Source organism: Notolabrus celidotus, chromosome 2 (assembly GCF_009762535.1).
Source record: "Notolabrus celidotus isolate fNotCel1 chromosome 2, fNotCel1.pri, whole genome shotgun sequence".
Lineage (NCBI taxonomy): Eukaryota > Metazoa > Chordata > Actinopteri > Labriformes > Labridae > Notolabrus > Notolabrus celidotus.
In genome coordinates, this window is record NC_048273.1 from 25,646,500 (window position 1) to 25,771,442 (window position 124,943).

Here is a 124,943-nt window from a genome sequence, read left to right on the forward strand (position 1 = left end):
TCACAGCTTCTTCTCAGAAACACAGATTGCAATGAAAGTGCTGCCACCTGCTGTTCAGATTTACAAAAAGCAGAATCATAAGTGGCATTTTTGTTCTGAGTAGCATCAAAACAAAGTCTAACTGTACTGGAGTTGTGTAGTTTTTTTCCTCTATCCATGAGATAAAGTGAATGATTAAAAGAAGAGAAGAACGTGTTTAAAGGCTGTAGAAAATCATGCAAAACGAGCCGCTCATTGCTCGTCCAGAGTTACAAAAGAGTATAAAACACATTTAAAAGAGAGAATTACTTGAGCTGTTTTTTTTTCCTGCCACAGTGGTCATTCATTAAGTCCACACCTCTCTCAGCAGACAACACAGCCCCTCAAACATTCATTTGTTCGCTCACTCTGTCCTTCAATCAGATTCAAATGCTGTAGTACTTCAGGGCAAAGTGCATCAGTTCAATTCAAACCTTGTTGTCTCTCGAAGTGTCAAACAAACCTAAAAACAATCACTATGGAAACACATTCAGCATGACATCACGATGTTAATATGTACAAATCATTCAATGGTAAGAACTAACATCATACATGTAACAGACACATGCACACATTCATCTATACAGAAAGCCAAACATGGGAATAACATGTTTTTTGGCTTCCATACGAGTGTGTGCACGTCAGTGATACATGTGTGTGTGTATGTGTGTGTGTTTGTCGTCACATTCACAATTACAGCTGATTGAACAGGGAAATAAAAGTTTCATGTTAGATGTAGTTGAGAGTCCTGACGAAGGCGGATGAGGCTGAGCCCAGGTGGCTGATGGGAGATGTAGTCACGCAGGAGACATGTTTGAATCCCTCCACATTAAATTAACATGACTTTTAAGGCAGAGTCTGAAGTTCCTTTTCATGTTTGGTGATGTTGTTTAAAGCAGTGTAGTCCTGCTGATGGACTGGTGTTAGCTGAGGGAGCGACTCCCCCTGCTGGGTGACTGGTGGAATTACAATCCAGGAAGAAGAGGAGAGGAAGGTAGGAAAAGAAAGAGTGGTAGAGAGATTGTGTTCACCTGATAGTCCTGCTTTCTGCTCTGATTCTACCCACAGGCTGTTTGGGAGACATTCAACGCACACAATAAAATCAGACTCATGCTGGACTTTCATTTAACACATTCATTTAACACATTCAACATAAAATCAGCCACACGCTTCAGTACAAATGCAGTTAAAGTCACAGACACCTGATCATGGTTGGGACTCGTTAAAAGACATGCGACTGTATGACGGTGAGGGCAGGCATGAGGAGCAGAGTGGCTCAGGCAGGCAGGCAGGCAGGCAGACATCACCAACAGAGCACAGATGATGACGACAGGATGATTAGGAGCAGAACAACACTGATTTTGTTAGTCACAGATACTGCAACTGATCCTAAAAACTGTGATCAATATGAACATCCTGAGTTATGTCTAAAATGTTTCATCTTGTGAGGAGCTGAACAAAAGTTTGGAGGAAAAATTCAAATATTCCAGTAATCTTGTTGCCTTTGAATTTGACTCAATGATCCTAGGTGATGACAGAAGTCAGGTATAGGGTATGTTTCACATTGAAGTGGTTAAGTTGTGTTAACATTTGCTTTGAGCTTGCAACAACATCATGCAGGTTTTACAAGCATATGAAAACAAGATGCCCCGCTGAAACAATTTTCTATTTTTATAATCGCAATTTGATCTTTTTATTCTGTTGCAGACTCATGATGAAATTTTGTTTAATTAACAACAATTTTCTGGTCTGTGGAGCCCAAATATTTGCATAACACATGCTGACATCAAAGGCTTTAATGATGGCAAAAACAAGAGGCTTTAGTTGATCATTTTCCTCCAACACTTTTAGTAGCACCTACAGGGGTGAGGAGACTAACTTCATAGAATAAAAAGTAATCTGGAATAGAAACCTAATCTGGGAGTAAAACTTAATGTTGCACTGCTTTCTATGAGATGAAACGTTCAAGTATCACCTGTGGGCACCACCTCTAAAAGAGTCACTGTATACTTGAGTTTTTCCACTCATAGAGAGCAGCCCATCAGCCGATATTCTCCTCTGATATGAAGCCCCTACAAGAGTGGAGGCTATCTGGGTTTACATCTTTTTGAGACCTTTACAGACCAGAAAAGCAGCCAGTTGAAACCAGGCAGCAGAGCAGAGGGATTGTAGTAACTCTCGCCAAGGGAACTTGCAAACAAGTTTTAAAATGTCAAACTTTTGCAACTGAATGCAGACTGTCTGAAAGGTCTTAAAAGGATGCTTTATCACTAAGAAAACTCCCTCAGATCAGGTAGAAACATATGGATAATCTGATGTTATTGCCTGTCTGTCATAATTTAATCTTCTGCTAGACCCCCCACCTTGAATCTCAGAAATCTTTGCTGATGACGGATGAGTGAGCATGCAGACATGCAAACCTACCTCCCACCCCACTTCATCTACCTCCTTCCCTCTTAATTCCCCTCTTTACTCTCTCTCTCTCTCTCTCTCTTTCATTGTCACCACCCCCACCACCAATAATCAGCCATCAGCGTGAGCCCTCCACCAGCCAATCAAATCGCCCGGCCACCCTGCAGCCCTCAGGAACCTGCGGTCACATAGAAGAGAGAGCCAGTTACCAAAAGACACCAAAAAAATGCACACGGTTTAGGGTGAGGAAAGGTTTTGCGAATTATGAGAATTAAAGTGTTGATGAGAAGAAAGGTGTTGTGCTGATCTTGTCTGTTTGTTTTAAGCCATTAGATTCTTCTTTTTTTATTTTGTAAGACAAAGACAGTACACCAGAGATGTGCGCAACTGAGAAAACACATCCATAGATCTTTGGAAGTGGCTGCAAGCTTGTAAAGGTGAAGCAAAAACAGAAGTGCCTAAAACCTGCAGCGTTTCTAATGACCAGCAGGGAGTTAGTCCAACTGTACAGAAGTCTCGGCGTAAATCAGCTTCCCTTTTCTTTTGATTTATTAACTCAGTGAACATATGACTGATCAGTTTGTGGACTCAAGCTGTTTTCAAGACAGTGTAGAGTTAATTTTCTATTTTACAGTCCAACTTTGTAGACCTGAAACCTGAGGAATCTGAAGGCTAGCATTTAATTTGCACTGTCAGAAATCTTGACACCTCTCGATCTGAGATGAGTCATCAAACCACATGAGGTACTGCCAGGGACTTTAGGCCTCTTAAAAAAAATGATATTGCCCCCAACTCTTCATTCGTATAAATGCTCTGATTCTTTTCAGGCCCCTGTTAGTCATGGACTCTTAGAATCGTCCTAACGTTTCATGCCCCTGCTGCAAATTAAAGGTGTTATGTTGTAAATTGAGTCTCAATAGATTCTAAACCTTGAGTGAACTTTTGACTCTACAGTGACGTGGACACAATGCAGCAGCAGCTCCAGGAGCTTTTGTTGCAGTTATCTTCTTTCAACACATTTTACTGGTAACTGTTTAAGAGCTGATAATGTGATAACGCTGAGTTATAAATAGAAACAAACAGAAGCAACTTTTTCCGGTCACAGACATGTTGCTGCACCCTTATTTTTTACTACTAGGTGTACACTGCAATAAGAATCCATGAAACGTAACTCTATTTAAACATCTACTTAAAGTAAAAGTTCAACTGTGACTGATGGAGTGAAACTCTGATGGTCAGAGATGATTTTAATCAGTGACTCAAAAAAAGACCAATAACAGTCAGATTATGATTAAAAGTTAAAGAACATACATGAAAGGCGGAGAATCCTTTAACAGCCTTATTTCAATGAAAGGAACCTTTTTCAAACTTTAACTCCCGGCTTATTTGTGATTTAAAATTCAGACACATCTCTGACATTCGTCTGAAAGCAGACAAATCTGTAACTGTGATTCCAGCTGTACTGTGATGGCACAGGTAACACAGAAAACATAAAACCACAAACTGAAATAAAAACAGAGGAAATCAAGAAAGCTTTAAATTATGTTAACACAAAGTCAAAAGAAAGGAGTTTAAAATATCTCTGATTTAAAAAAACATCAAAATAATTGAAAGAATGGATGAAATAAAAATTAATTTCTTCTACAAAAACGTTCTCAAACACTTTGATCGATGACGAAGTGGTGTGGCCTTTACACAGGGCTCAAAACAGCAGTGGAGACATCCGTTCAAACACACTCACACACACAGAAATGCCTTATATACAATAAACACATCATCCAAACACAAACAAATACACATGTCCTGTTTTTCTTAATGCTCAGACACTCACCTCAGAGACATCAGTCCCACAGATATAAGACGAGGATGAGGAAGGGTGAGTTAGAGGAAGAAACATGAGGACAGAAAGATGGAAATGAGAAAACAGATGAGTGTCCATGCAGGTGTTCAGATGCAGTCTCTTTTTGTTGTTGTTGTTGTAGTGTTATAATGACGGGACAGAAGACAGGAGGAGAGAGGACGACAGACGGATGAGAGGACAGAGAACAGTGAAGCTTCAGATGTAGGTGACAGCACCTTTGCTGTTTTTCTCCAGAGTGATATCTACGTAGGAGCTGGGGACGTAGCCTTCCTCGCCGCTCTGCTTCCTCGCCCTCGTCCAGCCGTCTCCTTTGTCCTCCTCGATGATGTACAACACCTGCAGGGGAAAAAGATTTGTCAGATAACTCTACAAGTGTGAGGAAAATCAGGCGTTAAAGTTTTACAGCCAAGAAAACTGCCTGACACACTTGTTCTCCAACCAAAATTATCAGTCAACATCCTTTCCAATAATCATTTTGTGTTTTGGTGCAAAATCTGTTTGTTTCCTTACACCAGTGCAATCATTTGATGTAGTTGTAAGCCTTGAAACCTTGTTCACATCTATCATCAGTATGTGGATGTTGTGATCGGATTACCAATCATATAACGCAGGTTTTGTTTGCACCCGCAGCATCCACAACCTTGATTTATGAGCTCTTCCAACCAGCGTTTACTGATGCCAGGTTATGAAAATTGTCCTGGGGCACTTCCACCTCCCTCCCCCATTTTAAAATGCTCTGTTTGCTTCAGATTTGCTTTCATTCAAGACAATCTGACATATAAAAAGTAAAACTAATCAAAACTTGTGTTGTAGCATAAGCAGCAGCTCTAGAACTAGACATTGTATCTATAAAATGAACGTGTGGATATTTTCTTCTCTGTATATCCGCCATTGTTGTCAACAAAGTTGATATCAGAAGTCCCGCCCTAGTGTTCCAAAAGTTGAACTAACTTCAACTGAGAGCACAAAAAAACAACACAATGCTAAGATTTTATTTTTTTTTGCACTTTGCACTGAAATGAACGACGTTTTGACAAATTAACAGATTAACAAATAATCCAGGCTCTTTTGAGTATTGATATCACAACACTGTATGTGTGGTTACATCAGAATAAACTGCATAGTGTGTTCATCATGATGGAGAAACATCTCACTCTCTGTTACACTGTGTCCTGTTTTTTGTTGCAGCTGTTGGAAAAAATGAGTGTTTAACGACAGACCAACAGGCTGAAAACGGCTTTGGATAAAGAGATTTGGTAGCTGAACCCAATCGTTGTTGTTCTGCACTGACATGGATAACATCAAAACATTCACTGAATCAAGTTACGAACAAGAAAAGAGCATTACCTCGTCTTCTGCCATCACCAGCGTCCCCTCATTCTGACCTGAGAGTCAAAATTTAAAAACAGCAGTGACCTTAAAGAAACTCTTACAATACTTCTGGTATTTAACTGCTTCATAAGAATCTATTGTCTTTGCGAATTCTGTCGAAATATACAAGCATTTAATCTAGTTTATTATGAATAAAGGTAAAGGTTTATAAGAATAGTCTATTGCATACTTGCAGGATAATCCAAAATGACGTTCAGGCCAAAGAGACAGCTCTTGCATAAATCAGACTTTAAAAAGTTCACTGATCACTCACAACAGCTAGAATAGCTGACTCTGTTTCTATCATGTTTAGTTTTAAGTAAGGTTGCCAAATTAAGTAGCAACATTCTAGCATTCACATTGGTTGTACCCCCAAGTTAGCTCTGGGCTAGTTGGCTTTAAAAGTTGGTTTCATGCTCTTATTCCTTCCAGAAGATTACGATCACACCCTGGTAGCACAACTTTGCAGCTCTGGGTGTGATTTGTGTTGCTGCTGTCTTACTTATCACAGATCAAGCACTTTTGTTTGTCTCACCGTCAAATGAGTAGAGAGCTTTGCAGTGTCCGATGACGGGCAGCGGGTCGTCATCATCAAACTCATCATCAAACTCGTGTGGGTCAGGGGCTGGGTTAACAGACGGTGGAGATTTGGGGCGGTGGTGAGGCGTGTGATGCTCTTGACTGGTGTCATCTGTATAACTGCCCTCAGGACTGAAAGGAAACAAGCAGCAGGACTGAGCTTAAACACAGTTTATTGCCAACATACAAGCCCTTGCTGATCACCATGTAAATCACTCTTTAACTCTTTCATCATTCAGCATTTTCTCTCTCATGTCTGTTCTGAACGTCCTTCTCTCTCTCTCTGATATATTTTGAGTTTCTGTTCACCTCTCTCTGCCTTGAGGAGCGTGATGGTGGTTGTCCGCGCTGTGTCTTCTGTCTCCTCTCGAGCTCTGCTTTCCCTCCACCTCAGATAACCAAGTCTGTCAAAAAAGAAAGAGAGAGAGAGAGAACTTCCTGATTATTTTAGGAGTAGTATATTTTGAAGCTGACCAGAAGAAGGAACTTGCATCGTCATTACTGGCTCAGCTTGAATCTAAACTATCTCCCTTCTGTACCTCGTTTTTGTGGATTTCTGAGCGCAGCTTCTCCATGTTGCATATGGTCTCTGATATTTTGGGCTGTAGGCTGCTGGGGTCTCCCATCTGTGGATTCTTCTCATACACATCCTTCATTTTGTTCAGGGCGTCTCTGAAAGACACATATGAATGTGAGTTGATGGGAAGGACTCAAGGCCACAAAGTTCAGAACGAAAACAAGCACAGCCATATCTTCTATTCTCCATATATTTTCTTTTTTCACAACTTGGAAATAAATCATGTGTCAGGCTCCTACCTCTGATCCATCTCTTTCTGGAGCTCTTTGTTCAGTTCATCAATCCTCTGCTGCAGCCTCTTCCTCCTCTGCTCGGGGGGTAAGTGACTGAAATCCTCCAGAGATGGGGCCTGGTGGGGAAAAAAAATAGAGAAGGCATATTTTAAACTACATATCAAGTCAGGATCAAGTGTCAGTGGTGTGAAGGAGTGAGTCCGGGAGAATAACTGAAAAGGGATCAATCTACGTTACTTTAAAGGGTCAACTCAAACAATAGTTATACCACTGCCTCCGATTCTTAACAGACTTACCATGAAAGAAACTTTTTAGCATTGAGATCCTTAAATGAAGGTATAGTTATAAGAAAACATAATCCCTTTGTTAACAAGGTTAACCCCTAAACGCTAATCTGAAACTGTGACAGTAACGGCTTGAAATTTCAGAAACATTTGGAGGTTTAAAGTTGACTTCTTAATTGGAACAAGCAACTTTTGCGGGATTATCATCAACTCCAAGACAAAAATCAAGTTAACAATCAATAATTGTTCCTAAATAATAATAAATATTCTAATATCTGGATTCTGTTTGCCGGGCTAGTATTCAAACAATTAAAAAAAGTTGTTTTCTTTGCTTCTAAAGTGCTCCAACAGGAGCTGGCATTACAATGGACGAATACTTAGAAGCTCTTTGTGTTTTTGAGAGCTTAAGCAGCCAGTAGGAGTAAAAATATAGACTCTGCAGGGTAGAAATGTCTATAAGCTATGAGAGGAGGGAACACTAACTTTGCAGTGACTACTGGGTTTGTTTTGGACACTATGGGGAGTCCTATATGGTGAGGATACACTACTGCTACACTGCAGGGTCTCTTCAGAACTACTTTACACACTTACTCACACACTTACCATCTTCATCGACCACTGATGCATTACCATTACAGTAAAAAAACAAACAAAAACAAACAGGGGATGCTGGTTAGTTATCAGTAAGCAAAACAACCACCAAGGAGCCAGTTGCTCAGCATTAAAACCAGTCAGAGCAATTTCACACCAGCATGTAAGTGTGCACTAGTTCACCTCTGATTCTGACTTTTATCTTTACCGTTCAGACAGACGCATCATTCATTCACTTATTAAGCTCTTTTCAGGGGACTAGACTTTGAGTTACAATGGGGCTGTTTATCATATAATAATAATAATAAAAAAAATCTTGCTCCCTAAAACACAGTTGAGTGGAAACTAAATTTGAGGTGACAAATTTGCAGCAGAATTGAACATTGTAATTTGTTTTAGTTAAAAAAAACACTTTTTTTTGTAGGTACCTCTGGAGATTTTCTACAGTAGAGTCACTTAAAAAATATTTTTATGATAGGGGTCCCATTTTTTGCAACATGAAGGACCTCTTGAAGGAGCGGAATTAGTTTCCTTATATATGCTATTCCACTTACTGACAGAGGGTGGCAGCCACAAACATGCAAAGTACCGATGCACCTCTAAAGCAGCCAGAGACAGACTGTAACTACTCAGGATTTCAATGTAGGGATCTTGAAGCTCACCAAGATGTAATAAAACTGCTTATTGTTCTTGACAATGTAAAAGCAAAGTGTATTTAGTTCACTGTCATGAAAAAGAAGTAGTACAAATCTGCAAACAAATCAATACAAGAGATGCCAAAAATGTGTTATTTTTCAACAGCTGGAGAAGCTCTAGATCTCAACATATCTTATAATCCATGCATCTAAATTTAGAATATGCATTTTTATCCAGGGCTTCAAGGAGTTTTAATGAAATTAATTGAAATTAATGCAAAATTAACATCCCTTTATGGACAAGAAAAATCCACATTTTTGACACTTTCTTAACAAGTTATCAAACTTTCAGCCTTTTCTAGTCAGAATATCTCTAAACTATAAAGCGTTCCATAAGTAGAGGATATCACATCATTAGTCAAACTAAATGGAGACGTTCAGATGCTCCTTATAGCAATCTGTCAGAGGAAACCAGACAGAAAAAGCTCCCATTAACAGATGGACCTAACAAAACTGAGAGGAGTTAGTATCAAGCCTGTGTTGAGTAAAACTAGAACCTCTGCTTCAGAGCATACCTGTACTGTTAGCAGAGTCACTCCATCACACACACACACACACACACACACACACACACACACACACACACACACACACACACACACACACACACACACACACACACACACACACACACACACACACACACACACACACACACACACACACACACACACACACACACACACACACACACACACACACACACCAGAGCAACATCAGAACACCCCACCTGACATCAGTGACAAATTACCCCCATACAACACTGCAACCAGAGAAAACACACTCTAAACCCCCTCCCACACACACAAACACACAGACCATCAACCACTGATGATCCCCAATCTCAGAATTGAAGCAGAAATCTATCTCATAAATGATAGGAGGGAAGAAAACACACACATAAATAAATAAATAAATAAAGTGAATAAGAGAAGAAAGAAGAGAAACAGACACAAAGCAAGAAAACAAACACAGACAAAAATGGTTAAATAAGAGACGAACAGTAACACAGAGTGTCTGCAGGTTTTATTACAGTCAAAGTTGATTTCACTGATAATCAAATCAGACTAACTTAAAGCATTTGAAAGATTAGAAATGATATCAATGTCCACTACTTTTTAGAATGAGAAAAAAAAGTTTATTTGAAGCTGGATTTGAGTTTAATTTGACCCGATAAGTATAAAACTGCAGACACTCTGTAGAAGAACATACAAAACCAAAACCACAAAAACCTCTCCTAATCAAACACACCACAACACTACTTCCTGTCTCACCCCTCTCCTCAGGCCCCTCAAATTCTGGGGGATTCTGGGTACTGTGGTCTTTATCTCAGACAGATAGTGGCTCACTAGGTCAGAGCTGAACCGGGGTGGAGGGAAAATGTTGGATGAGGACCGGGGACGGGAGGCAGAGGAGGAAGGTGGTGGAGGAGGAGAGGACTGATGGGGAGCAGGAAGAGATGACAAAACATAACAGAAGTCAGGACGACAGAATCTTTGGATCTGAGTTGTTTTGTTATAAATGTTTATCTGGTGATGGTTTCTGGCTCTGGAACAGGAAGTCTGTGTGAAAGTTGGCTTTCCTTTTTTTTTCTATTTCTTTGGGGATGTAAGAGAAGTTTATAGTCAATGCATTCAAGTTTACAAGGATATGATTTATAAGGATATGACTGACATTATTCCACTGAGTCATGACAGTCAGGTATGACTCATGTATGACTTTCCTCATAAAGTCAGGGAGCAGGAATGACTTCAGAACTGACTCATTCATGCTTTTATTTTGTGCTCAAAGCCCCAAAAACCACAATGGGCTGTGAGGTAATGTTTGTTGTGGTGGACACTGTTGGTAATGCAAGATCATGTGACACTTACCCATTCACAATTACAGGACTCTTTTTGTCAACTGTTTCATTGCATCTAAAAGCCTGAACATTAATCTGTTTCTGTTTTCACAATCTGATCAATTCACTGCATTTAGTAACTGTCGTATTTACCGTAATATCTGGAGTATAGGTTGCGCCAGTATAGCAGATGTAGCCGATTTTTTTGGGGGGGTTCAGGATAGCTAGAAAAGGTTTAAACTGGCTCCCCCATGTGACAAATTTAATTTGGTTCAGCAAAGTGCACGACATGAATTAGATTTTGCAACAGTATCCCATCTGTTTTTGCCAAGTATATAAACTTGCTTGCGCTCAGTATGGTAGGTGAGCTCAGCAAGAGGTTACTTTGACAGTTGTGAGGTCCAGACCCTCGGTCAAATCATCAAGACTCATGCTTCTCACCTCCACTTGTTACTTTTTTTAATTTAAGGAGTCCTCTATGAGTATACAACCATTTTCTATAGATGCACAATTATGACCTAATGGGGAGAAAATATCTTAGAAGGTGGCGCAGATACTATCCGCCTCGCTTTGAGTGACTTTATTCTCTGAGCACTGACTTCTGGGTGAAATACTGTAACAAAATACAATTCCTCTCTCTGTATTTGATACCTGTATCCTGGTCATACCAGTGTACAGGATGCAGCTTATTTTTTAGATGGCACAAAAGGTATCAAAAGGGGCATCTTATTGGATTTTACAGTACACGTTTTCAATTTAATTCCAAAAGATGAATAGATTCAAACTGATGACAGATTTACAATATATTTATGCAGTAAATGAAAGATTATATCTATAATACATAGAGTATGTCGTGTAAAATCTATGAAATATACTGGATCTAATGATTATTGTAAGATTGAAAATAATAAGTTGACTAATGCACACTGAAATTACTGTGAGGGAATAAATCAAAGTCATTTCACTGACCAGCACCAAAGTTGTTGATTTTGGTGCCCTCTGTGGACAAAGCGTTATTTCTTATGTCTCTTGGATTTCTTCCTGTAAATGAGTGAGTGGTGGTGTCATGAAAGAGAGATCTCTTTTGCTTGACTTTTATGGTCAAAACAATCAGTCATCCAGTTACTTCAGACATTCAAAATAACTGAAGGGACAATCTGTGAGTTGATGGTCTTGTTTTCTTTAGTGGATCATAAAGATGAATCGATATGAATTTCGATCTGTTTTGTAACTCATCAAAAACTCCTCACAGGAGCTTTAAACTGAAAAGAGCATACTTTTTAAAGGCTTTTTTGGCATGTGATGTGTACAGTCATATAACAGGAGAGAGCGACAGAAGCTTTGCAAACATATTTATGTCCGTCTGAGGTTTATAATGTTGGTTTAAGATATAATTTTCCAAACTTCTCAGTGAAATATTGAAGTATAAATATTTGATGTAAAGAAACACACTTTGGATTGAAGCCATGTACCCAGCTTTCGGACGACATGCCTGTGAAAATGTAGGACACCACATGTTTAACTATTTATCAGATCCATATGCAAGCACACACCCGATGCATCACACAGGTTCCTGATACTGCGAGGCAGCCGATGACTCTCAACATAAACCAACAGCTGAGTTAATGATTAAATAACACAGTATTTATGGAGAAGGACAAGGTCCAAAGGAGTGTATGGGAGAAAGATTGGAGTGTGTTGTTTCAATTAAAAGGTGACAAATCAAGACAAGCTGAGAACACAAACAGGGAGCAGAGGAAGTCATAAAACATGAGGGGAAAACATGAGTAGTTTGTTTCTCTCTGACAGAAGATCTGTAAAAGAAGGGGTGGAGAAATTATAAAAAAGAGTCTTGAGGAGTCAGGATGTGACTAATGACGCTGAGATTTAGCTGCATGTTTTCTGCAGCACTGAAGATAATAAGTGTTAGAAAGTTAACTCTCGTGAATTATAATAAACTCAGCTAAGTTATTTCAATAATGGTGCCACAAAATAAGCTGAGCCACTGATTCAAAACTGACTCATCTGGTACCTTTGGTTTCTTCCCAAACAGCCAGAGCTTGTTCTTGGTTCTGCTCATGGGGTGTTGTTTAGGGTCGGGTCGTGGCCCTGGGGCCCCGTCTTTCTCTCTGTCTCCTTTGGGTGTGTTGCTGATGGTCCCATCTGAACCGGTCCTGCTCAGATTCTGGCTGTAGTCCTCGAAGGGGAAGTCGCCTGGAGGGTCAAAGCCTGACTTGAACGATTCTACGACAATGCCTGAATCCTGGAAAGAAAAGAAGGAGAAGATAACAAATAAGCAACATTTAGTTCCCTTAATCAACACCCAGCCGTCCTCTCTTCTCCCTTTCATCTAACTGTACTTAAAGTACTAATTCTGGAGCCATGTCTTATTTTCACTCTCCTTTTTTATGTTTGTCATCTTCTGTTCTCTACATACCCTTCGCTCATCGACAGCTTTAGCAGCAGAAACCATTCCTTCTAGACATTTGGAGACGATAGGAATGACTCTCCGCTCTGCCTCAGCAAAGCTCCGGTACGTTTCCCCGAGCTTTACCGTCCGACGTTCGTCCATAGCCTGCAGATTCTGTAACACAGAGCAAGAAATTGACTAAGCATACACTGACACTTCAACAGGCAAAGTTACAATTAAAAGTTGCACTAGTCGCTTCTCGCTATGTTAAAGCCACAGTTAAACACGTCTGCTGTACCTTGAAGATGTGTGGTATGGAGTTGTTGAAATGTTTCCACTGCTCTGCATTGAAGTTCTGTAGCTGAGCGGCGTACTCATTCTTGCTCTCATCAGCCATGTGGGTCCGCAGGTAGAACTGGGCTTTGGCCTGAGCAACAAATAACAACAGCACAACATTAGAGCCACAGCAGCTGGAGACACAGCAATACTGTGTTTATACACGGAAGATAAACTCCACGATAATGGTACTTATAATTATTCTGGCGCCTAAATAAACCAAACAAAACCAAGAAGAAATGAGAACATTTTGCAATCTCCTTTACAAGGACAGAGTTTTCTCTAACTGTGGCTGCCCCTCTGACAGAGCAACGTGAATCATCAATCAGGATTTAGTCAGTCCCGCACTGCCCTAAACTTCACAAAACAAGTCTATAAAGAGCCTTCAGAGTGTATTGTTCAGAATTTAACCAGAAAAACGAACACAGTAGTTCATAACAATGAAAGACATAAATAAATGTCCCTCTTTATTACTCACAAATTTGTGGATTCAGGGAAAAATCTGCAGCTAAATCTCTTATGTGCTTTAATAACATAGTTAAAAACCATGGTGACAGGGTGCAGTTTATTTGGCGTAGTAGTTGAACAACGTGCCCTGTATACAGCGGTCATTGTCCTCAAGGTGGGCGGCCCGGGTTTGATGTAAACCTGTGGCCTTTTTCAGTCTATCCATTGTGCTAACCTCTAAATAAAGACATGACAGCCCAAAAACAAACAAAGAAAAGAAAGGAAAAGGGAAAACAATGGTGACTTGACCTGAAATGGGAGGGAAGGAGCTGTTGCTTTCTGGCAACACTATAACCCTGTATTGGGCTATGGCTATGTAGACTGTATGAGACTCTTGTGGGCTGTTATAGGAGCTTACTTTGGTACTATAATGAAAAAAAAAGCGAGATGCAGAATCTTTTTTTTCCCATCTCCTCTTGATCAATCAAAAAAATAGAGTAAAGACGGAACGTCATCCAAAATAACATCACCAAGCTGTCTTTGACCTCTATAAGAACAAGCTTTATTTTCCTATAAGCTTGAACTAAAATACCAAGTCAAATTATACAGTATGCGTGTGGGAAAAAAGGGATCTGCAGTATAATATCATAGGTATCAATTAGACACAGCTAACCTACAGCTAGGGATACTTATGAGTCATTCTGTTTTTGAACTGTGGAACTTTAAGTATTGATTTTAAAGTGATAAAATCAAAGATGTGATATTTAAAGCACCTGGGAAGATATTTAAATGGTGATGAAACAGATCAAAATTAATACTGATTCATTTTTTTGACCTACATAAGCAAACAAGACCATTAGCAACTGGACTTGAGATTTATATATTCTTATTCTAATGCCTAAAACTGCTGCAAGGGGGAAGGTGTCAGACATGGGTATCAAAATAATGCTGAAGAAATAGTGTTGTGACATGTGGCAGTGAAAAGAAAGCAGGAGGAGATTTTTGGTCAGGATGCACCTCTTTGTCCACAGGGGTGCGCCAAAATCAACACAAACCCATAGTTCCTCACAGGAGCTTTAAAGATACACTTCATCCAATGAGAAACTGTCATTAGTTATCTATCAACGGAATGTTAACAGGATTATATTTCCCTTGATAATAAAGAGGAAGCTGAAGAGTTTTTATTACGATGGCTAACAGGTGAACAAATTACTTCCTTCTTACCTTCTCCACCTCTGACTTGGTAGCGTTGATGTCGTTATCTAACCGATCAAAGGTGATCTGGGATTTCTCTGCTTCTTTGCACTCTCTCTCAAACTTCTTCTTACTCTAAAAGTAGAAACAAATAAGGAAGAAGAAGGACGTAAATGTTAAAGAGGTCGCAAAGACAAGGAAGAGATTGTAACCTTTACTTGGCACCTTCTCTATTTCCTGTTTTTTTTTTTTACAAGTTCCCAGATAATCAAACAAAAAAATATGAATGAACAAAAAAGAAAAAAAAAAAAAGAAAGCCAAATATGGAGATGAATCACTCAGGGAGAGATAGTTCACTTCCTGCCAACCCATCTGGATTACATTAGAGATGAAGGAAACTCAGTGAATAGCTGAGACATTACAGTCCAGTCACCGAGTAGTCACTTTAAAGTCATGCAGACCACACATTGAAACACTCTGTACCATATATGGCTCAAACAAGGAGCTGCAAGCAAAAATTTTGAGCTGACATATATCATTTCTACATCTAACAAGCAGTGATAAGCATGTTTTGCCTCCATGGAGTAGTGGTTGTTCATTATAAGTGCTGTGATGGGAAGATTGCTTTAAAGTAATAGCTAATTCAACCAAAATAACTTCGAGCCTGAACAAACAAAATCTCTCTCAGGAGCAAAAGGAGGTTGTTGCAGATCAAATGTGGCACATGGGCCTCTGCTTTGGGTGGATTTGGGTCTACACCAAGGCCTGTGATTGTGTGTTTGTTTCTTGGTCCTGGCCCCGGTCCGTTGTCCCCACAGGCCGGGCAGTTTGCCCGAAAGAAGAGAAGGACATTGCTCTCCTTTCAAAGACAATAATAACCTTTCTGCTGTAACCGTTGGCCAGGAAAGATAAACTAATAACACTAATAACTTGATAACAGGCACCAGAAATACCACTTGTGCCCCTTCACTACATTATGTGAAGTGAAATGAAAGGGTTAAAAGTGTGTCTCCATTTGTCCCGCAGTCACCTTTGTTTGCATTTCTTGCATTACTCGTAAAAACAAGCAGAAGACGAGTACAGCTGGCGCTCCCTAACTGAGGACACTTACACTAAACACTCATTTTTCTCTCTCTCCACCCCCCCTCCTCATCCCTTCCTCCCCCCACACTTACGTTGTCCATCTGTTTCCAGCAATGATCCAAATACTGCTGGGCCTTCCTGCCCTCCTGTAGATGCTGCTCATATACACACAAACATACAGATACAAACAAAGAGACGTTTACACAGACGGGTAAATACACATAAATAGAGTATACAGGAACACATTCATATGCACGTAAACAAAATGACTCTGTGTTACAGGGACATACAGAATGGCAACCCACTGGAAGGAAAAGTGCTGAGGTAACAGTCACAGGTTTACAAGAGTCCTGTGACTTCTGCAGTAAAGTTACTTATTACAGAAGCCAGTTGTTCATGTTTCATAAATCTGTTCAGAGAACATACAGGTAAGACCAGGAATCATCAAACCTGACTTGCTATGTCAGATTTTTAACACCTTATACAACACTGTACACCTGCACACTGACTTCAGATTCTTGTTCAAGGGTAATTTGAGTTTAGCGGGTATGATACCCTGCAAGAAGTATTCTTGATTATGTTGCTTTAAGCCAACACCATGAAGAGGTGCTACGATTGATTTGGAGGAAATCACTGCAGCCACTGAGCATGAAAGTCAACAGATATACCTTTACAACAAGTCCATGAAGACTAGTCATTTACATTAAAATCTCCAGGATGATATAGAAAACAGTACAAGCTTATTTTTTTTAAACTAACACCTAAATATAAGTTTATGCTTCAATTGGGGGTTAAAAGAGAACTTCCCTTGTGTGAGCTAATATCTGTAACATGCAGGGTTTAGCATGCTTTCAATCCATTTATGTAAAATATTTGTAAATGTCAACTATTAAACCTTGTGATTTAGAATTATCTTAATTACTACAGAAAAGAAGATAAGATATATGTTTTTAATTGGTCACAAAATGATAATTAATTAGACATGGATATATTCACACACATAAGACATTTAAATGAAACTCAAATGTTGTTTTTAGGAACAAAGATTATAAACAAAAACTTGCAGAGGATTATTATAACCCTGATATAACAAGACATGATACACAAAATACATCACTGTATGGATGATGGAGCATACGTTTTAAAAACAAAGATGTTAAACTTCATAAAAAACTCTGAACATTTATTGCACATTTAATAAAATAAACTCTTCTTTGGCTCGATGTTGGCCTAGCTGTTTAAACATGCAACCTATATATAGAGGCTATAGCGCTCATCACAGCACAGGTTAGACTCCCGGCCTTGACCATTTGCTGCATGATTCCCCCCGCTCTATACCAACATTTCTTGTTTTTCTTCAGCTGTCCTATACATTAAAATTAAAAATGCCCAAAAATATAACTTAGTTCAGGTCACCCTGCCAATCCAACAAAATGTGAGAGCTGTAGTCTTCCATTCTAATATTAAAAACAAAAATCCAGATGACATATGTCTGAAAGTTTTTACATCAATATGAAAACGTAAACAGGCAGACAACCAGGAACAAGCATGTGTGAATGTCTGATGTGTGCCTGAGAGATATTTGATGGGCTCTTGATGCTTTACAGCATAAACCAGGTAGAGGGCGCTGTTCTTCCATATCACATAGATATACATTTTCACATTTATTAGATCAGCAGATGGAGGCAGAAGTAAAAGACAGATGGTCAGCTTCATATCCAACATATTTATCCTCTTGAGAGAAGTCAACAGGAAAGAAAAGCACAAGATTACAGAGGATACCCCGGCCAAACAGCAACATGCGTTATCTAACAGGAAGCAACAAGTTTTCGAAGAAATGTGCTCTTCATCATGAATACATGCACTGAAACCACTTCAATTAAACCCTCTGCATCACTTCTATTCAATCAAACCTGCAGGGAGCAGAGGTGTGTGAACTTGTGAGTGTACTCACGTGCTTCCTCTCAGCTTTGAGGTCTTGGCTGTACCTCATCAGCTCTCCATACACCCTTTGAGCCATCTCCTCCGCCACCACCTCCCTCTGACCCGCATAGTCGTTCAGTTCGTTCAGTACGGAGTAGAAGGACAGACACGACGTGAACCTGCACAACACATGCACATGAAACATGGATCATGACTGCACGCAGCACGTTTCCTTTATGATTGGTTCACAGATGTTGTTGTTTAAAAATTAATTGGAAACAGATTATGTATTTGAAGTTTATTATTTAGTGTGACACTCAATCCATGCATGATTTTAGCTTTGATGTTACTGCTTTGAGTCTAATTTAATATGTTGAATAAAAAGTACTTATAGGTAGGCTTTACTGACATGTAGAGTGCACAGTTGTCCAAAAATACACAAAAAATAACACAAGAACTCACCTGGGCTCCTCATCTTTAGAGCGTTTTGGACAGTATTTCTTCACCAAGCTCCTGGTGGAAGAGAGAGAGAGAAAAGGAGACAGTAGTTAAAATACCATCTGATATTTTGAGCCTAGCAGCACAAAAGGTAAACAGACAAGGGGTGCGCACACACGCACACACACAAACAAAGAAAGAAGAGTGAGAGAAAAAGAGAGGGGGGTGTTCCTTGTTTTATGGAAGATGAAAAAAAAAACATCAAAGTCTGCTGAAGTCGGTGTTGTCAGAGCCTGAGGGAGTGGACGAGAAAACTAGCGAGTTAATGATTTAACTAGAGAGCAGAGACACATGTGTATGTGTGTATCATGTGTGTGTGTCGTGTGCATGTGTCTCCTTGAATTATTGTCTGGATTTCATGTAGATATGTTCAAACGTCAAAACACATACACAGAGGGCTCTATCTTTGATCACTTGCAATGAAGGCTTTTCCCCTCTCTGAGATCACACAGACGTCACACCCCTGGGACGCCACTGGTTTTTAATGATTACTCAATTTAGCTTGTTGAGCTGTTGAATTTTCAACAAGTGTCACACCACTGGATTAATAGCCAATAGAAAAACATAAAGCCAGTTGCTTTGCTTTTGTTTTTAACATTTATCTTATTTATTTGTGTATTTAAAAGAGATTGTAATCTGAACCAAAATTGGCTGGGAGCTCATTTAAACCTGCGGCAGATTAAGAGAGGAGAATAAAAGTTAGTGACAGTTAGTGCTACATTGTACCACTACATACTGAACATCTTGGACTTAAATACAGATCATGCCCCAAATTCTCATGTCATTTGTGGGTAAGATCAGACTTCAGGGTATGAGCCCAGCCTGGCAGGTTTAGCATGTGGAGTCAGGATGAAAAAAATAAAGACCCCCGTATCGTGTCTCTGGAAGCAACCAGAGCAGCATTTGAGATTCTTCAGATCCCCCCCTCAAAGATCTACCATGTCTGAATCTTTTTCTTCTCATGTGACATCCTCTATGATGTGTTTTTGATTCTGGCCCACAGTCTGTCAAGTCTCTCTGCAAAAATGAAAAGAAATTTTAATCCTGAAGACGATCTGTTGGATAAAAAATATGTAGTCTGATTCAGGCATAAGCTCTTCTTTTCTAGGTCACAATGCACAATTTCAAAGGAATTAAACATGATGCAGAAAGCTATTTTCATGCCGACCTAACTTGTGGTAGGTTTAGTTTTAAGGGGTGAATAGTGCGGAGTGCATATGTGCTATGCTGGAAAATATTTTGGAGGAGTAAGAGTTGTGGCAGAAAAACTTAATGGCAACTTTTTGAGATCCTCCTGATTTTGCAGAAGTAAGTCAAAGACTCAAAGCTTTTACAGTTTGCATGAACATATGTGTGAGTGTGTGTGTGTATGAGAACGTACCGTAGCTGCTTGGCGTAGTTCTGCTCTATGTCCAGCCTCTCCTTGACGAACTTTGCATAGCGTTCAAGAAAGTCGATGCCCCACTGGGTGTGTTTGTCCAGATTATCAAACTGGTCCTGGAAAGACAAGAGGGGAAAAAAGGGAACCATTACATGAATCATGTCGGAAAACACAAAATAAATACAGATTTAGCACATTCAAACTCAATTTGAAAGAATGTAGAGACGCACCAACAGCTAAACGGAAAACTGTCTGTCTTTTTGATGTGTTTGGGGAAAATGCAAGGTTGCACGACTCAGCAGTCTGTCAGCCTGAATGCAAGTCTGTTTTTATTTACACAAATAAAATACACGTCCTCCTGAGAGGCTAAGGGGTGAGAGTGCCCCTCGCTTGTCATGTCAAAGTCTTATATATCACACAAGATTTAAACCTACATGTGAAAAATACTGCAATACATCAAAAGCACGCCCAAGAGTCAAAATAGTGATTCATAGGAGGATTGTCACGATGAAAATTCTACATGACAGAGCTTCATTATTCCTTCTTTACCAAGTCTTCTTTATCATGTAAATCTGTTCATAACATCATGATATTCATAATATATAATCTCATCATGAAACAGTGGCTCAGTCATGTATTTGTGACATCTCCTCTCTGTTTGTGCCAACATGTGTGAGTGTGCATATCTGTGACTTCAGGATGGATGGACTGAACACAATGGATTTGTGCATCTGGAAAAACACAATAATTTCCCCCTCCTGCACTCACTCACTCACTCACTCACTCACAGAAACACACACACACACACACACACACACACACACACACACACACACACACACACACACACACACACACACACACACACACACACACACACACACACACACACACACACACACACACACACACACACACACACACACACAATCAGCTGGTTTGTTGTCAGACGTTTATTTGTACTGACAATAAACAGCCACCACCCGCATCCCACCATGCTCTGTGTGTGTGTTTATGTGTTGTGGACAGATCAGATTTACAGTCACATGTAGGTAGAGTTCAGGGTAAGGGGTCAGTTTGACATTTTTCATCTCTTTATATGAATCATTCAAAGCTTCTCTTTGTTATGCACAGAGAGAGGAATGAACACCTCCAACAATCAAGCCAATAGCATGACTTCCTGTGGGCTGTGTAGCTGCTTGGAATCACATTTCATCAACATGCTGAAGTTGTGTTCTCTTGAGCATCACCATGGTGCCAATACACGATGCCTCTGTGCCTTTATCAATGTAACTAACAAACTAACAAAGCTTATTATGACGCAAATTATAAGGTTTAATCTTTTGCTTATTTCTCATGCTTTTGCAACCTTGATTTTTAAATGAAAACATTTAATTTTTTCTTAATTTTGTAGATCTACCAGTTCAACTTTCCCACAGCAGGCATTCTCCGTCTCATCCATAGACTATAAATAATGGACGTAGTATCCGTGACGTCCCCCATCTATTTCTGAAGTGCTATTTTGAAGCTGATCGTTGGCTGGAGCCATATTGGAAATGTTGAATGCAACCAAAGTTCTGTCAAGCTAAGTGTGAGGCAAAGAGGCGGGGTTTGAGCCTCCTAGTCAACAGCTAGTGTTCCCTCACGTTAGTCAAGTCAGTCATGTCCTGAAATGGGCAAAACACCTAATCTTAACATCTTCTGGACTGTCGCATTAGAAAAAAATTCACCCCCGTACAGTGTGTGTGGGTAGAGAAATTAGCTCTTCAGACCCAAGTCGTTTTTTAACCAGGCTGTAAACATATTTATTAATGCTGCAAATATCGTCTTTTTAAATGGGTTTGTATGTGGTTTCCGGTGTTTCTGAAGCCAGCCTCAAGCGGACGCTCCATGAACTGCAGTTTATAACACTTCCACATGGGCTTCATATTTTGAGACCAGAGGTTGCTGCTTGGTCTCATCAGATGGTCACAGAATACCATTGGTGAAGTTTGCACCAAAACTCTGCAGCAGGTGTAAAGTTTTGGAATGTTATTAAGAGGAAATGAGATGTCTAATGAAGGCCTAGGAATCAAACACTACATATAATGATGCAAGTATGGCAGCATGCAGGAGATTCACAGTAGTCTGACATGAACTCCTTCCAGCTTCCTCTGTAGATACGATGGCAGAGAAACAAAAGGTAAACAAAGAATTGTATTACTCCTTACACAACAGCAATATTTAGATGCACAAATGCAGCACTCTCTTCTACACTTAGCCACATTCATCCCTGGTGACTGCCCCACACAATCCCTCTCTAAACTGTTGTCCTCTGTGGTGGTTTCTGGTTATTGAAGTGCTTCTTTTAAAAGCATCACATCGGTGGGGAACAGGTAAAAGCAGCTGCTGCTCCTATGCTTCTTAAACCTCAACTCTCCCACCAGAGCGAGGATTACATCTGCCGTTACCTTAAGTGCACTGAGTAACTCCTGCTCACTAAGAGACAACAAATCTTCAAAAAATGATAAAGGAGATCCGATGAGTTATGACCTAGTCCAGGAAATTCATGAGGATTCTCAATTTATAAGAACTACAAATGAGTCCCAGTTTGAATCCACACAGTGAAACATATTGGACTGTGTCAGTATGGCAGTTTACATCAACACATGGCCTGTCCTGTGCCGACTTCTCAGCTAACATCTTGTTTTTAACATGGCCGCTGAAATCATAATGTCCATGGAGTTTGCTGCCCTGGCTACCACTGTGTATTCTCCGTCTTTGTGTGTTTGTGTATCTGTGTCAACACAAACCACAGCCTGGAACGGAGCAAACTACTGTTGCTAAGGGAAATAGGAGACAGCTGACCTCCTTGTTAGTTCAGTTATCATTTTATTGAAACAAAGAGAGCAGCGAGGCTGGAAGTGCACAGCCAAGTAGCATCGTGTCTGTAGTCACAGTCATTGTGTTGAGACAGAGCGCTTAAAGAGGGAAACAATCTGTGTGCAGGGGTGAGGGGACAACCACTGTTCTGTGTTTTAGACAAACCCTTTAACACAAGGGCAAGGACCTGACTGCTCTGATCAAGAGTCCTTCACATCACACCTAGAGCTGGGCGATATTGTAAAAGAAGTTATCACGATAACATTTTTCATGAGGCGATAGATATCGATAATTATCATGATAAAAACATAAACAAACGTGTTCGAAATGCACAGCAGAAGTTGTCTCTGTGCTCTTTCTTTACCCACATCCTGAAAGTATGTTAAGTGTATTAAGTTAATAGTTAACGTTGAGTCAGCACAGTGTCAGACTAACGACTCTGCTTTGAGCTGCTAAGTTTTGAGTTTTCTTCAGTGTCACTGTCGATAGTTTCAGCTGTGTTTACATTCGGCTCTAAACATCTTTAAGCCCACCTTCCTCTCAACCTGCGAAATTATTGGCTGTTAAATGCTGTCTTCTTCTTCTGTTAATGTTGAGTGGCAACTAGTCTCGTGCACATTTGTTGTATTCATATTGAGAAAAATTATATCACAGTAAACATCGTTATTGAATTATCACCCAGCCCTAATCACACTCCATGGTTTGGGGACATTTGGGTCAAGTTGAAGTTGTTTTTTTAAAACAATTACCATTGGATTACTGAAGAGTTAAAAAGTGTACACAGCAGTGGAAATTGCTGAAAAATGATGCTTTCTGTGGTTTGACTAAATATGTTTGTATTGAATACAAATCAACATTTTTATTTGACTTCATGCTGCACAACTTTTCTCCCAACTTTCTACCTTTAAATTAAAATGTTCCCATTTAGATATTTCATTTGCAGAAAATGATAACTGTTTAGGATGACAAAAAGGTGCAATATGTTCAGGCTAATGAGAAATGTAAAGAAAAAACAAGTTAATATTCATGATAAGCAACAGAATACAAAAATGTTGAACTTCTGAAGAGTGCAGACATGAATATTTTGCAGAATAACCCTGATTTTTAATTAGGGCATGCTTTCCATCAGTCTGTCACATGGAATAGAAATGGAACTGCTTCTTTGCTTGCAGAGATGCTAATCTAAGGAAAAACTTTGGGTGGTACCTGGCAGATTTATCCTTCTAGTCTTGGTACAAAGCTGCCCTCAGCTCAATGTTGAAAATAGTCCTGTTTGTTTTCTCTCTGCAGCTCAGAGTTAAGTGGATGTGATCAATCACCATACATGGTGAGACTGATATATTTGTTAAAATAGAGATTAAGTACGCTAAGGTGGAAGCAGCCGTAAAGATATTTTGGCAGGACTTAAACACGACTGATTAGTCAATGAGAAGCTAAATTATTGCCCCCCGTCTGACAGTCCAGTACATTACAGTACAATACCAGCCTGCATGAAGTGAAACAAAGCTGCAGTTCTGTTTGATTATCAGACTGATATTCAAGCTGTTTGTGCAACCATTGCTCACTGATGTCCAACATTAGTGATTAATTAAAGTCTGTATCATTGACTGACTCACAACCAGAAATAAGAGAACGCCTGCAGTCAAAAAACCCACCATCAGTCAAAATAACAGCCCGACTACTGGGACACACAAAGAACCCCGCCATGTTAAAACAAAACATTGGCAGGGTGAAAGATAGACTGCCAGAGAAGACAGCATCCATTGGCCCGTTTTCAGCAGAGAGGAAAAAAAGGCTGACAAAGACCTCAGCAGAGCAAGCGAGTGCTGCCGATTCAAAGATATAATGTGGAACAAACAGAAAGATTGTTAAAAACAGCTGTTTAGCAGGATGCTGCAAATAAACACGAAAGCAGCATGCCTGTTTTCTGTTCTGTTGCTGTCATCCTGCAGCTCTGGTTGCCTCGTGTCAATGCCTACCAGCCCGTCTGCTAGCTTCCTGGCCTCTGCTAACAGGCCTGTTCGCCTTCTTTTAGCCAGCGTGTCTGCCTGTGGTTGCGTCAGCCTTTGTGACAGTGTCTATGAATAAGTAATAGAGTATGAGCTCATGCTGTAGTTTGTGGCAAGCTGAGCCCAGACTGACTCACAGGGGAAATGACAACATCTTTGGGCTGTGTGTCTCTCAGCTCACACAGGGGAAAAAAAGTGGGAGGATGAAGATGATGAGGATGATTTGAGCAGAGCTGAGAGTCTGGTAGCCCACGCTGCAGCAGCACCTGCACTGTAACTGATCTTATTTAGAGAGTCCAGGATCTGATTTTCTGGCATGCAGGCTTCCAACTGCTAGAGTGAGTGTACATAACGAAGCCTGCAGATGCTGAGCTGCAAATACTGAGAGAGCCTGTGATTATTACTCCTATTAAATTGTTAGGTTAGTGCAGTGTTCATTACCGAGGTCTAGATATCATTAAAATGTTCCTACTCAATGATCCATGTAAAAACATTACTTTTAATACAAATAGCCTTGTGCCAATCTTTATGCAGCTCTTACATACTGTGCAAGCAGTTAAAGATATCTTAAAATTACTTGTATCTTTTTCCATTGCAGCATCAAGAAAGTTAAACAATGAAAGTCTACACAGTGAATCCCTTCAGATAGTTATTCATTGACTGGAGTTCAAGGGCAAAAAGCTCAACAAAGCTCACCTTTTCTCTAATTATTACAGCGCAATATTGTTTTCACATCAGCTAACCTCTGATAGAAAGGTGTACCGGTGGCCGTGTTATCAGCAGCAGAAACACAACATCCCGTCACATAATCATCACATAATCACAGGAAAGGATGCTGCCACGAGACAACAATAACACCAGACTTGCATTACAGTTACTTAGGGTTGCTGTACAATGTGAACTGAACACACAAATGATTATTGTTCAGTGGCTTCATACTTTAAAGCGCCTGAGAAGAACTTCAAATGTGTTGATGTTGGCGCCCTCAATGGACAAAGCAGTACTTGTATAAGTCATTTTACCCCCAAATATTGTACCAAAACAAAAAATTTTAGTATTACAATCAAGCGGCAACCTCCGGTCTCAAAATATGAAGCCCATGCAGAAGTATTATAAACTGCAATTCATCGAGAATGCGCTTAAAGCTAGCTGCAGAAACACCGGAAACCACATACACACATATTTTACACGATCTTTGCAGTAGAAATAAACATGTTTACAGCCTGGTTCAAAACACAGCTTGGCTGTATGTAGCTAATCTCTCTATTGGCTTACACTGTATGTGGGGTGAATTTTTTTCTAACGCGACAGTTCAGAAGATATTAAGATTACGAGTTTTTGCCCAACTAAGGACATGACTGACTTGACCCCTGACGGGTCCTAGCTGTGGCTAGGAGCTTCAAACACCGCCTCTTTACGTCACACTCTGCCTGGTTGAGTTTCGCATTTCCAATCTGGCTGCCGCTGCCGATCGACTTCAAAACAGCGCTCAGGAACAGATGGGTGACGTCAGGGATACTATGTCCATCATTTATACAGTCAATGATTAAAATGCATCACTCACAGTGCAGATTTAGCCTAATGGTTAAATCACGCACCCGTATATCAGACAGTCTGGTTCAATTCCAGCCCTCACTCTCTCCTGGTTTCCAGCTCTATCCACTATCCTCTCCAGGAAGAGGGATCGCATCAGCCCTTTCTTGGCTTCCCTCCACTGGCTTCCAATGCACTTCAGAATTGACTTTAAGGTTTTGCTATTCGTTTTTTAAAGCTCTGAATGGTCTGGCCCCTCCCTATATAACTGACCTCCTGAGCCCTTACAAAACCTCTGGCCTCTGAGGTCTTCTAACATGGGTCTCCTGGCAGTCCCCCAGTCAAAATATATACTGAAGGGCGACTGCGATGTGGAGCAGCCTCCCCTCTTCAAACAGGGCTGCCCCCTCTGTTGACTCTTTTAAGACTCGCCTCAAAACTCACTTTTATTTTTCAGCATTTGAGTCCTCTAGTCCTGACTAGGTTTCAATTCCCAGTACTGTATTCCTTGTTGTTTGTGTTGTCTCTTTTTTCTTAATGATTGATTGGTTTGGTCTCACATTGGGTTTTCCATGCATTGTGCAGCACTTTGGTCAGCTTCTGTTGTGTTTTTAAATGTGCTTTTTAAATTTGACTCTAAAAAAATGTGTAAAAGCCCCTGAAAAAATCTATTAAAAATAATAAATGTGTCACTCATGAAAGGTGGAATTTCTTTGTCCAAAAGGCTGTTTTGTATTTTTGTATTACGGAAGTATGAAGCAAATCAACTCGAATAGCATTGATTACAGCAACATGATGTATTGGAGGGTATTTTGTAGCTCTGTTATCTTTTTGTTAGACCATTTTTTAATGGATTAAATGTTAAATTCCAAAAATAAGTTTTGAGTTGTTGAATGATGGTTTCTTTTGGGCACATATCTAAATGAATACATGCCACTGTGGCTCGTGACTCCTGAGTGATCATATTTGTCTCCTTCCCAAGGAGGAATTCAAGCTCTATGTGGGTCACAGCGGATCTACTTCTGAGTTTCTCACTCACAAAGCCACCGCCGTGCCGTAATGAGCTTCAATCTCAGGGTGAGAGAATAAATTAGTTATTTAGCCCCAAGACGATGAGAGTTGAAATTGACGATCTGTAACCAACCAGACAGCCTCTCCTCAGCCAATCAGAGGGCTGGACGGCATGAATGCATTCCAAGAGAGAGCAGGTAATTAGCATAGAAAATGCTGCTAGGACAAAGGATTAATTACTGAGGCATTCCAGAGCACAGAGCGCACACACACATACACACACACACACACACACTCAGAGACTTGCCTACACATGGCAGGGACTGGGTGGGAAATGTCAACTTGTCTGAAACACTGGCATCACTCTAAAGCCCCTCCAACCCTCCGGCTCTGTCTGCACTGTGTGAGAGAGAGAGTGTGTGTGTGTGTGTGTGTGTGTGTGTGTGTGTGTGTGTGTGTGTGTGTGTGTGTGTGTGTGTGTGTGTGTGTGTGTGTGTGTGTGTGTGTGTGTGTGTGTTCATCTTCCTTGAAAACAACCTAAAAACATAGTAGGCCTTCCAAGAAATTGATGTGGGGAGTACACAGGACTCCAGCGTATGTGTTGGAGGATGAAGAGGGAGTGTGGGGGAGGCAGAGGAGGAGGAGAAGGAGGAGGCTGGCATTAAGAGAGGGAGGTAAGAAAAACAAGAGGAGAGGAGGAGGAATATTGGACAGGAGTACAGGTCTGAATCAGGGTTTGATAAACAATGTTTTGGTCAGAGATTGCACAACAACATTGAAAACATTCGACTATTTTACACTGAAATAATTATAATGTGCAAGTTATATTTAATAACAAATACTACCTGAGCTGCTAATGATTTGATATTGTTTTTAGATCACGTTTATTGATTAATCTGCAGTTTGGAGTTGTGAAGTGAGTGATATCAAGCTCCAGGGAAGTGCTCTGTACTTAACTGCTTTTTTCCCCCGACTATGATGAGTGTTGTTGATCTCTAAATGTCCTTGAAGACTCTTGGTACCTGTTGCACCGTTTGTCATTGTACTAGTAATCAGATGGAGCTACATTTCTGGCTTTAACAGCAGCGTATAGACTACCAAAGACAGAACAGATTGATTCTGTGATAAACACTGGGTGAGTTTCCATCCCCCTTCTAACAGACGAGGAATCCAATATGACGTGGTTGGTATCAGGTAACGTTATGATTCAGGTGTGTGAAGAATGACAGGGACGATCATTTTACCATTGTGTGACAGTTTAAGACATAATGACACAGCTATTAACGGCTGAGGGTGTGGGGCAGCATGAATTAAAAATTGTTTTAAGTATTATTACTATGTGGGAGGAGAAAATAATACTCCTTCATGCAGTTAAAAAAGGCCAGACAGTTCACAGATGCTCTCAGAAACTAAAGCTTAAATATACACATGCAACCAAATGGCCTGAAGAAACAATACAGGGATAGAAGGTTACAGCTATGATGATGTCCCATAACCTAATAATCATGAACTGTGTTTAAACACTCAGGTGAGCCTGATGAGAACAAGATGGACTCTATTGCAATGCAAATACTGATATGCTACCTCAGAGCTTTTTAGATTTCTTTCTGAACGCACCATGAAGCCTGATTTATACTTCTGCGTCCAATCAACGGCCTAGCCTACGCCGTAGCTCTGAGAAGTTCCTGTACATACGCAGAGGCCTACGCATGTAGCTGACGTGCACCTCCTCCAAAATGTAACTACGCGTTGAATTGACGCGGATCGCAAGCCCCGTGATTGGTCCGCTTGGGGGCATCTTATTTCCCGTTTTTACAGCACTTCCAGGATCCCCACTCATCAGCCATGTATTTCAACTCCTCCAACGTCTCCTCTATTCTTCCCTGTAATCATGTCTGTGTGATAAACAGCAACATGTATCTGCCGTAAATTAATATAAAACGCTCTATGAATCGCTGTAAAAAAAAGTAAACAGACATTGTAGCAGGGCCGGAAACAGGCGACCGACTATCAGAGAGACCACATTGCCCTCAAGAGTTTCGGTGGTGAATTGCTGCGGGTCACGGAGATATCGACGCACAAGTATATAGTGCTCATGTCTGCATCAGCCCCTGCTGCGTAGGGTCGACATAAGAGTATTAACCAGCCTTAAGTCTCACCCATAGTTCACTTGAGGTGTCATGGAGGCATGGTGGATAGGAAACAGGTATATTTGTTTCTAAGCTTGTGCATCAGTTCAAATACATGGATCATGACAGCTGTGTACTCTATAGAAACACCTGTGAGACAAATTTGAAATCCTTGCACTAAAATAAAGCATTTAGTTAGAACAAAAAAATACATGAGTATTTCTATCTGATTTGAAACATTGCTCTTCTTGGGGTTATGAACCTTTCTATACACTACACTCTTATCATGGTTTACCAACATATTCACTTCACTAAGGTGTTATTTGATTGTTTTGGAGAAATAAGCCACTCGAGGAGCATTTCAAAGAGTTAACCTGCAACTATTTCAACTTTGGGTCGAAACCAAAAGCTCCAGGAGGTGAGCACACATACCTGTGTCTATTACAGACACACACACACACAACACACACACTTTTCTATTTCTCTCACTGAAAGCATCTTGATTTGCTGTTAAAACAATGTTGTGTTGTAAAGTCTCCAAACGCCTTCTATGGGCAAAACAGACAGCAGCACTGGCAGGCGGTTGACTTCGGCCCCACACAACCCCCTCGATGTTCTGCAGGCAGGAGGAAAAGACAGCTCACTCTCTCGTTTACAAACTCTCTTATAGAGATTGTTGCATACTGGATTTTCATATCAGCAGGAGATGTGATAGATGCTCATACTGTAAAAACAGGAGTATATAATGTGTTGCATGTCTGGAACTCTGTGAACTGTGCTGCTGATCTTGGCTAGGACACTCTAGTGAACAAGATTTTTAATCTGATTGGGCTCTCCTGGTTAAATAAATATAAATAAATAGTTAAAACAAATAAGTTTAAATTATATTCACTTGACTTCACTTAAGTGCTTTTGTACTCAAGCAGCAACATCTGAAAAATAAAATACAGTAAAATTATTTTGACATGTATGAAGATAGTTGTGTGACACATGATGGGTCCTGCACAGAAAAACAGTGATGTTTATTTTTTTAAGTGCCATTAACTCTTTAAGTCCTGCTGCCTTTGGCTTTTGAATCTGAAAGGACAGTGACCTCCATGACGGTGAACCTTCACAGACATTGGCAGCTGTAATCTGGGCGATGATGCCGTGGTTGATGACTTAGCGTTGTGGTCCAACACAAGCTGAGGTTCTCCTGACAGCTCCTCATTAAGCTCAGAAGCAGACCTTCTATATAATCAAGACCTCTTCATTGTTCATTCTTTCAGTCAAATCACCTTTTGTCTGTCTATATGTCTGCTTGTTATCCATGCATTAGACATGGCATTCAAATGTGGCTCAGTACAAGCTGTGATATTAACTATAGAGGCGGCCACATTTTTATATCATACTTGCTCCCAACTGGACAAAAGATTCACACCTGGTCTGAATGAGGCTTATTCCTCGATGGTATAACTGATATAGAATAGAATAGAATAGAACAGAATGCCTTTATTGTCATTGCAACAAGTACAACAGAATTGAAAGGTGCAGTCCTCATTAGGTGCCAACCTAACGACGGCGCAACCAGCCGCAGCGTCCGTGCGCGCAGCCAAATTACTCTATATAAGACATAACCTACAGTATCACCATGGCCACCCTTTAAAGTTTTATCAACAATAAAAAATAAAAAAAACAGCTCTGTTTGTTGGATGGATCCTTTAGTTCTTTGAAAAGTACATACAGGAGTTCTTCACATCAAGCCCATTAAGCATCATGGGGTTAAATTCTGCTCAACAGTATCTGGAACCAGAGCAAGAAGATGGAACGATGGCTTGATAAGATTTGGAACCGGGTGACCAAGGTACCTTATTTGATGCAGTGTTTGTGTTTGGGATTTTAAAATATGCCCTCCTCCTTAAATCAAGTCACAGATCATTTAACTTTTCTGCATGTCTGATACATGTGTCATATTAAAGTCTCATGAGCTCATAGATGTTGCTGATTCATCCCAACATGACCTAATGCTTAAGCAGACCTGGTAATTAAGTAACTTCAGAGTAAAGATCAGTTCTAAATGAGCTGTTTACACAGTTCTATCTACGCCTTGCACACACACACTCACACACACTTACACCTATCACTCTATTTGTTCTGCCCTGCAGGATCTACCCCCCGCAGTAAAAGAAACCTCTGCCTGTTTGTGGCACTACACAATCACTGACAACACCGGCTTCAGGAAACAAGACTCAGAGGAGATTTGTGATTCACACTTACTTTAAATTACAGATCATTTAAGCGGATTAAAAATGAATCAGAAAGTGAGTTTCAGGATTGAAGTCACCTCTGAGTCAGTGAGATGCTTCAATCCTGCAGACGGGAACTCCATGAGTACCAGGACCATAACAAATGATCGTAATTTATTTGGTCTTCTGTGCTTCCTCACAGTAAATAAAGGTCTCTGTGAGTTTTTTATCTTTTGGTCATATGGAGTATTTGTTGATATCATTACAAGCAGTCCAATCAAGCTGGATAACTGTGTGTTCCCTCCTGTTATGTAACAGCTGATGCCTCTGTTTCCCAATTAATGTGCTGTTTACTGCTGGAGGTGGATGATTATCTCAAAGAGCTTACACAGATTAACACCTTGCTTACAGCTGTGACATCTTTACTGGGGGTATGTAACTCAGGTGTTGTCAGACAATCAGATGGTTGTCAAGACGAAGCTTTGTTCATTTCTCACACCAAACTACAAAGAATGAGTTATCTAATCATCATTTTTAACTACACATCTGGATCTTAGATCATCAGTGAAGCTTTTTTCCTCAAGCTAACATTGAGTTTTTTAATGAACACAGAGAGGAGCCCTCAGGAGGTGTGTGTCCGAACTGGAGTCAAACATTAACCCAACACTGCCACAGTGGACTATATTCTGCTAAATAATCCCACAATGAGCGTCTAAATGTCGCCAGGGACTCATCTACTAAACTGTTAGTCAATGACAAAGAACTTATTTGATACAGTTTTGGTGTAGGTGCAAAGTTCAAGTCAAACATGTCACAATGGGAGGAGTCAATGACCTCTACGATGAGGCCATAAATCAGTTACAGTCACACTGCAACCACTCAGGACAAACTTTCTGCTGACTGTGGAAACAAGGACACCTGGTTAGCACGAAGAAGGGAGCAGTGAGAGAGGCATGGAGCACATGTGTGTGTCATGTGTTGATAATAAACATGGATGTCACTGCCTCTATCATCTGACCTCCTTCGCCACAATAAACACTCTGTTCCAGCCATGCATACCTGCCACCTCTCTCTCTCTCTCGCTCTCTCTGATACAACACTATACTTAATGTTGCAAATGACCATTGTATTGTTTTGTAAAACATATGATTATCCTCAGCCCTTCACTTTGCCAGCTTGAATGTGCAAAATTTAATTTTCAAGAAAAAACTCTGGTATTTCAGCACCAGGGAGAGGTGCTGCTGATAGCAGTAACACACTTGCCTATAATCCATCCGGCATAATGAAGCATCTGCCTCAAGATTGATGTGGGTGTTGCTATAAATCAGAATTATGGCGCGCATTGTTAAATTTTGAAGTCATGTAAATCATGCATGCACCATTTCAGCTTTTTCTTTTCACTGGTTCTGAATCTCACAGCAACAGAGCTGTTTTACCTGCCGCTAATGCACTCGTCTTCTTTTGCTATTTAGTGAGCAGACAGCTTCCAGATGGGCTGCAACCAAGCGGCAACCTCCGGCCGTGAGATCTGAAGCCAATGCGGTAAAAGGTGCAGTTTCTTGAGTGTCCGCTTGAGGCTGGCTCCTGAAGTACCCGAAACCACATACACACCAATTCAAAGAAGCTGATCTTTACAGCAGAAATAAATATGTTTACAGTTTTGAAAAAAAAAAAAAAAGTGTAGATTGCTCATTTTTTGATCGGCACACACTGTACAGGGGGTGAATCTTGTCCAACGCAAGGGTTTGGAAGATATTAAGACTATGAGTTTTCCATTATGAGAGGCACAGCTGACTTGACTGACAGGCGGGAACCATAGACTGTAAATAGAAATGGACAGCGTTGCTCCGCCTCTTCCCGTTCAAGCGGCAACCTCCAGTCTAAAAATATGAGTCAATGCGGAAGTGTTAAAAGCTGCAGTTCATCGAGGATCCGCTTGAGGCTGGCTCCAGAAGTACCGGAAGTCACATACATGAATGGGAAAAAGACGATCTTTGCAGCATTAATAAACATGTTTACAGCCTGGTACAAAAGATGAGTGTAGTCTGAATAGCTAATTTCTCGATGTCCTCTCACTGTGAGGGGGTGAATTTTTTTCTAATTCGGCAATTTCGAAGATATTGAGATTACTAGTCCTCCAATCAGAGGCACAGCTGCCTGCAGGAACACTGCAGCTGTTGGCTAGGAGGCTCAAAGCCCGCCTCTTTACGTCACACTGGCTCGACAGAAGCAATATGGCTGCCGCAGCCGATTGGCTTCAAAACAGCGTTCAGAAACAGATGGGTGATGTCACGGATACTACGTCCATATTTTTTACAGTCTATGTTCCCGTTGTACAGTTCTGAAGCCAAAAAATCCCTCTCCTGGGCGCAGCCATTGTGCAGCCAGAGCCTGTGAAGCCTTTGTAATAAGCTCCGCCCTACAGCATGACGTCACAAGACGCTGTGTGTCCTTTGAAGTTTCGTTCTACGCCGGCTGTGAATCAAAGGAAACCAGGAAGTAAAACCCCGTTTTTAAACTCTAATAACTAACAAAAAAGAAACTTTTCAGAAAAAACAGGCCTTGGACACAAAACAGTCAAATACTAACTACATATCACCACAGCATACGGATGTGAGAAACATTCGTACGACGGATTTTTTGACCTATACTGCAGCCAGCCACCAGGGGGCAGTCACACTGCTGAAAGCCTCACCACCAGGGCCGTATCCGGCACGCTTGGCGGGAACACTGTAGCTGTTGGCTAGGAGGCTCAAACTCCGCCTTTTTACGTCACACTGGCTCGACAGAAGCAATATGGCTGCCGCCGCCGATTGGCCTCAAACCAGCTCTTCAGAAACAGATGGGTGACGTCACGGATACTACGTCCATATTTTATACAGTCTATGATCCAAACAAAACACTGATACTCACCCTTATGATAAATGTAAGTAGTATCAGTGATGTCACCTATCTGTTTCTGAAGCACTGTTTCGAAGCCTATCAGCGGCAGATGCCATGTTGAAATGCTACACTCAACCTAACTTCTGTCAGGCTAGTGTGAGGTGAAGAGGCATGCCTAACAGCTACAGGGTGCCCACCTGTCAATCAAGTCAGCTGTGCCTCTAATTCTGCAAAGTGCTACACACTGTTTTTGTAGTGCCACTGTGTTTATATGTACTCATAGCTGCTGAGAGGTTAAAAGTATCTGATACACCAAGCAAACAACCAAAAGCATAGAAAAACAAACAAAAAAAAACAATAAATAAATAAACCCATAGCCAATTGCGCACAGCTTCACACTGCTCCATGGAAACATGCAGTCCTACCCAGAAATTGATAAAACATGGAGTGCTTTTTCAAATGGAACATATCCAGAGTCTTACTATCAGGACTGAGAGGTCACATCAGAGCATCAACAGACCTAGAGAACATTCTTAGCACACGTATGATCCAGACCTCCTTCTCCTGAAATATATAACATCCAGACCAAAGCTTAACCAGGAACTAATCTGAAGATCATAATCCATGTATCAACAGTATAGCATACGTAGTAGGCAAGGCATGGATAGAACAGACAAATCATCCAATGACGACATACCACATGCAAATAAAGAAGCTGGGACGACTGTTTCCCATGAGACTAAAATATCTTGTTTATGTAACACAAAGATCCAACTTATAAAACTCCTTAACTGGAACTGATAGCCAAAAAAGGTGTTGTAAATTTTTAGCTTATGTAAACTAGACACAAAAAATCTTTGTAGTTCACTGGAAACGCTCAGTATTCAACACTTTTGGTCCAATGCTGGTCTTTTACTCTCTAAATTCATGCATGTGTAACAGCACACTCAGCTCCACGAGAACAAGCGTCATGTGCATTTTTGCACAAGAATCATCCGTCCTAAATGTTCCAATGCAGATTAATTGAGAAGAACAGACGCTGTTTTCAATTTGTCAGGCCCATGAGGTAAAATTGAACCATGCTTAAGACATTCTGTCCTTTAGTCAGGGTAATTATGCATGAAAACCAGGTTAAGTCTCAGAGGGATTTGCCAACAAGTAACTGTTGAGGCAATCTTAGTTCACCAACACCATTACTAAAAGTGGGAGCCTTACTCCAGGCCAGTCCCGCTATGTTTACTATCCTGTCTGTGGAAAACACGCACACACACACACTATCACACACTCACACACTCACTCTCTCACAAAGACACCTGGGCACTCCTGTATGTGGGTAGCTCGTCAGGTTTCATAGCAACCCGATCCCTTGCTTTGTCTTGCTCTCCTACTTCTTCACACACACACCCTGACAGACTGGTTCAACGAGGGAGAGAAGGAAGAGAGACAGATGATTGGACATCTTAACAGATATCAATCTAATACAGATACAGTCAAGTCCCGGCACGCACAGATTACAACGGATTCTGAACATGCAACCATTTTACCAACACATGCCAATAACGCATGACTATTTTAACATGACTTTCTCTGCTTTGCAAACTCACTGCTCTCTGACCCTGGTCTCATTTGGTTGACTTGTCTTACATCGCAAACATGTTGTTGGTCCACTTAAATTGCTTAGTGCAGCAGGTCTGACCAGTGTCTCTCTCCAGCTCCTTCATGCAAAAAAAGATTCTACCACAGTCTCCACCAAACCCAAAAAATCCAACAACTTAAATGCAAATGTCTCGGTCTGAAGATCAAGAGCGAGAAAAATTGTCCGGACAGTCGACCTTTTCATCTGAACTTCAACTGCAACTCAGTGAAATCTAAGAGCTGGAAGTGGACTTCATATCTGCAGTAAACATCAGAATGTTTGTTGTTTCTGATGAGAAAAAGGAGCTATAATCTAAGATTGTGACTGTAAAGATTGTAAAGGCTGTGCTGAGCAGCATAACCCCCCCACGCATTACGCTTGAGCCTAGACCGCAGCATTAAAGAAAAACAATGCAACAATTAGTCATTTTATTAACCGACAGGCTTACTCTGCAATTTTGAAAAGCGATTATTCATTTTTAAGCAATATCACCACAATTATTCAGATTTCAGCTTCCCATATTTCAACCATAGACTGTATAAATGATGAACATAGTATCCGTGACGTCACCCATCTTTGCCTGAACGCTGTTTTGAAGCCGGTCATCGTGGGGAGCTATATTGGTAATGCTGAAGTCAACCAAACGTAGGCTGTTTTCGAAACAGCCTGCTACATACTATCTAAATATGTAGTAGGCAGTAGGTATTGACTACTACATACTGCGTTTGAATTTAGTATGTAGTATGACTGTTCTATTGGATCTGTTCTGCAGAAGCTGAGCCAGACGTCACTGGATTTCAGGTTTCCGAAAGTGGAAGTAAAACAGCGGCCAAGCTAATAGCTAAACTTCTTCTTTCGCATAACTTATGATTTAAAAAGTTGAGAAGTGGTTTATAGTTATTTGATAATTTTCACAGCACCTAAAAATGGAGTGCCCCCATCAAAAAAAGAAAAAAAACAAAAACAAAACAAACAGAAGACACTCTGTGCATTGTGGGAAACAGTATGCGAGGGAGACTGGTCCAATGTATACTGTGACATTTCCCAGAATCAGTACAACGGTAGTTTTGGCATACTGCAGATTTTGCTCTTTTTCATATAATACATAATGAAATTTGGCCAAATCAGTACTTACTGCTAGTTTAGTAGGCGGTTTCAAAAACAGCCTTAGTGTGAGGTAAAGAGGCGGGCTTTGAGCCTCCTAGCCAACAGCTATAGTGTTCCCGCTTGTGAATCAAGTCAGTCATATCCTTAAATGGGCAAAACTTGTGTACCAATTAGAAAGGAGCTATTCATACTGAAGCCGTTTTTTGAACCAGGCTGTAAACAAGTATTTTTGCTGCAAAGATCATCATTCTTGAATTGGTGTATGTGGTTTCCGGTGTTTCTGCAGCCAGCCTCAGGCTAACGCTGGATGAACTGCAGTTTGTAACCCTTCCGCATTGGCTTCATATTTTGAGACAGCAGGTTGCCGCTTGGTTTCAATGTAATCATTTTCTTGTCACCATCCGAGGAAGAAAAAAAAAAACGTGACGAAAAATACACTTTTATAGGACAGCCTTTCTTTATAAAATTTGAGATTTTTAAACTTTTGCTTAATTTCCTTTTTATTGTCTCATTATGATTGTACAGTACCATATCTATTTGGCGTCTCTTCTTCCAAAACGTGATAGTTCTCTAAAGCTTTTGCTCCCTATGCCAAACATGTTATTGTCGACTCTTAGGGGTACTAAAGTAAGATATGTATATCATCAATATTAGATCATTACTGAGCGAATTAGGCCCACGCTTGAGAGGCACCCTGCAGTGGTTTCAATAGCAGACCTACCGTCTACATCACAGACTAACAACAAAATGCTGCACTTTTTCCACATCCTCAAGCAACTGTCAGTCAGAAATGTGTTGCAAGTGACTGCTGTTATCTTGGTATGTCAAATAAAAATCAGGACCCTCCCACATACTTCTCTCTGCTTTATTTGTAAATGTCAGACTACGCCTTTGATCTGGATGCATTAGTGGGTCTCAGCCTGAGTCTGACCCTCCTAGTCTCAGCCCAGATCTTGTCTGGGCTCTTTTTGTGAGGTCGACCCTCTGACACAGAAGGTCAACCAGCGGATTTCCTGGGTTACTATCTGATTGTAAAAACGATGAAACAGAGGAGCCCTGTTCTTTAGCACAGATTTCTGTGAGCTCCTTTTGTAAAATTATCTTTCATTCAAAAGATACATTCTGGATGACATTAGTTCAGAAAACCTTCAGGTTTCAAAGGTTTAAAGGGAGGACAATGCAATTTAAGAGGAAGAAAACAACTTTTAAATTGTTGGTTTATTGAATGGAAGTCAGATCAATTTTTTCAGGTGCATTCAAGGATGTCGGGAAATCTAACCGCTGATGGGCTGTTGCATCAGTGTCGTACGAATTAGTTGCTCAAGGTGAAATTTCTGATCTAGGGTGGTTTATTAGCTCCACTTGCATGAAAATATCTGTTTATAGAGATAACTTAACTATCATCAGACTGCTGCCGATGGGAGCTGGGAACAAAGTCTTTAGTTTTATGTAGGTTCTGTAAAAACAGAATAAAAAGAAACGACAATCTCAACTATTTGGGTCACTAGGCAGAATAATGTGAGATGAAATGCTGAGGTGAGTGACGGAGGTTTTATGGCAGCCTCAGGTTAACTCAGGGCATTACGACAAGAAACACAAATCTGTCAGCTGAACAGTTTGACCGGAGCAGTTTAGTGTTAGAGCTATAGTTAACCTCTTCAAGGTCTTTCAAGAGCTCAGCCTGTTGGTACATGGGTACTTTAAGTAGCTGTATGAGAACCTTTTTATTGTACTGAGATGATCCAGAAATGGAAGTGCTAAAAGCCTTCAGGGTTTCTGTCCGTAAAGGTTGAGACCATGCAATAGAAATCTGTTTGAATTTCAGTATTTCCAACGCTGCTTCTTCTACAAGTTCTTGCCCTTATGCATAATTTATCAGAACATCTGTTTGACAAATATTCCCCCATCCACCATGAGTATGTTTAACAGAAACACAGCACGCTTGTTTGGCCAGAAGGAACCCCTTATAAAAATAACAAAACAAAGCCGACTGTTTTTAACCATTTTAGCCAACTTAGCAGAGTTTAGCACAATTAACCGCATTTCTTAAAATTTGGCAGGTTACAGATCTACTCACTGAAAGGTCAGCACGCTTTCCCAAAGCAGCCCTGTTTTTCATATTGAAGCCACATTTCCTTGAACTTGCATTTTTTCTGCTTCTTCCGTTAGTGGTTTATGGATGTGTGTGTGTGTGTGTGTGTGTGTGTGTGTGTGTGTGTGTGTGTGTGTGTGTGTGTGTGTGTGTGTGTGTGTGTGTGTGTGTGTGTGTGTGTGTGTGTGTGTAATTTGCTGCCCTAAATGCTGTGAATTGTCACCTGAATGAGGAAGTACAAAGATGGCATAGATTACATGAGGGATTATTCGAATAATCGTAATGTTAGTATTTTGGCTTGAAATGCACATCCCTACTGTATACTGTATGTCTAGTGAAATGATAATTGATAATGATTATTTCTCTAAGACTATGATGCTGCATAGAAAGTTCAATTACAAACATGAGCACATGAAGATAGATTTGGTGCAAAAGGAACAGTTAAAGTGGCAGAGATAGAGTAAAAATTTTGCAGTGTTTTGGACATTTTTGACAACATTCAGAAAGTGGTGTGCAGCTGCCAGCCAACAGTCTGCAGACTAGAACTGAACAGCAGAAGGTGAACCAACCAACCTCTCCCCTGACCTTTGTATCAACACAACAGACACTACTGGTATCCTGTACCACAGGATGAGACAAAACAGCATCTGTATTTGCCAGCCTGCCAATGAGAAAGGTCTTCTGTGTCATGTCTGAGAGCTGCAGGTGTGACGCACTGAGAGAAGAGAGGACTCACACAGCAAGCAGAATAAAGCGTCACTTTGGGCTGCATGCAAACAAAAGCTGGCACCTTCCTGCAGGTTTATGCAAAGCTGCAGATATGCTATTCTTTAAAACATAACTGCCATGAAACTATCAAGAAATAGCATTTTATTTGTTTTGCTTGAGGTTGAAAAGTCAGACTTTTTCAATCTTTGTTACTTTTCAATTCTTCATAATGCAAAGCGAGTAGAGACTCTGTCAATCTGAACATGTGGTGTTGAAAAAGAAGCTGCAAGTTGATTTTTTTTTACAACTTTAATCAAAAACTATCCCCATGTGGAGCTGGGATAACTCAATGATTGGACATGATAGCCACACATGGGCGCACACACACTTGTACACACACACAGGGAAGCCTAATTTCAGCACAATCTGTTTCAGCACTTGGCCACTCTGCTATCCAAAAGGGTTTCCTGTGTGTGCGTCCAATATGAAAGAACAGGATGTGATGATTACTCTATCTGTTCAGCAGTCCAGTGAGTTGTATCATAAGACCATATGTGCATGCCTGCTTACACACACACACACACACACACACACACACACACACACATAGCCACAAACACACACACACACACACACATAGCCACACACACATAGCCACACACAAACAGCTCATTCATCTACAAGAAAAAACCCCACAGGATATCTGATTTATCCAACCACTGACTGAAGTGTCCTAATCACAGCTGGGGTTCAGCATGAGGCTTTCAGCTGTGTGAGTGTGTGTGAGTGTGTGTGAGTGTGTGTGTGTGAGTGTGTGCGAGTGTGTATGTGAGTGTGTGTTGACTCTGACACCTTCTCCTTACTGTTCATGATGGTGAGTGCGGTTGACTTTAGGCTATGACACTTTAGGTTGGAGTGCTGACAGTTGGAATTATTTTTAGACAATGAGGTCAACTCTGATGATAGAAATGTTCTCGCCTCTTTGCTAACTTTTTACACGGAAAGCAACAAGTGTGAGTTGAACTCTATGTGATAATGAGCCAATCCTCATTTAAAGCCCCAGTGAGGAGTTTTCTACTGGTTGTGAAACAAGTGCGTGCAATTTCTACTTCATTCTATATCATAATTTATTTTTAATACCTGAAACTGCCATGAGGGGATAGGGGATTGATCGCCATAAACAGACTTTCTTAACAGCAACTTTTCACAGTGACACATTTGACTGTTGAAAGAAAGCAGGATATATCATTTTTTCCTACCTTGTTGGAATCTATTTCCTCATGTAATATACAAATAATCACAGTTGTTTTTCATTTTTCATAGATGTGCATGTGTGTATACATTTGTGTCTGTGTATGTGTATAATAATTAGTTTGCTTTTTGTATTATTCTCGATATTGAGGTTAATTTAGTTGTAATTATTGTTGTAATTATAACAATAATAACAATTATTGTTATTACGTTTTTAAATTATTATTATTTTTGGATTATTTTATTTTTATTATGTATTCATTCGTTTTTATTTTCTTGTTATTATTTAAGGGTTTTACTGTCTTATTGTTATGTGACACTGTTAATTTCAAGTGTTCAGCACAACTGTCAAATTATGTCAAAAAAGTTTTAATAAACAATTCTTTCTCCCCCAAAAAATATGATTTTGGCTAACAGAACCAGACTGGTGAAGCTGTAAGAAGTACATCTTTGCCCATAGGGACACCAAAATCAACACAGCAGCATTAAATGAGTGTATTACTGTGTTTGCACTGTCGCATAAAGACTTAAAACAGGAGGAGAAGCTGTAAAAAGGACATGCGAGGATAAATCAAATTAGACACTGTTTGTATATCTTGAGCTTTATAGTTGCTGGTTATCAGATTTTGATACCTTGGACTTCACCAGGCTAGCTGTTTCTCTGCTTTTTGTATTTATGCTGAGCCAAAAGCTTATAGGTAATATTTATCAACAGATATTCTGCCGTACCAATCTTCTTGTCTTATTTTCTGCAAGATGGTAAATGAGCCAGTTCTTCAAAATATGAAACTGTGTCCTAAATAAAGATAAAGTCTCAGATATTGTTATTAACAGATGGGTGTTGTAAAATGCTATGTACAAAGATCTTTAAATGTTGGTGTAAATTAGAAACATCCCTCATTAGTGTCCCTGTAAACCTCTGACATGCGTCTCAGCCATGTTTGGAGTCAATGGAATATTTTGTACAATGTTCCCTTGTATCCAGCACAAGTTTCAAGAAATGGCTTACAAAAATAGTGCCTGCATTCAGTGGAAACATCTCCTCAGTCTCTCTTTACCACAGTATAAATAAGCATGTAGACATGGTGAATGCCCTTTTACATCCTGCCTGACTGTCTTATCATGTGACATATGGACAGTGAAACTCGGCCCAGTCTGTGAGCATCTTCTCCTTTACTTCCTGCATGTGCTGAAGCAGTAAAAAAGGACAGTTCACTTTCATGTAAATGTGTATTATAGGGATTAACTTTTAGCCGCATGTCATGTGACTCATTTATGATAGATTAAGTGTAGTAAAACCACAACTGCTGAGAAAAATAAGAATCTACAAACTAAAACTTCACAAAAATTCTATTTTACACAAAAGACCTGCTTCCTGTTAGCACTGTCAAAAATGATGGATTCAAGAAGCTAAGGAAGAACTAAATCCAGACAAGCTAACAACCCATCTGGTTTCTTCAACTTTCACTCAGCAGCAAAAATCTGCCTTTAAATTGAAATGAAATAATGTTTTGGTTTTTATCGTGATAATTATCGCTATTGACTGATATGGGAAAAATTATTAATCTTTTTCAATATCGCCCATCTCTACACCAAAGGTCCTTGGAGTTCTCCTTGTGGGGCTGTACAATCATTTAGAAGTCATCATGGCAATCCAGTGAATCCCTGTTGAGATATTTCAGCCATTTGCAATGCTGCAATCCCTGTGTGCAGAAGCTATACCTGCCACTTACGCCACTATAGCTGCTACTTTTATTCCTAGGTGGTGATACAGCCATGCATGGCCGCTTCAACAGCATGTTTTCAGCCGTGAGCATGGGCCCTAATTGTGTCAGTGCCACATTGACACACTTATGAGTAACAACTTACAAACATCAAGTGGGTTTGAATGAACAATGGCCAGTTTAGCCCAGAAAAACACAAAGCTGTGTTTGTTTAACACTGCTCTGGGAGACAATAGCGGGTCACAAAGTGGGTTCAAACTAGTTCATAAATGGCCGTAGAAATCTGAGTCCTGTTTGAGACCATTGTTTTCATATTCATGTGGAAGAAGTCCCAGAGAGAGTCCTTCACACTTCTTTTTCTTTTATTCTGTGAATTAAATCAAACATCATTCCTTGTGTCTAATGAAAAAGAGGGATAATCAGCCGTAAGAGTCAGTCAGTCTGCTGTTTGGTATGTTAATATCCTGGATTCAGCGCTCAGACTACCTGAAATATTAAGGTCTGGGGTACCCACAGTATCCAGGGGGTTTACTGAGTACTGAGATAGGTTACCAAGGTAACCAGAAACCCTCCATGCAGAGCAGCTTGAAAGAGTGTGTGTGCGTGTGTGTGTGGGGGTGAGTGCATGTGTTAGTGTGTGCAATGAGCAGCACAGAGCAGTTTTATGGGTCTCTGAAGCTTCATTGGACAAATAAACAGCCTGGGAAAACTCCTCTGTTGCTGGAATTAACATTGTTTCCCCTGTATGCAAACAGGCAGTGTGTGAGACAGAGAGGGAGACGGAGGGAGGAAAGACGGGACCCGACTGAGAGGGGGGGGGCTGTCCTAGTTACGCTTGTCCTATGTCTATGCACACTTTTTCACAGGATATTTATGGTATGTGCGTTGTGGTAAATTCCTGCCCACCAGTGTTTCCCATACATTTACTTATCAAACCACAACAGCACAGATATGCACCACAAATAGATTCAGCTGAGCGATAAGGCAGCAGGGTGAAACAGCTTTAGGTATAACTTGTACACAACATCTACTGCTAAATCAGCAGGGGGGGTGGGGACCTACGAGAGCCCTTGAGATTGTTCCTGGAAGTCCACAGTCAAAAGGCGAATAATTACCTTGAGGGTCACAACCTCCATGAGGGGTTGATCTACAGCTAGAGTCACTGAAGACTTCAGGAAACAGGTTTTCTTTTCCAGAATCTTCATGAGAGGGAGTTCAGATAAACTAACACTACTTTAATACACAAGATGCAGATGTTTGAAAACAATTTTTCAGTCGACTGTGATTCATTTCACAACTAGTCAAAGATAACTCTCAGAAAACATTTTAAAACATAGACTGTATAAAATATAGATGACGTCACCTATCTGTTTCTGAAGCGCTGTTTTGAGGCCAATCGTCCCAATCTTCTGCGGGAGCCATATCGCTTCTGTCAGGCGATTGCGGCATAAAGAGGCGGGGTTTGAGCCTCTAGCCAACAGCTACAGTGTTCCCGCCTGTCAATCAAGTCAGCTATGCCTCTCATTGGAAGACTCGCAATTTAAATATCTTCGAAATTGCTGCGTTAGAAAAAAAATTACAGTGTGTGCCAATCAAGACATGAGCTACCCAGACTATTTTTTATTTCTTTTTTATTTTACCTTTATTTTACCAGGAATAGTCCCATTGAGATACAAAGTCTCTTTTTCAAGGGAGTCCTGGCCAAGACAGCAGCATAAAAAGTTTCACAAATAGAACAGGACAAAACATACAGTGGCAACTGACTACACTCATCTTTTGTACCAGGCTGTAAACATGTTTATTTCTGCTGTAAAGATCGGCTCTTTTGAATTAATGTGTGTATGTGGTTTCCGGTACTTCCGGAGCCAGCCTCAAGCGGATCCTCGATGAACTGCAGTTTTTAGCACTTCAGCATTGGACTCATATTTTTAGACCGGAGGTTGCCACTTTTAAACACAGGATCACAGAGTCTGATTGCTGAATTGGTCTAGCAGAGCTAGCACCACCAGCCTTCAGTCCTCCTTGCAGGTTAGCATCCACATGCCTGTGCTGGTAACACATTGCTCCGGTCGAGTAGTTACATGTCAGTTTAATCAGATACAACCTTCATACAACTCTATCTCCATTCTCTAGATCAAAATTATCCAAACCACGCCGCGTTATGAGATGCCGTTTGTCATCTGTGCTTGTTTACATCCAGGTAAGTATGTATGCATTATATAGCAGCAACCATTAAGCAGTATTACAACCCCAGCTACAACATATGACCAGCATTTCAGGCCTACTAGAATAAAGACATTATCATAAGGTTTAACTGACTTGTAATTCTGGTATTGACCAGCGAGGATGACAACTTTTAGTACTAGAACCCATAATACAGTGTTTGTGGCCCCTTGAAAACTTGAACACTTGAACCTACTCAAGGCTCTGCGACATCAGACACTTCTAAATCACCTGACATTGTATCTTGTCTGAGGCAGAATTTGTTCAGAGGAATGATAAAGAGGGGGAGGGGTTGGTGGGAGGATGTAGAGGGAGGGAAAGGTGCATTAATCAACTTGATAATGGGATAAGAAGAGGTAATGGTTTATCGTAAGTTGGCAAACATTAACACCCTGGTTGTTCCTTGCATGAACCCGCACAGAGAGAGGGAACAAAAAGGTGCCTGATTTATTCATCACGCCTGATTTATTCTCCACGCTCAAACATTGGTAGCTAAGGGAAGCTACAGTGACAGAGAACCAAATCACTAAACGTGGAAGTGAACCAACAATCAGAGGTTCTGCTGCACAATGAGAGCTTTGTCTTATATAATCGTCTGTCTGCAGTAGTACCAGTCAGCCCGAGTGGCTGCTGCAAAAATTAATCAGTATCGATGACAATTCTTCTTCCCTGTTGTTAAAAAAAAAAACATAACTATGTAGAATAAAAGAGCACTCTATTTATCCTCACAATTATCTCTATCTTAATGTGCCACAAATGCGTTGTCTTTGAGTATGTCACCATCATCCTGTACTACGTCCTTCCGCAGAGCAGATAGCATCAACGCAGCAGAGGTGAGAGCAGGTTTAGCAGGCAGCTGATGTGTTTAGTACACATAAACCATCAGGACATCAGCTGAAAGATATCTCTCTTACATCACAGAGTCTAAAAGTTGTTGCATGTTTATGTCAACAGGAATCAGCAATGACAGACGCATTAGTCTCACTGATGTTTCAGTCAACAGAAATTAGCCTGCGAGGGAGGGTTAACTTTGCAGAGTTATGCAGGGTCATTGAAGATTGGTATGCCCGGTCTATAGGATACAAAAAAGTCTATAAAAGTAAAACAGTCCAAACCATCAAACTGCGTACCAACTTAAAGGAATACAATTTGCCAAAATCTGCGCCACCTACCTCGCTTGGTCACTTGTTATCTTAAATTTGTGAATTCTTTGAATTGATATATTCGATAAGAGTTAGGGGTAAATATATTAAAAAGTGGTGACGCCAGCTGTCAGCATACACAGTCATCTGCAATCACAACAAATAAGATGAATTTAGCACGTCTGTCGGCTTTAAGTTTGTGTGCAACATCTTTATACCAAGAGTGACATGGATCAGGCTGGCAGTAGCTTTTCTTCCTCGTTAGATCATAATCATGATTTTACGGAATACAGCAATTTACGATTAAGTATACATCTTGTGGAGTGCTGGTTTGATTGACAAACTCTTATTTAAGACAACAAAGTACCTTCAGAGGAATGTGGCGCACGTTTTGGCAAATTATTAGCAGGCAGTAGGTCCATACCTCCCAATTTTTAACACAACCATAGTCTGACTGTGTCTGAGAGACCACCAAAAACAGACTGTGTCTTACATACTGGTGGTAATTTTTTATTTTTGACTAACCCAATGAATCACAACAGAAAAACATGAAAGCCCCTAACTAACAAAAGGATTTCTGCTCATTGACCTTACTCACTGTTATATGGATACATGTATTAGGGATGAGCAATGATTTTCAAATATTTAAATATTTGTTCACTTGGTAAAAAATCAAAGAGTTACTGCAAATCTTTTCTCATTTTAATAATACAATTTTTCAGCGTGTTTACCAGTGCCTGATTGGAAAACTGTATTCCCGCCAGACGGTGGCTATAGAGCGTCTTACAGCTGTTTGCTAACCCCATTAAGTAACAGAAGAAGAATGCTAACTGCCTTAAATAACAAAAGTAGAAAAAAACATTAGCAACAGCCACTGCAATTTTCTCCGTTTCTGAGTCTCACACTACGACACACGTACTTCCAGAGACTGAGCATGGTAAATGGAGATGGTAAATGGACTTGTACTTTTATAGCGCTTTTCTAGTCTTTCTGACCAGCCAAAGCGCTTTTACACTACTCGTAACATTCACCCATTCACTCACTGATGGTAGAGGCTGCTACAGTAAGGGACCACCAGTGTTAGCTAATCTCATTCGTTCACATTCACCCACCTCTGAACAACAGAGGGAGCAATTTGGGGTTCAGTGTCTTGCTCAAGGACACTTCAGCATGTGAATGCCGGAGCTGGGATCGAACCGCAAACCTTCTGATTGATAGACAACCGACTCCACTTTCAGTGCCTGCTACTAGCAGCGCCTCGTCCTGCTGCTTGTTAACGCGACTGCCACACAAACGGGTTGTCAACGGGACAGGTGTGTGTGCGTGTGTGTGGCTTGAAATGCCCATCCCTGGCATGCATACACTGCTATGATATGAACCGTATGGCATAAATCAATGCATTATGACTCTGCTCTATCTCTAGGTCTTTCAAGCTGCTGAGTGTCACAGTAAAGAAAATAGGAAATGCTATCAGTGTAAAATGTAAGGTAAACTACCGTCTGTCAGCATGTTATACAAGCAGGCCTCAGATTGACAGCAGCCAGAAATCCAGCCGAGGCTTTTGTGTAATGACTGGGTTAGAGATCTAGGGAAAATTCACCAGAAAAATTCCCCACATCTTCCAAATTTTCCACGCGTCCTGAAGCCTGCATTTTTGTCTGCTGGCTAATAAAGTAACTGACTAATAAACAGTTGACGGGCAGGCGGACTCCCGGGAGACAGCAGACGGTGAACACAGCTGCAGCAGCTCTGACCAAAGCCCTGCATCTAAACAAGTCATGACTCTGAGACGTCTGGAACAGTTTCTGTCGCGGGTGATTCAGATTTTTACTTCCTGGAAAGAAATAATGATAAACGATGTGAGGTTTCATGACACAAATTGAAGAGTAACCATGTAGATCTTATACGAATCCGGGAGTCTATACTATACTAACCCAGCTTCACTCCTTTCATCCGGTTCAAAAATGTAAATAAGGTCTCAACAGCAGGTCATATTTCATATGTTGGCACATTCAGACTAACTGGAAACAGGTTTATTCAGGGTCACAGCACTGATGTGAAAGGAGTACAGGTGGTATAGTGACTGAGTCCAAGAGGAGCTCCACTGCCAAACAGCTGGCGGGTTGGATACAGTTATGACCACGTCCAGAGGGAGGACAAGAAGTGAGGCAATGGGAGGATAGAGGAAGGGAGGGAGGGATAGGAGAGGAGCAGAGGGGACAGAGGAAGAAGGCAGCAGATCTGTGTTTGTGTTAGTCTCCCATGATGACTGCGGCCCCAGAAGACTGTGTACGGGTCATTCAATCATTTTTGGTTGAGTGTTGGCTCGTTTGTCAGAACCGTACTTTCTCTGTCCATGTGTCATCCATCATACCGCCAAAACTATTCATGAGATTCTGATTACATCCTTCAGAACTTGAAATATCAAGTCAATCCAGTTAGTTCTCCCTTCACAGATGAACTGTTTCTTTCCTCGAGCAAGTAACGACCAGGAAGTGTTACATGATTTCAAGGTTACATTGGAAATAAGGCCAGCCCAGTGTATGCCTTACTACACATTGTTCAATATTACTATAAACAAATAAGATAGTGTATGTAAATAATACCAGTGTCTTTAACACACAGGATAGCTGACAGAGGCTGAGATTTATTCAGATGTTGTGAAAGAATGGCCATTATACCCAGACCTTCATCCAACTGATAAAGGTTTACCAGTTGGATTCAATATCTCGATACTCGTGCATATCTTTTGACAGCATTAACCGAGTCTGTTTTTCAAGCCTCAGTATCATTTTGGTTGTGGACTACTTTGAACAAAGAAGTGTTTTTTTATTCTCTTCTGTCCTGAAGGGAAGCAGCTGTGAAGCAACTTGTGAATGGCAAGAAGCAACACACCAACACGGGACTTCCACCAGATTCGTGTCCGGTCCGTCTCCGATCCACTGCGGTCCGGCTCCATGCTCTCTCGTCCGTCAACACCCACCGGTTGTATTTTTGGAACGCAGCACGGAGTAGGACCGCAAAACAGCTGGAGTCATGTTGCCAAGGTTTTCCCGCAATGATTCCTGAATCAACGTTAAACCGACCCCTCTCTTTCTCCTTGTTGTCTTTGTCGTCCTCTGATAACCTCTGACCTGTTGACTCCAGGCCTGGCTCCGCTCATCATGACGGTTTGTTGTTGTAGTTAAGTGAAATATGATCTGGCGATAACACAGTGTTTCATTCTGAAAAATAACCGGATGAGTTAATTTTGTTTTGGTGTCTTCCGGACTTCCTGCCCCGCTCCGGCATCCGGCAGAAATAGAAGTCTTGCGTATTTGATCTGTTGCGTTCCAACCTGCCAGATCAGAGTTGGATCAGAGCTGGATCGCAACGCAGTGGATCCAGTGGGAGTTAGCACATTGACTAGAATAGAAACCTATCTGGTGCCGTGACGGATCTGAGACGGACTGGACAAGGATCTGGTGGAATTTGGCCGTAATGCCGCCCTGCTTGATGATCCATTTTACTCTGAATCAGACGATGTGTCAATGATTGGATCAGTTTGTTCAGCGTAAACTTGTCTTACTGTGACTGACGGGCTTTCATTGTTGATGTATCACGTTTCTCCTCATTGTTGAAGCAGCTGATAATCCCACTGGGATCATTAAACTTTCATCTCATCCATTATGTCTGGAAACTCCACTTGTCTCTCTGACCATGTCTCTCTGAAAATTTTCCCTTCCCCTCCCGTTATTAAATCTCCTTTTCTTCCTCTTTATGGTATTTTTTTGTCTTCCTCTCACACCTCCTTCACTCTATTTTCACCTCCTTATTTCCCCTGGCTCTTGGAGGAGTGTGATCACACACTTTTACTAATTAAGAAAGACGTCCTCCCTCACATTCAGGACACAAACTCAACAACATCAGCTTTAATCTTCATTGTCACTCATCCAGAGCTGAAAATCAACATTTTCTCTCTCTCACACCTACAAACCCCCCCCCCCCCCCCCCCCCCCTCCCCCCCCCCCTCCACATTCACACAGAGCTTGGCATGACTGGCTGTAACAGCTTGTCGCGTCCAGGCCGGTGCCCTCAGCTTTGACATGACTTCATTCACACCCGCTGTGGTCTGCTGAGGCATAGACTACTGCCCCACTAAACAGCAGAGTCCTCGTGATCAGAGCTGCTACAGCCTCACAATCTGACCGTTCAAGAGATGAAGGTCTTTATGGTAAGTTAAGATCAGAAACCTTCACATTCAGCTGTCAAACTGTCCTTTATCATGTGCAGTTGGTATAAAATCCATGTGTGTCCTTACCAGTATCCAGGTTGCACCATACACACAATGAGAACCTTTTCTTCTTACTTAGTTCAAACATGCACATACTTGACTAACTACATAACACATCACCTGGGAGCATTGGCTTAGCTTGTTTGGAACTTTGACTAAGAAAGAAATGAAAAAGTAGCCGGTTTTGGCAACGGAAAACCGATTCACAATGGCTCTGAGCAGGTCCAGTAAAACCAAACCCTGCTGGGGAGAGGAGGCAAAAGTCACGGAGCAGGAGCCAACAGATGGCTGGAAAAAAATCTAAGGAGGCTTTCAGATCCAACGCTGAAGAGTAAAAACTGATCAGTACTTCTTTGAATACCTTTACTTGAACTGTTTATCTGTTATTCTCATTGTTGTCTGTTCAAGCTGATTAAATGCACTACCGCTGGTTGGTAGCTGTCTACTAAAATCTGCACTAATGTATCTATAGTATTCAATAGAAAGCTTAGATAAGACGCGTGTCATTTTCAGTGAAAGGTAATCGTTTCAGACCTCTATTGTTGTCTGTGATAGATAAATATCAAAAACAGGAGTTTGAAAGTCTTGGATGAATCAGATGGCCGCCTGATGCCGATAACACTGCTTTATTTTTCCCTTTTTTCTGTTTGTTTCTCTTTTTAAGTATCAAATGATTCACATGTAACCTCAGTACTCTCATACTTCAATACTCTTCCCATAGGACACCTGAGATGAGACAGCAATAACCCTTTTTCCAAATTCACATGACATGCAAATAAAAGAAAAGCAAACCCTTGTGACCTCTCAGTCTGCAGAAGGGTAAAAACCTGCTCACTGCTCTGGATCTGCCTCTCCACAATTGCTCTTCAGTGTCTCATCCATTTAAAAGCTGACAGACTTCAAAGTAAACACAAGAGTCTAGCCAACCATCTAGAGCCTGTCCTCTCTCGTCTCTCCTCTCTACCTTTGCATCCTTTATCCCCTTATCCTTGTCTTTCAGTTTGGCCGCTCAGCAGAGAAGCCTGCCCGTCCCACTCGGCTGCTCGGCTCGGCTGGCCTCCGGCTCACCTCAACCAGACAGACCACAGCACAGCATGGCATGGCAGCATCCTGGCACTCGGCACACACACACACACATACACACACACAGAACGCACACAGAGCTTCGATTCAAACACAGTCAAACACTTCCTACTTTCTGTGTGTGTCTCGGAGGGCTGGAAGCCAGAGCGGTAATAGGATGTTCTTCGCTTGCTTTGTTATATCTCAAAGAGTTGGGCCAGAGCCAAAACTCAGGGCAAAAGCAAAGGCGCCAAACGGAATTGAATGCACTGACGCTGGCTTGAGTGCTGGATGCTTTTTGTTTGTGTAATGCACTTTATATTTATGACTTTTGATGGAGTATAAAGATGTAAAAGTTGGTGGATTGTTTACTGCCCGGGGGTTGCAACACACAAAAGAGACATGAGCGAGGAACACAACATGATAAAAAGGACAAAGAAAGCATGCTTCTTCTACTTCAGATCATGTTTTTTCTTTAAGACTGAAGTCAAACTGTCCAAAGTTTAAATACAATACATCACTAAGGGGTTTGAGAATCATTGCTTTGCAGAAAAGGTTGTGTTTTCAAAGTTGTTTTGGATATATATACATTACATTAAACATAAGTGTTTTGAACTTTTAGTATAATAAAAAATGTATTCAAAACAATTCCCTTTAAGTGGGTCTTTCCAATATTTGTCTGACATTTTATATATCAAAAAAATTGTCGATTGCAATTTGGATGGTCAAAAAAACTGGCAACACAATACATTTTTAGGTACAATGGCTACTCTGAAATGAATAGCAATGACTTGGAATAAGTATGAGAGTTGCTATGTTGGGATTATTTTAATCTTGAGTTCAAGAAACCATGAGGGTTTTATGCAATCTAAGCAAAAAATGTTTTAAAAAAAATGTAAATGTAAAAAAGACAGGTTAAATTATTCCCCTATAAACTATTAAATGCTTCATACCATTCTCTCACACCTCTGGATTAAGAAATGACATAATAGGCCTCAATTGAGATCATAGTAATCTGTCCCATTGAAGCCATCTTTATAGAAACTATGAGACAATAACCTGGTTAGTCAAATTATCTGCATTTGGCAAACAACTGTAATCTCTGCTTTTATAGGGCTAAACCCCTACTATACATTCATAATCTATAATATGAAACAAACCAGACAATGGTCTGAGGGACATGAAATAGTCAGTCATCCGTAAAACACAAGAAGCAATCATCTGTGTTACATCTAATCTCACGGACAATAATCCATAATCTGACATCAGGCAGCCAATCATGTGTAATCGGACAGCCGACACATTAATCCCATCAACGGACTCAGGGGATTATGACGACCTTCAGCCAGCGTCTTTGCTCTGCAGTGACAAAACGACGATGAATGAATAAATAAGCGAAACAGCTTGAATGAGTGAGTCAATGAATGAACAGTATTTTGTTCTAACAGCACTGATATAACCCTTTGATGTTTTTCAATGGACACTTGATGATGGATTATTCACACGACTTCTTGAAATGTATACATCCACTTTTTAATTTTTCATTGAATTTTCTACTTTTAATTTTCAATACTTTTCAGTTCATTTTTTTGTGACGATATCTTCCCCAACTTTCCTGACTTATTTCCAGGATAAATCATTGGTTACGTCAAGTCTAACATACAAAATGTAAAACGTTTATTGCATACACTGATGTGTAAATAGCTTCATACACAATGAGCTCTATATGCAAAACCAAATACTGCACAGAACTGTGCAAAGATCTGGTATTTTTGCTGATAATATATACATCTAAAGTTCAACATTGGGATTTTTTTTCAAAGTAAAAGCTTTATTGGCTTAAACGCTGCAGACAGCTCAAGTGATAACTACATAATAATCAATTGCAGTCTGACTGAGGACCTGTTTGAACACACTTCTTCCATGCTCTTTATTCTCTAATATATTCATACAGCTGAATCAAATGGTAGCTTGGTTTCATTTAAAACAGAAAAAGCGTTGTCTAATGTTTTTCTGATTAAAAATGGTTTAACTATCTTAGAAGACAAATTCAAAAATATTTATTCAGCAATAATCTGATCTGAATTTCCTCTCAAACCAATCTTGACTTGCTGTTTTTCCATTTGTCGACTATAACCTGCCCCACAGAGTAATACATAAATATGAATAACTTGAATGGACCACCCCACAAAATGCCACTGAAGTGCTGACAAATCACAGTTGTGTTTGTGCATGTGTGCACAATTACAAAATCTGTTTCAAATACAGAGAAGCACAAACACTTATCTCTTTGTAGCAGGACATTTGTGTCAGATTTGAGGGCTGAGCAAGCCCCAAAATGAGCTGATATTAAACTGCAGATACCATCCACTGAGGTCAGGTGGGAGACACACACACACACACACGTACACACAGAAATGCACACATTAAAACACACCCACAGGGGATGCTGCTGGTTGCCTCTCTGGTTACAACAGCTTGCCATGGCCAACACCCCAAAAATCAAAGGTTGATGCTCAACAAAATGTCAGTGAGACCAGATCAAGAAAATGTTCAATAAATCTATCCCATGTTGGAAAAAAGGATCAAATAAACCTCCTGTTTTATATATGAGACAGTGTCTGATGTTAAATGAGGTGTACAACCACTCTAGTGTTCAAAAAGAGCTGCAGTAGCTAAGTGACTCAAAAAAAATAACTCATACATTTTGCGATTATGGAAGTCTGATGCTGTGCCTTCATTTGAGATGTGGCTGAGAGAGCTGGGCGAGATCCTACATTTGGAAAAGCTTAGATTCAAGATTGCAGGAAGGATGAGAGTTTTTGATAATGGGGACAAGTGCTGACACATTTAAGGGGTCTGGGGGAGAATGTCGGTGTGGGGTGAGAGATTAAGAGTAACCCTAACACTGCTGGCTGTGTGTTCTACCTGTTTTACTCAGTCATTTAATTAAGGACTTGAATTTTCCTTGTATTTATTTTCAACCTCTAACATGAGTCTTGATTTTACATCTTGCCCATTATTATGTACAAAATCAGCTAAATAATATTAATTATTATTACTTTGATTGTATGTCTTTTTAGGCCACTGTTATTTTATTGTAAGAAAATGGAAAAAATACGATTGCTTCTATTTGTCAATGTGGACTGTATACAATGATATTGTGCAATACAAATATTCTTAAAAATAAAAATAAATTAAAAATAACTCATACATCTACATCATTATATCTATATCTATATCTATATATTAAATAGTGTGTCTTTCATTGAGTTATTCATTGAATTGTGCTGCTAAAGCTATTAACATTGAGGTGTTAATAGGCTAGATTTGAGTCTGTCCTTTCTCAAATGACATGGAAGTTAAGACAAAACAACAAAGAGCCATGATAGGGCAACTCAGTTATTAAGAAAGAATATTGCAAATGATGGTTCATTTGGAGAATTTGGAGAGAACCGAGGAGGATGGTAGTCTGTACCCGGATCACACCGCCTCTCCACCCTGTTACCGGGAATCCCTGCCAGCCTCTCTTTGAAACAGGGTGTGACACACACAAACACCGTCAACATAACACTTTATACCTTGCCAGTCAAGCTCACAATATAACGGCAGCTGAACATGTATGATTTGAGTTAACAGGTAATTAGGCGGAGAAGGCAGCGTGACCCCCCTCCCTGCCCCCCGCCCCAGGCTCCGTGTGTCTGCAGACTCGCCTCTATTGTTCCGCCGCTTTCTGTCACCGTGTTAAGGTGCACCGAGGATTAGCTTTAGCATTAGCTGTAGCAATCCCCGGCTAACTGCACATACGGACAGCTAACATTAGCCACTCGCCTTCATACAGCACAAAGCTAAAAGGTAACACGGCACCTATCCCTGTGTCCCAAAAGTCCACGTCTTGGTCATGCCAGCGCAGTAAAAGAATCAGTAACAGCTAGACAGTCAGTACAAAGAGTTTAAACTCACCCAGAGCTCCGTTCCCCAACTCATCTCGGATTCCCCCTTTTCACTTCTCCCGTATTTGACGTAGTTTTCCCGGATCAGACTCTCCAAAACTGCCGCTGGGACTCCGGTCCACACTGACTGACTGTCTGCCCGACAAACACACTCCTCCACCGCCTCCTCCCCTTTCCTCCTCCTCCTCCTCCTCCTGCTCTCTATCCGTCTGTATCAGCAGGGCCGTGCAAACCAAGGGCCACTTCACCACAGTGGTCCCAAAAATGATAAGCAAGTAGTTTTAGACTAAAGAATCACAAACAATAAGATAATGTGTTGAAACTTTTCCATGTAGCCTATTCTTAACTTAAAAACATAACCATTTAATATTGACGCCACCTGTAGTCCACATGGTAAACAATAACTGTTGTTTTTAAATTAAAATAAAATAAATACAAGATATTTACAATTATAAAACTGTTCAACCACATTCTCTGTAAACCCTGAGCAGACATGCACCCATACATTTTAACTAGGGCTATTCAGTTTTCCAGCAATTACGAATTAGGAGATCTCAGTTATTTTGTGGTTACCTCATAAAACATTCTTCTTTTTTTTTACTCACGGTAATCTTCTGGTGATCTAGGAAACAAAAAACTACACTCTAAATGGCTAAAAATCACGACATGCCATGCATGGTGCACACTAATGTGATAATTGAAGCCTTTTTCTATGTTTGTTTTGTTGTGTTGGATCCCTGGGAATAAGATCATCTGACATTACAGTAGGACTATATCTTTAGATTATATTTGTATTCTACTGTTATTTTGAAAGCTTTAACTTATTTCAACTCTTTAACTTTTATTGTTTTTATTTACTTACTGTAATTGTAATTGGTGTGCATTAGTCTCTACTTTACTCTAAATCCATTTTTGTTTTTTAATATGTGCAATGTTTTGTCATTCGCTTTTGCAATGTTCCTTTTTTCAATCACTGTTTAGCACTTTGTGTTACAATTGATCTGAAAAATGTATAAATATTGATTGATTGATTGATTGATTGATTGATTGATTGATTGATTGATTGATTGATTGAAATATACGATACATGAAAACTTCTGTGAAAAAAGGAGTCCTTTAAAAAACTTCTGTGAAAAAAGGAGTCCTTTAATCTACACAAATAAAGACATGTAAACCCTAAGAATATTAAACTAATAAACATTTAAAAAAAATAAAAAATAAACATCAAGCTTCTTATAGACAAATGTTAGTTATTTGAGTGAACTGTATTAATTTATTGTTTAAATCACTCACAACACAACCTGAGATCTGACACCAAGAGTAGAATCAAGTTTTATTTTCAAAATGTTACAGACTTTTTACATTTTCTTGTTTCCACGTCATACAGTAAATATTGCAAAGATAAGGCTATTTGATAAGGTTGAAAAAAAATGTCAGAATCCTTAAAAGACATTTGAGCAGGGCTTGTTTCCAATGTACACAGGATCTGCTCACATTATTTTCTAAATAAACAGTTCCATCTAGTGGCCAAGATATGTCACTGCAGTTAGACTAGATAGATTTCGCGGCATTGGAAGACAACATATTCAGATCACATGGTCTAATAAGATAAATAATTGTAAAACGAATCACATCAAAAATAGAAAGTTACAACTAAAGCAATTTTGGAAAATAAATAAATTAGAGGCAGCATCCAAGTATAGCAGTACTGCACAGTGCATCACCAACACTCATGCCAAGGTACTACATGAAGCTCCTACACTCTATAACAGATATTCCTAACTGTGACCTACCAAACCTTTCATCGCAATGGCTGCTAGTCTAGGGCCTTTATAATCTAAGAAAGGGGACCATATATCAAAGAATATTTTGATCATACACTTCGATCTGTATGTCAGATATTCCATAGGTATGATATCAAAAATAACTTTGTGCCACCCGGCTATCGTTGGAGGTCTGTGGTCTATCTGCAGAGAAATATTGATTAATAGTAAAAACTTTTAGATTATTTGTCTAATTTTAGCCAAAGAATCACAAGTAAAATCACTTAGACATAAAAATGTTCCAACTTATTCTTTTTTTTTTCAGAATTACATGGTTGTTTTTAATAAATTGAACGTGTGAGAAAGTAGTAATTGATTTGTTGATTTAATGTTTTACCCCTAGGCTGGGTTTTACCTTGTACCCTATTGTGATATCTTTATCGACTGGTCTCAAATCAATGTAATAGCAGATTTAAAACATTGTCAGTATACACTGCCCCGTCTCCCCTGTAGGTGGCGGTAGTGTGTGACACAGCTCCCTTACTGTCAACAGACACATTAGAGACGAAGAAGAAACTAGCTCCTCCAGGGTAGCTAATGTTGATAGGTGTAAACGTGAAGCCCATCTGATGTTACAGCCCAAGTTTTGTAATAAATTATCTTACGCAGGCCCTGATAGGAATGTATCGGCACATGGCAAGGTAAGGGACGTTATAATATTAAGTTGTCCTTCTACATAGCCATACATTTATCACTTGAAGTGCTCTCAGTTGTCTTAACGACCTTTGGCATACATTTTCTTTACATGCAGTAACGACACATCAAACACATCCATATGGTACTAAAACATAGTTAAACTGTGTCCCCACACATATATGTGCTCGGTTTATGTGTTCACATAAGCAGAATGTGTGTAAAATGTGTGCAGTGTTTACTTTCACACCTTGTAGTATGTAGTTAACTTATAGTCTTTGGAGTCAGGTTATTTTTTAATGTTTTGTCTTGCAGGATCAAGTGTTTAACACATGATCATTTTACAGTGTTGCTGTTCACCTCGGTTTGTTAGTTACTCCAAATAATTTATACATGAATATCTTTGATTTTCAAGGTACTGACTTTGAGACATAAATGTTATCAAAGGTCAGCAGAGCGGAAGATTGTTTTGTATTTTTGCCCCTTTTTTAATTTCCTCAAGTATTCAAGAAGTCATAACCTTGACCTTTAAGTATAAATGCGATTTTATGATTTATATTGGATTATTGTACTGTTATTAAAAGCTGCGATTTTACAGAGTCGAGTTAAAACTTCTGTGAGGTACAAAGCCATTCAAATAAATGCTGATACCTCTGCACATCCTAGAGGGCAAAAAGGATAAGCAAAAACATTGAATTATTCTAAATGTTTATTTTGAACACATTCTTCACATAAGCTTCACAGCTAATTTCAAATCTTTTTTTTCTTCCAAAGTTGCTGGGATTTTTATTTACAGTTTAATAGCTGATCTCATGATTTGTATAAAGGGTCTTAATCTGTATAGTAGCTGGTTCTGTAGTTGACTGAGTTTTGTAAAAGATAATATCTATTTGACCTGTTTGGGAGGACATATTGGTTGATTTTAATATATATCAGAGTCCACGAAGAGTTGAAACTCAGACAAGACAAGAAAATGTAGGAGAAAATGTAAGTATACGCATAAAAACCAGTCATTAAAGTAAGCATTAAGTCATGCACGGCCAATGTCAACTTTTTAAATATGCTTACAGACTTGATACCTGACAATTCATGGGAGACCCACCTGATTTACTTCGTGTTTGTTGCTTATCTCTCTGTCCCTAAAAGGAGTGTGTGCAGTGGAGGAAGAGTGTGTCCTGTCTTTGTGCCTCCTTCCACCTCGTTGTCATCATGGACACTGAGGAACACAACAGAGGAGAGACACTACAGGTGATTACACCAGTGGGAGCTCTGTTGTCTCAGGGATCATAGGCTGGTATTGCAAAATATATTGTGTCCCAAACTGCCTTTAAATGCCCTAATATAACTGTACAAAGAAAACAATTATTGATAAAAGAATGTGATGAAATGCTGCTGTTGCCGACAAATGCCCTCCCCCTTTTAGCCTTTTTCTTGCACCACTTACTCAGAGGTCATAGAGGTCAGATCCTGAGTTAACTCAACTGGTTCTCTGTCAAAAAAGAAACCAACATTTATGAAAATATTACATTTTAGAACAGTCTTTCACACACAACTTTCTTCACACACTACTATCAGTTATTTTGCATGCCATTGTGTAAGGTATTTTTCCACTGTTAAAGCTAATAGTGTTACCTCTTACCAACAATCTGACAGTAAATTGAGTTTTAGCTACTCTATTGTGATTTTCTAACAACAGCTCCAGACCATTACTCTAGGTGATGATAACACTGTTTATGTTCTGAATGCTTCTCGTGCTGCAGTCTAGCTGAGCAAGGCTGGCAGTGTCCAGTCCGCTGTATGAGCTCTTCGGCCCGTAAGAGAAGATCTCTGCCCAGTGCCTTCCCAGTGCTGAAACAACCTCTTCAACCCATCCAACAACATGTGTATGAAGCTAACCTCCGAAACAGCAACGCCTGCCATAAGAAGTAGGTTCTCCTCTTGTCTGTCTGAATTTTTCAGCTATGATCAACTCATAGTGACTACATTATTTAATGTTCATCCTCTCTCTGTAAGGTTCATGGAGTTGAGTGAAAAGGTAAGGAAAGGTGGAGGGGAGAACGCTATAGCCAGACACACTCAGAGGAACAAGAAGTTGCTGGTCAGGGATCGACTGAGCCTCCTTCTGGACGACGAGGACTTCCTTGAGCTGTCTCCGTTCGCTGGTCTGGGTCTTCCGTACGGGGACATCCCTTCAGCCGGCTGCCTGACTGGTCAGAAACCACTAGCTGCATCTGTATCATTGGTACTAACTATAGAATGTTTAATCTGATGAGTTTGACTACAGCTACACGTCTCTGATTCCCTCAGTTCAGTCTTAATTATCTCTTTTTTTCACTCTACACAGTGATACAGGTGTGACATAGGTGTATACCAATGAATGTATTCCATCTGTATGTGTTTGTGTTGTATGCATTCAGGCATTGGTAGGATCAACGGTCTGTGGTGTGTGTTTATTGCCAACGATGCCACAGTGAAAGGCGGCACAGCGTATCCAATCACAGTGAAGAAGCAGCTGCGTGCACAAGAAGTAGCCACTCAGAATCGCCTGCCTTGTGTTTACCTCGTCGACTCTGGAGGAGCTTTTCTACCGCTACAGGTTACACACACACAAACACACACTTTTGCCTTATAGCTTTGCCCATATATATTCATACTGAACAATGTTTATAGACATAATCATATTAGTTTGGGCATAGGAATGAAGGAGGGTCTTTTCAGGACGTCTGGATGTTGGCTTAATTTAGCTACCTGCTGCTTAAATCTCTATATCTCTGTGTTTGTGTATAAATATGCAGTCGGAGATCTTTCCTGATAAGAACCAGGGTGGAAGGACTTTCTATAATGAAGCCATCATGTCAGCCATGAAGATCCCACAGGTAAAGAAAGAAAAACGTCACTGTTTTCCAATTAATTTGTGTAGTTTGCAGATTTAAAGGCGATTAAAATAAACAACATTTGAATTGTCCTTGCACCAAGTTTTTGATTCCTCCTCAATACGATTTTAAGATCCTATTTAAACATTTAAAAGTATTTAATCAGATCTTCAGATTGACAGAAACAAATCTGTATAGGAATTTAAAATGCTATTTTGATATGCAGACTATTTTTAATCATAAAGGTGTCGGTGGTGTGCGGTTCGTGCACAGCGGGTGGAGCTTACATCCCCACTATGGCAGAAGAGGCAGTGATGGTGCACCGGATAGGGACCATATTCCTGGGCGGGCCGCCGCTCGTTAAGGCCGCCACAGGGGAGGAAGTCACACCAGAAAACCTGGGAGGAGCCAGGCTTCATGCAGAGTAAGACCCTGAACCAGACAAGCTCTAAATACTCTGATATTTAAGAAAAAAAACACCAAGGAATCTGAATGTTGATCTTCTGGTTTCAGAGTGAGCGGCTGTGTGGACCATTTTGCGTGGGAAGAAAAGGAGGCGTATGATTACACCAGAAACATCATTTCTACCCTCAACTTCCAGCTGCCAGAGGAAGAGGAGGAGGATGAGGAGGTGATGAAGAAGAGAAGAGCAGAGGAGGAGCCTCTGTATGGTTCAGAGGAGCTTCTGGGGCTTGCTCCCAAAAGTTATAACTACAGTCTGGATGCAAAAATGGTACAGTGTGCAAAAATAAAAAAAAACAAGGTTTATTTTCCTGTCTTTGTACAACAGCTTTAAAGTTTGGAACGTCCCTTTTAGACCGATAAATGAGTGTATTTTATTTACATACATGTACTAGAAACATGCTTGATTCATGCTTGGGTGGTACTGAATATTTTGTAGCTTTAAAGTGCCTGAAAAGGGTTCAGTCTTACTCTTGAGAGAAGTATGAAATTAATCCTTGAATTTCACAGCTACGAAATGTAAACAGAATATGAAACCATTTGATGGAGTGGTTACTTCATGTCCCAAACAAAACTGATATTAGCTCTGAAAATCGTGACATTGTTAATCAGCTTAGAAGTTGTTTACACAGCATAACTGTCTTTTTTTCTGATTAAATCCAGAATAAGTGACATGTCTGTCTTTGTGTGTCCAGGTAGTCAGTCGGCTGACGGATGGGAGCCGCTTCCAGGAGTTTAAAGCTCGATATGGGACCACACTTGTCACCGGCTTTGGAAAGTTACATGGGTAAAATATATGCACACAGACACACAGACACACACACACACACACACACACACACACACACACACACACACACACACACACAGATTTAGATTAAGACAGTGGGTGCTTGAATAATGTACAATGTAAAATTCTAACAACAAATAATGACTTCATGTCTTTACTGATGTCAGAATGCAAATTATGATGTTTCTATCAAAATATAATTGTTCAGATATTATTGCGGAGGCTCGTATCATAAGGAATACATGAGCAGAAACCAAATGAAAGCAGCTAATAGGCTGATGAGAGGCTAATTAAACCTCTCCCTGACTGAATAGAAGATAAGACACCTAACACAGAGGGAGTGCATCTTTGAATTAGGGATGAGTAAACAAGATCTCTGCTCTGTAATTGCCACTGTGTTCTGAGGATGGGTGGAAAACACTTACCTCACAAACTCAGTGACCCCTCACCCCCATGAGATTAACCACCGTCCTCAGTGACCTCTTAATCAGATCATCTGGTCAGCTACCAGAGTCCAAAAACTAAACTCTGAAATCCCTCCACCCGAGACAGACACCCACTTTATAACTTTAAGAGAAGTGCTGAACAAAGGTTCTCCTTCTTCTCTAATTCTTTTTCTTGTGCTCGTTCATCTTGTTTTATTCCTCCTCTTCCTTACTATTTAAACATATGAGTCTGGATTTATCAGAATGTCTGTTTGACCTTGCAGCCACCTGGTTGGAATCGTAGCCAACAACGGAGAGATGTCAAACGAGGCCGCTCTGAAAGGAAGCCATTTCGTCCAGCTTTGTGATCAGAGAGACGTCCCGCTCCTCTTCCTCCAGAACACAGCACCTTCAGCAGCTCTTACTCTCTCCACAGCACAGGTAGAAAAGAACTCAAGGGCTGGATGTTTGACAGTTTTTGATTTTATGTCTGAGTTCTCTTTGTTCATCTCTTTTAGGCAGAAACCAACACGAACCGTCTGAAGGCTCAGGGTTCGATGATGTCAGCAGTGGCGTGTGCCTCCGTTCCTAAAATCACTGTGGTGATTGGTGGGTGTCATGGTGCTGACAGCTATGCCATGGTGAGACACTCAGGAAACATTTCTGGAGTCCTTTCACTCTCAACCAAATAATTGTTTTTTACTTGCAAGAATATGAAGGACGTACCATCCTTACTGCAGAACAGAAGAATGAATTAAATGCCAGATGGGGAGTTTTATTGTTTTTGCAGCTGCAAAATAATACTTGTCACTTTGCATCTAAAAAATTGCATCGGTCAAACAGAATACATATATTTAATGCATATTTATTGGCTCTTAGTCGTAATTTTAGATCTCAGTTTTGAACGTTTCCCTGAAAGTACAATGTTTGAAAAACTCAGGGTTCGTTTTACAACATTACTAATAATACACAATCCAACATGAAGCTTGTGTTGGATTTAATAAACACACTTTAATGAAAAATATTTGTATATTTTCTTTTCCTAGTGTGGGCGGTCCTTCGACCCTAATTTCCTGTTCTTGTGGCCAAACGCTAGAGTGTCAATGGTGGCTCCCGGTCACTCCGGCTCTCTGCTCCCCCCTGACTCTGAGCAGCCAGACGAGGAGCAGAGGAAACAGGAGGACAAGTTAAACAAGAGATTAGAAGAGGAGAGCTCAGCGTTCTTCTCCTCTGGCAGACTCTGGGACGATGGAGTCATTCTGCCTCAGGACACCAGGAAGGTAAGATAGACATTTTTTCGTGATCAAATTGGAAGTTGTGAGTTGGGGCCTCCGTGGACCAGATCTGGTTCATGGGCGCTTGGTTGGATTGGGATCGATGAACTTCCTAGGCAGTCATTACCTTGAACTTGTTGTTTTAGTCCTCCAGGCTCTACCCCTGTTCATTTTTCTGCTTCCAACGTCTCAACTGAAGACGTTTTTCGACCGCATGAACTTTACCTCAGAACTAGGGACTTTACCCCAGAACTAAGTGCGATTGGACCGGAGGAACCAGGGTCTAAATTTAGTTCAGGGGTAGTTAATCTCCCCCCTGAAAAGCCCCTGCTTGAGGGGTAGTACTTTTCAAAGGTCCTAGGACTTTCGGGGGGTAGGACCTGCAATGATGAACGTGTCTCATTGGTAGATTACCTGCAGTGTTTTTATTCCGCCCGCCGTCCACAATAACATCACACACATCTGTGATTCACGTGATTTCTCTTTCTTTCATTTGTTTTTATTTGTTCTATCCTTTTTGCATATGTGTGTGCTTCTCAACAGAAGAAGCTGAGATTCACTTGATTTAACAGCTTTGTAATAGTAGTCTGCTGTAAAGCCTGCCGCAAATGCGTCTCTCCAGGTGTTACAGTTTTAAAAGTGACCCTGTAGAACTTAACAGTGTTTGTGGAGTTTACACAGCTGTTGAAACACAGAGGGAGTTCCGGGGAATGCAAACTAGTTTAGTTTTTATTAAGATTTCAAAATATCCTCATCAGATAAGTATTTAATGAACATCTAAAGACGTTTGTGAGGGATGCATCTGGCTGACAGTCAGCAGTTAACCGGGTTGCGGTTTAAACCAAAACACCGGTCGATCTCTGCCACGGCTTTTTGAGTTAAAAACGATTTGAAGAAGAATACACAATGTTCACTTAGTGCCAAACAAACTCCCACTGACAAGTAAAGAGATAATCAATGGCATACTCTTGACCTGTCAGTAGTCAGTGTTGGATGTTTAAGAAAGTGGTATAAGAACACAAATGTTCTCGGCACAGTTTCAACCTCAGTCATTCCCTAACATTGTGTTTCTGTCTGCAGGTTCTCAGTGACTGTCTGGACATCATCAAACAGCAGCAGTATCAGCTCTCCACAGAGAAACTACAGTCAGCCCTCCTGCGTATTTAGACCCTCCTCACTACCTCTAGACTATCAGTCTGATAATGACAAATCAAACTGCTGGTTGCTTGAGCTCGTGACTCTGCCAGTATGTGCCAGGAGGATTCACGCTCAACTCTGACCTGTAGTGTCGGATGTTTGAAGGTAATATTAGTTACACTTTGAATACCAAGGTGTTGGTTTGCACACTACACAGAAATATGTACAGGTGAAACAGCCATGATTGTATCCTCAGTCTTTACTCGCGTATTTGGTATTGGAAAACCAGGATACTTATGAATGTGAATAAAACGTCCAGTTTGTTACACATAATAGGGAGTCAGATGATTAAAACAGTGGAGACTTAATAAAGATAGATTTGAATATTTGGGACCCCTGTTGGATTCCATTACACGGTTAAATCCTGTATATGAGCAGTCTGTCGATGTCTGGGTGCTAACTAAATACAGCCACTCAAAGGTCTGTTTAAGCCTTAACTCAGATAAAAAGAGATCTTTGTGACTAAATCTCAAGTAGCCTTAACCTAAGCACTGTTTTTACCTGTGACCATGTGTTCCACAGTCAAAATGCTAAATTGAAGGAAATCATGATCTGTGATTTTAAATGTAATTTAACTGCTGTTGTGTATTTTTACTTATTTGTATAAAAGACTGTTAAAAATACTGTAAATACATTTCAAAATTACCGTACCATGTTTGTTGCTGTAATCACGTTATAGGGATGATTTGCCAAATGTTGAGGTGCAATTTAATTCTGAATTAAAACCTTTTTAAAGAGGTGGGTTTTGTTGCTTTGTTGTTGTTTTTTCGTAATGTATTAAATTAAAATCAGACAATATCTTATGGTTGTGAAAGCATTTTTATTAAAATAAATATATTAATTTTAGTGTAATTGTATTCATGATAAACATTACAGCTCTTAACATTCTAAGCTTTTCGGTTTGTTCACATGTGGGGTTCACTTAAACTGCTAGGGCAAGCTGCGCAACAATCATGATTCCATTTTTTATTATATCTTCCTTTGCTAGTCATTGGTTTAGTATGTTTAGTTTATAATAATACAACTTTTTTTGTTTAATTTGTTAATGGTGTAACACTGGACCCCCTGACGCTACATAGGAAGGTAGGCAGGTAGAGGACCAGCATGCACCCACATGAGCCGATGGTTTTTTACCAACTCAAGAGGCTCAAGAGCCATGGTTATCCTTTGTGTGCTTGCTTTTGGAGAAAAAGTTAAAAAACCCAGAACACACATCACATCCTTCACGAGAACTGTACATTGTTAATATACAATATTCTAGTAATTATACTTCATTACAAACAAGCACTGATCACTAGAAGTTATTGTCCAAGTAAAGGTTGAAAATATTGGTGTCCATTTGATCAAAATATCCTTGATCCATTATGTTTTCTTTCTATATGATGCATGTGTGTTCTAAGATAATCAGTCTGGATCTGGTTCAGGATCTGTCCTCCACTACTGGCTTCATGATGCCTCAATTTACACCCCCCTTATCATTCTTTCACACCTCTGTCAGGGTGAGAAAGCACGTCCATAAGGCGAAGGTGAAATGAACGGAGGCAAGCCAGGACCTCCTCCAATGTGTCAGGAGGGACAAGCACACATAACCTGAGAGAGAAGAACAGTAAACAGTTGCTTTTCAAGAAATTAAAAATCACCTGACCAGTGTATGAAACTCCATTTAGCTCACCTCAGATGGCGTTGGCCTGCTGGTTCTCCATTCTGACTCCCAGCTCCCACTAACACACCTTCTTCTTTTAACAACCTCTGACAGTACAGAACATCCTCCTCCACCTGTAACTTCTACAAATTGAGCATGGCGTTAATTCAAGCAGGGCACAGAGTCAAGCTCAGTACAAAGTACATCAGCTGGTCCTAACGCCAGCCCGTATCAGCTGACAGCTCAGCCGATCACCTTCTACACGTCCAATTGAAAAAAGTCAGACTTATTCAGCCTGCTTCCTTTCCTAGACCGCTTTGCTGTGTCTGATTAAACCTGTGTCGTATGCACTGTCATTAACGCCTACTCTGTTCTTTGCTTTCTCTGCTGATGCTCTCCCTGCCTTAGCTTTTCATGTATGCTCATGAAGAGGAGAAGAGGTGTGCTATCCCTGCCCCTGGCTTTGGCATTCCACATATGCAGGTGGAAGGGCAGGGAGCTCTCAGAACAGAGCCACACTGCCAATATATATCTTATTGCATGCAAATAAAGTTAGATGCAAAACTAAACGTTTACTCAATTTTTTGTGCATAAAGGTCTTATAATTCCCACCTCTGCCTGCTCTATAATCTCAGATGGTAAATGCAGGCGGGGATAAAGGTAGATTCCTCCCATCACTTGTTGACAGCTCATCCCTGGTAGATCATCCAGAAACTCCTGAGCCCGCTGAGCGTTACGGGACAAGGTGGCCCGAGTGAGGAGAATCTCCTTCCAAGAGAAAGGACAGCAGAGATCTTAATTTGTAGGATCAGACATCCTGGATGATTACAGGCAGCAGGAGAATGCACCTTTAATAATAATGTAAGAGGCTCAGCATGTGTGTCACCTGCGTGTATGTGTCATAAGAAGGGTCTCCAGGTGTTGGTGGGTTGACCATGAGATGCAGAGCAAGCTGTCCTGGAACTGGAGCGCAGATCAAAGAGCACAGGAGAGTATCAACAATAGGTTTCACAGCCGGGTCCATGTTGATGAACTCCATGTATCCTGTCCTCAGACCACACCTGGGACACAGGTAAGACGCCATAAGATTAATACTTTATATTCACATTTAACTGCAATTTCATCACTTTTTCATTTTATTGATAATAATGCTGAGCTGACAGTTTTATTCACTCATTCGCTAAAGTCCAGGAATTATTTTTATCAAATTAAGTTATTTTGTATTCATGATAAGGAGTGTTAAAGTCCTGTGAACATGGCTTCTGTGGTTTGATTTGGACTGAGGCTAAAGACCTGGTAGAGAATTTATGAAGCATTTAGATACAGACTGATTTATGGTTCGGTTTGGCATTAATCTTTTATTCTAAGAAAGAATAAATCCAGAATTATCCTTTTTATTTTTCCAAGGAATCACCAGGGTCCTTGACAAGAAATCCCATGCGAAGTGCTTCAAACCTGCATTCTTTTAATGGCCAGCAGGGGGTGACTCAGCACGAAAATTTTCTTGTGTTTTGCCTCTGAGAAAATTACCATCTTTTTTGAATAGCATGTGTCTGCAGACTCACAGGCTGTTGTTGTTGCTTGTGACCGTACCACCTAGTAGTCACCAAAACTGCGGCCTCCAGCTCTGCAGACGTATACTATTGGGGTTTTTCAGTTTATTGATGACCTCAGATGACATTTTCTCAATGAGCTAATGGTCTCTGTCTTTGGTTTAAAGTGTACCTTAAATACAGCCTGATGTCCTCTCTGAAAACAATGACACCCCTTTTGAAAATAAAAGCAGGTATTATAAGGAGGAGTAAGCTTCAGGGATTTGTGTCCTGTGATGGATGGATCTACTAAAGTTAAAGGCACCTGTTGTATGATGATTATGGCAGACAAAGAACAGAAAAACACAATCATTGAGAGGTCGAGGACTCACTCTCCCATGCAGGCGCTGGATAGAGAGTGAAAGGAGACCAGCTCCACTCTGTCGGAGAACTCTTTCCCCATCTCAAACAGGACTTTCTTATAGGAAATAAACTCTCTGCCCTCTCCAAACACACTGTCCTGGTACACCTGGAGTTTAAGAAATATACATTTACAGATGAGAGACAAGAAATGTTTGCAAAATATGGCGGCATGTTGCTGAGAAGAAAAAAGCATGAGCATCACAATAGCTGTTCTGTCAAGATAAGTTCATGTTATTTGCTAATTTATCATTTACAATCAAGGGACTTGGAATGTGAACGTGAAAGCTTATGATGCTTTTACATGCAGTTTTCATGATAGAACTAAGTTTATGCCAGAATAACGTGAACGTTTGGACTTAGAAAACATCTTTTAAAGCAATAAGAATCTGAGCTTTGTAATGTGATACAGATCATTAAATGGCTGGCAGTAATAGGCTTCCATATCTGGCAAGACACTGAATGAATCCCCAGTCTGAGCTCACCTCATCGACCAACAGAAGTAGTCTCTCTGCAGCTGCAAACTGAATCACTTCCTGTATTGACTTTCTGTCCTGCACATGGCCTAAGACAACAAACAACAACAAACAAAAGGTAATGAAGACAGGGATTTAAACAGGTACTAATGTTTCTACTGCATGTGTTTACCTGTGGGGTTTCCAGGGTTGCTGATGTAAATGGCTCTGGCCCTGCAGCGCCCACTAGCAGCCTTCAGAGCTTGATGCAGCTGATGTAGATCTACAGCCCAGCCTCGCTCCTCCATCAGCTGGTACGGCTCCAGTATCACCCCTGCCTCGTCCAGCAGTGAGGGCAGAGTGTGAGGGCAGGGCGTCGGGGTCAGGACACCTGTCCGAGTCTGTCCTTCTGCGCTGGCTATGAGCTTCACAATCACCTGAACACAGAGGATCAATAATAACCATCATGAAGGTCCAGGGCTTTAAATGGGAATAGTTCAGAATAAGGACAGAGATCAGCTTTTTTTGTGTTTTTAAATGAAGCCATTAAATCGATAGTTTAGACCAGTGGTTCCCAAAGTGTGGGTTGGGACCCCTTGGGGGGGGGGTTGCGATACACTAATTTAGGGTCACAAGATGTTTCCAGAATTATTTTTCTTTTTTAAATGATCTAAAGTTCCCTATACCAATTATTCTATTTCAAATAAAATCTTTATTTGTTTTCTGTCTGTCTTTGTAACCCGATGACTCCAAAGGTTAGGGTAAGTTAACAATGAATGAATAAAAGCATCAGTAGCAGCAAGTTAATTCACAGCACCACATGAAAATACAGGTGTCCATGTAGGTGCTTCATTTTCAGTAGACTGCTAAATGAAGTATAAAACAACGTTTAATCACTTGGCGGGATAGGGCGGGTCACAGGCTGAAAAGTTTTGGAACCACTGGTTTAGACCATAATAAATGTTGGTACAGTTTTTTTCCTGCTGTCTGGCAGAGATAAACGTGCCTGTGCTGGTACAGCTGAAGTCCACCTGTGTTTACCGTCCATCTGCAGTAATATTACTTCATAGTAGAATCAGGAAAATGGAGAGAGACCATACAGTAATAATGGAAGTGTCTTTATACCATTAAGGCCCCCTGAGAGCCTGAAGAGATGAAGATGTCTTGGGTGTATGAAGGCACTCCTGCGTCTCGTCTTGTGATGAACTCTGAGATACCTTGTCTGATGTGAAACATACCAGAGGAGTCTGTGTAGCAACCTGTTGACCAATCGTTGGATATGTTGTTTAAAATAAAATAAAAACTGTGAACAGATAAATGGTTTGGATGTGTGTCCCACCCAAACTTTCTCCATCGCAGACTTCCAGGAACCTCTTAGCTGTCTGCCTGACATCCAGGGGCAGATCTTTGTTTTTCAGGAGCTCAGGGTACAGACACACAGCCAGCACCTGAGACACGGGACAGAGTTTAGTCAAGAACAAAAACATGGCCAAACAAAATATTCAAGAAACAAAAGTAGATGGATTTGTTTTAAAATTCATACAAAAGTAAGTGGAGATTGGTTCATGAAGTTTGAAGTGTGAGCGAAGCTTGCATAAGAAGACAGACCTGGCGCACAAATGACGCAGGTTTCATTCCTGCTTTGTGGAGATCACCGGAGCTGACATCAATCACCTCTTTGAAAGGTTTCAGCGCCCCCTGCAGGGAAACACACATTAATACATTACTAGAAAAATAATTATTTAAGGGAAAGTGCTTCCAGATGAAAAAAATCCCTTTCAAATAGTGAAAAAAAAATAGAAATGTTTATAAGTTCACCAAAAGCATTACATAATATATGATAACATGCCACAAGTCAATATATAACCTTCCCTGATACTCTATTCATTTATTTATTCTCCCATCTACATCTATATTGTGCCATTATGTTTAAATAAACCTTTTGCATATTTAAATTATTTTGTACATGTGTGTCTTTGAAATAAGGAGGATAGGTAGGGAGAGGACAGATAGGGAGACAATTTTTACTATTACCCCAAATAAAAACTCATCATTTATGAGAAAGGGAAATCTGTTAGTGGGTTTTTATTGTTTCTGCTTCATATTTCCTTGCATTTCCAACACTTGGTTGTCTGTGATAAAACATACATTCATAAGAAATAGACATTTCATTGGTGTGATATTTTATAAAACTGAAAGTTAATATGTGCAGAAGTTGTAGATCAAACATGTTCAGTAATTCAGTCTTGCGTAAAAGCACTTACTTGCGAGATCTCTTGAGTGATCTCTGCAGCCAGACTCAGCAGCTCACTGTGAGAGGACACTCTGATGCCCTTCACTCTGGGATTCACGTGTAGAAGGGAGCTCATCGTCCTCTTTCCTGAGATGATTTTATTTAGATTTCCAAAATATTCACAAAAAACAACACGCTCTAAACTGAAGAAAATGTGTCTGACTGACTCTGGAGAAGTTGCAAAACTTTAACCTGCACTCTCCTGCAGATTTGAGTAAATACCTGAATATCTAACTAGTCATCAGAGTCTCAGCTTGCTGTTTTATGAGTAACTCTTCAAACTTATTTTCAGATGCACCGGTAAAAACAGTCTTCAGTGGTGAACTTTGTACGTGTGGAATCTCTAGAATAACAATCAAGGTGAAAATAACACATCTACTGTGAAATCAGGTGATTTTCTAAATGTTACATGATCCAAAATTGCTTCTGCAATCTTGCTCTCACTCACCAAGCTCTGAAATAAAAGATATCATGTAATAAAAACTTATTTGAAATGAATGACATAATCCAAAAACGAAGAAGAAACTAAATTAACTGAGTTTAAAAAGATATTGGCAGGTTAAGATTGGAAAGGAAAAAAACAAAAATTTGTTTCAAACATTTTTATTTATGAACCACATCAGATTAAGAAGCTTTTTGGGCTCTGTCATGCAGCTGTTTCAGTAATATTTGTCGAAAAATGAAAGCCTTTTAAAAAAACCACGACAAAAAAAATTAACTTGTGAGAATATTTTTTTAACCTTTTTAGAAATCAAAGTCCTCAAAAAGTTCCACTCTGAACTCTCAGACCCCTTTCATCATTATGAACACATGCAAACAGACAACAAGAACATAAATGTTGAATGGTTAATTATACGCTTATACAAATAAAAGGATACAAATACAGATCCTTTATGGTGACATGAATAATACCGCTAAGCCAAATAATCAAAATCCTCTACTTGGAGAACAGCAGGGTCAAACTGAATTATGTAGCTTGTTCAGAAACCTTGTAAACATTAGCAAACGCCTTTAGTAAGAAGCTCTAATCCACCTCTGCCCTGAATTAAAGTCACTGTAAGGTTCATGATACGTTCAAGAAGCTAACATTCGGAGTATGTTTCAATGAAGCACTGAAGGATGGAGGTTCATGGTTTGTACAGGCCGTGCAGCGTCACAGGGATGATGGTGCTGACCTCTGCCCGAGCCAGCTCCCTCAGTTTCACGGCGTCCAGCACCAACAGGAAGCCTGGCCTCTCTGCACCCGGCTTCACAACGATGCTCAGCAGCACACCTGAAACACGAAGACTCAAAGTGAGTGTTTAATTTGATCAGGTGCAGATTACGATTGACAACCTTTTGTTAAATCCTGCTTTTCTCCCTTTTTCTGTCTGATAAGATTTTGAAAACTGATCTAAGGGGAGTGCAGCACAAAGTTTTTGGTAAAATACTTGAGTCGGTACAGTCTTCTTGATATAATTCAATGTACTAAATGACACATTCAGAGATGGAGTATCCCAAAAACAATTAAGTAGCAGACATAAAACACAATACAAAATGCAGTTTAAAGATGTACACGTGAGAGTTCCTGTCCTCCAGCCTAGTGTATTTTAAGGAAAATATAACTCATATTTCATATGCAGGTCAATCCAGTATCTTTGACTCAAACCCCTGCAGTAGAGGGTCTAAAATCATCTAGTAATGCAGATGCCACCTTCAAGCTGCCATAATAACTCACCATAATATCTGATTTCGTCATAACACCACAGAAAGAAAGCATGGACTCTTTTTGACCTCTGAGGATCTGGAGGCTGCCTGCTCCGACTTCAAGTTTAGCCATAGATACATTTTTCACAGCAGTGCTCCTTTAACTACCTTTTTCATTTAACATTTTAAAATTCAACTATTATTTATTACTTAAAATGAACACTGAGGAAAAAATCTTAACTATCAAAGTTAATGTTAGTGGAATCAAATATATCATCACATTATTTATTTACCTCCATATTTGCGCCTTGTTGCCTCCCGGTGTTGTTTTTCTGACTCTTAAACACTGTCTGTTTGACATTATCTAAACATCTAAACATTTGCTTATATTGTTGGATTTTTGTGTATGACAGTGTAGTTCTGTGTACGGTACCGTCGTCCTCCTTCGTCGCTCCAGGTCTGGGTACAAACAGCGGCTCTGAAGGGTAACAATCCTCCTCCTGCCACACCCAGGTCTCTTTGGTCTGAACGTTCAGCTTCACTATCTACAAGACAATCAAAAACAACACCATCAGTGTCTTTAACACTTTCTGGGTTTTTAAGGACACAGACAGTGTTTGCTGTGGGATGCTCTCTCACCCTGTCGGGTATGAAGTGGTTGAGTCCCAGGCCGTAAGTAAAGGAGTACTTCTCTCCATTGCACAGAGAGTAGTTGATCTGAGGGAACTCAAAGGCTGAGAGACAGAAAGAGAGAAAGAGATAGAGAGACAGAGATGATGTTTACACTGTGTTTATATCATGACATATCAAACCTCTGATTCTAGTTTGGAAACAAATCAATCGGACCTTGTTTTATGTTTTTGGTCTTTGTTTTTCAGGTAGCTTCATGTGTCTCTTGTCGTTGTTTTGGATCATTTTGCTGTCATTTTTGTCTCTTTGTGGAAATGTAGGGTTTTTGTGGTATTGTTTTATCTTCCTGTTTTTGTGTTCTGTCTTAGTTGTGTTTTAGCACCATTTTGCACCTTTAAGTCATTTATTTGTGCCTCTTTGTTGTAACTTTATGTTTCTTTGTGGCTGAAATGCATCTTCTTGTAGGAAATGAAGTGCACAAAAAAAAATACAATATATATCATGGTTCAATAGGAATACTTTACAACAATCTGATCCAATGAAATAAGATATGGTACTATAGGAATCGCTAAACGATACAATACTATGTACTCTCTTTGTGTGTGTGTGTTACCCTGTCTAGGTCCAGAGAAGAGCACTTCAGGCTCCAGCCAGATGGTGCCATCACTGCGGAGAACAGCAGTGGCTGTAGTGTAGGGCAGAGACACCAGATTCTTCCCCTGCTCCTCCTGAAAACACAGAGATCGGGACAGCAGAGGTATAAACATCTTCTCCCTCAAACAGTTTCAAAACCAGAGTGTAAAAATACTCCGTCATCTTCACATCGACCTCAAAATCCACAATGATTGGCTAGAAATACTCGTCTATGTGCTTAAACCCAGTCTGTCTAATCTCTTACAGCTCAGCTACAAATGAGACTTTGATTTCAGCTTACACCATGTGCACCAGGTTTTCAAAAGCAGATTTCCAACACAGACCTTTTAAATAAAGGTTCATAAAAAACATTTATGCATGAATAAACATGTAAGAACTGACATCCCTAACTTGTAATGTATGTGCGTATATATGTATGTATGTGTAGGACTCACTTTGTGTATATCCAGCGGCAGCACGTATCGCCTGACCTCGGGCTGAGGAGCTCTCATCGCTGCTTTCTTCACCTCCTCCCAGTCCTCCTTCAGGTTGGCCAGGTACAGGTAGTTATACACAAAGTCATGACTGTGGAGACGGAGGCAGAGATGAGACTATGATACTGTTTTTAACACACACACACACACACACACACACACACACACACACACACACACACACACACACACACACACACACACACACACACACACACACACACACACACACAGGGTCACACTCACCCTTTCCAGGTGCAGACATCAACCACGATGAACCCCTCCTCCTCCTCGTACGTGTTGATGTGGTGAAAGATGTTGAAAGCCGATGTTCGGAACTTGTGGTTGCTCAAATAACCTGCGGGGTCCTTAGTGGCCAAGTGGAACCAAGTCTACAACACACATACGTATTAAAGAATGAAGATGGTGTTACTTTAATTTCTTTACTTGGTTAATATAGACCGCACACTGTTTTTACTCATAGTTGATTCAGAGAAATAAATGGATATCAAATAAACAAGTTGAAATCATTCTCACTAAAATTATATAAATGAACAGGCACTATTAAAAAAAACAATCACAAAGATCCATGGGTAGATTATAAAACAACACAGATACAGACATGTAGGCTCCACCCTCTGGACAGAAACCAGCTCCATCCCTAAGAGGTTGTTTTCCCTTCATGTGGTTATTTTGTCTGAAAACTGAGTGTTTGTGTCTTTCTGTAAATCTCTCTATGATTCTTTCATTTTTTGGCTCAGAGATTTTGTCCTGGGGGCTGTTTTTGTCTCTCTTTGTGCTCTTTGCAGTTTTTAGTAATTCATTTTTGCTGCTGCTCTTCAACATTTTGGGACCATGAGTTTTGGCCTTGATGTCTTTTTACATGGTCTGTTTGTGTCTTAGAGGTTAGTTTGTTTCTGTTTCAGGTAACATTTGACTCATTTTGAACATCTTGCAACAGTTGTTGTTCTTTTGCAGCTTTCTTTGGTCATTTTTCTTGACTATGAGATTGTTTTTGTTTTGATGTTTTCGCTCATCGTACTGTAATCATTTTGTGGAAGTTTGTGATTATTGTGGGTTATTTCTGCTAGGCCAAATACCAACAAACCTCACAGTTGTGTTTACCTCTTGCAACCGCAGGTTCTTAATTTCTTTGTGTAACCTCTGTATTGTGGTTTTTGGGTTAGTTTGCATCTTTTTTTGCAGTTGTTTTGTGTTTTGGGGGGCTTTTGAAAGTTTGCATTTATGTATTCAAGTCTGTCGTATTTTGTGTTATTTTTTTGGCATCAGCTGTGTCTGGTTATTTAATGTCTCTTTTGGGTAAATTTGCGAGCCTGTGTGGTTGTTTGGTTGAATTTATTAGGGTTTTTAACTGTTTCTTCAGACACAGGTCCTGGTGTGAAGCCATCTGTCTTTAATCCATCCATGACACTAACAGTACGACAGTACGGACCCATTGCTCTTATTCATTGTGTAATGCAACTGTCAGCATCCCTGCAAAGCATTCTGAGATACCTGGCAGTGTCAATCTAGCAAGCAGCCCCCCCTTTTAACATATTTTTTCCCTCATTATGTCCAAATCATGCACTTAAAGAAAACACTGCTGTACTTTGAAGCAAAGAAACCTTGTGGAGCGCTGGTTTGGCTGTGTGAAGTGGATCTGCACCGTAACAATCCAGCTACCTATCACCCTCTGACTCCAGCAGGTGAGGATGAGCATCCTACCACCCTTGGTGCACCCTCCTGACTTACCCCCAGTGTCTCATTGGACTCGAAGCAGTCCATGTATGAGGCTCCTCTGATGCTCCACGCTGAGAGGAACTTGAGTAGATTTATCTTCACGGGCGGCTCCACAAACACAAAGTAGTTTTTTGTCATGCCAAAACTACAAACAGAGAGGAAAAAAACACATGTACACGGGCGGCAGGTGAGACATTTTGAGGTGGAGATTAACCGTATGAAGGAGTCATGGTGAGAAAGAGAGGAAACTCTGTACCTATGTATGTAGGAGGGTTTTAACCTCTCACTGCTGGGCAGCTGAACCACCACCTGAGATTTCTCCAGACAATTTGACTCACCTGAGACGCACACAGAGAAACAGAGGGATGGAAGTGTCAACATTAAAACAGACACCGCTGATTACTTGTAGTTAGTACTTAAGTGATGATCATTTTTTTCATTTTTACATCCTGCTTATTTTGATTTCATTCTCTTTCCTCCTCTCTTCTAAGCTTCTATTTCCAACCTTTTATTCTACCTGAAGTTTAATGTAAAATTATGTCCTGTTTCTGTTTTATTCCTTTACCTGTCATTATTTTAACACTTTACACAGTCCAGGTTAAGCAAGTTTGATATTTACTGACATTTTTAAGGCATGCTTACCTTTACTAGAAGTACAATAAACTGTCTGACGCCTCACTCAACATTGTCTACTCTTTGTAATTTATGTTTGCTCTGACTTTTTTACACAATTAACTTGCTAACAGATAAAATAAAGTTGCTTGAATTACATTTTCTTAACTCTGTGTCATCCATCTTGATCACGTTTTCAACTATCTTCTTCTTTATTCTTTCTTAAAATAGTTTTTTCTTTCTCACTCCTAATTTTTCCATCCACTCATCCGTTATTATTCTTGTATTTAACATAATTACGTTTCATTACAGGCAACATATTTACATTTATCAATAAAATATGAGTGTGTGTTGAAATCAAGTTGAATAAATCCCAAAACAACCCTCCTTGACATTTCAATTAGAAAAGCTTAATTTGACATCACTCACTGATGTTTAAAAAGAGGATCTTCTAATTTAACAACCTTAGAAACAAACTCACCATCCTCAGCAGGCGGGATCTTGACGATGTTATAAGCCAGACTCAGGTTTTTGCCAAAGCAGTTACCGATGTTATAGACCGTACCGTCTTTTTCAATGTGGGGGTGGGCTGTCAACCCGTTCACTGAGAGGTATTTACCCAGGTCCACCTGGATTAGAAATACAAACAGATAAATCCAAGAATGATTCAAAATTAAAGATTAAGAATGACAATGAATCAATGCAGAGCTGTGTAAAAGCATATTAAACTACATTATTGTTTTTAATTGTATTCAAAATGACATCATCAAGACAAAAAGAGACAGAGAAAATCAGTGCCGTGATTTCTGCTGCTAAAACACTTACAAAGAAAATATTAAAATATCATCAGTGTCGCCCTGTTTAAGAGTCAGTGTGACATCAGCCAACTAGTAGTGGTGGGTGTATCGATTCTTTGGTATCGATATATCGCTTCTCACACACTTCTCATTTGAGTTTCGATTACTCTAACTAATACTAATTAATAAATGCGAAATAAAAGCGCATGTGTCACTTCTGATATTTTTAGGGTAACTTACTCCAAAGTTTTGTACCAAAGAGGCTGTTTCAAGCTTTCCACTCAGAGAATTTAAGTAAAGGATGTTCATTATTTATGTGTTTTTCTAAAATTATTTCATTGTTTAAAAAAAAAAGCAACCAAAGGATTTGCATATTCAAGTTGTTAAATGTTAAATGAACAGTATTTGTCATGGGAGTTGTCTTTCAAGCATTGCATTTTATTATATTTTTTAAATCCGTGAAAGTATCTGCATCGGTATCGGGTATCGAATATCGAATATCGAATATTGAATAAATTGCAAAAAAAAGTATTCGGTATCGTATCGAATCATAAGTGTGGTTTCACCCAGCAATAACCAACCAGCTCTCACCTTCTCCAAAGTCTCCAGCGAATCAGGATCCACTTTGGTGATGTAGTTGGTTTCTGTGACGGCGTAGAAGTCTTCACCGATTGGATAGATGTTCACTAAGCAGTTATCAGTCACCTCCATGCCTCTGAAGTAAGTGAAGAATCTGCACAAAACAAGCAGAGCTCATCATCACTTTGTTTATGTCCTAACTTACACAAGTAATTGTGTGATAATAATCATGATAATAATGATCATTTTGGCATTGACACGTTTGTATATTAATCTATTTGACTAGACTAAACCCAGCTGATGCACGGCCCTCTAGGAGATAAACCCCTCCAGCACTCCTGACCACACCCATCCGGAGACATCCAACAGGTGCTTTTCATTGCTTGCATATTTAAATCCAAACAGAGTACTGCACCAGCAGCAGTTTTCAGAGTTGACACAGAGGGCATGTAACTCTTACCCCAAGTCTAAACCTGCCTCACATTAGTCGAATCACTTGCTGTTAAGTTGTTTGCCATAGCATTAAATTATGAGCTTTAGGGGGATGAAAAGATTGATAACACTCATATATCTATCTTCTAAAGCTTGGTTGGAAGCAGGGGGGACAGCTCATCTAGTTATTCCAAAATAAGATAAATGCCAGCTACATTTTTCTGAGGTGCATGAATCCCCACGTTCTGTCTCAGTTGCTTAATAAGTACAAAATCCACATATCCCATGCTTCATTTCTTCATGTGAAGCTAAGCAAAGAGTCCTGGCTGCAGCTCTCGACCAAAGTGAGAGATATGATAAATGTTTGGATCTCCTCATCATTAATGAACAGACATGTTTTTAAAAGTGTGCAACAATGGGTTACTGGTTTAGCTAAGGGGTTAAGTAGCACAAAAGGTCCTCCTCAGAGTGGATGGCCTGGATTCAATCCCAAGCTGCGGCCCTCTGACATATCATTCACCGCTCTCTCTTCCCAGTTTCCTGCTCTGTCCTCTCCTCTACTAATAAAGGCATAAAAGCCAGAAAATAATCTTTAAAAATGTGCAACAGTGGGTGCTGGTTTGGCCTTGTGGTTAAGTTGCTTGCAGAGGCCAAAGACCTCAAGCAGGCAGGTTTGATTCCAGCCTGCAGGCCCTTCCCAGCATGTCACTCCCTGTTTCCTTCACCATCCTCTGTCCACTCCTCTTCCTATGAAGGCATAAAAGCCTAAAAATAATCTTCGAAAATGTGTAACAATGTGCATCCTCATTGAATGACCATCAAATCTCAATACCTCTGTGTTGTTTCATGAAAGCAGGTGTTGAGGTTTACCTAGAGAAGATGTTTTTGCAGGGGTCTGGGTAGGCTGCCGTTCCAAACTCAGTGATGACGACTCTGTTCTCTGTGATGGCACGAACATACGCATCTGTCCTGATGAACCTGAGCAGAGAAATGATCATGAGAAGAACCATAAATTCACAAAATATGTCACAGTAATCAAACTGTCATGGTAAATATGAAGTCCATTAAACACATCACTGACTGTGCTATATAAACAAAATGTCTTTTCAGCAGTTGGAGGAGGTGGATGATGGATTTTTGTGGTTGCTGTGTGCGTCTGTATTGCTTTCTGTCCTCTCTTGCAACATCCCAGTTTGGATGAATTCACTGTCAGCTGTTTTCTTCAGTTGCAAAGGATCATTTAACAAACATCAGATGTGGTAAAATATCTGCATCAGGATTTGGATCTGCTCCAAAATGATAAAAATGAAAGAGGGAAACACGGGCCAGATTTTTCTGTCCTCAGCAGAAAATAATGAAAATTTCAAACACTGCAATACTGAAAACTCCCTTAAAATTCCTGAGCCCACATCTTGCCAATTCAGATCAGACCTATGCCAAAACTGGAAAACATCTCACATCAGTGGTACAAATGTTTCCCAGAATAGCGTGAAGACAAAAAAAAGAAGTTTCGTCCTCATCACACATCGTGTTTCCATTTCTCTAAAAACTAAGAAATATTTTGCTGTAGATGTGAGTCATGTTCTTACCTCCTGTGGTAGGTCACCTGGCCTTCCTTCAGGTCAAACTTGTGAATGAGAGCCTGTCCGTCGAACATGTGGTGGAGAGGTTCATCTCCAATTTCGAAAAGACCAGGACCCATCCTGAGGACACTGCCGCCCAGCCATGTCGGTATCCTACCTGCAAATACAAGCAAACATGTTTTCATACGTTTTTCTCAAACAAAACCAAGTAAAAGTCAGCTCCATCATGAAAATATAGTGTCATATTCAAGTAAAAGAAGTACAGTCACATACACATTTTACATTTAAACTACCTGGAGTCTCTGCTGGATGCTGGTGTTCAGAAATGATTAAGAGTATAACTTCTTGTGCTGCCATCTGAACAAATTAGTTTATTTTGGGATCAAATTAACCACATATGAGGTATAAATAAAATGTTGTCACTGGTTGGCAGATGGTCGTATCCATCCATGGAAAGAACGAGGCAACGAAGCTTTTTCCCTATTTTGATGTTGCATTTCCAATCCTCATGTCAATGTTACACCAGAATCTGCGACCCATAGATATTGGGACAGATATTAGGATTTGAAAGTAACTAAAAAATAGTGCTTTAAAATGTATAAATAAGATAAATAATACACCCAAAATTGCAACACTGTAAAATGTCTGATACTGAATGGATTAATTTTGATTACTACAATGGCTGGAACTTTTTAAAAGTACCACCTGTATAGCTGTTACACCTCATCTGTTTATATATTCATGTTGTATACAATTTATTATGCTTCCTGGTGTCACGAAATCCACCACACCCAGATTTCACACAACAGAGCTATGATAATAAGCATGAGGAAGAGTTTGATATAAATATTTAGACAGCAGTGAAGCAAAAAAAGAAATCCTCTAAAACCCCAGCTGAAGCCTGATATGTAAAACCAGCAACATGATAGTAGTCTTGTTTCTGCAGAAAGAGAGTGAGTGTAGATCCACTAAAGCCCAATGACTGATTTCATACAGGTGCTATAAGCTAACAAAGGCTGGATGATTAGGAAAACCTTAAAAAGCCAGCTCTCTTTCTTACCTTTGACATATGCAGGTATGGGGTCATCCAGCTCCTCCACTGTCTCAAAGATCTTCTTGTAGCCTGCAGCAGGATGCTCCACACTGGTAGGGAAAAACAAACCAAATTGAAGATACAATTTACTTACAAAACCTTGAATTACTTCTGTCAGAGTTTGGGTTGCTTCTCTCAGTTTAAGTCTTGATCTAACATGAAAGGGGATTATACCCTTAATGGACACAACAGACCCTCCTCTGCCGATTGAGTTGAGAGAGCATCATGACATAAGATCTTAAAAATCTTAAGTGAATGTTCAGAAAAAAATAGAAATTCAAACATTATTTCAGTGACGACCAGGTATGCATCTATCTTATATAGAAGTTGTTGTTAAACCATCAAAAGCTTCTGAAAAGCTACTAAGTGGACCACATGGGGAAGTTGTTTTGTCAACAGTTGACTTCATTCTTTGCAGTTTTCCTCTGAAACCACTTTCTTACTTTTAAAATCTCCTCCCCAGAATCTTTCTTTTTCCTTTCCTGGGAACTTATGTCACCTTCAAACCATCTTTAAAATCTGAAGTTAAACCCGAGTCTTACTTTGAAGGTAAAACTGCAGAACTTAACCCCAACATAGAACGTTTAAAGGAACTGGAGAGTGCAAGAATGCAGGTTTTCCTGTTTCCTTTTTAAAGGTTCAAATATGATGTCCCAATCCTGCAGCCAACTTTTTTGCTTTAGACCAAAGCCAATTCAAATTTTCAATCCTTGTAAGGGAGAAACATTTGGGAGAAACTTGCATCACACATGATTTTAACTCATCATGACGTTTTTTCTAAGAAAATGAAAGAACGAACTGAACTGTTTCTTAGTATTTGTTTCTGGAGATCCAACACATTTGAAGCTGCAAAGTTTCTATCCTTCATAAGAGCAGAGAAAGGTAAAGTTTTACTCACCGGCTGACCATGCTGCTGTATTTTCTTCACTCACACTCACAAGTAGCCTGCTAGGAGACTCCGGCTGGCATTTAAACCAAACACAGATTTCCTGCGGTGAGGGATGGAAACTCAGCCCACTGCTCCCACCCCTCTTTTCCTCCTATCCTCCCCCTTTCCATCCTTTCTCCAACCCCTCCAACTCTCCACTGCATCCCCCTTTCCTTCTCCCCTGATTTCCTCTCAAACCTTTTGCTCCACTCCTCTTCCTCCACCTTGTCCCCCTCCTCCTCTCCCTCTGGTCTTATCCCGAGCTGAACAAGCCATCTTTGTCTCCCCTGCTTTCAGCCGTCTGGCCCTCGGCTCCTTGCAGAATGTTCTCCAGGCCTTTACACAACTTCTTTGTCGACCTGGGAACACAAACACTCACTCACCTACCAGTGCTTTGGTCAAAGTTATATAGTCAGTGTTTAAGGCATTTTTACTGCTGCTGTTTTACACGGATATGCATGTAGAAAGAATCCAAAACACCAGTAATTAGTTCCAGACAGCCTCCACAAACACTCTGAAACTATTTTAATTGTCTCACTTTGAAAGGGGGGAAGGAGCAAAAGAAAAAAAGAGGGGGAGAGGGAATGATTAACTATGTCTAGCCTACGTCATTTTGATAAATGAAACTAGAAAACTGAATAGAAGGATGACACAGGAATTAGGATGAATAGTTGGCTTATAAAAGATCAGAAGAGGAGTCATCCATCATGCTGAGTTTATGCATTTCTGCTCTGTGTAGGCTAACAAACTCATAATGGCGCATGCTAGTACATAAAGTAAGCATAATTTTAAAGGTGGTAAAAAATAATACTTTTAGTTTCAAATGTATTTTTTATCATGTATCTGTTGGAGACATTAAATGAACGTTCAAATCTGAATTAAATCCACCAGGACTTGTAAAAGAGAACATTTTCATCCTCTACAATGTGCAGATCATTGCAATTCGTAACTGTAGAGGCCAGAGGCCTCCACAGTACTAAGGTGCCTCTCATTGGCTCTTGTTGTTAGTAGGTCATGGTTGTCCGCAGCACTTGGCTAGTGACCATTAAGATGAAATGCATGCTTGTATTCAAGGAAACTTTACATTATAAAACCAGTAGAAAAGAACCGTGTCCTGGCATTAGAAGCAGCTGCTGAAATAGAAACATCCTCTAAGTTATTGTCAGAAGTGGTAAGAACTCTGTGATCAGACATGCGGAAACCTATGGTGGTTGGAAATTAAGCTGATGTAAGTGCCAAAAACTGCAGTTCCTAGAGTGTCCGCTTGAGGTCGGTGCCGGAAGTACCAGAAACCACTTACACACCCTTACAAAAAAAGGTGATCTTTACAGCAAAAATAAACATGTTTATAGCCTGATACAAAAAGGGTTTTGATTGGATCCGTTTAGTTCTCCAACCGTACACACTGTAGAGAGGTGATTCTTTTTTTAAAGCTGACATATCACACTTTTTTCATCAATATATATTGGTCTAAGAGGTCCCCAAAACATGTCTTTAAAGTTCTATGCTCAAAAAACACTTTGAAATCCGATTTTGGCATGCCTGAAAAACCCTCTCCTTCAGTCCTCCTCAGAACACTCTGTTTTCTCTCTGACCACGCCCCCTCAGGAAGTGGATGTGCCTCGGCTCTCCGGCACGTTGATCTAATGTTTACATGTTGGCTGAATATACACGGCTGCTCAGAGATCACGTTACTTCAACCCTCTGAATCTGATCCAGAATCTGATCCTGACGGAGAGGCGCCTGTAGCAGGACCTTTCTGAAGGATTGGTCACAGATTTAGTGTTTCTTGTTGTTTTATTTATCAGTATGTAGACGTGTGTCTTGGTACACAGCTACGAACATGTAGCTATGTGGCTATGCTAACTAGCGCTAGCACTTATCCATGATAAGTAAAAATCATCCACTAGATCTTCAAATCTGCAGACGTGGGGAGTAAAACCAACCTCTACCAGAAAGGCAGCAGGACCTTTCTGAAGGATTGGTCACAGATTCTAGTGTTTCTTGTTGTTTTATTTGTCAGTATGTCGACGTGTGTCTTGGTACACAGCTACAGCTACGACATGTAGCTATGTAGCTATGCTAACTAGCGCTAGCACTTATCCATGATAAATAAAAATCATCCACTAGATCTTCAAATCTGCAGACGTGGGGAGTAAAACCTGACCTTTGTGTTTATTAAGACAGCCTACAACTAGCATGCCTCCCTCCTAAGCTCCTTGTTAGCACACATTTGTGCAGGTAATGAAAAACGGAGGGGGGATTCAGTATTATTTTATACAGTCTATGGGCTGAACAAGCTCCGAGCTCTGACTCCGTGACAGACCGGATATTGTTGTTACGTAACAAAAACACGGAAGTCTGAAACGGCTCGTTTCACACACATTTACAGAAAGGTGAAGAAATCAGAACAGGGGCAGAATGGATTTTTTTCATTCTCGGGGGGTTTGTAGACATGCCAGGGACACATATTTCAGGTAGAGAACCATTAAAAAGTCCATTTTGCATGATATGTCACCTTTAAGTCAATACTTTTACAAGTTTTGCATAATTAGATGCACTGACTTGACTGACAGGATGGCACGCTAGCTTACTGAGGAGGCTGAAGGACCGTCTCAACTCCACCTCTTTCCCTTATACTAAGTGACTGAAAGTTAGGTTGAGTCAGCATTTCTGATGTGGCTACTGCATGCCTCAAAACTCTGCTTCAGAAACAAATGGGTGACATAACCAAGACAACATCCATGTATTATACAGTCGATAAGCTGAAACCAAGAGTGTTTCATTTGTACTTGCTGAGTGCAGAAAAAGTTGCTCTGGTTTTGTGTAACGGGCGCTGCCAGCTCGAAAAACGCTGTCAGTGGACACAGGCCTTGAAAATATACAATCATCCAATTCAAATCATAAGAATCCTATTTTAACTGTTTTTTTAAGAGTACACACTGTCCTTCAACTTGAAAAAATTGCTCTAAATTCTGCTGTCTGAAATGTTTCTCATTCACAAAATGATTTAACAGCAACAGTTTAATTTGCTATTGATAACGTTTAAAATGGGCAGGTCAAAGACAACATCAGAACGTCACAACCTTGATAGTGATATTGCATTCATACCATTCAACGATTAGTTTAACTCCACCAACTCAACTAGTCTTCTAATCCAAATGCCACATGGCTGAGGCAGAGAGATACAAACAAGTTCTGCCTCTTGTCCAATCAGGTTATTCAGACTGAACTAAGTGTTGTGTCATTTTGTTGACAGTGACAAAAGAAGTCACCACCTTTAGATGGCTTCAACCTCAGGGGAATATGGATTTGTTTATAACTCTGCAACTGAGCCATCACATATGCTGCATCACACTCACCATTCACTCACAAAAACAATAGATAAAAGACAAAGGAGTTATTTAAATAGAACAGCTTAATAGGTTTATTCCCAGGGTTTGCATAGTAAACAATTTGGAGGAAGAGTGTGGGTGTAAAATGTACACTTCATTTGTAAAACTCTTTGTCAATAACACCACAAATGAGTGCACATTTGGTTACAAAAACACACACACCAAACATCTGATCTGAGGTATAGACAAACATCAGGATAGAACTAATACTTCATATAAGATAAATAGAAAAGCAAAGCAGGAGATTTTTAGCTAAGCTAAACATGACAGGTGTCTCATTTAACCTTCTAAAGGGAGAATTAAATATGGATAAATTAACCTTTCTGGTGATTGGCATGAGCTAGTTTGCCTTTGAAAATGCCTAAATCCAGTGCAAAATATCACTCTAACCAATGCACTAAGCAGGGATGTGTCAATAATGACATTATAAACAGGAAATAATAAAAAAAGAGGGCAAAAGCCAAATATAATAGTAAAAAAAGAAATCAACACACAATAGATGGAAGAGAAAGAAGAAAAATCCAAAGCAGAAAAAGAGAAATCAAGAGTTTGAGATGTAAAAAAAGGCTCAGAGAGGATTTCAAATACAATTTCAGAGACAACATTATGAGTTTATCAAAGTCTGTAAAAATATGAAAATAAAACACTAAAACAAACACATATCAGGCACAGCTCCCAATGTCATCACACATATAAATAAAGACAATCTAAGCCTAATCATCAAATCATCCCATTTGAACCAGTGATCTCCGAATTACGTTTTTTCTCCCAACATGCACACTGAAATCCGACACACAAACACACACACACACACACAGACAAACACACACACACAGGTCAGAATCAGAGCCGACACAGACACAAACTGGTTAAGAAAAAACTGAACAACTTCTCTAATAATATCCAACAATTTACAAACAAACAAAAATAAAACCCTGCTTCATAAAAACATGTTGTATTAAACATGGTGCTGCCTTCATCATACTCAGCTTTCAACTCACACAAACACGCATCAACAAATGCTTGAACCGCTGTGTTAGTCTTCCAGTCAGAATTCTCTGGAGCACATACATGAAACTAAAACCAGAATAACAGACTCCCAATGTAACATGAAAAGATAATGGCTGCAGTGAAAGGTGGATATCAGTACCAGTGCAGTAATAGTGCAGCAAAAATGAAAATAATGTGCCGTGGTCTTCTGTAATGGTGTCACATGTACAGTTAGTTTAGTTCCTGATGCTGAAAGCTTTGGTTTTCTTGATGTTGAGGAGGGGAGGTTTAATCTTTGGTTTGTTGTTCTCCCTGTCTGAGGAGGGACACCGACGGCTGTAGATGTCTGGGTACTGCTTCTGAAACTAAAATATACAAAAGATAAGACAATAAATCCCTCAGAGATGGACTTTCTCAGATCAAACATTAATAATTTCATTGTTAACATGTACAAAATTCTAATTTACATCAGAGGGGTACACTCTAACTGTTTTTACCTGCTTGAGTTTCTTGCGTCTGTCCTTCTCGCTCATGCTTTTGTCCGTCAGCAGGATCTCCAGCAGCTCCTCCATGGCTTTCTGAGAAGACTCCAGCTTCTGTTGTTCAAACTCGGCGCCGCTGATCTGATGACAGAACGCGTACATGGGCATTGGAGCAAGAACTGGCTCGCTGTGGTCTGCGTTGGTAACACCATCAACTGGAACCTGGAATCAGGAGAGTAAAATACATGTTCATTTACATATCCAAAACTGTTTTTCATTTTAAACAAACTCAACATGTCACTAAACAGATGTCCAGTTTACCTTCATAAAAGGAGGAACAACAACAGGTAAATATTCATATTTAAAGGGCCGGTAATGGACTATAATGAGTTAGAGTGCACCTGTACTGTTCGCAGGTACTGCACATGGTCATTGATGGCACTGAGCAGATACTCTGGGACTGATAGAATGCTCTGTTGATGGTCCATCAGGAAGGAAACCAGTCTGGTTGCCAACAGCTCATCCAAGTCACACTCCACAGCACTGCCCAGGACACAGCCTGAAAACGTGTGAACCATCTGGAACAAGGACCACAAAAGAAGGGTGAGTGAAGTCAGAAAATCAAGTCACAAATCAATCTAGATAAAACACATATGACTATGGTGGATATTTGCATTTGTTGCTAACCAGCGTTCGGGTGCCGATGGCCGGGTGGAGCCGGGGCATGTCAACATTCTGGCTGATGCGTGACATCATCCTCATGAGGAGCTGCAACTTCCTGCGGGACGTGGGAGGCAGGAGGAGTGTGCAGAGCTGCAGGGCCTCGATGGCAACACGTTCACACTGAGGCTGGAGGAGGCCTACACACACACATACACACACACACACGGTCACACATTTACAATAACAGAGAGAGCGGTGGGCTCTTTGTGACAATCAATGAAGAAACGAAGAATCACTCCGTGTCGCAACATTCATCCATCGCTGCTACGTCATGTTCTCTAGATATGACAAATAAATGGATGGATGAATGGTTTGATGACAGGATTAATGAACAACTGCAACGGTGAAAGATGAGTCGGCTATTACTCTACAGACAAAGCATCGTATGTTTGATCATATTGTATGAAACGCATGGACATCCCAGTTAATGGCTCTATTCCAGAACTGAAGCATGTCCATAACCAAGTCAAGTTATCTATCCATGAGAACGATCCATGGCACTTTATCCTCTGAGTAAGAACAGGGTTGTATTTCTAAGTTAAAATCTTGCATACCTGTGGTGGTTAGATGTTAGATGGAGTTAGTCTGATTAGACATTCACAGACAGGCGGACACACAAACAGGTAGAGGGGAGAGAGTCTTACTTTGCTCAGGTTTGGTTTGAGGGGGCTGAGAGCTGCTGGCGGGCACACAGACAGGCGGTTTGAGCAGTGAGACAGGTCGAGACTGCTTCGACACATCCAGAGAGCTGAGGCAGCGTCGGACAACAGCGGGTGCAGAGAGCGTCCTAAGATTAGAGGTGCTGGCGGCGAGTCTGGGACCGCTTGCTGCTGCGGTAGGGTGAGACCCTTGTGCTTTGGCCGTAGCAGAGGAAGAGAAGGAGGGGAAAGCATGATAGGAGAAAGATGGAGCGTGATAGGAGGATAGCAATAGAGGGCGTGACGATAAGGAGGAGTGATGCTGGTGTGCGGGAGTGTTCACGTTGAGGCAGCTGATTGCTCGGTCTTGCAACTTGCTGGTCTCCTTGACATCTTCTTCCCTTGTTTCTACGACAATGTCCAAACAGCTGCCCACGCTGTGAGGCCGTAAAGCACGCGACCTCTGTGTGACCGACAACCCTCTGAAAGAAGCTACAGACAGTCTATTTCTAGTCTTAACTCCTGGAGCGGTTTCACGAGCAACTGGGGTTGCTTTGGACACAAATGGGAAGTCAGAGTGAGAGCGTGGGGTTGGGATTTCAGGGCTTTCATCGTTGCTCCTGCTACTTCGGGCGCAGGATGCCAGGCTGTCATTGGAGAGGAATAGCTGTTGGCGGGTGAGAGGAGCGGAGTCATCTAGGATAGTTTCCAAGGAACAGCTCCTGGATTGAGGCTTCATAGAGACAACTGTACTCAAGCTGATGCAGCTGCCTCCCAACTGACCATCACCCCCACCTCCTCTCAGCGCCGCCAGCCTGGACTCAAACTTCCCACCTAGTACGTCCCCCATGGGCGACTCTGTCTCGTCGCATGTGCCCTGTCTGAGCAGCGAGAGGAGGAGACACTCTGTGGAGCGGAAAGATGCTTTGGCTGGAGGCGGGGCTGAGGGGAAGTCATGCTTCTTGCGTTTCCCGCGTTGGTGCGTGGAAGGCGCTGCGACGTACCCACAAAACACTGAGAGGGGATGCAGAGACAGAGGAGGAGTGAAGCAGTGCAGGCAGAGCGTCAGTGCAAGCAGACAGCAAAGAGGAGGGAGAGGGTTACGTTAGTTCAAACATTTACATACAGAACCATGAGCTGGTCAGAGTCAACACAGAACAGGCAAACACACACGGCGAGTACAGCAGCTCACATCGCTGCTCAGACTCCACAAAGAGAACAACAAAAGCCTCTGTGAGCAAAGTGTCAGCATGTCTGCAGGACCAAGCATTAAGATCCTGCAGACAGTCTTGTTAGTGAGTCTCATTTTGATGCAACACAACAACATCCTCTGCAACTTTAGCAACCTGTGGTCTTATTGATGTATATTATGCCTATGCTGATCCTTTACTGTACAAGAGTCTGTAATATTCTTACTACGTCAAAGTTAACTACTGTGGTCAGGAGTCACAAAAGATGTCCAAAAGGTCAAGCCCATGATACCTACCCAGGACGTTGATAAACAGTTCATACAGTTCGTATGTGAGTAACGGCTGCGGGAGGCTGTAGAAGTAATCCGACACCGTTTTGAAGACATCTCTCTCAAAGCCGGGATAGGACGACTGAGCTCTGTCGTACTTTGGCCCTGAAAATAAACAACACTTTAATGTAGCAGCCAAGCAGGCGTAAGATATACAAGATGTAAGATTTTTAAAAAGCTTAGACCTAGATTATCTAATAAACAATTACCTACATGTGAGTCATCTACATAAAATGTTACTTTATAGATGCTGATACATTTTCTTTAATTCATGTAAGTTATTGAAGTTTTTATGTAGCTTCCTGATACTTACAGTTGGCCAGACTCTTCATTGCAGACAAAACCCAGTGTGGAAGGTTATCTAAAGGGATGATCAACAGGTTAGACCAGTAGTTGGAAACAGTTTACTGTGTACCGCTTGTATTTCAAATATAGCAGAGGCCTAATTATTGAAGTCATGTGGTCGACTGCAGTTCTTTCCATGGCAGTGTTTGCAAGTAACTGACTTTATCTCCACCCTGTTTGGATTGACGATATCACATGACAAACCCCTGCTGTGTTTGCAGACGTGTCTCTTGGTTGCAGCTGTAAAATCTGTGCGTTCTTCCTGCATCAGCACGACCATTTGAGGTTGTTAGATAGCCAGAAGAACTTTGGTTCCCCAAGCTCCACCTTCACTTGTATCGCAGACATAATGGCTGCCCAAAAAATCATTGGAAAGGATGTTATGGAAGGGGACACATTTAAAGGTTTTATATTCCTGACATGGATCTTATCAGCTGTATTAATTCAAGCAATAATATACAGCTGTAATTCATACACTGAGGAAAATAAAAAATGTTTTTTCTAATTTAAAGTTCTATTTTTGGGCATTTTCACCTTCACTGGACAGGAAACATGGAGAGTAGAGAGAGCATAGACTGTAAATAAAATGGACAGCTCCGTCCTACAGTGTGCCGTCATGAGATCCTATGGAGTTTGTCTCTACGGCAGCTGTCAATCAAAGTGAACCCGAAGTAAAACCCAGTTTTTTAACCTCTGATAACTAACGAAAAAGAAACTTTTCAGAAAAAAGAGGCCTTGAACACAAAACAGTCAAATAATAACTACATATCACCACAGCATATGGATGTGAGAAACATTCGTACGACGTGTATTTATTTTTTAAAGTGTGACTGCAGCCCCATTCAAATGAATGGGGGAGACAGAGATTTTGACCTATACTGCAGCCAGCCACCAGGGGGAGGAGTTTTTGTCGAAGCTTCACTTCCAGCCGAGCGAGCTGGACCCCTGGTACAGAGTGGGGGTGGACATGCCGTAAATAGCAGAGGCTGGAATCAATCCTGCGACCTCTGCGACAAGGGCTACAGCCTCTGCGCATCGGGCGTGCGCACAGACCACTAGGCCAACGGCACCCCAAGAAAAGGAATTTTAATTGACTATATTTGCCATCAACACTGAATGGACATCAGCATAAAACAGCACAGATTCCCTTTAAATAGAACAGAAAACATGGTGAAGAGAATCTTGTTGCTCCGATACAAACAGAGAGACTGAACAGAGAACAGAGTGATACTTCTTTTGCTTTCTTGTGATGTTAAAGTTTGCTCCTGATAAATAAACCTACTTGTTTTGTCGTCCAGTGTCACTACTCCATGCTTGTTCACTTTGGTCATATTGTGGATGATGTTCTGTGGGTTGACATAACGATGGTCTAAAACTTCATCAAGGGAAGCAACACCCAGAATCCTCTGCAGGCTGAAACACAACACACAATGTTCAGTCAAACACTCTAAAAATATCTTCCTCATCACATGCTTTCTGGAGCTCTAAAGATTATCTGAGTATAGGGACATAAACTTGTTGGAATCTAGAAGATGTTTAATCTGTACTGGGTTATGGTGGTGTCTCTCCATATCTCCTGTTCATCCTCCACTGTCAGCTCTCGTCTCTGAGTCTGCTTCTCTCCCATTGGCTGATTCTCTCCTTCTGTTTGAAGAGCTGGATCTACATTTTCCTGGAAGGCACATATAGCAAGGGAAACATCTATTTATAATGACCAAAATGCACATAACATGGTTGCCATCATTTAGTTCCTCTCAGTCAAACCTGTGTCTCCTTGTCATGCTTCCTGGCACTCCTAAACTTGAAGAAAACGTCCTTGTCCCTGAATGAAGGCCGTTTCTTAATCGAGCCGAGGGTTGAGGACGGAGCTGCACGGGGAATGGGCTTTAGAGGAGAAGTGGTGGGGAATCTAGGAAAATAGATAACATAAGACTGTTTGACTTCATGTGGTGGATCACTAGCAACAGTAATATTCACACATATTTTACAGTGTTTTTAAAATGACTGTTCTCTCCAGGGTACCTGTACAGCGTGTTGTTGTCCTCCAGATCCTCCGTGCCCCAGCGACCCTTCACATCTTCGATCACATGATTCTTCAGGAACTTCTTCAGGAGCTGCACCGTCTGCTGCCTGGTGACATCGGGCCCAAAGTTGCTGTTGTTACGGAGCAGCTGGTGCAGCCAGTCTACAGCGGCAGAGGCGGTGAAGCAGGAGGCATGGTGTCTGAAGTTCTGACGGTGTTTTCTGAGGGGCATACCAGCCCGAAACAGACGAGTCACCTCATTCCACTGAAAGAGGAAACACAGAGAAAAGTACAAAGTGATGAGTGCATACGCAAAACATTTATCACAATTAAATTTTGCTTGAATCATCAGACTGTTGGCCTGAGAGACATCCAGGCAGCTTTGGCCTGAGAACCTCTGAAGAGACAGGAATGAGTCAATATTTTTTAAAAGTTTCAAAATAATTTTTGGCGCTGTAACAGACAATGAAGTACTTGTGTACAGTTTACTGCTACCCAGTGCTCAAACTGTGATCCATGCCATTGATTAGTGGTCCAACAGAGCAAAAACTCAAACAATACTCACTGTATAAAGAGCACAGATATCGTTAGGTCCATAATTTTGTTAGTCCCTCTTTTTTTTGAGTCCGATGGGACCCTATAAACATCTGCGGCTGGCCTAATGACATCCCCAAGAGTTAGAACATAGCATAGAGAAGCTGCATTTTGTTATTATGCAGCACAGACCTGGAATAACCTCACAATAAAATGATCTTAAAATAAATGTCTCAAATTGATTAAAATAAAATAAAATAAAATTCAGATGAAATCAGGAAAGGTCCTACGATAAAAGTATTTTCTTAGAAGAGATCTAAAAGTCCAGAATAAAAACATTCCTCTTTCAATCTCATTTTTACAACTTAGTTTTTATTTATTTTTAAATTACAAAATTAAGCAGCTTCGATAAATTGTAAAAAAAAATTATTTGACCGAATTGGTTTTTAATTAAATATTTTCATAATTTTGCTTTCTTCCTTTTTTGATCTTATATTTTAAAATATTTGATGTTTTAATTAAGTTCATAGTTGCTAAATGTCATATTTCAGCTACTGTATATGTTTCGTTTGAACTCTGTAAAGCACTTTGAATTGCTCCTTGTTTGAATGGTGCTTCATAAATAAACTTGCCTGACAACATAATAATACAATCATATTCTGGTGATGTTACTGGATTAGAATTAAAAAATATATGATATCTAATGAATTCATAGCAGTGGTAACTAAAGAATACTGGCTGATCATCTTATGTGAACAGATTTTAAAGAGCCAAAATCTTATATGTTGTCTTCTTCACTGAGAAAAGATTATAATCTAGGTCTTCTCTGATATTTGTTCGAATGAAAGGCTGTAGAAAAGACTCAGTAAAGACTCGTTTAAATTGATTACTAGCGCTAGATTCATTTTAAAAACACAGTCTATGTTAATGATCAGAATACCATTCTGTACTGACTCTACAGTGTATTGTCTCAAACGGATAACAGCTTTACTTAACGATGTTTTCCAATGACTCAAGCTAGCTGTTAGCCACCTTTCCAGGAATAAAACGTACCAGTTTAGTGGCTCGGTACGGTCCAGGAGTGATAACATGAGAGCTCATATTTCCCCAAAAACAGGAAGCAGAAGTGAAGAAAGCGCAGCCGTATTCAATTCATTGACAAGAGCACAGAAATATCCATAACTTGGTAGATCACAGATGCGTTGATGATGACCCTCAGCTCTGCCTAGCTGGCTGCTGGCTGCTCTCCGTCTGTTCAAAATTACGAGCCTCGTTCTTCTGGCACGGGATTGGATGGCGCACGGGTCACGTGATCATCAGCCCCAACCATAGGGCCTCAACGTAAGAAGGGTGGGGGATCAAAACAGACTAAAGGACCAAACATCTGACATTTCTTTGGTCACCTCAAATGAAGAAAGCACATTTAAAAAATCATTTATACTTAACAAATACTTTACGATTATAAATGATTTTTTTTTACCCATAACGTAAATTTAAAATGCATTCTGTCGTCACCTTGTATTGTTTGCAGTATTCCAATATTATTATTATTCCAAATCTTGACTTATATGTTGAGCAAAATCCCTCAGAAAGAACAAAATGTTATAGTATTGTTATCTTGTTGTTAAAGTATGCTGCTAGAAATAAATATGTGGTGTTTGACAATTATTTGGCCTATAGCGCCCTAAAGATTACATTTTTAATCATGATCAAAAGTTTGCTAAATGTATCATAATAAAAAGTTGTAATGTTATGTCAAGTTAGGGGGATTCTTCTTTTTGAAACCACTCTCCAGTTTATTCTACCTCACAGTGAATAAAATAAACTTCCCATTGCACTGACTGCTGATCTCCAGATGTTGATGAGAGACAATGAAGGAGCTGCAGTGTCAGCAATGCATCAACTAGTCAACCCTGTTGCATTCACTGACTTGCACTGTGATGGAATTTACATTAGCATGACTTAACAGGAAGAGCTTAAAGCGATTGTTTATGGTGGGGGGTTCAGATAAAAGACAGTGGAGGTTAGAGACATTTTCAAAGGAAGAGAAACTAGGAGGAAGAGGGGGTGACTTAAGCCACATCTATGGACATGCTAATGTCAGCCAACAGTACACTAACACAATTAATCGAGCCCTTGGCTTCAAGGACCACCTAAAGACATGTTTTAGGACATATTAGATATTCTGCATGGAATTTAAAACAAAAGTCTAGAACAGTTTTTGCTTCCTTCTCTTTATTTTTCTCATTCAAAAATCTAGAGTTTAAGAATCTGCAAACATTGCCAGACATAACATCTCTCCCAGAATATCAATAAGCTTTTTCTTAGTGTAACAGTTTGAATATCAAGGTCTCTCATCACACTTGTGGGACTTTCTTGTTGACTGAAGATCAGCTTCCAAACTTGGGTTGAAAATATAGTAAAATGTGTTAAACTTGGATTCGACAGAGAATGCAGAATAACAAAATCTCTCTCGATGAATGAGTGCCAAGTTTGAATTGTTCTGCAGAGAGGTCAAACATCAACGTGCAATGGAATAGGGGAAACACTATTTCAAACTCTCAAAGTAAATCCAACTTTTTTCTACCTTTCTTTGCTCAATCACCCCAGTATCTGCAGAACAATATATTTTAAGGTTACATACAATGAAAGGCCTAAAGGAGCTGTAATAGATCTTGAACACACTTCACAAACATACAGAAAGCTGATTGTTGAGCATGGCTGCCTCCTGCTGGTCATGATGGTGATCTGCTGTTTGGAATTCTTTTTTAAATGACTCCACAGCCCACAGGCTGAAGTATGTTATCTTGATATTAAGGCTACCCCCTCCACAGCTCTTTGAAATGGAGGGTTCACAAGCCAGGGTCTTCCTGTCTGGAGTGTTTTAGTGTCCTTCAATTTGAGTGATGACCAAGATTGTGAACAACCAGTTTGATATGACAACTAAGTACACCTCAACAAGTAAGCACTGCAAGGTGGCATGATAGTGTGTAGGGTAGTTGTTCCACTTCACTACACAATGATTCAATAATTCAAAATAAGCCAAGGTTTACTCAAATAGAGCTGGAGTGATCTGGTTTTCTCTCACTGGAGTTTGAACCATTATTTTTCTCAAGGTTGGAGAAGAGCGAACACCAGAGATCTTGAAAAATGTGTCCTCTATTGTGTTGTTCTGAAGTCAGTTTCTCTAGGGGTAGAAATTGTGACAAGGTGTAATTAAAAAAAAAATCGGAGATTAAAGTCAGAATTCTGACTTTTATTTCTAAGAGATTAAAATAATCTGTTTTTTTGCTCCTCCACCATTTCAAATATATATATATATTTTTAGTGGCCCTATCCTCTTCTAAACCCATGACCCCAAAGTATTAAATTCTTCTGCCGCACAGAGGACAATAATTTTGAACTACCAGACTGAAGTGGAAAGTGTAAGAACACCATTGAGTAAGCAATGTGCGGGTAGGGATGCTAGAGTAATGATGGCACTGCTGTTTCAGGGTTCAAATCCAGGCTTAGGCTTTTCTGTACACAAAGAGGGTTTTCTGGCTTTGTCCCCACTGGAATGTGGTCCATGATTTTGAACTACCAGGATGTATTAAAAAATACACTACCAGTCAAAAGTTTGGAAACACCTTCTCATTCAATGGTTATTATTTTTTATTTTTTTTTATTTTCAACACAGTAGATTAATACCAAAGACATTAAAACTATGAAAGAACAGATATGGAATTATTTAATTAACAAAAAAGTGTTAAACAAACCAGAATATATTTTATATTTTAGATTCTGTAAAGTAGCCCCCTTTTTCATTTACAACAGCTTTGCACACTCTTGGTATTTTCTCAGTCTGCTTCATGAAGTGGTTGAACCACCTGGGATGGTTTCTAATTAACATGAGCCTTGTCAAGAGTTCATTTGTAGAATGACTTGCCTTCTTAATGTGTTTGAGACCATCAGTTGTGTTGTTCAGAAGTAGGGTTAGTAGTACACAATGAACAGCCCTATTTGACTACTGTTGTAATCCATATTATGTCAAAAGCATATTATTCTGTAGATTTGATGTCTTCAGTATTGATCTACAATGTCGAAAATGGTTAGAATAAATAAAAAACACTGAATGAGAAGGTGTGTCCAAACGTTTGACTGGTAGTGTAGGTAAAACCATACAATGCCAAATTGACAGGTAGTACTGCAGTGTGGTTTTAGGACTTCTGACTACCCATTCATACAGCGGCTGGAGGGAGGTAATATGGTTTATTTAGATTCATTGAATGGGTAAGGGACCTGTTTAAATCCACCGCTGTGCATAGTTGATACAAGTACCACTTAATATTCCTATTCCTTGTACAACTTAACATTCGTGAGGATTTTTTTTAAACTGCCCACAAAACACTGCCGTGACCCGGATTCGAACCGGGGTTGCTGCGGCCACAACGCAGAGTACTAACCACTATACGATCACGGCGAGCTGTCTTATCACATGCCTCACAACTGTCCTCACACCGTGATTCTACAGAGAGAGTTCACTGCTGTCGACATGAACTTATCCCACGTTGCAATGTCATTAATAAAATGATGTAACATTAAATATCGGGAGAAACCTTATATATACATTCTATGGGAGAAACCTTATTAAAAGAAATCAGGTGGCTGAACAAAGTAATGTTGATTTTTGCATAAGCAAAGATGATTCAAATGACAGAGTGATCACTCAGTCTTGTGATTTTGAACTAAATTGTGGTTTAAAACCATAGACTGTTTAAAATAGTTTAAAGCAGACAATTAAAACGCCTTTTTGGGAAAACTTTTGGTCTGTTTGTTCTTAAAATGACACCAAGTTATGTTCTGAATAATTCAAAAGGGTAGATAATTCATTCTGCTTATTTTTTATTTCTGTCAATCTCACATCTGAATTGCACTGTGCTTTCTCGTACGTTGTATGTTTTTTTAATAACCTGGTGCAATTTTATCTGTGCAATAACTTACATCACTATCTATTCATCAGATATAGTTGTACATAGTGTGTATATATCTGTAATATTTGCCATATTTTATTTTATGTTGTTTTATTCTATTCTATTCTATTCTATTCTATTCTATTCTATTCTATTCTATTTTATTTTATTCTATTCTATTCTATTTTATTCTATCATTACTATTATTATTGTTATCATATTTTTAACTCTGTAAGTACATTGCTGTATTCCCCTGTCCCTTATCTTATCTTTTGTTAAAAGAATTAAATCGGAGTGACCCATCTTCTTATTTTGTTGTATTATATTATGGGCGTGTCATATGGCCGTTTAAAAACGTAGTCGACACCTGATTGGTCAATAATTGTGTATTCTTATGGTTTCCGTCCATTCTCGTTACTGATTGGACAAGACGTAACCGCAGCTCGCTTACGATTGGCTGATAAACTAAACGGCCGAATTTGAATCCAGATCAGTGTGTTGTTGAGGGAAGTGTGTCTAACGTTTGCTAGATGGCCGTCAATGGTAGTAGCAGCGCACATGTACGGAACGACGTTGACAAAACTAATCTCGTAATGTAGCTATTTTAGCTATTTAGTGGATTTAAAATGGCAGAAACGTTAACTTCAACACGAGGAGGATTTCTGGACTTCAGTCCAGTGCGGAGAGACGTCGCAAATAAGGAGAATGATGTCCCTGTGTTGAGTTTGATCCAGTTTTCAAAGGCTCCTTTTGTGACATTTGGGACAGTGAAGTTGGGGACTTCCAGGTCGGCTGTTCTTCGTATCGAAAACCCTACAGAGGGTGTAGAAGCGGACGTTACAATTGAGAGGATCCCCTCTAATAAAGGCTTCTCTGCGGACTACAATAACTTCACGATTCAGGTACGTTACTTAGTTCACTGGCTTTGTCCTACAGAAGCTGTAAATAGAGTCATGTTCAGGAGCTTTGCCATGTTTATGAATTATCTTGAGTCTATGAGTTTTTCATAAAATAGACGAACATATTGAGCATTTTGCACTATAATTCGTGTGTGCTTTGTGTCTGCAGTCTGAGGACTCATTCAGTTTGACGATAACCTGGACCCCAACAGAAGAAGGTGGAATCAGGGAGCTCATCATTTTCAACGCCAATGGGGTCCTCAAGCACCAGGCTGTTCTGCTGGGGAGAGCAGAGGCACCAAAGAAGAAAAAGGTATGTCTCTGTTGCAGAAAAAATGGTACCACACAGGTTAAGATTGTTGTAGACCTGCAAGGATTTATAGTTGGAGCTACTGTAGAAATAAAAAAGATGCAAAATAAAAAGTTTAAGTTTAAGGCCCGGCATGCACAGGACTCATTGAAGCAACAAACCATGTGATTTGGACATTACCCTAAATTTGCATTCTGTGTTTTGCATTTGCACAAGGTAGTAAGACTTTGTTTTCCTCTCAGTTTTGCTGGCATTATCCCCAGAGAGCTCTGCAAAACATTCACTTTCCTTATTTTAATTTACTTCACTTTTGGGCCTGCTGACAGATTGATAAAGGTTCCTCTCTGCATGATGTCAAGCACGCTATGCATCGTATTCTCTTCGGTTTTCTTGATAGATTTAACCTATACCTTAAATTGCACCCAAAATGCAGCAAATTATTTTCTATTTGCCAGCACAGCATCCATAATATCTGACAAAGGAAAAAACATATTAAAAGAGCAGAGAAAAAAAAAGATCTTGCCAAAAATCTTTTATGTTTTGGGGTAAATGTGGTAGGGAATTTGCAGTGAAATCTTGACTCTACTAATTGCAGACATGGCGTATTAGGTTGTGTTTAGGTTCAAAGGTAACCTCAGCATAAATACATTTCCAAGTAATGCTAGACCATTAGGAAAAGGGCATAATACTGTAAATTTACCTTGGATATTTCCTCTGTGTTTCAGAAAAGCTTATGGGACACAATCAAAAACAAAAGAGATGGTGAGAAAGTAACCGGACCAAGGAGGAAGAAAACAGAACAGCCGCTAAAGATGGCAGCCAATAAAACCTTCCAAGTGTCCCGAAAGCCGCAGTACAAACGGGAGAAGCCCCGCAGCCCACTTGCCTCTCTCAATGAGGGCAAAACTGTGAGAGAGCGTTCCCTTACGAAGAGCACTCTCGCTGATGACCTCCCTAAGAAATCAGATGAGCAGGAGACCTTAGAACCCACCCAGAGACGATCTCTGGCCCTATCGGACCAGGAGAACATCCATCATGTTCAGAGGAACTCTCCTCTTGTCCTGCTTGTCCCCACTGCCAGGCTGATGGACTCATCAGATGCCTTGTCAGACAAACCTGAAAACAAAGATCTGACCAGAATGCTTAACCGGACATTGTCACCCATCGGGACCCCAGAGAGGTTTAGGAAGCGAATGCCTCACATTCAGACAGAGAGCCCAGCTGCTCTAAAGTCTGCAGCTGGTGCTGAAAACTATGACAGTGTCTTATCAGGAACCCCAGGTCTGTCTCTGAAGGATGCTCTTGCCCTCATCGACTCTGATCTGAGTCAGTTGAACACAAGTCCTCGAGACACCAGTTCTAGCTGTGGCTTTTCAGATTCTCTGGAATCGAAGAGTGGCTGCAGACCTGAGCTAAACATCTTACCTGACAGCCCACCTGTGTTGGAGTCCAATGAACCAAGACTTACGTTTTTCGTTAGTAAAGTGGAGGATGTTCCAGAAGTTGAAATGTCAACAGAGAGAATGAAAAAAGCTTCTTTTACCTCAGCCACTGTGATTAAAAGCAAAGCACCAGAGGAGGCAAACTGTTCAAGTGGAAGGAAAATAAAGAAATCAAGGCGAAGGATCTTGGAAAAAACATTGGAGCTTTCAGACAGCAGCGGAAAGTCTGAGTCTGGACCAGGAACTCCAAGTCTTCCTGTTATAGAACTAAACCCAGGAACCACTGAGGAGCAAAGCTCTGAGACTGCCGGCTCCCTGTTAGATGGCAGAAACCAAACCCTGATTCTTACCTCCTGCAGCCCACCTCTACGTCTCGATGGCTCGCCCGTACCCATTACTTTCCCAGTCACCTCTCCTCCATCTCTGTCTCCTGCTCGCTTCTCCTTCTCAGCCACTTCTCCAGCTCCCATCGCTTTGACTGTCAAATCTCCATCACCTTTGAGCTCATCCTCTCCTCTTCACCACACCACCACATCCGCCCGTGACCTGTATGATCTGTCTCCAACTGTCTTGGCGCCTCCGTGCGTTCAGGAAGACCCATTTCCCATTCACATGGCAACGAAGAGGAAGAGTGAGGAGTTTTTGAGAAGCGACGGAAAGATTCAGGAGGCTGGGAAAACGGAACGGGTCAAGAGGAGCAGGGTGGTGGCTGCAAAAACCGAGTCTACAAGATCACTTCAAGAAAAGAGACGAGCAGCACAGAGACAACAGACGAGTACGACAGGTGAGCCAATGCAAGGTTATGAGAGTAGATAATGTTGATTTTTAACATCAAATCTTAAATGCAGACAATAAGGTGCCTTTTTTTAAAGCTAAATATAGTTAAAAACTAAACCTATGTTTTAATACATTTTCATTATATCTACTAAAAGTTCAGAGAACAATAACATTATTTGCTTAGCATTTGTCAAATTCAGAATAAAAACGTGCAACACCTAGAACAAAGTAATAAAGCGCAGTGATGTAAGAATAAATGGGACATCACAAAGAATTAAATGGTAAAACATAGAACAAATGATGACTTAAACCCTTGAATCAAAACACAGAGATTTACATTATAATAAGATGTTTCATTTCTTTATATGGAAAAAACATTCAATTTACATTCAGCATTTCCCATAGACTCAGTTTTATTGCTCAGTGTCTCATTGCCTGTTTTCTGTCTGGCTCTTCCAGAATTTGTATTCTTTCCATTAATGAACATAGAAAGAAAGTCTTTGAATAAAACAGAATATCATCAAGTTTTCACATCAGCCTCAAATCTTAAACTCAATCAATCTTTAAATAACGCAAAAGTCACATCAAATGTTATCTCAAGACGCTTCAGAAACTGAGCAGGACTAGACTGTACTATGTGCTATATTATTAACAAAGACCACCAAACATCAAGACAGGATAAGATCCAGTCCCACTGAACTCAGTCTGATCTCATCCTAATCCACTATGAGCAGAACACTTTGCAGCATCAAGAAAGTTACAGGCAGAAACCTTGAGCAGAACCAGACTCATGTTAAACTAAGACGTATTAAAAGTAAGAGTTGTATCTGATTCGAGGTATATCACAATATTTAAAGTCTTGTAAATGATAACTGGAAAATTAATTACAGCTTATTTTAGTTCAGATGTCTCAAAAGGCTTTTACACAACATGTCCTGTTCACTCAGTCACATTCACATTTATACAAAGTGCCAAACTGTACCAAATAATCATATTCACACCTGTTTGTACGCCACTAAACATGCCACTGGGATCAATTTATGTTCCAGTTTCTTGCCCAAAGACACCTCAATGAATAGACTGCAAGAACAGGGGATCTATTTCTAGCTGACCTTTTAGAGGGTAGGCTACGTACATGAAAAGGTTCTGTAGGTAAAATATAAAGGCTGATAATATTGAGGTCTTGTTCATGCATGTTAAAAGGTAATTGTGCACGGGGTGCTGATGGAGCTCAGCGCTTGAATTCTGTGGCCTTTTGCTGCATGTCATCCCTCACTCTGTGCTCTGTTTCCTACTCTGTCCATCGTCTTATCCTCCAAAAAATGACTGAAAATAATCTGAATAGGAATGGTGTACTGGTTCAAGAGAGTTGAAAAAAAAATCCTCAATATATCTATCAATTTTTTCCCACCAGGCTCGGTGCGCTCCATGACTACATCTTCTCTGAGGCCTGTGAGGTCTGCGGTTCCTGCTCATGCAAAACAATCGAGCTCCAAGCCAGCTTCAAGAGGTATCAAACTGTGTCAATATGCTTGAACAAGAGTTGATTTCATGGAGTCTACATTTGTTAGTGGCAGAGTTCATGATGCCTTTTGTTTCCTTGGCTCACAGCCGCTCCGTCTCTGAAGTCCTCCGGTGCCCGGTCTGTGAAAACTGCAAGAGTTGTTGCTGTGGCTCAGTCAAAGCTGACCTTTATAAAGCCCGTGCAGACAGGTAACTGACGGCAGAACACTGGAAATTAGCTTTTGTGGTAGGTGGAAAGGGGTTTGATATTTTACTGTTGTGTGTGTTTGCCTTTTTACTCCAGCTATACCCAGACACCCGATGCCGTTTGCTGCTAAAAACATGTTCTATGATGAGAGGTGGATCGAGAAGCAGGAGAGAGGGTTCACCTGGTGGATCAACTACGTCCTCACCCCTGATGACTTTAAAGTCAACACTGAAGTCAAAGGTAATGACATAATAGAGGCATACATCCAGTTTTTGAGTCTGATCATGTTACAACTGAAGCAGTAATAACTTTGGTGGCTAGCTCACTTTTTAATTTGTGTCTTGTACAGTGAATGCTGTGTCCATCGCCATGGGCAGCGATGACAAGTACAGTGTCCCTAAAGCCCCCACCAAAGAGGAGATGTCCTTCAGCACCTACACGGCCCGACGCAAGCTCAACCGCCTCCGACGTTCTGCCTGCCAGCTGTTCACATCAGAGGTCATGGTCAAAGCTATTCAGAGGCTGGAGGTAGAGGTGGAGGCCAGGAGGCTGCTCGTCCGTAAGGACCGCCATCTCTGGAAGGACATAGGTAAACAGACGTTTTAGTGTCAAACCTGAGTGTTTCTAAATGCACTGAAGGTCCATTCAAACTTGTAAAACTCCTGAATGTCACGTCATGTATGTTACGTCATGTACTTCTCACCCTCTAGGTGAACGGAGAAAAGTCCTCAACTGGCTTCTGTCGTACAATCCGCTGTGGTTACGGATTGGACTCGAGGTATTCTGATGCAACACTGTTTTCTTTTTAATATTTTCTTTTTCAGACTCTCTCAGATCAGACTCCAGCTTCTCTTGATTAAAATGGTTTTGCTCATTCTCAGACGATCTACGGCGAGATGATCTCACTGGAGAGCAACAGTGACGCTTTAGGGCTGGCCATGTTCATCCTCCAGCGGCTGCTGTGGAATCCGGACATCGCTGCAGAGTACAGACATGCCAAAGTGCCTCACCTTTACAAAGATGGTGAGTTATGATCCTATGATTAATGAAGTTATAGTGTTGGCATTTACTGGATTTTTTAAATGTAAGATCATAAAAGGTCTTACTTTTACTTGGGGGAGGTCTTCTATTTTATACAGCACAAGTCTGAATACTACATCAAATCTACACTCTCTAGATAGCATTGCATGATTTTTCATTATTGTTTTGAGGATTTGAAATTAGAGGCATTAAGGGCAGAGTTTTGCATACAAATTCAAAAACTGTGAACAGTAAATAGGAGAAGGAGAAGAAGATGAGAAAATTAAATTTCACTGAAATGTAGTTAAAGATTAAAAAAACGTGAACGGTTGGGAGAGACAAACAACTCTGAGGCAACATAAGAGATATGCAAGGAAATATTTTAAACCCTGGATATATTGTTAAATATACCACATCTGTTAATTTCCATTTTTTGTGCCGTGCAAACATGGTGTTTATTTTTCTTTTCCTGCGTCTTCAAATATCCTAAAAAGTCTTATATTTGATTTTAATAAATGTGCAAGAACCTCATTAAGTTTGTTTCAGTCTGCTTTAGCAATTGCCCCAAAACACATTCAAGTTAAATACATAACTTCTTATAAAGGTATGGGATGAAGTTCAGCCTTCTTCTACATAACAGTTTAATCTAGATTACATTAAAACTAGTGTGGCACCATCTCTTTACCTTTTCTTTGTCAGGCCACGAGGAGGCGCTGTCCCGCTTCACTCTGAAGAAGCTGCTCCTGTTGGTGTGCTTCCTGGATAGAGCTAAAGAGTCTCGGCTGATCGAGCACAACCCCTGTCTGTTCTGTCTGGACGCAGAGTTCAAGGTATGCAGAGGCACGCCAGTGTCAACAGCAAATATAAATCCCCTGTTTCTTACTATGTGTAATCCTAGACTTTATAAAAGTCAATATAATGAATTTGAAACCTTTGTTTTTCAGATCTATCATGATCTATTTAGATTATACTGAGTATGAGAGCAAGATGAGGCTCACTTGGAGGATGCATTTTCAAATTATAGAGGCAGTATAATGGGACAAATTTAGAATTTTAGGTCTGAAAGAGTGTAATATCAAAATCACATTGTTTACCAATATGATGCTAACGGAAACTAATGGTTTAACTTTATGGTCTATGGTGTTAACAAGCATAACTCTTTTCCTCTGATTGATTTCTGGTGTTGCATGTTAGTGAAAGTTAACAACCATTGTAGAGGAGTTTTGACCTATAAAAATTAAGCATCTTACACGGCCTGAAGATCAGTAAAAAAAGCCAGATAATAAACATGAATATTCTCCAGCCATGTGATTTTTATTATTTCTAGTTTTCTGACCTTGAAATGTGACTCACTTGAATCATACAACACAGTAAGGCAAGGCAAGGCAAGGCAGCTTTATTTGTATAGCGCATTTCATACACGAGGGCAACTCAATGTGCTTTACATTAACACATTAAAAGCATTGGAGACATTCAGACAGGCATAAAAGAATATAATTAAAATGACAAATATGATAAAACAGAAAAGAAAAGGAAAATTAGAAATATATTAAAAATTACATTAAAATTTTAATTTAAAGTGGGTTAAAATAATCTAAGATAGGAAGGCAGAGGTAAATAAAAAAGTCTTAATCTTTGATTTAAAAGAGGTGAGAGTTGGAGCAGACCTACAGCTTTCAGGGAGCTTGTTCCAGATATGTGGTGCATAATGACTAAACGCTGCTTCACCATGTTTCGTTCTGACTCTAGGAACTGAAAGCAGACCAGTACCTGATGATCTCAGAGGTCGAGGTGGTTGATAAAGTAGTAGCAGATCAGCAATGTATTTTGGGCCTAAACCATTCAGTGCTTTATAAACCATCAGCAGGATTTTAAAGTCTATTCTCTGACAGACAGGAAGCCAGTGTAGAGATCTAAGAACTGGAGTAATGTGGTCTACTTTTTTGGTCCTTGTTAGGACTCGAGCAGCAGCATTCTGTATGAGCTGAAGCCGTCTGATGGACTTTTTAGGGAGTCCTGTAAAGACCCCGTTACAGTAGTCTAGTCTGCTAAAGATAAATGCATGGACGAGTTTTTCTGCATCCTGCTGAGACATAAGTCCTTTAATCCTTGATATATTCTTAAGGTGATAGTAGGCGGACTTTGTAATTGTCTTAATGTGGCTGCTGAAATTAAGGTCTGAGTCTATGACTACACCAAGGTTTCTGGCTTGGTTTGAACATTTCATCATTGCAGATTGGAGCTGAGCAGTAACCTTTAACCTTTCTTCCTTGGCTCCAAAAACAATCATTTCAGTTTTTTCTTTGTTTAACTGAAGAAAGTTCTGGCTCGTCCAGTCATTGATTTGTTCAATGCATTTACTCAGTGTTTGTATGGGACTATAATCCCCTGGTGATATGGTGATGTAAATGTGTGTGTCATCTGCATAGCTATGGTATTTTATTTTGTTGTTTCTTATTATCTGACTTAAGGGGAGCATGTAGATGTTGAATAGTAGAGGCCCCAGAATGGATCCTTGAGGTACTCCACATACGATTTTCATCCGCTCAGATGTGTATTTACCTATAGACACAAAATAGTCCCGGTCATTTAAATAGGACTTAAGCCAATTTAGTACTGCACCAGAGATTCCCACCCAGTTTTCAAGTCTGTCCAGTAGTATCTTGTGGTCAACTGTGTCAAAAGCAGCACTGAGATCAAGTGATACCAAAACTGAGATTTTGCCATTGTCTGTGTTTAAATGAATATCATTGAGGACCTTGACTAGAGCGGTCTCTGTGCTGTGATGTGATCGGAATCCTGATTGGAAGACATCAAAACAGTCATTTATCATTAGATAATTGTTCAGTTGTTGAAAAACAGCTTTTTCAATAATTTTACTTAAAAAAGGGAGGTTTGATATCGGCCTATAGTTGTTCATTTCTGATGCATCTAAATTGTTCTTCTTCAGGAGGGGTTTAATTACTGCTGTTTTCATGGCCTGGGGGAAGACACCTGTAAGAAGAGACATGTTGACAATTTGAAGCAGATCTGAGGTCATGCAGTCTGAAACCTTTTTGAAAAATGGTGATGGTAGAATGTCAAGGCAGCAGGATGAGGATTTCAAATGCTGTATTATATCTTGTAGGTTTTTGTAATTTATTGGATTAAATTGTGTCATAGTGATTGAGTTGTTTTTTGGTGGACACACAGATAACACATTCCCAGTACCTCGTACAGTAGTGCTGACTGCTTGTCTGATTTTCTGAATTTTGGCAGTGAAGAAGAATGCAAATTCATTGCAGGCCTTGGTAGATAAATGTTCAGAGGCCACTGGCACAGGGGGGTTTGTTAGCCTGTCGACTGTAGCAAACAGGGCGCGTGCATTATCTTTGTTTTTGGAGATAATGTCTGAGAAGAAGGTCTGCCTTGACTTTTTCAGTTCTAGATTAAACATGTGAAGTCTTTCTTTATAAATGTCATAATGAACCTGAAGCTTTGTTTTACGCCACCTGCGCTCAGCTAAGGAGCTGTTGGAGTGACATGGAGAGAATTTGAGGACATCTGAAGGCTCAGCATGGTTCCGCACTCAGTATATAATCCTGTGTGGATGCACTTCTGATGTGCGTACACATAAGTGCACAGATTTATTAATTTACCATGTAAATTATGCAAAAATCAAACAGATAGAAATATACTGTCAAAAGTAATCTGCAGTAAACACTAGAGAAACAGGGTTTATTTAACTGAGTCCGACAGGTTGGTGTGAGCAGAACATTTCAGCATTCAAACTATATGAACTGCTTAGAATGAGAGCAAAGTAGTTTCATCCTGTTGCACCTCTTGATCTTCCAAATCTTAAGAGCAGATGATTAACCAATTAGTAATACCAAAAAAATAACAATGCTGCTAAAAGCTTGTAAACAGAAGGACATGCAGCTTTCCTTTATTTATAATAATAATTAAAAAAATTTGTTTTGGACTGCGTGTTGGAGAAAAGCAATTTAAAGATGGTACATTATTCTAAATTCAAGAAAATAATCATCTGATCAACTGAAAGAAGATGATGTTAAGTTGCAGACTTACCAACAGAGGCTGCTTGACTCAAGCCAGCGTGGAGCTGAAAAATATGATCATGCTATAACAGTCGCTTTTGAGTCTCTGCGGTCATCATGCTGTTTCAAAAGATAACGCTTTATCAACTTGGAGAAAATGTCCTGGTGTTGAAGGAAAGCCAAGCTGACACTTCACCAACCTGTGATTCCACTGTATCCCGTGTGCTTTGCATTAACCTCTTCCTTGCTGTATCCATCTTTTTTTTTTTTTGCAGACCAGTAAAGACCTGCTCCTGGCCTTCTCCAGGGACTTCCTGAGCGGGGAGGGGATCCTCCCCCGGCACCTCGGCTACCTCGGGCTGCCCGTCTCTCACGTCCAGATGCCCCTGGACGAGTTCAACTTCGCTGTAAAGAATTTGGCTGTCGACTTGAAATGTGGCATTCGTCTAGTGTGAGTGAAACCTCAAGAATGTTAATGCGGTGCTCTGATCCCCAACGTGATGCCTGCTTTTCTCTAAAGGTCAGGCTCAGCTTTACGGCAGTATCCCTGCAGCCAAGAGGGGCTCAGTGTTTTTGTCATCAGCAGAGCAAGATTTCCTCTTTAGCTGATGCAACAGTGCTGCCTCCTGATCGTACTTCAAACTCATCTGTGTGTTGCTTTTGAAGTTTAAACAGAAGCACAGGTTTAACACTAGTGTTCAGTAAATCTCTTCCCTAGAGATCTGACTGAGAATAGATTTTTTAGGTTTTAACTTCTCAAGCGTCTGTTCAAGGCTCTGAGTAGATCAAGTTTAAAAGTGCTCCACACCTCCAATGAAAAAAAACCCTCATAGGACCAACTGAGACATCAAGTCATACTGAGACAGACAACTTTAAGGCGGAAGTGAATTTCAAAATGGCGTGGATGTGATGCTGTTCACAAGAATAGATCGATTTAGTTCATTTATTATAAAAAAAAAACGTAGTCAAAAAACATAAAATTAGAAGATTGAACAATATACACCAAAAAAGTTATAAAACAACATTAAAGTGTCAGAAGTATATAATTGAATGTGAAAAATACATCAAATTTAAATTTATTTTGATGGTGGAAGAAATTTCAATATGCAAATATGATAATCAAATGAAAATGAATCTGTAAAGATGGATTTAGCAAATGTTAGCAGGATCAGAACAGTTTTAATAAAACCGACACAGTTCAGATGAGAGTCTCAGCCTGACAGAGGTGAACAGTTTATACTAACACATGCGTGTTTGTTGGTGGAGTCATATATTTTTTTGCTTTACCCCTGCAGATCTGCAGAAACAGGTTGTGTATTCTGCATGAGAGTCTTGTAAAAGTGATTAATAAAGTGTTTCATGCTTCCAGCCGTGTGATGGAGCTCCTCATCCAGGACTGGAGTGTATCGTCCAAACTTCGTCTGCCGGCCATCAGCCGCCTCCAGAAAGTCCACAACGTTGACCTGGCTTTGCAGGTGCTGAAAAGCAAAGAAGTCGATCTCAAGGATGAGCACGGTAACTATGACTTCTGTACAGCACAACACTCAGCCTGCCTGAATGTTTGCATCCTAATGCTCCTGTCTGCTGTTGTATTTCTTCAATGTGTGTTCATACAAGGCTGTGTTTACCAGCAACTCTTCTTTTTCTAAATCCTCCACCTGCTGTTTCACTGCACACCGTTTGGGCTGGATCACAAACAGCTGTTGTTGTGCAGCTGCAGACGGAACACTCAGATTGCTTCGCTCTTTGTGATGCCGTGTTGAATGTGTGTAAACTTTATGGAGCAGAATGATTGCCTCTGCATGATTTAGCATGCATTGCACTGACTAAGAGGGATACAAAGTAGACATAAATAGTTAGGTGAACATATTATCTTTGCCAAAAAGGTAAAGGTATTGAAACTGCATTTTATTTTCAGGGGGCGCCATTGATGCCAGAGATATCGTAGATGGACACAGAGAGAAAACTCTGAGCCTCCTGTGGAAAATCATCTTTGCATTTCATGTATGTATCTCTCTCTGTTTGGAGATTTTCAGATGCTTTAGAGTTCTCAATACCCTTGTTGTGTTTTCAGTTATCTGACAAACTGTTATCTGTACAGGTGGAGGTGGTTTTGAACGAGGATCAGCTGAGGGAGGAAATCGGCTTCCTGACAAGTAGCTTTAGGACAAAACGGAGGCTAGCGTCTCTTAAAGCTGACCGAGGCTTTCAGCCGAGTCCTGCACAGTCCCGTGCAGCGTACGACCACAGCAGCACGAAGATCACACTGCTGATGGAGTGGGTCAGAGCCGTGTGCGATTTCTACACCCTGAAGGTGAGTTTCTCATTCTGGTCCACAGGTTGGAGAAGATACTCTGGCTTTGTCAGCTCGATTGCGTGTACTCGCTTTGACTTCACTTCTTCTTGTTCCGCGGGAGGCAGTGTTGCTTTGTTCAGCTGCTGTACTTTGTCATGTGATGTATTATTGAGATGTTATTTTGTAGTAGCCTGCGGTGCTCTTTGAAGAGTTGAAGATGCACTCTTTACTTTGAAGTTGCACCTAAACAGGCTGCTGCATGCTTTTTCCTGCTGAGCAAACAACACTGAGCTGCTTCATGGAGAATGTATAAAATCCCATGTGAGGAAATTGTCCAGAGAAATGACTGCATGGACTAATCTACACTGGCTTGAGATTGTGGTTCTGAATCAATCCCTTATTTAGCTACTTAAAATGAATTACCAATTGTTTAGGTAATTGATTTACACAAAACAGACACAAATACTTCCAAAATATTCGATTCAAGCTTTTCACATATCAACTACTCATTTTTTTTTACTCACTTTCTGACATTAAACTGAATACCAGTGGGTTTAAGACAAAAGAAGAGATTCTGATAAATGATCTCTCTGGGCTTTTGGCAACACTAGTTTACATTTTTCATAAAAATTCCAACATTATTTTGGTCCAAACAACCAATGAATTAATAAAAAAATAATCAAAAGTCAAAATAGTCATTAGTTTAAGCACTAGCTTAGATTGTGTTCAGTGAAAGTCAATGATTTATTCCCTTAGAGATGAAGGGAATAGCACTAGATGCCAAGTAATTGGCCTTAAACCAAAGTTTTGTGTGATTGGTTGTGTAGATAGGAAACAATGATTAAAACTGCTGCCTGTCAGCCAACAGCAGCTGAGGTGTATGACTTCTGTATCCTGCATGAACTAACACAAAGCTTCATCTTCTGTAATATTGGACGATGCAAAATTCTTAACATCGATACTTCAACGCAACGTATATTGTTGATTGCATTGAAACAAATTTAACAGAAAACAGATTTTTCCCAATTATTAAATTAATTTGGGTTCAACCAAATTTCATGCATCATTCATCCCAAGGTTGAAGAGTTCACTGTGAATCAAAAATGTCCTGCAAAGGAAAAATATTAGTCTTCAGCATGTCGGGTTTACTGTCAGTTTTCTCCATGGGAACATTTTTCTTAGTCCCTGTTAATCCAGCAGGACAGCATAAGTTTTGACCTCAGAGCATAGCCATGTTTTTTAAAGTGCTCTAGCTTTCGTACTCTCAAAAGTAACTCAGATCTGTCTTCTGCATGTGCAGGTGGAGAACTTCACCGTAACGTTCTCGGATGGCCGCGTCCTCTGCTACCTCATCCACCACTACCACCCCGGCCTCCTGCCTGAGCAGGCCGTCAGTCACTGCACAACTCAGACTGTCGAGTGCTCACAGAGGGGACGCGTGGAGCTCGATTGCTCCGCCAGCGACTCAGACAACTCCTTTGACCTCCCACCAACAGGCTGGAGCGGTACGTGATAGATTTGTGCTACTGTCTTGTTTTTATGTTCAAGAGTGAGGAGGAAACAAACTCATTACGCCCCACTTTAGTTAACTTGAATTTAACCTTTAATTGGAGTTTTAAAGAGTGCATGGTTGACAATTCACTAAGCAATTAAAGGGACAGTTATTGACTAATAATGACCATGCATCTGTATTAATTTTTGAATGGTGAACAGGCCCTGCCTCTCCTTCTGTGGAATTCAAAGAGCTGCTGGAGAATGAGAAAAACAACTTTAGGATGGTGAACACGGCCGTGTCTTTCCTGGGCGGAGTCCCCGCCATGATCAACCCGGCTGACATGTCCAACACCATCCCCAACGAGAAGGTGAGTTTGCATTAACTCCTGTTTTCAAAGAACAATGTCATCTTTAATGTCTTGATTTTGAACATCCAGAATTTTTTTTCAATCTGTCTCTCTTGCTTTAGTCCATACTTAATATTTTCAACAGGAAAAGTAATCTCCCACAATATTGAAAGTAAACATGTAGACAAAATCTACTGCACATATCTCAATAATTGGGACCATAAAGAGGAAACATCTGCACCTTCATCTTCATTCTTCTTCTTCCTCCCCAGGTGGTCATGTCTTACCTTTCCTTCCTGTGTGCTCGCCTTCTGGACCTAAGGAACGAGACCAGAGCAGCTCGGGTCATCCAGGGCGCCTGGAGGAAGTACAGACTGAAGAAAGATCTTCAGCTCTACAAAGTTAGTCCAATGAGTGATTAATATTGATGATTATATGAATCTTAATGAAATACTGAAATAATAAGATTTTATCCTGATAAATGTGTGCAATATTTATCTTCTAATTTCCTTGTTTTAAAGCAAAGTACAGATAAGTCTTACAAGGTTTCATTTTTAATTTGAGTGACACAGTCTTCTGAAAATGACTCCTTCTTTTAAATGTTGCACAGTTTTTAGTTTTGCTGGTATTCCAGATATATTGTTGTGTTACTCAAGTTGAAATAAGAATAATAAAAGCTGTGCTGTGTTATCAAAGCGCCTGTCACAGAAAAAAATATAACATGTATATTAAGATGATTTTATCTTGTGACCTGGTGCTCACAGGAAAGAAACATGGCTGCTGCAAAAATCCAGCTACTCGTGAGGAGTTTTCTGCAGAAGCGCAGAGCTCAGCGGCAAAATCAAGCTGCTGCTATTATCCAGTCAGTGTGGAGAGGTTACGCCGCTCGCCACAGGATGAGGCTGGAAAAAGAGGCTCAGCTTCGGGCTCTGAGACACAAAGCAGCGACTGTCATCCAGGTAGATGTCAATCAAATGTTTGATGAGTTAACAAAGTTTGTTAGAAAGAGAAATGTAAAAAATGAAAAATAAAAAGTGAATGAATAAATACATACAAATAAAGCTAAATGAATAAATCAAAATATTTTATAAATAATAATAGAATAGAATACGTTTGAGCATTTTCAATAAACACATCACAATAGGTTGAATTTATTGCAATGCATAAGACAATTATTTCATGCAATCAAGTCAGCATGTGCAAGTTTTACCTGATGGATGCCTGAGAATAGAGCCATGTATCTATACCATTTGGAGGATGCCCAATGAAGATGAAGCTCAATTTCAGATACACTAAGATTACATGGTGCAAATTTAGAGGTGCAAATAGATGCTTTCTGGGTTTCTCTTGGATTCAGTGTGCAAAGAACATCTGATATAAAGGAACTCAGTTTGAAATGCACGCTAACATTTTAATCTATCACGCTTCATATTGTAATCCCAATAATAATAATAATAATAATAATAGTAATAATAGTAATAATAGTAATAGTAATCACACATTACAAAATTCACATATCCTGCAGTCCTAGTATAATTCAAGGAGTCAGGGCTTCAGATTGTGTTCCCAGCACAGAGAGTTCTCATGCTTGTGATAATGTGACCTTGTTAGACTTTCCTTTTAAAGGATGGTGTTTATTTTGTCCCCACAGACTCAGTGGAGGATGTTTTCTGTCATGAGGGCTTACCAGCGCCTCAGATACTACACCATTGTTGTCCAAGCACAATGGCGAATGAGGAGCGCAGCCTGTGAGTACGCAAGAATCTACTGGGCAGTGACGGTCATTCAGAAGCACTCCCGAGCGTGGGCTCTTGCGAAAAAAGATCAGGAACATTATCTCTCCCTTAAAGCTGCAGCCATGAAAATCCAGAGAGGGTACAGGAGATGGAAAACGGAGAAAACGGAGAAGGAAAATCATGCTGCCAAAGTGATACAAGCTGCGTTCAAGAAGTGGTACAAGGGGAAAATGGCTGGAAAAAACGCTGCTGCTGTTAGGATTCAGTCTTGGTACAGGATGCTGACATGTCTCCATCAATATAGAAAGATCAAAAGAAGCGCTGTGCTCCTTCAAGCCAAATACAGAGGCCTTGCACAGAGACGCTGCTTTCAGGAGTTGAAGCTGCAGCACCACTCTGCCGCTGTCATTCAGAGTGCGTTCAGAGGGCATGCTGTCAGAAAACAGGTGGCAAGGATTAGACATGCTGCAGTCATAATCCAGTGTTGGTTCAGGGCCTCTGTGAAGAGAGACACGGAGAGGCAAATGTTTGTGAGGATGAGATGTGCTGCCATCACCATACAGGCGGCTTACCGCGGGAAAGTGGCTCGAGCGTCCCTGAAAACCCGGCACCAGGCAGCCACAGTGATCCAGGCAGCTTTTAGGAAACATGCAGCCCAAAGGTGCTATCTTGGTTTGAGAAGAGCTGCATTCATGATACAGCAAAAGTACAGAGCTACAGTCTTGGCTCATAAGATGAAGAAGGATTATGACACTCTCAGGAATGCTGCACTCACTGTACAAGCCAGCTGGAGAGGTAGAGCTGTCAGGAAGAGGATTGAGGAGTGGCATCGCTCTGCAACACTGATACAAGCTTACTACCGGCGACACAAAGCAAATACAGAGTACAGGTCCAAGAAGGCAGCTGCTCTGGTCATACAGCGTCACTACAAAGCTTATGTGACTGCACAGGAAACACGTGAAGCATACCTGCAAACGAGAGCAGCCTGTGTTACCCTCCAAGCTGGATTCAGAGGCATGAGAGTTAGGAGAGAGTTGGAGACAAAGCACCTTTCAGCGACTGTTATTCAGTCTTCAGTCAGGATGTTTTTATGTAGGAAACGATATGTCCTCCTGCAAAGTGCGGCAATCGTCATCCAGAGCCGATACCGAGCTCTCCTGGTCTGCAGGGCACAGCAAAAGGAATACAAAGAGTTAAAGCAGGCAGCTTTAAAGATACAGGCCTTCTACAAGGGGTTCAGAGTGAGACGAGACCTGAAGAAGTGGCACAATGCCACCCGAGCAATCCAAGCTCAGTTCAGGATGCACAGAATGCGAATGGCATACCTTGCCACCAAGTGTGCTGCCATCATCGTTCAAGAGCGGTACAGAGCCAAGTTGCTCAGGAATCAAGAGATGCACAGATTCAGAGCAATGAAGTCTGCAGCTGTCATCATTCAGGCAGCATATCGAGGCCAGGCGACCAGGAAGAAGATTGCAGAGATGCATCAGGCAGCTACAATCATTCAGAGACAGTTCTTCACCACTCGGGACAGACAGAGGTTCCTAGCACTCAAGGCAGCAGCTTTGGTCTGTCAGCGCAGGTACAGAGCAGCGACCGTGGCAAGACAAGATCGTTTAGACTATCTGTCACAGCGCAGTGCTGTGGTTTGTTTACAGGCAGCCTACAGAGGATGGCAGGTCAGGAAAGAGTTGGGTATCCAGAATGCTGCAGCCACAGTAATTCAGTCTCACTTCAGGAAATACCAGCAGAGAAGCTCTTACAGGAGGGTCCTCTGGGCTGCAACTGTGCTGCAAGCACGTTACAGAGCAATCAAGACGATGAGAGTAGAGATGCAAGCTCTGAAAGCCCAGAAAAATGCTGCCGTCGTCTTACAGGCAGCCTACCGTGGAATGAAGTCCAGGCAAGCCATTAAACAAAAGCACAAGGTGGCTGGTGTCATCCAGAGAGCTTACAGAGCTCACCGTGAACACAAGCAGTATCTGACCCTCAAATCCTCTGCCATCACAATCCAGCGGAGGTATCGAGCTACTACTGCTGCTAAAGAACAAGCACAAAAATACAAAAAAAAGCGCCAGGCTGTTATTGTCCTTCAGGCAGCTTTCAGAGGACAGCAAGTGAGGACGGAAGTCACTCGTTGGCATCAGGCTGCAGCTGTAATACAGTCAATGTTCAAAAAACACAGAGAGGAAGTAAAATTCAAGGCCATGCGCCTGTCTGCGATTATCATCCAGAGATACTATCGGGCCTGTCTTCTGCAAAGGCATGAGAAGCAAAGGTTTCTTAAAATTAAACATTCTACCGTCGTCTTGCAGGCAGCATTCAGAGGTCATCTTGTGCGAAGCAGTATTGCTAAAATGCACGGCGCAGCCACTGTCATCCAAGCCAACTTCAGGAGACATCAAGGTCAGTCAGCCTTCAGGCGACAACGCTGGGCAGCATGTGTCCTGCAGCAGAGATTTAGAGCTCAGAGACAGAGGAATGTTGAGGTAAAACATTATCAAGAGGTTAGGAAAGCTACTGTGACTTTACAATCTGCATACAGAGGAATGAAATCAAGACAGATCATCAAACAAAAGCATCAGGCTGCCAATATTATTCAGAGAGCTTACAGAGCTCACTTTGAACACAAGCATTACCTGATATTACGATCCTCAGTTCTCACTATCCAGCAGAGATATCGTGCCACTGTGGCTGCAAGGTCACAAAGAAGCCAATATCTAAAAATGCGCCGTGCTGCCATCATGTTACAGGCAACCTTCAGAGGACAGCAGGTCAGGAAGGAGGTCACTCGTATGCATCAGGCTGCAACTGTTATACAGTCAGTATACAGAAAACACAGAGAGGAAGTCAAATTCAGGGCAATGCGTCTGTCTGCGATCATCATCCAGAGATACTATCGGGCCTGTCTTCTGCGAAATAAAGACAGAGAGAGCTTTCTCAATATTAAAAACTCAACTGTTGTCTTGCAGGCAGCGTTCAGAGGTTTCCATGTGCGAAGCAGCGTTGCTAAGATGCACAGAGCAGCTACTGTCATTCAGGCAAACTTTAAGAGGCACAAACATCAGTCAGCCTTCAGGAGACAGCACTGGGCAGCATGTGTCCTTCAGCAGAGGTTTAGAGCTCAGAGACAGAGGAATGTTGAGGTCAAACATTATCAAGAGGTTAGGAAAGCTACTTTGACTTTACAATCTGCATACAGAGGAATGAAATCAAGACAGATCATCAAACAAAAGCATCAGGCTGCCAATATTATTCAGAGAGCTTACAGAGCTCACTTTGAACACAAGCATTACCTGATATTACGATCCTCAGTTCTCACTATCCAGCAGAGATATCGTGCCACTGTGGCTGCAAGGTCACAAAGAAGCCAGTATCTAAAAATGTGCTGTGCTGCCATCATGTTACAGGCAACTTTCAGAGGACAGCAGGTCAGGAAGGAGGTCACTCGTATGCATCAGGCTGCAACTATTATACAGTCAGTATACAGAAAACACAGAGAGGAAGTCAAATTCAAGGCAATGCGCCTGTCTGCGATCATCATCCAGAGATACTATCGGGCCTGTCTTCTGCAAAGGAACGACAGAGAGAGCTTTCTGAAAATTAAACAATCAGCCATCGTCTTGCAGGCAGCGTTCAGAGGTTTCCATGTGCGAAGCAGCATTGCTAAAATGCACAAAGCAGCCACTGTCATTCAGACAAACTTTAAGAGGCACAAACATCAGTCAGCCTTCAGGAGACAGTGCTGGGCAGCATCTGTCCTGCAGCAAAGGTTTAGAGCTCAGAGACAGAGGAATGATGAGGTCAAACATTATCAAGACTTTAGGAAAGCTGCTGTAACTTTACAATCTGCCTACAGAGGAATGAAATCAAGACAGATCATCAAACAAAAGCATCAAGCTGCCAATATTATCCAGAGAGCTTACAGAGCTTACTATGAGCGCAGGCAGTATCTGAAGCTGAAATTGTCTGTTATAACTGTTCAGCAAAGATATCGAGCCACTGTAGCTGCAAAAGCACAGAGATCACGATATCTAGACATTCACAGAGCTGCTGTTGTCCTTCAGGCAGCTTTCAGGGGACAGCAGGTCAGGAAGGAAGTTGCTTGTTGGCACCAGGCTGCAACTATCATACAGTCAGTGTTCAGAAAACACAGAGAGGAGGTTAAATTCAAGGCCATGTGCTTGTCTGCGATCATTATCCAGAGATACTATCGAGCCTGTATTCTGCTAAGGAAAGACAGAGCAAACTTTCTGAAAATGAGACACTCTGCCATCATACTTCAGGCAGCGTTCAGAGGTCATCATGTCCGGAGCAGTGTTGATAAGATGCACAGAGCAGCCACTGTCATTCAAGCCAACTTCAGGAGACATCAAGTTCAGTCAGCCTTCAGGAGACAACGCTGGGCCGCATGTGTCCTCCAGCAGAGGTTTAGAGCTCAGACACAGAGGAATGATGAGTTCAGACATTATCAAGAGGTTAGGAGAGCGGTGACTGTGTTACAGGCGGCATATCGTGGAATGAAATCAAGACAACTCATCAAACAAGAACATCAGGCTGCTGGCATCATCCAGAGAGCTTACCGAGCCCACTTTGAACACAAGCAGTATCTGACCTTAAAATCCTCTGTCCTCACCGTCCAGCGGAGATATCGTGCAAACAAAGCAGCTAAAGAACAAATGCAAAAATACCAAAACATGTGCAGAGCTGCTGTTGTCCTTCAGGCAGCTTTTAGAGGCCAGCAGGTGAGGAAGCAGGTTTTACTCCAGCATCAAGCTGCAGCTGTTATCCAGTCTGTGTTCAGGAGACACAGAGAGGAAGTCAAATATCAGGCCTTGCGCCTGTCTGCGATCATCATCCAGAGATACTATCGCTCCTGTGTGATGAAGAGAAGAGACAGAGAAAACTTTGTAAGCATAAAAAAATCCACCGTCATCCTTCAGGCAGCCTTTAGAGGCTGGGCTGTCAGGAGGGACATCAACAGACAACAGCAGGCTGCTGCTGTTATCCAGTCGTGCTGGAGATGTTATGTGCAAAAGTGCGACTTCCAAAGAAAGAGAGAGGCAGCTTTGACTCTCCAGCGGAGGGTTCGAGCGTGGCAGCGAGGCAGGATGGAGAGGAACTACTACACCCGTGTCAAGAGAGCTGCTGTCATACTTCAGATACACTGTCGAGCCTGGATTGCAAGACGACAGGTACAATTAACTAATGATCGCTTTTGTGGGCAATATTTACTTATCATTGCAGTTCTGTTGGCTGACAAACTTTAGTTCAAAGTACTGTAACCAACCCTCAACCTACCTTTTCAGAAACTAAACACATTAAAATGTTATCTATGGTAAACCGGCAAAAAGGCTTATAACTAATGTGTTTTGTTTTTGTATTTCAGGCACTAGAGGAAGCCAAAGCAGAGAGGAGACTCCGCTTTACATCCGCTGTTTTCCACCATCTCAGTGCCGTTAAGATCCAAAGAGCTCTGAGAGCCCACTGGGCCTTAGAGTCAGCCAAGAGACAAATCCACTCTGTCCTCACCATACAGGTACAGAGAAAAAGAGCCCACAACTGCTCTGATGAATGTAATTAAATGTATCAGTGAGAAGCAGAACACACTTAAAATGATTGTTTTATTTCTTCCCAGCGGTGGGTGAGAGCGAGGCAGCAGAGGAGCCGGTATCTGGAGGACAGGAGGAAGGTGATCACTGCCCAGAGAGCAGCTAAGCGCTGGTTAGCACGTCGTCATACAGCTGCGTCTGTCATCCAGCAGGCTGTCCACAGATTCCTCCTCCTCAGAAGGCAGAAGAGGGTTCAGCGGGGAATTGTCAAAGCTCAGGTGTGGCAGTTGGCGCCAAATTAAGTGCAGATACAATCAAACATTGTTTATTACTGTTGTTAACAATGCAAAACAAAACAGTATTTTACCGGTGAAGTTTGTTTTAATTTTTCAAGAGAAAATAATTCAACTCAACTCAACTCTCCTTCTCCCTCAAGGCTCTTTGGAGAGGACACCGCTCCCGCCGCCTGAATGACAACCCTAAGGTGGTGACGTTGAGACACCGCCTACGTAAAGTCTCCGCTGACGTCAAAGAGGAGGATAAACTCTGCAACAAGACGTCATCCGCCCTGGAATACTTACTCCGATACAAACACTTTTCCTACATCCTAGAGGCCCTGAAAAACCTCGGTAAGGCCGACTCTAGATGTTCTTGTGTGCATCAGTCTACATGTGAAAAGAGCTTTTTCAGTGGGGCAGTTTGTCCTGAGTGCTAAAACGAATGTCTGTGATTGTGTGTGCTGCACAGAGACCGCCACCAGACTGTCTCCAGAGTGCTGCGAGCGGCTGGTTGAGAGCGGTGCCACCAACGTCATCTTCACTCTCATCCGCTGCTGCAACAGGAGCGTCCCCTGCATGGACGTCATCACCTACTCCATCCAGATTCTCCTCAACCTATCCAAGGTACCTTTAAGACTGCACCATTTATATCATTTAGCTGTGAAATGTGAGACTCCTGAGCTCAGGATGGGAAACAATAAGGAGGTCTGTGGATTTTCAAAAAGGGTCATTAATGTGACATTAAAGCATCACTCCTCGCTCAAGAGTGAGGAAGTATTATTATAAGTCCTGTGCTTACGCATATCTAGAATCAAGAGGTGGCTTTCATACGTTGGACTCCTTCCACTGCATTTGCATGTTTTTGTCTCGTTTCAAATCCTCATCTATTTTGTTTGGTTTTTACTCCATACTTGAACTTCCATCCTTCCTCCACTTACTCAGTACCACAAGACCATTGATGCGGTGTATTCAGTGGAAAACTCAGTGGAGACGCTGCTGGACCTGCTGCAGAGGTACCGGGAGAAGGCAGGAGATAAAGTGGCCGAAAAGGGCGGCAGCATCTTCACCAAGGCCTGCTTCCTTCTCGCCCTGCTGCTGCAAGACAAACATCGCACTGTGGTTTGTTACTCCTCAAAATACATCCTCTAAAAAAACACTTTTCCTTTCATCTTTTGGAAAGATGGCAAGCAATTTTATGTGAATCTAATGCTTTTTGATTTTCTTACAGGAGGTTATGAAGCTTCCCAAAGTCTTGGACAAGATACGCAGTATTTACCGCCTCACTGCACGCAAACACAAGATGGATGCAGAAAGAACCGTCCTCAAACAGAAGATGAATGCGTCCATCAACGGGAGCTTCTACGTTCAAGCAACGCCTCGCAAATCCAAACCCACACCAAAGTATGTGCACAGTAGATGTGTTTTACATCAAACTAAATGTGTCTGATGCCTTAGATAATATGTGTTTGCTGTGGTGTTTGACTCCCTGTTTTTGTTTTCCAGATTTGCACCAGATTGGGTTCTCAGAAAAGACAAGCTCAAAGATATTGTGGATCCGCTCAGGGCCATTCAGATGGTTGCAAACGCACTGTCCATTGTGTTGTAAATATTCAAGCTTTTAAATCTCGACTCTTCTCTTTTTTTTAGCAGAAAATATATTTCAATGTTTTGTTTTCAGGGTTTTTCTTACTGATTCAATTCCATGTGTTACCTGTAAATATTAAAATGGATTTGTTTCTTACACTTGGATCACTTTTTGTCTCTTTCTTCTGTTAGATATATTTTTTATATTTGGGATGCTTTTGTGTCAGGGTTAGGGTTGTGAATAGGGTTAGGGTTGTGAATAAGGTTAGGATTAGGATAAGGGTTAAGATTAGGGTTAGTGTTAGGGTTCGGGTTAGGATTAGGGTTAGGGTTATCATTAGGGTTAGGGTTTTGATTGGGGTTAGGGTTAGGGTTGTGATTAGGGTTAGGGTTGTGATTAGGGTTAGGGTTAGGATTAGGGTTAAGATTAGGGTTAGGATTAGGTTTAGGGTTGTTATTAGGGTTAGGGTTATGATTAGGGTTAGGGTTAGGATTAGCGTTGGAGTTAGGATTCTGTCCTGGGCTGTCCTCTGGACTCCATAGAGGAGGTGGGTGAGAGGAGGATGTTAGCCAAGCTGACATCCATCATGGACAATCCCTCTCACCCCCTGCATGAGACTGTGGGGTCCCTGAGCAGCTCCTTCAGCAACAGACTGAGATTCCCACCCTGCAGGACGGAGCGCTACCGCAGGTCCTTCATCCCATCTGCAATCAGACTGTTTAACACCAGCACTGCTGTGTCCTGTTTATCAGCTGTTCTCATCTTTCATTCCACTACATGGAAGTTACTATATGACTTGGCACATTCACAAATAACTACTGTATCCATCTGAATCGCACTGTTCTTCATACTGTGTATGTTTGTTTAAATAACCTGGTGCAATTTTTATCTTGCAATAACTTACCTATATATTTATCAGATAGAAGTATACGTAGTGTGTATATATCTGTAATAGTTGCCATATTTTTTTTATTTTTATTTTTTCTTTAGTTTATTTTATTCTATTTTATTTTATTTTATCTTGTTTTTATGTATTTTATTGTATTTTATTTTATTTTACCCTTGTCATTGCTATTATTACTGTTATTATATTTTTTAACTGTTAGTACATTGTTGTATTCCCCTGTACCGTGTTGTAAGCTGCTGTAACAAAGGGAAAATTGCCCAAACGGGGGACAAATAAAGTATATCTTATTTTATCTTATCTTATTAGGGTAAGGGTTGTGGTAAGGGTTAGGGTGTGATTAGGGTTAAGGTTAGGGTTGTAATTAGGGTTAGGGTTGTTATTAGGGTTAGGGTTGTGATAAGGTTAGGGTGAGGGTTTGATTAGGTTTAGGGTTAGGGTTGGGGTTAGGGTTAGGGTTGTGATTAGGGTTAGGGTTTGATTAGGGTTAGGGTTAGGGTTGTGATTAGGGTTAGGGTTGTGAATATGGTTAGGGTTGTGATTAGGGTTAGGGTTGTGATTAGGGTTAGGGTTGTGAATATGCTTAGGGTTGTGATTAGGGTTAGGCATAGGGTTAGGGTTGTGATTAGAGTTAGGGTTGTGATAAGAGTAAGGGTTAGGGTTTGATTAGGGTTAGGGTTTCGATTAGGGTTAGGGTTGTGATTAGGGTTAGGGTTTGATTAGGGTTAGGGTTGTGATTAGGGTTAGGGTTTGATTAGGGTTAGGGTTGTGATTAGGGTTAGGGTTGTGATTAGGGTTAGGGTTTGATTAGGGTTAGGGTTGTGAATATGGTTAGGGTTGTGATTAGGGTTAGGGTTGGATTAGGGTTGGGTTAGGATAAGGGTTAGGGTTTGATTAGGGTTAGGGTTGTAATTAGGGTTAGGGTTGTGATTAGGGTTAGGGTTTGATTAGGGTTAGGGTTGTGAATATGGTTAGGGTTTGATTAGGGTTAGGGTTGGATTAGGGTTGGGTTAGGATAAGGGTTAGGGTTTGATTAGGGTTAGGGTTTGATAAGGGTTAGGGTTGTGATTAGGGTTAGGGTTGTGATTAGGGTAAGGGTTACGGTTAGGGTTAGGGTTGTGATTAGGATTAGGGTTAGGGCTGTGATTAGGCATAGGGTTAGGGTTGTGATTAGGGTTAGGGTTGTGAATAGGGTAAGGGTTGTGATTAGGGTTAGGGTTGTGATTAGGGTTAGGGTTGTGATTAGGGTTAGGGTTATGATTAGGGTTAGGGTTGTGATTAGGGTTAGGGTTGTGAATAGGGTTAGGGTTGTGATTAGGGTTAGGGTTGTGATTAGGATTAGGGTTAGGGTTGTGATTAGGGTTAGGGTTGTGATTAGGGTAAGGGATAGGGTTTGATTAGGGTTAGGGTTGTGAATAGGGTTAGGGTTGTGATTAGGGTTAGGGTTGTGATTAGGGTTAGGGTTGTGATTAGGGTAAGGGATAGGGTTTGATTAGGGTTAGGGTTGTGAATAGGGTTAGGGTTGTGATTAGGGTTAGGGTTGTGATTAGGGTTAGGGTTGTGATTAGGATTAGGGTTAGGGTTGTGATTAGGGTTAGGGTTGTGAATATGGTTAGGGTTGTGATTAGGGTTAGGGTTGGATTAGGGTTGGGTTAGGATAAGGGTTAGGGTTTGATTAGGGTTAGGGTTGTGATTAGGGTTAGGGTTGTGATTAGGGTGTATATGGGGTTGTGATTAGGGTTAGGGTTGGATTAGGGTTGGGTTAGGATAAGGGTTAGGGTTTGATTAGGGTTAGGGTTTGATAAGGGTTAGGGTTGTGATTAGGGTTAGGGTTGTGATTAGGGTAAGGGTTACGGTTAGGGTTAGGGTTGTGATTAGGATTAGGGTTAGGGCTGTGATTAGGCATAGGGTTAGGGTTGTGATTAGGGTTAGGGTTGTGAATAGGGTAAGGGTTGTGATTAGGGTTAGGGTTGTGATTAGGGTTAGGGTTGTGATTAGGGTTAGGGTTATGATTAGGGTTAGGGTTGTGATTAGGGTTAGGGTTGTGAATAGGGTTAGGGTTGTGATTAGGGTTAGGGTTGTGATTAGGATTAGGGTTAGGGTTGTGATTAGGGTTAGGGTTGTGATTAGGCTTAGGGATAGGGTTTGATTAGGGTTAGGGTTGTGAATAGGGTTAGGGTTGTGATTAGGATTAGGGTTAGGGTTGTGATTAGGGTTAGGGTTAGGGTTGTGAATATGGTTAGGGTTGTGATTAGGGTTAGGGTTGGGTTAGGATAAGGGTTAGGGTTTGATTAGGGTTAGGGTTGTGATTAGGGTTAGGGTTGTGATTAGGGTTAGGGTTTGATTAGGGTTAGGGTTGTGATATGGTTTGGGTT

General features: G+C 40.7%; 6 protein-coding genes and 1 non-coding gene across 12 annotated transcripts; 2 read left to right on the forward strand and 5 right to left on the reverse strand.

The window, feature by feature from the left end:
* Positions 1–507: 507 nt before the first annotated feature.
* fnbp1l (formin binding protein 1-like) lies at positions 508–55,829 on the reverse strand. Of its 2 annotated transcripts, XM_034703415.1 has the most exons (16): positions 55,567–55,757; positions 19,734–19,849; positions 18,317–18,367; positions 17,886–18,033; positions 16,024–16,086; positions 14,879–14,983; positions 13,170–13,298; positions 12,899–13,045; positions 12,494–12,724; positions 9,896–10,060; positions 7,058–7,167; positions 6,781–6,913; positions 6,551–6,645; positions 6,198–6,373; positions 5,639–5,676; positions 508–4,627 (listed from the first exon to the last, which is right to left on the reverse strand). In XM_034703415.1, the coding sequence occupies exons 1-16, from the start codon at positions 55,588–55,590 to the stop codon at positions 4,487–4,489; spliced, it is 1,872 nt and encodes a 623-aa protein (XP_034559306.1). In that variant the 5' UTR covers positions 55,591–55,757; the 3' UTR covers positions 508–4,486. The 2 variants fall into 2 exon arrangements, with proteins under 2 accessions (XP_034559306.1, XP_034559299.1); XM_034703408.1 differs by lacking the exon at positions 9,896–10,060 and having other exon boundaries at positions 55,567–55,829.
* A 1,994-nt stretch (positions 55,830–57,823) lies between these two features.
* Positions 57,824–65,831, forward strand: si:ch211-198n5.11 (methylcrotonoyl-coenzyme A carboxylase 2). Its single transcript, XM_034675359.1, has 13 exons — positions 57,824–58,020; positions 59,159–59,260; positions 59,773–59,937; positions 60,026–60,222; positions 60,430–60,608; positions 60,808–60,888; positions 61,131–61,309; positions 61,399–61,618; positions 62,043–62,134; positions 62,847–63,003; positions 63,081–63,203; positions 63,609–63,842; positions 64,917–65,831. Exons 1-13 carry the CDS (start codon positions 58,001–58,003, stop codon positions 65,001–65,003), a joined length of 1,836 nt encoding a protein of 611 aa, XP_034531250.1. The 5' UTR covers positions 57,824–58,000; the 3' UTR covers positions 65,004–65,831.
* A 2-nt stretch (positions 65,832–65,833) lies between these two features.
* On the reverse strand, positions 65,834–70,734 carry LOC117806425 (alanine aminotransferase 2-like). Of its 3 annotated transcripts, none has more exons than XM_034675384.1 (10): positions 70,691–70,734; positions 70,422–70,530; positions 70,208–70,341; positions 69,276–69,519; positions 69,113–69,192; positions 68,600–68,736; positions 67,562–67,736; positions 67,288–67,440; positions 66,706–66,818; positions 65,834–66,623 (listed from the first exon to the last, which is right to left on the reverse strand). In XM_034675384.1, the coding sequence occupies exons 1-10, from the start codon at positions 70,715–70,717 to the stop codon at positions 66,509–66,511; spliced, it is 1,287 nt and encodes a 428-aa protein (XP_034531275.1). In that variant the 5' UTR covers positions 70,718–70,734; the 3' UTR covers positions 65,834–66,508. The 3 variants fall into 3 exon arrangements, with proteins under 3 accessions (XP_034531275.1, XP_034531261.1, XP_034531268.1); XM_034675370.1 differs by having other exon boundaries at positions 67,288–67,443; XM_034675377.1 differs by having other exon boundaries at positions 67,288–67,443; positions 70,626–70,717.
* A 1,228-nt stretch (positions 70,735–71,962) lies between these two features.
* Positions 71,963–82,818, reverse strand: LOC117825780 (retinal Mueller cells isomerohydrolase-like). Of its 2 annotated transcripts, XM_034701720.1 has the most exons (14): positions 82,553–82,818; positions 81,622–81,704; positions 80,568–80,718; positions 79,849–79,956; positions 78,559–78,700; positions 77,652–77,799; positions 76,815–76,896; positions 76,571–76,703; positions 75,065–75,210; positions 74,780–74,909; positions 74,305–74,419; positions 73,701–73,795; positions 73,495–73,606; positions 71,963–72,648 (listed from the first exon to the last, which is right to left on the reverse strand). In XM_034701720.1, exons 1-14 carry the CDS (start codon positions 82,561–82,563, stop codon positions 72,503–72,505), a joined length of 1,602 nt encoding a protein of 533 aa, XP_034557611.1. In that variant the 5' UTR covers positions 82,564–82,818; the 3' UTR covers positions 71,963–72,502. The 2 variants fall into 2 exon arrangements, with proteins under 2 accessions (XP_034557611.1, XP_034557618.1); XM_034701727.1 differs by lacking the exons at positions 81,622–81,704; positions 82,553–82,818 and adding an exon at positions 80,855–81,077.
* A 3,164-nt stretch (positions 82,819–85,982) lies between these two features.
* Positions 85,983–94,506, reverse strand: depdc1a (DEP domain containing 1a). 2 transcript variants are annotated; one of them, XM_034708127.1, is made up of 12 exons: positions 94,285–94,499; positions 92,697–92,962; positions 92,439–92,583; positions 92,222–92,346; positions 91,957–92,087; positions 90,643–90,690; positions 90,297–90,434; positions 88,817–89,824; positions 88,137–88,309; positions 87,851–88,027; positions 87,465–87,671; positions 85,983–87,332 (listed from the first exon to the last, which is right to left on the reverse strand). In XM_034708127.1, exons 1-12 carry the CDS (start codon positions 94,330–94,332, stop codon positions 87,204–87,206), a joined length of 2,595 nt encoding a protein of 864 aa, XP_034564018.1. In that variant the 5' UTR covers positions 94,333–94,499; the 3' UTR covers positions 85,983–87,203. The 2 variants fall into 2 exon arrangements, with proteins under 2 accessions (XP_034564018.1, XP_034564027.1); XM_034708136.1 differs by lacking the exon at positions 88,817–89,824 and having other exon boundaries at positions 94,285–94,506.
* Positions 94,507–97,621: 3,115 nt separating this feature from the next.
* On the reverse strand, positions 97,622–97,693 carry trnah-gug. Its single transcript has one exon. It is a non-coding gene; the product is annotated as a tRNA-His (tRNA).
* A 977-nt stretch (positions 97,694–98,670) lies between these two features.
* aspm (assembly factor for spindle microtubules) lies at positions 98,671–121,826 on the forward strand. The gene is made up of 26 exons (XM_034703044.1): positions 98,671–99,085; positions 99,252–99,395; positions 100,118–101,618; positions 103,026–103,121; positions 103,223–103,324; positions 103,419–103,562; positions 103,672–103,911; positions 104,033–104,100; positions 104,204–104,345; positions 105,042–105,172; positions 108,652–108,827; positions 109,746–109,891; positions 110,295–110,380; positions 110,478–110,690; positions 111,973–112,177; positions 112,386–112,534; positions 112,786–112,914; positions 113,278–113,472; positions 114,165–119,444; positions 119,639–119,788; positions 119,888–120,079; positions 120,238–120,430; positions 120,549–120,703; positions 121,022–121,198; positions 121,308–121,480; positions 121,583–121,826. Exons 1-26 carry the CDS (start codon positions 98,810–98,812, stop codon positions 121,683–121,685), a joined length of 10,566 nt encoding a protein of 3,521 aa, XP_034558935.1. The 5' UTR covers positions 98,671–98,809; the 3' UTR covers positions 121,686–121,826.
* The last annotated feature ends 3,117 nt before the right edge of the window (positions 121,827–124,943 follow it).

What these genes read in the sequence shown, in the direction of transcription:
- fnbp1l (XM_034703415.1), bottom strand. Translation starts at nt 55,590, where the DNA reads ATGAGTTGGGGAACGGAGCTCTGG. An exon ending in AACTACGCCAAGCAGCTACG is followed by an intron (nt 18,368 to 19,733) that starts GTACGTTCTCAT and finishes CTCTTCCACCAG; the next exon opens with GAGCTTGGTGAAGAAATACT. An exon ending in CCATACCACACATCTTCAAG is followed by an intron (nt 13,046 to 13,169) that starts GTACAGCAGACG and finishes TCTGTGTTACAG; the next exon opens with AATCTGCAGGCTATGGACGA.
- si:ch211-198n5.11 (XM_034675359.1), top strand. Translation starts at nt 58,001, where the DNA reads ATGTATCGGCACATGGCAAG. An exon ending in GGCTTTGGAAAGTTACATGG is followed by an intron (nt 62,135 to 62,846) that starts GTAAAATATATG and finishes TTGACCTTGCAG; the next exon opens with CCACCTGGTTGGAATCGTAG. An exon ending in TGCCTCAGGACACCAGGAAG is followed by an intron (nt 63,843 to 64,916) that starts GTAAGATAGACA and finishes TTCTGTCTGCAG; the next exon opens with GTTCTCAGTGACTGTCTGGA.
- LOC117806425 (XM_034675370.1), bottom strand. Translation starts at nt 70,717, where the DNA reads ATGAAACCTGCGTCATTTGTGCGCCAG. An exon ending in CTGCGTCATTTGTGCGCCAG is followed by an intron (nt 70,531 to 70,690) that starts GTCTGTCTTCTT and finishes CCCGTGTCTCAG; the next exon opens with GTGCTGGCTGTGTGTCTGTA. An exon ending in GCTCTCAGGGGGCCTTAATG is followed by an intron (nt 69,520 to 70,207) that starts GTATAAAGACAC and finishes CTCTGTGTTCAG; the next exon opens with GTGATTGTGAAGCTCATAGC.
- LOC117825780 (XM_034701720.1), bottom strand. An exon ending in CGCTGGAGACTTTGGAGAAG is followed by an intron (nt 77,800 to 78,558) that starts GTGAGAGCTGGT and finishes TTTCTAATCCAG; the next exon opens with GTGGACCTGGGTAAATACCT. An exon ending in GATGTCTGCACCTGGAAAGG is followed by an intron (nt 74,910 to 75,064) that starts GTGAGTGTGACC and finishes CCGTCTCCACAG; the next exon opens with TCATGACTTTGTGTATAACT.
- depdc1a (XM_034708127.1), bottom strand. Translation starts at nt 94,332, where the DNA reads ATGAGCTCTCATGTTATCACTCCTGGACCGTACCGAGCCACTAAACTG. An exon ending in AATGAAGAGTCTGGCCAACT is followed by an intron (nt 90,435 to 90,642) that starts GTAAGTATCAGG and finishes GTTTATTTTCAG; the next exon opens with GGCCAAAGTACGACAGAGCT. An exon ending in GACGCAAGAAACTCAAGCAG is followed by an intron (nt 87,333 to 87,464) that starts GTAAAAACAGTT and finishes TGTATATTTTAG; the next exon opens with TTTCAGAAGCAGTACCCAGA.
- aspm (XM_034703044.1), top strand. Translation starts at nt 98,810, where the DNA reads ATGGCAGAAACGTTAACTTCAACACGAGGAGGATTTCTGGACTTCAGT. An exon ending in CTCCAAGCCAGCTTCAAGAG is followed by an intron (nt 103,122 to 103,222) that starts GTATCAAACTGT and finishes CTTGGCTCACAG; the next exon opens with CCGCTCCGTCTCTGAAGTCC. An exon ending in CCTGGATTGCAAGACGACAG is followed by an intron (nt 119,445 to 119,638) that starts GTACAATTAACT and finishes TTTGTATTTCAG; the next exon opens with GCACTAGAGGAAGCCAAAGC.